Source organism: Melanotaenia boesemani, chromosome 6 (genome assembly GCF_017639745.1).
Source record: "Melanotaenia boesemani isolate fMelBoe1 chromosome 6, fMelBoe1.pri, whole genome shotgun sequence".
In the NCBI taxonomy this organism is placed as follows: domain Eukaryota; kingdom Metazoa; phylum Chordata; class Actinopteri; order Atheriniformes; family Melanotaeniidae; genus Melanotaenia; species Melanotaenia boesemani.
Genome location: NC_055687.1, coordinates 18,411,282 through 18,542,258, shown reverse-complemented (window position 1 = coordinate 18,542,258; position 130,977 = coordinate 18,411,282). Strand labels below are relative to the sequence as shown.

Sequence of the window (130,977 nt, the reverse complement as noted above, 5' to 3'; positions counted from 1 at the left end):
TTAATCAATACACTTCAAAATTAACCTGCAGACTTATTTAAAAAAGTGGGAAAATATTTAGAATGCAAAAGTATAAATGTATAAATGTAATTTAATTTAAAGGACAATTAACAAATATCAATAAAATGAACACTAATAAATTTTATATTATACACATTTATACACAAACACAGTTATGTATAGCTATATCTATATAGATATAGCTATACATATGGATACACACACATACACACACACACACACACATACATATATACATTATATATATATATATATATATATATATATATATATATATATATATATATATATATATATATATATATATATTATTTTTTTTTTTTTTTTTTTTTTTTTTTTTCATGCAGGCTTTTATGGATTTAAATTTAAAACATTGATTCTTGCTCTAGTCTACAATTATAATGTATAATATTAATATCACTTTTTTTTTTGCAGAATATGAACTAAACAAAGAATTAAGCTCAACAAAAACAACAAAATTTCTTTGAGCACATTTATACATCCACCAAGCCAACAGCAGAATCAACCAATCAGAATTCAGTGTGTTCAGCGAAGCGATGTGAGCTGATACCCATAAATCCCTCTTTTCTGCACTTTGTTTTAAGGCAGGGAGAAGGGTCCACAGACGGAATAACAGAGCACCCAATCAGAGGGCAAACTCTGTCACAGGTCCTGTTATTACTGTACAGAACCAGAAAATGGGGTCCAGTTTGTGGGTTTTTGGCCAACCCAGTTCACCTCCAGTATAACCAGTTCAATCCCAGCAGGGGGCGCAGCAGCCCAGCCTCTATGTTTTACAACATTCTTCATTTCCTCCCAAAATGCCTTTGTTTTACAAATTTAATTACAAATGCATTACAAATTTGTCTTGCTCTGTTGCAAATAAGGCAGTTAAAAATCAGTGTCCATGTACAGAATATCAATAAAAGCAAAAGACAAAAGTCACCCACTAACTCACTGACTTCCAACCTGAGCTCAGTACAGCAGTATGTGTTTATTTGGCCATTTTTCAACTGGAAGGAAGTTCTCAAAAAGATGTAAATGCAACAGAACAAATCAAAAACAAGACACAAAATTTGAAACAATGATAAAAAAAAGGTAAAAAAACAAACAAACAAAAAACAACAACAACAACAAAAAAACAAACAAAAAGAAAACAACCACAAACATACAAACAAAAACAAAACAAAACTTAAGCAAGTCCTGACACTCACTGTTCTTCTGGCATCAGACAGGGATATGAGTCTTGACTAGTCCCAACTGTGTACATAGTATCTCCTTCTACTTGCACAACAGATGGAACAAAAACATATAACACAAAATGCAGCTCTGTGATTCAGTGTGTCAGTCCCTGAGTCACTGTGGCCCTGTTCTGGAAAAGACACGATTCTGTCTGGAATTTCACAGGTAAACAACCACAATGTAATTTGTATGATTGCAATAGCTTACTATAGCACAGAGTGCAATGAGTAATTCATTGCTTGTGTGTAGATTGCACTGTGTACAGGAACGTCTTTGTGCTTGCTCCCATGGAAAACAGGTTAACGATGGGGACGGCCAAATCAGGTAGTCAGCAAGAGGAGAATGAGGATGAGGAGTGGAGGTGAAGCTGTCCTCAAAGATGAACCTCTGCTTAGAGGTACAGTTTCTGAAATGGATAAGCAAAGTTTGCATCAAAATTTATTCCTAATATGCAAGTACCAATAAACATAATGTCAATGTGAGTTACTTTTCATCTAGCAATCAGAGATACAATGTTTTTGTACATGAAAAAATGAAAAGCAACAGCTTCATGATGCTCTGGGTGTTCTCTGGGAGAACTACACTGGCTCTAACACAATTAGACTTACCACAGATTAACAGCTTCCAACCCTTTTAGGTCACATGGAGCATGACATGACATTTCCTTCCCCTACACCAATAATGGCAAATGGCAACACTTGTGGCCGATTTAGATCAAATCTTGAGCAGAAAATACTTACTAGAGGGGTGAATGCTGGTAAAGCTGGTAAATAAACAATTTTATTTCCACTTGTTTGGATGAATCATACAACACATACTCTTAAACACGTAGATATGTTTCATGTAAGCGTGCAGACATGTCATTAAGATTTGTAAACTAAAAGAGGAATTGATTTTATAATCTTGCATCTCACCTTGTATTTGTTTTGAACCCTCTGATGCTGTAATAGGCAAGAAAATAGGGGAAGAGAAGATTTAGATAAAGTTGAGGCAAAGAAACAAGTTGCTGATTAGTCATTTCTGCATGCTTAACTTTTTCAATAAAGCTGATTCTTTGTGGCGCAAAAGGAGCAAGAAACAGACAAATGACCAGAGGAAGGTATTTACCATTACTCAAAGACTAACACCATGAAAAATGAGTACTGACTGGCTGTGTAACCCTAAATATGTCCCCTATGCAAATTTTCTTAAAGGTCGGACAAAAAAAGAGCTTGAGAAGCATGGCAACAGGAAAAGATAGTGTTATGTAAATTAGAAAGAGTAAGAATGACAGAGATTATACAGAGGGGATACAGGAAATGAAAAAGAGGGGGGGGAGAAATACAAGAAAATTCAAAATGACAGAGCGAAACCAAGAGGTGGACAGAAGATGAAAGGGAGAGCAGTGGAGGCTCAAGTGAGAATGTATGGTGGAAAAAAAAAATTAAAGTTGGAAAGATTGAAACAAGGTCAGACAGAGAGAAAAGGGAGGGAGAGTAAGAAACGGGATAAGGAGGTGGTTGTGTCTGGGCGTCACTTGCTCAGCAGGAGGGGGCTGAAAGGAAATAATGGAGGGATGAATGATGGAGGAAGGGAAAGGAGGGAGCTGTTAAAAGTGAAAGAGGAAAAAGAACAAAAAAAAATATACAGGTAGAGGGACTAAAAAAAGGTTAAAATCCCTCTCTGTAATCCAGTAAGCAATGACAGAAGGGTCAGGAAACAAAGATGAGGCTGAACAACTGCTTATTAAATCGATCTACGGCCTTGAAACCAACTCTGACACTGCAAACCTGACAACACATAAGCAAAAACACAAACACACATCCTCACGCACTCACACTTCCATGCAAACAATGTGTGTTATCGATGACGCCATGAAAACTACCACCTATCCACACCCAATAGTCTCCCTCTGTGTGGCTGAACAACATATGGCTGACATGACACCGAATTACTCTCAGCTTGTGTACAACTAACAACCATCAAGGGGTTAACGAAGCATTAAATAGCTTGCCAGGTCTGGGCCTTGCATTGAACTGGCATGTGTGCATTCATGTGCACGAGTGTGTTTGAAGGGATTAACAGTTCATTTCTACTTTAAACAAGAAGTAGAAATTTTTTTTTAAAAAATATTTAAATTATCTTGTATTAATCAGCTGGAAATATTTTGCATCCAAATTACTCACGTCGTTAATGTAATTGCATCAATATTACCTAATAACTGTAATTTCTAATAAAATTTGTACTGTAAAAAAAAATGCACAGAACACAAAACAGACAAAATTTGAAAAAAAAAATTTAATGTAATAAAATTAAATCATATTATAAAAATGATACTATTGTTACAGAATTTAAAAAAAATAAGATTTGGATAAAATTGTGACAGTATTACAAACTATTTCTTTAATTCATCTAAAATTTTAAGAAAGAAAAAAGATTTAAATGTGTAAAAGGGCGTAAAAATGATCATGGTTCTTTCGCGGTGCACTGGAAAGTATTTTATTTTTCCTCTTAAATGCCTTAAGTTTAACCAGCTATGTGGGATTTGTGTGTTTTGATCTGACTTTAATCACATCACTTCCAGAAAAGCTGAACATTGGTGGCACTCGTTTGTATCAACATCATAAGTTTTGGTCGTGGTGTGCTCAGCTACAAAATGGTGTCTGCGGTGGCGTGACTGCAAAAAGAAAAGCCTCTCTGCAGTGCAGTCTGCTGCATGTGTAACTGCACATGCACCACCATGGTTAAGTGTGTATCTGTATGTGTGTATGTAGTGGTGTATGTGTGGGTGTGTGCAGAACGCTGCTCTGCAGAAACAATGTTCCACCATCCCACCTCTCCTCTCGTGCCGCCATTTTACACACACACACACACATACACACACACACACAAGAGCTAATGCTAACCAACTCTGACTGCTAGCGGGAAACTAAAAATTAAAAAAATTGGGAAAGGAGAAGTCGCTACGAACTTTAAACGCGACTTGATGAATATGACGAAATTCAAAATTTGAGATCCGACTTTGGGATGCGAGAGAACTCGGGTGCGAGTTTATCTGATCGAGTTTCGTCCTTGTGAGTGTCGAGTTCAGGGGTTGGAAAGGTATTTGAGCAAGTGCGGAGAGGGGGTTAACCAGGGTAAGGACACGAGAAATTAAAGAAAAAAATGTTTGAAGAAGGAAAAAAAAAAAAAGGAGAAAGAAAGCGAGGAAAATGGTGATGCTCTGCAAACTAAAATAAATATAATGGACTGCTCACAGCAGGACAATGACAGAAAAAAAAGAAAGTGAGCTGGAGAGGAAAGGGGATTCAATTAGGGAGAGATAGAAGTTGGTCTGTAATGGTTTCTCACAGTAGGACAGCTCAAAAGAGAAAGGCAGAGAGGCAGAGCGACAAGAGGAGCAAGAGAGATAAACACAACAGGAGTTTCAGGAAGAAGATGCAGTTGAAAAAAGGGGGGAAAAAAAGGTAAGTATGGAGTAGGAGGCGAAGTGAGCTACAGGAAGATGCAACAAAGGGCTGCAGGGTGCTAGAAATTTCATATGACACCAGTCTACTCTTACAGATTCACAGCCTCTTTTTCTGATGCAACCTGGGCTTAAGCACCTAACAGCAAAGCCTTTTTTCCAGCGTGATTCATGACAGTGTTGTGTTCAAATAAACAACACCACACACACACACTGCAATGTTGAAATACATATCAAACCTAAAAAGATAGTGCCTTACTCTATTTCCAACAAAATACAGAGAAACTGGTCAAAAAACGGGAGCATAGGACATCATTTTGAACCCTCTGTGCCACTAAATCCATCCTGCCCGATTTAGTACAGTTAAATTAAGGTATAAACACACACATTCACACATAGGAGAAGAGATTGAAGGACTGGTTAGTGCTGGCTGACCTTGGAGCAATGACGCTGTACCTGATGGACTCTCACTGTCACCTCTGTCCTTCAGACCAGTGTGAGGCGGTTTGTATTAGTGTGTGTGCTGATAATTAATTCAAACACCCATGACAGGGCATCCCCACGTGGAACTACCTTTTAATCACGCAAGCTACTTTTTAAAGGAGGGGAGAAAAACATGGGGGAAGAGAAAAGAGAGAGGCGCACGGTTTGAAGTTTGTAGCTGAAGGACAGGAGCTGCCATCACCGATGGCCACACACACAAACACACACTCAGAGAGTACACAGGGAAGGCATGCCCTGCTGCCATGATACCTGTCAGATAAAAGGCAACTTGAGCAGGAAGGAACTGGGGAGTATACGAGGTGCTACCACAGGGAACAACACAACAACAGCTGTGGTAAACTGCCATTCATGGACAGCCGGCAAAACACAGCCTCCAACTCTCCTTCATCTCTTCTCTCATCCATCTAATTCACTCTCCTCTCTCTGGCCGCATGTATGCTCATCCCATCGCGCTTGCTGCACAGCATGTGCACGACAGAGATGGAGCGAAGCAGAGAAATGGGAAGAAGGGAATCGGTGAATAACTGTACAGCACATACAGAGGTTCAACAAAGGAAAGGTGGAACGAGGAAGGTAGTGGCGTGAGAAGGGGCGGAGTCTGGTGTGGGTGCTTGTATGAGCGTTTGGAGCCATGGATGGTGCCTAGATTAGTTTTGCTTCAGTAGTGAAAGATCATAAAAAATGAGAAAAAGAGGAGAGTTGAAGAGACAGAGAGAAGGGGGATTAGTGCCACTTCAAGAATGACAGAAGAGTGAAGAAAAAAAGAGTGGGAGGTTGTAAAAGAGGGGTGGGGGGTAAAAGACAAGGAGGTGCAGATCCTGAAATTTAGTCAGGATTAGTTTTGGTTAAGAAATAGGATGAGCGTCAGCAGGGAAAAATCTGAAAAGGACTGAAGATGGGTGCGTGCATCTTTGTAGGTAGACCTCTTCCTGCTCCAAAGTAAGGCTGATTTTATCAGAAAAGTGAAATGTGTGTGTTTCTCCCAGCATTCATAATCCAGGTGATTTTTAATTATTTTGATCATTTTCACCTCAGATAGGTTGATTAGGGAATACTGTCAGAAGGTCAAGAATACATTAGCATTTTTTAACAGAAAAACTATCAGAGGCGTTTCTAATTAATGGCAGCCGGATAATTAGCATTTAAAAAAAATCATCAGCCTTCACTCTGGTAATAACAGCAAATTATTTCCCATCTCATCTCACACTGGAGCAGTGATGTCATTTAGGAATTCATTCTAGATAGATGAAGCTCTTTTAATCCTGTATTTTTTTCATCCTTTTAAAGCCAAACTGATTAATCTAATCAAGGCTGCAAGGTTGAGAGGTATTAGTTAGACATCCCTGCAACCAGTTTTTCTAAAAATAAAAAAAAAAACTGTCAGATCAGTCTGGGACAGCACAACAAGCCCCCTGCAGATAATGCTGGGATGGGAACTGGGACAGACGTCTCAGACATGCAGGCGAGGACACACACACACATTCAACATCAACTGTTAACGATTGCAAAGATCACACGCAAAGGTCCATAAACTCATGCACGAGTGCAGAAAAAAAGGAAAAAACACACTCACACACAGAGCACCCATACAAAAGAAAAGGGTCGTATGCATAGAAGGCACACACACCAATAACTGTACAGGGATTCCCACAGTGACTGGGAAGCATTCCCAACCGGAATGGGCAGCTCACTGGACTGGAAGACTAACATTACTCCAGGCGGGCTCTGGATTAGATCAACTCTGGGAATTTCGCACTGGGAAAGAGAGATGGGTAGTGGGAGAATGAGGATGACAAGGAGGTAGAAAAAAAAGGACAGGCAGAGGTTTAAGAGAAAAGTGATGCTTAAGAAAAAAACTCTTACTAATTAGGTTTAAAAGCCAATGTGAAGTGGTGAAGAGTTAAGCTGGTAAAGGGGTCTCATCGTGCAAGGTTAAAGAAAAGGGAAACAGAAGGAAGAGTGGTAAGGATGGGTAGCAGCTTTAACATCAGTCTATAGTTACAGCCTTGATGGTGGAGATGAGAGAGGCAGAAGAGTCTCTTGGTGTACAAAGGGGAAAGGATGAAAGGAAGAACAGATGAAAAGAGGAGTGTACTCACTGGGCTCACAGCATACTGTGACGCGCAGCTTCATACATGGCAGAGGAGGGCCTTCATCTGTGGGTAGAGCTGTGGAGAACAAGATGTAAATAAGCTGCTTACTTATCTAACCCAACAAACTGTTAGAATTCAGGATGCTTTTCCCATTGCAGCCATATCGATACTTCCTGCAACCCCGCCTCCCTCTGTTGTCACAAACTGCTATCACATTCGTCCACACAACTGAATAACAATAATATGTTATATGAACCTGCAGCCATTAAAGAATGCAACTGCTCCTATATAACCTCTGTTCACATGGGGGAATTATGAGTTTAATGCTGATTTTACAAAGAAACTCTGTATAGAAGTTGCAGTTCATGTGCTTAAAATCTGAATTATTCACAACCAGCTGCTAATTCAACAACCCTAACATCACCACATCTGTGTGACTGCTGATATTTTATCTCACTTTATGCTCGTAGAACACAAAATCTCTGGGTTTTTAGTTTTAGGAAATATGTACGACACAAAACAGAACACTTAGCGTTCTTTTTGGTTTTAGAAATATTTATGGGCAAGTGAAAATGGCGGAAAGATGTAACATTTTTATTATGCACTTTGATTCAAATTTGAAAGTCAAAACCAAATCTACTGTCATCACATTTTAAAAACACTACATTTGATTTACAGGTAGTCTGGACTTTCAAATTTAATTCAAAATATTAAAATTTTCCTCTATTTTCACCTGCCCTAAAATATCTCTAAAACTAAAATGAAAATAAATGATCCTAATATTAGGATGAAAATTCTTTGTATTGTATTATCCCCTTAAGGTCTACTTACTGTTGCCTGCATGTGGAATTAGGATGCAGCTTGTTCCTCAGACAAGTAGTTTGCAATTTAAATTGTTAGAATTTCACAATGATTCTTTGGATGAGTTCTGAGGTATTTCAAAATAGGTTTAGATATATAGAATTCACTGCAAGATTAAGAACCTTATTAACCAAAACTGGGGGTAAAAAGGTGAAAATTGTAGTTGCTTTCCAACAATACAATGGGGTAAATATTTTTTTTTTGCAAAGTTTTAAAAATTAAAAACAGTTCTGCCATTTATCCCAACAAAAGGTTTTGATTTAGGTACTAACCAATGCTATTTTCCTAGAATATGTGCATATTCTAAGGGAATAGCATGGGTAAGCACACATTTATCTCTTCAGCACCATATAATAAACTAAACCAAAAAGAGTAGGGAAATTTGTGTTGGGTGGATTATTTCTTTTGTTGTAACAATACTTATTGGCAATGAATCATACACGATTAGAAAGTCTGGTAATTTCCCTTTTACATGTTTGTAAAGAAAAGGCATCTGTGGGATAGGCATTAGGGTTTAGTATGCTGGTTGGGCCTACATACTCATCTTCTACCAGTAAACTGTCTACAAGATCACAACACAACAGTGTCTACAGGTGGCGTTGGACAGAGGGCTTTTCTTTTATAAGACATTCACTGTACACGGAATACTGTGAATCATTAACCTGTCTTCAGCTGTTAATTTAATTACTAAAACTTTGTTGTGTTTTCTATGACTTTCCCATTGCCTGTGTTTTCATTCTGATTGCTTATGTGCCGTAAATTACTTGGTGTTTTTCAAAAATTTTTCAGATACAGAGCAGAAGTTGTTAAAATAGTGACAGACTGTTAATCGGCTTGTGTTTTCTTGTATTTGCTTTAAAGCCCTCAAACACTGAGCTTTCTTTGCCACTGTTACTTTCTCCTTAAATTGTTCCATGTCAGGAGTATCTGACTATCAGAGGATGTCAAGGTGTTTCCTGTTTTTGATGACCCACATGTGTGGAAATTGTAGATTTTAGTCAGCAGGTTGGGCAGTTTGACAGGGACCAAGCAAGAGTGGGTTGTGAGGGTGATAGTTTATGGCAGAGAAGAGCTGAGCCCAGCTCAGACTGAACCAACTAATGCCATTAGTCTTACTAATGCTATTGTACTGTTCTCTTAGGCTAATGCCATTACGCAGTATCCAGTGCTGCAAGCCAATTCAACACACAAACCCCAGGGCCAGACATTTGGACCAACTTTACGCCTTATCTTTGATGTGGACAAAACACACACACAATCACTGTGAGCCCACAGTGGCCCGACCGGGGTGAGGGGGGGGCCTATTGTTACTTTTCTGTGAACTGGCATGAACAACTACAATAGCTCAGTGTGCATATGTGTACATAAATACATGTTTATGCGTGTGTGTGTGTGTGTGTGTGTGGATCCACTCTCATACCCTCACAATACTCCATTGTCCTCCAGTATGCAACAGTAATTTATGTAAAGATTCTTTCTCTTCCTTCATTTTATCCATCCCTTTTCTCCTTTGCTTTTGTTGTTGTCCCTTTTCTTTCTCCAGCGTGGATTCCTCTCACCCATCTTCTCCCATCCCCTTCTCACCCCCTCCCTTCCTGTACTCTTAGGCTGTGTCCATCTTTTGCTCTCTCTCCCTCTGTCACTCTTCCATGCTCCTCTACCTCTGTCTGCTTCTCTGCCCGCTGTTTTTCCTCTCCCTCCCTGTCTTCCCGTATTGATCCCCATTTCTTCCTCCTAGATGCTGCCTTCCCTCTGCCTCCTTGTTGTCACCCTTCACTTGACTCTTTCATTCTCTGCCTAATTGTTTCATGTTCATATCCTCTTATAATTACACTAGAAGTTGTAGTAAGTAAGAAAACAAAACAAAACAAAAAACTGATCTTAATGTCACTGAATTAGTGCAAAGAAGAAGTGCAAAATATTATGGAAAAACCATCTTGTATAACAGCAAGCAGGTTTAGGAAAATATCATACTAATGCCATTGTGCATACATTTACTCTATATATATATATATATATATATATACACACACATATATACACACACACACATATATATATATATATATATATATATATATATATATATATATATATATATATATATATATATATATATAAAATACAGTATATACACATATACATACAAATGGAAACAAATATTCATAAAAACTTTAGCCTGTGTTTTCAAAAACTCCAAGAGCATCATAGCTGTCCTCATGGTGAAATGTCTTCCCCAACCAGCCATTCAGACACACACCTCACCACACACTCATTCTATACTCACAGCTGTAATAGTAGTGTCTCCCTGGCAGAAACTCAAAGCCCAGTGAGAAGGGAGTGAACCTTTGGATCTTTTCAGAGAAGCGCACTGGTCCAAACGGAGCAAAGGGGTTGTTACATTCCCACCTCTTGATGGCCCCTATGGTTTCCACACATCCTTTGAAAGACTCCTCTCCTATCAGGTAGAGGGCAAGCGTCTCTGGCTGTTCAGTACCCAGGGCCCCCCTGTCAGGGTAGTAGGGGCAGTAGATGTCCAGGTAATCATTGAGATTCATCTGGACAGCCAAATCTCCTGCTAGTAACCTGGAGGAAGACAAGGACATGAATATTTTACATAACAATTACAGAGTAACACATGACTGAGGTGGTGATTAAACTCAAAGAGGGCCTGGAGGAATGTAGGTACTTCTAAATGATTGATAGATCATCAATATAATGCAATTACAGCCAGTGATGAAACAAAGTTGTGTAGGTCTTCATGAACATTTTGGGATTTTAAATATTGCAACTTCTGTTTGGAAACCACAAAATAAGTGCCACGCAAATTAAAAGAAAGAAAGAAAAAAAAAAAGAGCGAACAATTCCTCATGTGCTAATTAACACCACTGAGAGCAGTTAAGTGTAAAATAAACTTGACTCCCTTTGCTTTCTGCTTCTTACCATGTAGCAGAGAGACACAGAGGCATGTACAAACTTAAGCAAACGTGCATGTGCATGCACAACAATGTCAGTTGAGGTTGACTGGCTTTTGGCATAATGACAACTCTGGACAAGATGGCATCATTAGAACAGAAGAGCTGCATAATGCATGCTTTTTTCAGACTGAGGATTTTGACTTCCTGTCAGCTTGAATATAAAGAGTTACCCATGTACAAGCTAATAGGAGAAATACAGTAGGGAAAGAAGAAGGGAAGAAAAAGCTAAAGCAAGCGAGGTAAATCTGTGTGGCAAATAAAGGGAGTAATAGTGAAATATGAGACAAACAGTACATGAAAGCAGACAAGTGATATTAAGAGTTGTGTAGTAGGGCTGAAACAATGATAAATAGAAAAATTGAAGGCAAAAGCAAGAGAAAAGTTGGATGAATAGGTGAATATTGTGGACCAAAGAGAAACGAGTAAAGTGTTTTAATTAGCGACCCCAGAGAGTCTGAGTGCAGACACAGAGAGGAGATCAACGGAGTGCTGGAAGAGAGGAGACGGACTTTAATTGGTCTCCTCTTCACATGGAGCAGCAAGAGAGAAGAATGAGGGGCAGAATGTGGCTCAGGCAGAAGGTTCAGGTCCGTCGGTGGGAGTCTTTATAGAGGGGTGACAGAGCGGAGGAGAGAGGAAGGGAGTGCTGGGAGTCAGTGAAGGGGAACATGGGAGGGAAAAAGAGTGTAGAATTGAAAAAAGGTGGAGGAGGTGATGGTGCATGGCAGTATAGTCTCAAGTTAAGTAGTTGGACAAAGAAAAGAGCACAAAAAAATAAAAAGGAGGAAAACCGAGAGCAGAGAAGCAGGAGTAAGGCACAACTGATGAAAACAGAAATGAAGCGCCTAGATGTGACAGGAAGCAGGGGTTTGTGATGGTCCGGCAAATCTGCAGAGTGCATCAATGATGGATGGAACAATGAAAGCAGAAATGGCAAAAGAATCAGAAAGAAGGGGACCAGAACTAAAAAAAAAGAATGGTGCATATAGCACAAAGCTGTGTGAATTTATGCCTAACACGATATTGTGTGATAAAATCGTGCATTGATACCCAAGTTAATATTGATTAATGAAATCGTAATGTTTGTATTTAAACAAAATGATTAACAAAAACTACAAAAAACACTGTCTCTAGCACTACATGACAGCAGCTGGGTCCAACTGGACTCAAAGCAGTCTGACTACAACTTAATGATGACGTCCCATCTTGTTTGAATTCTTGCTTGTGTTGTTCTTACTCTCAAATGTAAGTCGCTTTGGATAAAAGCGTCTGCTAAATGACTGTAGAATAGAATAGAATAGAATAAAGAATAAATAAATAAACCTCTTCCTTCTCTGTAACAGTATATTTGAAACTGAATGTGAGTGCAATGCAAGGCTGTATTTGGGAGATAATGGAGCCGAAAAGTGGAAGCTCAAGTTGGTGTGTGTGTGTGTGTGTTTGCGTTGGGAATGCTGGTGAGACCCTGGAGGCAGGGCTTACCAAAGCTGCTTCCTGCTCAACAGCCAACATGTGGAATTGGCGATTTATCAGCAGCGACACCATCGATCAGGATCCTTCACTCAGGACAGGACACACACATACAGAATCTGCTATGATCAATACCCCCTCTCTGATTGTGTGTATGTGCACAGCCATGTCCAATAGCTTTATTACCTGTGTGCACTAATTTCAGCAGAAAGGGTGCTTGATTGTGTGGTCAGATGCACACTAAAGCACACAATCTGTGCCACCTGTGGTGCTCTTTAAGACACCTCTGAGGCAGAGAATGCTTTACTGTCAAAATGTGAGTGTGCATGTTATAATAGACACGTACTGTGTCAATATGCTGCACTTCCTGCTGTACATGCGTCACCTCAAGATTCCTTGTTGCAGCTCAAGCACCCCCACCCCTCCCACCCCCAATAGAACCTGACTCTGAATTCTTCATCACCTTCTTGTTTATGTCCATCTCATCCCTCTTTTTCCCCCCAACTTTGGATGACATGCACTCATCCTTCATCTGTTGCTTTCAAAGACTGCATATCCTATATAACCTGACCCCCCCCTACCTCCCACAAGCTTCCAGCCTCAGCCTGTGCCATATGCACGCCAGCAATTACAGAGTCGGTGTGCTGTACTGATGTCAACCTGTCATCCCTCTTTCCCTCCTCTTCCCTTCTCTCTTCCCCCTTCTTCGTCTCTGGCCCTGGTAGGCTTGGGTACGCCCTAATTACACTCAGCATCCTCCCCTCCTGCCAACCACTAGGCAGAGTGGTGACAGCACATGGGCATCATGGGAGCACTGAGGAGCTGTGGGTGTCAGAGAAGAGAGTGCTAAAGCAGCCTGTATCAGTGGGAAAATCCTCTGGATGCAGGAAAGAGAACTGGTTGTGTCCAGTTAGCTTGAGCTGAGGAAGATGGTAAAAAACAGCATACACAGTCACTGCACACAAACACACGTTTAAAAGACACACACACACACACACACTCATGCACACAATAGGTCATGAAAGTACTACAGGAGAATAAAACATGCTTCATCCATCTTGCCACAGGGTGATCAGTGACACCCTTGTAAGGACTGGCGCAGACTTGTAGATGATAAAATAATCTCACGTAGGAGTCAAATTGAAAATAACATGCTGGGCTCTTCAGTGAAAACTCTGAAAAGGCCAACAGTTATCCCCTCAAAATCACAGGAAATTGTATTCAAAATTCAAAACTGAATGTAGCTGATATCCTGCAAATGTGAATGTGGATGCACACAGAGGCATTGATATGTGTGTGTGCAGTTTTTTAATGAAATGCAGGGGTTCACTGTGGCAGAGACCTTTGATCCTTTAATATGAGAGAATAATTAAAGGAGCAACAATCTTGCAACACAGCCTCAGGAATACAGAACAGATTTTTGATCGCTCACAAAAGCAGCATACTGCGCATCCCAAATACACTGGGGCTTTTAACAAAAGTACTGCACATAAATATCTGATATAAAAATATCATACCACAATGAAAATGCTAATAACATGCTTACTCTGTATTACACATCTCAAATAAATGCAGGAAATATATGCAGCATGCAGTAGTTTTAATGCACACCTTCCTACTAGTGAAGGTACACTAACCAAAGCCCCGAATAATAGCCTTTTGGTTCCTCTCAGTAATGATGGGAGTCCAGATGACTTGGTTGAGCCTCAGTTCTTCTGTGGTTAATTGCAGCAGGGTGAACGTTAACGCAGGGTGGGATGCTGTCTGAGCACAGCTCTCTGTGGTCACCCTGACTTTACTGGGCATACTGTAGCATGACATAGTTAAAATCACTGTGGTGGGTGCTGCAGGAAAACGTTTGAAGGATTTTTTGGTGTTCGCTTGGAGGATGGCTTTATAACATAGCATTTATTTCAGTTTCTTTTCACATAATAAGATGGGTGAGGATAACAAAAACAGAAGAGTCTTTGCTAGGTGGATCATTAAACTATCTTTTCACAACATGAATACAGGTTTTGCCTCAGTGTCAAGAAACAGGTCAGACCTGCATGAACAACAACAAACCTCATTTGAAGATGTGAACCTGTGCTAAGCATTTATGTAGGGCTGGCCTTTAGTGAGCTTACACAAAATGTGCATTTGACTAGCTTGAAAAAGTCTTCACTAGCTTTTGAGTGAAGTGGAAACCACAGTTATACTAGCTTTGTTACACCATAAAATTTAATATGACTTCATACTGCTAGAGTATAAACGACTCTATGAACTTAATAGGTTACAATCCGTTGTCATGGCAAGCTGATGGTCATTCATCCCTGCTTTGTTAATTGTTAACAACTCAGATATATGGCAAGCTACCTTGTATAGAGGTAGGAAAATGCTAACACATTCTTACAGCCAAAGCTTGCCAATTTGTCCGTTCAATAATCTATTTTCCATCACGATGAAGTAGTAAATGTCTTTTCTGTCATTTTAAGATCTGGCTCATATTTTGCCAAGGTTGAGAAACGATTGTTACCTTGCATCATATTATGGAAGCGTCTTGCCTCTAGCTATTGACATCAGTGGTTCCACCTTTGAGTGTTTAGTGGAGCAATGTCAACTTTTTCTGCACCAGAATTGGTCTTTTATGGAGATATACAACTTTGTTTTGTCCTGCAGGCACAAAATTAAAAAAAGAAAAAGAAAAATCACATTACTTAATTGAGATATGGCAACAGAAAACGGAGGAAAAATTCAAGGTGAACACAACTCAAAAAGGTGTGTAAATCCAGACTTGGGAGGCCTTTTCTGAGAGGAGCACTGAATTTTTGGGTATAACTGATGGTTAATATGAAAGAAGACAAGACACAAAAAGGCCCAAATATAGTACAGAAAGAAAGTAAATGTGAAGCACTTCACTAAAGAGAAAGAACAATGTTCTACAAAGTTGCAGTGACCTCTTAGACCACAGGCTATCCTATATGTGTATATGTATTCTATGTTCAGAGGAAAAAAGAAGACAAGTCAGAGAGAGAGAAATAGTTAACTCTATACTTCTTGCCTCTTTGTTCACCATTTCCTCTCTCCTGTCCAGTCTAAATGGATGAAAAACAGAACAAAATGAGGACCATCCCCCATCCCCACCACCACCCCCGATTCACCTAGCTGCGCCCCCCTCCATACCCACACAAAGCTGTGCTGTGCTCACAGCCCAAACACCACTGTTGTGTCTATCGAGGTACTTACTCCCCTCAACGCACACAAACAAGGATGTTACCCCCCATCTATGACCATCTGTGGACCCCCACCACCACCTTGCCTGCCCAGCTGGCTCCAAAAGTCCTTTTATTACACCCCCCTCCCACCTCACACCCTCAAAATTCTGTAACCCCTACCTCTTTAGAGTCTTGGTTTCATTAAACAGTGGGTAAAGTCATGATCAACACTTCATCATTGACAGGGAAGACAGATCTAAGAGGAACAAGCCGAACTGCTTATCTCCTCTTTCTTGTTTGGTATGCCAAAGCAGGAGTGTGTGTGCACGTATTTGTGTGTTACTGCTTCAAGGTCAGCAGATGTGTATTTCAGCTGTACATCAGACTTTTTGCTTTCTTTTTCTGTGACTTGTAACCTCCACAAGTGGATGGTATGTGAACTTTCTGGCAACATTTCTCTGTCTGCTGTCTCCATCTGCAGTTTTCTTAACATGCCACCTCCGAGCACTCGTATTTGTATTAATATATGAGAGGCTTATCTCCTCGTGGCAACCACTATGCCATATGAAAAAACAAATACTGTCCCCAAAAGTTTAGAAGGACACACAATTTGGTAAATGTTGGCCTCTATGTGTCACCTTAATGAAGTGATTGGTTGAACATTTCTTTCTCCACAGACTCAATTAAAGGCATAGAAGATTCAAACTGGTCTTCATTCAAACTGTGTGGATCTGCAGGCTGCCTTAAGCACCCACATTCCCTATCAATTTCAAGAACAGATAAAACACACAGATATACACACACCTGCTGCTTCAGGCCTAAAGGATTCTCAGCCTTAAGTAAAAGACAGACCCTATTTTCTGCCTGTTATGGCATAGGTCCACTTAGTGTGTGTGTGTGTGTGTGTGTTCGTTCTGTGGGACTCAGCACCATAACAGGATGTATAGCTACGGCCAGCAGAGCTTAGGAAAATTGCATGATTCAAGCCCACACAATCCATCTGTATGGAAACCAATTCATATGGACCATTTTGATATGGCTACAGGTCTGCAGAAACCATCAACTCTCTAGTGGCAGAGCTCTCTTGTGCAAGCGTCATTCTCCCTGTGTGGTCTAGTCTGATCCTCAGATAAGCTTTCTAGTCACTTTTCTAGGAGGTATGAAATTACCATCAACAACATACAGTAAATGGACCAGAGTGCAGTCCTGCAGTCTTTTTATTTTCTGTGTTTAACAAGAGGCATTGCATGGTGAAGTGTTGCCTCACTTTGCAAGCACTACAGCTGGAAAAAAATCTGACTTGACTCTTACCTGTGCTGTGTGGAAGTGGGTACACTTTAAAGTTTGGCGTAGAGAAAAAAGACGGCACAAGATGAAGAGTTTCAGTTTTAATGCAGAGAAAGTCTGTGCAGCACAAGAAATGTGCACATGCTAAAGTGGGGTGCATGTACAGCAAGGGGTGTGCAAGGGGGTAAATAAGGTCAGACGTGCTGTTACCAAGACAACCACCAATCTCGAGCTGGGATTGATGCCAAGCCAACGCCCCACCCATCCATCGTTTGCTCCATCAGTCTTTTTCCTGCATCCCTCTGTTGGACAGACTAAACCTCAGAGTAATGAGTGCTCTCCATGTTTTTTAGCAGTCTAAATTGAGCTGCAGTGTAAATACAGGGCTGATTTGTACAGGTGCCAGGCTCAGATACAAAAGCTTGAATATAGCTACAGAACCTCACCGCTCAGACAGGGCCAACTTTCAAGATGGGGATGGGGGTAAAGAGATGACTACGGAAGGTGGCTTCAAAAAGTCACATTCTAAGTAATTATAAAATCCATCAAGCAGCATTGCTGCAAAGTGGCAGCTGTGCTGATCCACTGTGTCAACATCATTTGTCTCAGCACTTACATAAAGGCTGGTCATTTAGTTTTGCAATCCACCGTAAACCTTCAAAAGGGAACCCCTCCAGTGAAAGAAATATTAATTTTGAAAGTTCTCAGTGATTGACAAATTTACATGATAGACTTTAGTATTTTGTAAAAATGTTTTAAACACAAAGACTCATTTTCATTTAGAGACCGTGGCAGGTTAAAGACATCTAAACTATTAAAATGAGCAACAAGAGCATATAGCCACACAAAGGCATTAAATATTGGCTAATAAAAACTAGATGACCAAAAGCCCAAACACACAAAATTTGATTAACAGATTTAAAAAAAAACAAAAACATAATCAATACAAATAAATAGATTTTGTAGGTCAAAATAGGTGAAAAAATATGCAGAGATGTGAAATACTATCTTTAAAAATCTATTTTCTCATTCAGTCTGTGTCAAAGCTTGCAACAAGCCAGTGTTCAACAATACTGACAGTGAATTATGTTTTTGTGAATCTCAGAGGCTGACAAACATATTTACAGCTTATAGGAATTATTTAAAAGCTCCCACAGCTGTTGGATAAAGCACTCTGTTTTGTATGCCCTCACTGTAGGACCTGCAGAGACTTTTTTTAAATGTACCAGAACAACAGTAATCACAAGTGTCATGGCCGAGCAGCAAAACCATGTTTAATAGCACATGACTGCAGTGCCAGTAGTCGGCTTTACAAGTTGTACACTGTTGTAATTATCAGAAAACCTAAACTGCAGGAGGATCTGATATTTGTATGGAACAAGCAATCAAACAAGGACTATTTTGAATATAATGCCTGAGGCGCTCATGTGAAACCCATCTTTTTAAGCTTCCTGAGAAAAGAACTTTAGAGGTGATAGTAAAATTTCTAGGCTACTTCATGAAAATAAAATATTACAAATTAGCACATAATGAAACAAAAAGCCATCTTTGTTTTATAGGCTGTAATTATCAGAGTCAAAGTGCTTTGTCAATAAAGTGTGTACCGTTACTACCATTTTTTTTTTACCAGTACTGCATAACAAACACTGATATTATTTTGCCCGTTGTTTTTATTCTTTTCCTTGTAGACTTTGTCTTAGCAGCATACACCGTCTACTTTAGTTTATTAAACTATACTTAGCCATGCATATCTGTGGTTCAGGTCTTGCAGCCCCACCTGTGTAAAGTGGGTTAAGGAGGACAGGCAAGCAACCCCTCCAGACACACATTTACTCAGATACAGTCACTACATTGAAAAGGGCACTCGCAAAGCAAATACACTCTGCTCATAAATCAGACTTCGTTTTGAAAATCTATCAGTTACAAAGTAGGTCACACTTTTGATGCTGTAGTTTCTCATTTTTGCTCATAGTTTATGTCTTATTGTCTGTGATGTGAAGGTCACTGCTGGATTGACAGCTTTGACTTTTTAAAAATATATCTCAGATGTGCATTCCTTCTTGCTTTAACCTGTGGCTGATCCTGTGGTGGTTCTTAGTTGAGCTAGTTGCCCTTCAGTTTGCCATTCAAACACATCTAAGACATGCCAAGGAAACCTGCTCTAACACATCCAACTGGCCTGAATAATTTACACAGAGGGAAGAAAAAGAATGAGAGAAGATGAAGAGAGAGAGGCTGGAAAGACAGAAGAGTTAAAGAATAAACAAAGTAAGCTGGCCACTTTAAGTTCCCCTGACTCCTGGTCATTTTATTTAAAAACCTCTATTCTTGGTTTCATTTCCTTGTGCTGTCTTTTGTCTCATCCTCTACAGGTCTCATTTCCTTCCCCCAGTCAGTGTGCTTACACCTTCCTGTCCTCTCCTTTCACCACTATTTTACCCACTCTGTCCTCCTTCCCTCCCTCTCTGTCTTTCTTTCTCTCTGTTTATCTAAGCACTTTCACGGTCACTGCTTTGGAATCCCAGGAGTCTAAACTGCCCCCTTCCCTCTCCCACCCTCGCAGCCGATCCATGCTTCTCTCTGGCTCTCCATCTTTCTCCGTCACATCGGTTGAGATTCATATCGCTCTGTGTGTCGGGGGTATGGAAGGTCCACTTTATTCCCCCCCAAGGCAGCCAGCTTTGTCCTGTTCTAGTCACGCACAGCCACTCACCCGCCTCACCCCGCCCTCATGAACATACAGTAGAAGTTTAATCAAAAGAGCCATGAAATAATATTAAGGAAATATTCTTTTTGCAGTGTGAATTTGGCTAGAGCTAGACTATTGCTTCTGTGCTATTTAAAATCTCCATATAGTATATTCAGCAACAATACATTAGCTTAATTTTGTGAATTAAAATTCATTCTTTTGACACTTCTGCTGATACAACTGGATGGCATGGTCGACCTTGAGGCCCCTGACTTTCTTAGAAAGGCCAGTTCAGGCCAGAGTTCCACAACACGGATGAAAGGTTCAGACACAATAAGAGGGAAGAGGAAGGGGGGCTTGGATTTAGGAGTAGAAAGGACAGAAGTGGTGAGGGTCATAAAGAGAGGTGCAGACAGGATTAACTGATTAATTTGGGATTAAAGATGACTGGTCTGCGCTTTAAGTAATGAATCACGATGACCCAAAAATTACAAGATTAACACACAGGAGGTAAGGTATGTGTGACTGTGAGCAAGTCTTTTACCTAACGGGAACAAGAAGTCCACTGTAAATCAGAAGCAAGCAAAGAAAATGCAACAAATATCAATTAACTATACTTTTGATGAAGAAAAAGAAGAAAAAGATATGTGTGTATGGAGCTTAATGACTTTCATGACGAGATATTTGTCATTGAGTGTACTTTAGGAGAACATACATATTAATCAACAAACACGGAGCGTCTGCTCCGGTGTTTTGAGAGGTGCACTGTGTACAAGAAACCCCATTTGCAGCTGAATAGGGGAGCAATGAGATTCATGAGTTCTTCTGGTACAAGGCCACAGCTATGGAGATTTGGGACAGGCTATTTCTCCTCTTCCTTTCAGCACAAAATACAACTACCACTCCAGATACTTTCAGACTGTAAATTACAGCCAATTGATGACATAATGAATTAGAATAAATACATTCTGGACAGTGAAAAAGCACAACTGATCGAAAAAAATTGCTGTTTCTATTACTAGGGTTAAAATATGACTTTAAAGAATGTTTCAATTGGCAACCAAAGAATGGATTTAATCACAATATCCTCATGTAAAGTAGCTTTTAATGCTTGTAAAGATTGCACAATGTTTCACTTCATGCTAAGTCATGGTAAAAAGAATATAGTGCATGTATGCTGTAAACAGTAGGGAGTTTAGTGATAAAAGTCATATAGCTGCACAGCTGATCAAAGAAGAAATTAAAAAAAAAAGTTTACATTCCTCAAGCTCATAAATAAAAGATTTTATTGGAGCAAAATGTTGAGGAAAAGATGAAAAACAGAAAAGAAAAAAAAAATGGAAGCAGAGAGAAAATAGCAGTGAGAGTACCAGGAGACAGGGATCAAACTGTGCTTTATTGCACACCCCCCAAAAAAAGGGATAAAAATGGGGGGGGGATATGGTACTGGTGATAGCTACAGAAATAACATCTAAATATGCTTGCACACACTAGCAGACATCCTCCTGTTCATCTACAAAAAATCTGGCATGTTTAAATGAGCGTATGATCCCACATTTTGCCCATTTAAAAAAAAAGAAAAAAAAAAAAGAAAAAGAAAAATCACGTGAAGACACTCTGTTGCTACACAAACCAAGCAGCGTCACTTCTAAATGGATTGTGATTCCTCCTCAGGCTTTCCCCTGAGTTTGAGCAGCCACGTGTGCATGCAGCTGGGGTGATGGCACCATTGGCAGTAATGCGAGCGTCTCTCTACGACACCTGTACACACGTCTGCGTCACAGCTTGTGTGTGGAATGGGTGGAGGAAGGGTTCACTACTCATGCCTTCTTTTGACAGTGATAGTAATACCCACTGACACCCTTTCTTTCCCTCTCTCCCTCCCTCCTCATCCCTCTATCCCCGAGGGTCTTCCTGAGCTGTTTTGGGAGTTGAAATCTGTTGACTCTTTCCCCACCACCCTCTCCTTAACGCATTCTCCATCCCTCACTCCCTCCACTGCAGGTCTAATGTTTTTTCCATCTCTAGGGGCTGTTGTAAAGAAAAAAAATGAGGCAGAGAGGAAGTGTGCATGTTCATTTGTGGTTTGTGTGGTATATGTGTGCCAGCATAGGAAGAAACAAAGTTAAAATGTGTGTCTTTTACATCATTTGGGATTGGAAAGTATGCTGTGCGTCCACATTTCTGGGAGGCAATGGCTAAATAAGATTACATTTTGTTTCACTCCCCCTCCAAAAAAAAAAAAAAAAAAAAAAGAAAGCAAAAATTATTCAAATCAGATTTCAAATGTCCGTGCAGTGCAGCATTTATTCAGAAAAAACAAAGACGAGGGTATCCACCTGATAGATACACTTTCACACCCTTATCAGTGTTTTTTTTTTTTTTATTACTTGTGTCTCTTTGTTCTTTTCAGATAAACCATTAAGGTGCTATACCTTCTAGCAGCTTTATTAATCCATAAAGTTTGTTCTACTATGAAGTTTGTACAAGCCACTGGATACACACCATCTCAGTCCAGACACACTGAGCTGCAGTACATATCGTGACATGTGCTACAAGACAAATAGATTTATGGCGACCAGAGGACTTAGTCAAATATAATCAATAAATAAAAAGTGTTGAGCTTTGCAGGTCTAAAAAAAACAGCCTCCATGCACAAAACAAGTCAGCTTTCCATTGTTAAAGCATTTTTCCATTTCCTTCAGGCAGCGCAGCCCTGCAACAGAGATCAGTTTTACTAAAGATAACTTTTTATCCTTCTTTATGCATTTTCATTATAGAACACCTGATCACATTATTCTTATCACTACCACATCAGGCACATTCTTTTTTTCTAATCTTCATAAATGACACTTGAAACCTCCACTTTGTCATTTTTAAGACTTGTAAAGAAGACGCAGCTAAGCCGACAATACAGATTTATTGGGTCTTTACTTTAATCCAGTGACATGGTGCACCATTTAAAGTTAACACATCACCCCCTCATAGACATTTACTTTAGAACCAGGGCTTCAGATTTGTGGTTTGTAAGCTACCATTTGTGACAGGACAACTGCAGCACCATGAGCAGATTAGCAACAACAACCAAGGGGGGTTTGCTTGGAAATGTGCCAAGAAGCTTCATAAGCTCTGCACCGAAATTTCGATCAACAAAATGATTTATCCATTGCACAACAATCATAAGTTATACATCTCTTCACATGATGACAGAAATATTAACTTTAGGGCCAAAACAAGTGTAAAATTAATAAAATCAAAGCTAACAAAAGCTGGGGCAGTTTATAGTAAATGTATCTGGTAAAGCTGTTTTTATAGTGAACAATTTCACAATGAAAATAAATCCTTTTTGGAGCAAATGCCCTTAAGCCCCTTTCAGCAATGGAGGTAAGATGGCAAACATGTCTCAGTGTCTTCCTGGCCGTGAGGACTTTGTCTTGTACAATAATCCAGGCATCTGCTACAGCCTTTTGCTCCGCTTGGGTCAATACTAATTCAATTTCTGTCTCAGGGAATTCCCAGGTTGCTTCTTGGTGGGATTTCTGAGCTGAGTGGAAGCATTGCATGGGCTTATATGTACTTCAAAGGATGTTTCTGCCTGCATACGTGTGTGAGAATTTCTACAATCCACATATTGGCTAAACAACCGGTGTATTGTGTTGTTTTGGTCAGGCTTAGATTGACAACGTTTCCCACATTCTGTGTTTACACTCCCCCAACTTAATTGGTGTTTTGTGCGTCAAAGAAATACAGTTCATCTGACACCAGCAACAATGACAGCTCATTGTGAGCCATGAATGAATGAATACGCTCCCACTTAGGGCTCACCATCAGCCGCTAACCACCATAACCACCCACTTCACATGCACACGGTACAGCAGCCATTTTGTGCCAAAGTCAGGCTGTACTGTGCCAACCGAGCTGCAGACATCACTGAACCTCATTTCATTCCACAGCTGTTCCACCTCACTTGGAGACATTCATACAATGCAACTTATTACAGCTTAATGCAACCTAATATTGATGTATGTGTACACAGAAAAACAGGGCAGCACAAGCAGAGAAATTGGGAAAAGAGATGGGTCCATATGCAGCCTAGTGATAATGCAAAAAGACAGCGATAATATCTGGGTGTTAAATTGGTATCGATTGACTAAATATCCTGACCAGGAGGAGAGAGCGGTCGTCCTTTCATGCTTGTACACCATGTCTGCTCCGACAGCTCCAAGCTGCACTGTGACTATCTGATCCATTTTAATACAGACATCCTCACTGCTAGGCCTCTGCCCGAACCTCATTTTCAACACAGTGTGCCTGAATCTTCCTGTGTGTGTGTGTGTGTGTGTGTATCTCAGCTTTTGCTTCAATTGCAAAGATTATTTTTTTCTTGTGCAACGATGAAGCTGGTTTCATTCTAAGGTATTATATATCACTAAACAGCAAAATGGGGGATTACGGGTTTCACACAGATACATGCATGAAAAGTGGAGGAAGCAGTAATGATTACTGGTAACCTGTAAATTTTCTGTAAAGAAATGGTTAAACAATTAATTTATTTCTGTATGTTTCACATTTAAAAGAAGAAGAAGAAAAAAAAAAAACATTCTGGGGCCATAATTCATCTTTTCCCTTGAACACTTCAGTCACACCTCAACATAGCTAACAAGTGGAAACAAAACAATGACCTATTTAGACGAGGGGCCGGCACAGCGGTTGGTAAAAGTTCCCACAGCCGCACACCGCTGGCCGGAAAAGAGGATTTTTTCCAGTTGAAACCACTTTCATTGCTGGTTAAGAGAAAATAAAGTTTGAGAACTTGTTAAAAAAAAAAAACAAAAAAACAACAAAAACACAATCACAAATGAATTAATACCTCGAGTGTTTTAATAGGGCTGGAACATTTCTGGGTTTTGTTTTTCCAGAACTGAAATTTATCACACTCCATCTCTTGTCAAGGAAACAAAGACTTCCCTTTCACGCAAACCAGCAGGTCAGCTCCAAGAGCACACAAACACACAACTCTGACAGAGCTATTGTTCCAGTGGAACGAACTTCAGCCAACAACAATTGTACTAAATGTCAATTCTCAGGCTTACAAATCACTAAAATCACTGCCTTGCATTGTTTTCTGACAAAGATGAAGAAGCTTGAGAGCATACAAAGTTAACTCATTCACAGGTAATACACTTAAAACCAAAAACAAACATGCAAAGCACACTTACAAAGACAGATAAGGTGCACAACTGCTCTTGAAAATGCAGCTCTGAATCTACACAGATCGCTGCACAGCAGTCAGTGAGACAATAGAGAGACACAGTGAAAAGACAGACACTGATACAGCTACATGACAGATGAAGAGAAGGAGGGGAGAGAGAAATTGCTTTGTTAGCAGGACAGGGAATAAGGTGGTAATTACCTCACTGTGGGTTTGTTGATTATAGTTCAGCCAGGTTCTCAATGTTAATCATTTACCAGGGGAAGACAGAGATTAGTACAGACAGACACAGAGAGGAGAGATAGCAGACAATGTGAGGAATATATTCATTGAATCACACACATACACACATATTACAGAGAAGAGATGGACTGCTGAGTGAAGAAATAATGAAAAAAAAAAGTCAACTGCCCTGAAAGTGCAATCATCTTCTCTGAAAAGACATAAATGCAAGTACTGTCTGCTTTTACTTTACTGTAAAGACATGTGTGTCTTCTGCTTACACTTACAGATCAGATCTGAGTGTGTGCATGAAGGTGTGGTATGCAGAACGTGATTTACTTTGGTATTTAAACTAGATTCTTCGTGAGTGCACACAGAGGGAAATGATGCATAAACAGAGCAGAGATTACACGGGAGACTTATGACGGCTGCTTTCAATAAAGATACAGAAAACCAATACAAATATTCATCTCCTCATGTGCCGTTTAAACATGCTTCACCGGCTGGGAGCTCACCCTCAGCGATTGTCTGAGGAGCTGAGACATAGAGGCAAGAAAAAAGAGGGAGTCCAGCAGGGTCTGGTCTGTTTTTTTTTTTTTTTGTTTGTTTGTTTTTTTCTCTATCTGCTTTAAGGTCTACAAAACTTATAGAGCAGGATTAAGTGAAGAAATTGTTGAGAAATGTGTTCACTTGATAAGGAAACTATTTGTTAAAAGAAACGTGGCTATGTTATTCTTATTGAGATTATAAAAATTAAAACACTCTTCTCCTTTAAAGTAATATGAGTAATTCTCAGAAAATCTGGAGAAGAGAAAACAAAAGAATTTGAAGACAGCGCCTGATGCTTAAGCTTTCCAGAGAAACTGTTGCAACAAGTTTTCCCCCCTCCCTTGTCAGATAAGAAGAGAAGCAATAGCACAGGTAAGCGCCCAAAAACAGTCAGACAAGGAAATGGAGTAGCTGATTTCTGGTTCAGGTATGGGTGACATTTATTCTTGTTACTGATGTATGAGCAGCTCATACAGACGGGAAACGCATCCTTCAAGCCATATCTTGTAGGAGTAATTCAATACGTAAAGTTTTGGTACTTTGAGCAAACTCTCCAGCAGATTCCTGAGTGGCTTTATGAGGATGAATGCAGCACAAGAAGCAGACAAAGCTGCATCAGCAAAAAGGCTGGTCAAAGTGTTTGGCCCAACAAGTTTAAAAGCACACTGTGGCAGCCCAGAAGGGTCTGAATACACCAATAAAAGGAGCTTGAGCCCAGGAGAGAGTTAAGCTAAACTCTCAGCACACAAATACACATACACATAAGTTCAAGATCTGTGGTTATATAATTTTACTGACCTTTAACTGCTCCAGGAAGCACAAAATAATTTCTCATCTAATACGGAGCTATTGCTCCAAAGGAGATACAGCTGTAAAATGGAGAGCGATCATAAACTCTGTTCATAAAAACCATAAAAGAGGGTGACCACTTGAGCCCCACAAAAAAGAAGCCAGGGTATCTAATTCCACAATATTCAGCACTGACCCTGCAGTCAGTCTATCAGTTCCATTTCAGGACTCCATTTTTCAATCTAGAGGGTGCTAAATGTGTGCCTGTTAAATTGTTTCACTGAGCCTTTGTTACAAGCATATTAGCCAGCCAAGAACAGAGCAACGTGGCTCTTGAGTCTCCGCTTCACTGCCTCCGCTTCATTAAAACCATAAATCTACATGTCGTAGGAGAGGTGACGGCCAGAGACTGTCTTCTGTCATCCATACTGAAAAGAGAATGTTTTCTAACCAGCTACAGTTACACAACCTGAGCCTGTATTATAACCTCTGAAACAGACTATCCCAAGTTTTCTCAGCATCAGAGGTTAAGTTTTAATTAGTAACATTTATAAAAATGGCTGAATTAAATAAAAACGCACAAAGCCAGATCTACAAATACAGCACTGATATATCATATCAGCAGTGTAAGCAAACAGTTACCTATTTACACACTCAGTAGATCTAATGCAATTTAATCATGTGTTTGTGTTTTGCCAGCATAATGAATATAAGTCCCCAACTACTCACTTTTAAGTCAATATTTATCCTGTTGTCTTCTCCATAAACTCCTATGGGAAATAAGGTTGTATAGGAGCTATAGTGCACGCTCCCTTAACCACTCTGCAGCTTTGTGCTGACCAAATACCATATACTGGCTTTATAGTGGGCCTTTTCAATATCAACAATACATATAAAAGCTGTGAAAATGAATCTAAATAGCTTTTGTCTGGCTGGTCGACCACAACAGTGAGCTGAAAAATGCTCTGGAGAATGGCAATGTGGAGGAAAACTGCAGGGCTGGTTGGTCATTTTCTTTAGGATTTGCCAGAAGTGAGAGGCTAGAGTATGCAGTTGTTTAATGAAAACAAAAATATTCATTACAGATTCAAGAATGGAGTTGTGGTCAGGGCCCTGCAGTGCAGCGCTGAGCCAACATGAGCATGGCTCTCCTGTCCCTGGCTACCTTTTCTTCTGCTCAACTAATCACGCTGCCAATATCCATCACTGGGCAGGAGGGAGTCATGAGAGATAAAGGGGGAGAAGGAGGAGGAAGGGGTGCGGGGGAGAGCAAACAAAAAAATAAAATGGAGAGCAGGGTTTGTTGAAGGAGGAGAGGAGAGGAGAGGAGAGGAGAGGAGAGGAGAGGAGAGGAGAGGAGATTCTGGACATCACTGCTCCACTGATAGCTTTGTGATTGGGTGATGTTGTGATGAGAGTATTTCTCTGCCACAGTGGGTTATCCTCCATCGTGATGCTGATGGCATTGTGATTGTGTGGTGTTGCAGCAGACTGTGTGGCCCTGCCACAGGCTGTGACCATTCATCCCTGAATCCCTGGGGAACAAGAAGGTGCTTCCTAATCCTCACAGTGTTCCTCCCAAACCACATTTCTCTTTGCTCCCCATTACTGTACTGGGTTTTACTCGCTTGGACACGCTGGACATAACCATGACTCAAGCAGAGGAGGAGCCCTGCAGAGCTGACAAACGAGCCTTTGGGAAAATTAATGGCCTCAGGAGTCATATTCTCTCATTCTTTCTTCTCAATAAATATAAAATACATGACGAAACTGCCTCAGAGCCCACAAGCTATTATGTAAAAAGATTATCTGAAAGTGTGTTTAGGGGAATCATATCTTCTAGTCTCTCAATAATAGTGTGAAGTAATGGTGGATGTGTTTTAGGCTTTGCCTGCCCCTGAAGCCCCCCCCCAACCCTTCAATTAACCAAACTGGAACACCTGGATCAGCAGGTGAGCCTCACTATGCCTGGCTAATAGGCCCTAATCAACCTTTTACACACACTAACAAACATACACACCCTCCCATTACTCAACTACATATATTCACATATGCACAGAAGTACTTAAGACTTTAATATACACCTGTGTCATGAGAATGCCATTTAGGGCATTAATCACAACAAACACTTAAGAAACCTTCAGTTCTGACTTACTTTAAGTAGCATAATCACTAACTTTAGTACAAAAGGTAGAAGAGAGGTGAAAGGCAGAGGAATGTGGTCATTACGATAAAGATAACTGGCTGCAGAGAGAGGGTGTGATCACGAAAGTGTATCAAAAGAGCCCAGAGTCCCACTCCGGCTTCTTTATTTAAGGCAAATACCAGTGTGATAGCTTTTGGATTTGAGCAGGCTTTAAGTAATCATACCTGCTCTACACCCATCTTTAATTAAGCACACAAGGACGTGATCTACTGCATAGCTGAGATTCTTTGAACAAACTAAAGCCTGACTCATTCTGAAGGAGTTCAGATTGTTGTGCAATAAAAGGGCAAGTCCAGACCGGCTCCGCTTGTTCTGCGTAAAGGCCGCAAATTTGAACCAGTTTGACCCTAAACACTGAGCCTATGCAGGAGAGGGACAGCAGCCTCCTCATTTTGTCCCAAAGAGACGCATAATTACGCGCAGAGTTGTCTCACCTTGTGTTTGTAGAGTTCCAATAAACAACATGTCTTTTGGCTACAAGAGCTGGGGTGATGTTGAGGAGGAAAATCGTGGCTTTCCAAGCAGCCGCAGCTCCCGGTGTCCACATCCTGCCTTCGCTGGGCGCCGCGGAGAGATTCTGCACCCGACTGGGGATGAATCAGGTAAGGAGACCTGACACAGGAGCACGGTGAACAACTTTTCCCTAAAGCTTCACCAACTCATGAATGAACTCGCACTTTTAGGTCATCTGCTGCTGCAGTTCGGCATGATGCATAAAGTTAAACTGATTGAAGTGGGTCCAGAGCAAAGATTTAACAGTCACATGCTGGAAGGTGCGCACCGTCATGGTGGAAAGCTCCTGAGAGTTTGTCCACAGTCCACATGATGTTTTTTTTGGCTAAGATCCCTTCACTGCAAAATATAAGACTTAAAAAGGAGACAAATTACCTAAGTTCAAAGGTTAAATTAAGTGCAATAATAATCGGACAGATTAGCAACTGAAACTGTCAGCTGGTTTGGCAGCAACAGGCTGCGGATCGCTGGAAGCGGGGAGGGCGGTGCCGGGGAAACTTCTAGCCAATCAATAGGCAAGGGTGTGGTTATGTGTGACACCAAAGTGTGTAGCTAAATCCTAGTGAGGTGCGCCGACTGGCGTGGGGAGACCGTCTGTAACTGGTCCAGATTTAAAAAAAAAAAAAATCACACATCTGGCTTTCCCCTTTTTACCCTTTACCTGAAATAAGCATGGACGGACTGTGGAAAGACAAACCCCCTGGGCACAAATACCTAAGAGCCACCTCCCCATTATTCTGTGTGCTTCCATCTCAACCTCTGAGGACATTTCCATCAGCAGCAAGCCACATCTGAGCATGCACTTCAAAAGTTCAACAACAAATGCATTCTCTGCAATTCTCTGTTAAATCTTCTTTCAGCTTCTCAGTTCACTGTATAACACCAAGTAGGGCATCATAGAGCCATGTAAACAGGTACCCAACTCATAAGAAGTAACTAGCCCAGTCAAAATAATTGATCTACAGGGTAGTAGAGACTTACAACTCCCTGAACGTTGTCTGCAGAAGCCACATTTAATTCAACTACACTAAGATTCATGAGGTTGTTGTGGTGTGTGTTTGTTGTGATAAGTATTAATTCTCTAGCTGTTGTCAGCCACCCCAGGGGAGGGTGTAGCAACAGTAATCACTACGCCTCTGTGAGCGAAAGCCACTGGTGGTCCTCTCTAATTATCAGATTCTATAATGTGTGAGTGTGTGTGTCTGTGAGATCGCTAACCCTGCTATTCCTCCAGTGCTATCACTCATCCAGGCGAGGCTACATTGATAGCTTTTTGTTATTAGCTGCTGCAACTGCATGTTTGTCTATTTCCTCTCTGCAGGACCTCCTCCTTGTCTTGCTTTCTTTATCTTTTATTTTGTGTGTGTGTGTGTGTGTGTGTGTGTGTGTGGTTGATAGTGTATGCGTGTGTGGCACTAGGACTCATTAGCTCACTTCCTGGAGGTCCTGATCATTAATTTCCCATGATGCCTCAGTGCTCCATTGTGGCTAATTTGTCCCTGGTGAGCTCGTGCCTCCTCAGCAAACGTGGACAGGACCACAGAGGAGTATTTCACTCTACAGGGGTCCCTCTCTCAATCATTTTGATTGATCTACAGGACAAGACACTTCCTTACAAATTTTGTAAGACTGCCAGAGGTTAATAATGCTTTGTCAAAATTAATTCTTTTCTCTGTGTCTTCCTCAGAGAAACCTTTCCAACCCTCAATTCAGGATTGTCTTGAGAATATAGCAGTTAAAGTATTCACCAGCCCTGCAGCCAACTCTTCAGCTGCACGTTATAAATTGAACAGATTTCCCCCTTGACTCAGATTAGATTGGAGAAAAAGTGGTCTCGTTTACCTCATGGGAGTGCTGATTGAAATCTCAAGTTATGATGCATGAAATTAAAAGCTATGTTGATTGCAAAGCTGATCAATTTTACACATGCTAATTGTTATTGTTTTAACGTCACAGACAGGAGAAAAAACCTAAGCAGTCACTTCATACCCTCATCTTCTCCCTCAAACCTTGTTTTTCCCTTCTCTCCTCTTTAATATTGTTCCATCTCCTACCTGTCTATTAATAACTATCAGCAATGTTATCAAAATGTTTTCTTTCAGTCTCTATCCATCATCCATCCTAATTTCCACTCTTATTGATCTTCTCATTACTGGTCAAATATGTTTGTTTTTTTCCCCTTTCCCTTGGCACAGAGTATTTTAGCAAATATTCTCTGGCATCCCAAAGAGTTCTCCATATATCAGTGTAAACCCACATGTACAATTACACATATTATTCCTAAATCTACAGTGGTATTTGAATTTGTGACCCCTGAATTTTTTTTATATATATATTTTAGATTGATCACAATCAGTGGATAAAAAAAGCCAAATTAAATAAATGTGGAAAATAATCCAGTATAATATAATTGTGATTGTTAAAGTATCTGGTGCTTGAAGTATCTTGTGTAAATGTTTTGTGCAACAATAAGTGACCATTGTTTGCTTTTTCTTCTGTACTGTACTCTTGGATTTTGAAGGGTTTTCTCACAACAGCTGCTCAATTTAATTTCCTCTACAAAATCAACTTTATTCTTCTTTAACCATTATGACATAGATCAGCAAGTTTACTCATGTTTGTTTTGATTCATAAACTGTTTTTTCTTGTTAATCTTTTCTTTAGAACTTGTTTCAATAATTCGGGTTCTAGTGCTCCATGAATAAAACTAGCATGATGTTGACGTCTCATTTGTTTCCTTAACCTAAAATCTACAAATTAGTTTAACTTTAGATTTTACAAACTTCAAATACTACTGCAGTTTCACAAGCCCCTGAAGCTCCTACATTTTTAATCTCAAACCTAAAACCAAAAAGCAAAAATCCTGTCAGTAAGAGTTTCACAACAATGTTGGTCTCTATGGATAAGAAACATTCCACAAAATTTTGAAAGAGTGGATCTTCTTTTCAACCAAACTGTCATATACGTGATTTTGCACAGCTGTGGGCTCCTCCAAAATGCTCATCAGTAGGTAGGAGGTAGGGAACAGAGCTGTTGCACCACAGACTGTTGTGCAATTAAATCAAGATAAAGTCCCACACAACTTTTTACTTGAAAAAGGAGTTTTGTTTTTTAATGACAAACACAGCCAGACCAGTACCAGAGACTTCACACAGGAACAAGTATTTCTTTAGCTTGTACAGTGTTTTTTTATTATTATTATTATTAAAGATTTAACACTCTAATGCACAGCACTTAACAGTCAAAGATTTGATCTTTTTTTTTTTTTTTTTTTGTCAGCAGTAGTAGGTAGAGACCAGTACGTGACAGAACGTAACATAAATACTTTCCCAGGTTAGCTATGTCCCATATCAGACTAAAAACACATACAAACATATAAAACTAGTTACAATATATTGGCCTTACAGTATGTCCGAGCCTAAAATTCTTTTTGTCTGTTACTTCTTGAGGTAAGAATTACTTTTAGCGTCACTTTTGATAGCACATGTGTGTTATCATCAGGTCTGTTTGTGTTAAGGTTTAGGATTTGAACCTAAGAATAGAATCACCTGTTTTTATTTGTCTGTTCTTTTTTTTGCCCTTTCCTCAAACATGGGCAGACACATGTAGGCCCGGCCTGCTCACATCTAGCAAGTTCAGTGTGAAAGCAAACAAAGCCAACGGAAGGAGTTGAGTTTAGATTATTTTGAACATGTTAGTAAAATAAAACAAGACAAAACAAATAACAACCATTAACAAAAAGAAAGCAAGCAGGTGGGCAGTTCAAACACAAAAACCAACCCTGTAATTTTTTTTCCATGTTAGAAAAAGAAGAAGTTGAAACTTACATGAGTTATGTGTGAATTTCTTCATAATTCCCTGTCCAACTGAATCGAGTCCCCTTGGCGATCCTGGTGTGAATGCCCCCTAAGCTACAACGTGGGTCTGCATCACTGAGACTACAGCTGTTCAATATTTTCCACAAAGTACTTCAGATATGACACCTGATGCAATCCTATCACATTGTTACAGAGGCCATATCTTATCAAGGATGTCCAATTGCAGTTCTCAAGGGACACTGTCTTGCAGGTTTAAATTTCTTTCCATGCTTTAACACACCCAATTAAAATGAATAGTCATTAACAGCCCAGTACAAAACTTGACAAGCTGACTGGAAAGAAAAGGACACAAGGGTGAAATGCTCCAATGTTTCCTATGCTTAAAGGAAATAACAAAGGTGGCACAAAGATTATTTCTAATATTCTTAAAGAATTCAAACAGCTTGTATTATGGCTCCTGTTTAGGTATTTCTGGATCATTTCACTCACTTAGGAACTTTAAATAAAATAAGACAAAAAAAGAAACTAGGCACAAGGAGCAAAATAAATAATGCACATGTTCACTTGAATTTGGAGCAGCAAGGTGTGATCGCAATATGGAAACATTTTCCCGTGTCCGACACACTTAGAGCCATTTATTTGTGATATCATCTGAAATGCACACTGCCAGATGTGAGCAGAACTTTATGATGCCACTATCAGCCACCACTGGAGCTATACTGTTAATGTTTTTAAACACTCTCCACATTTACAGTTCCTACCACAAATTACCTGAGAAAAACATAATTTTTCAAAAAGTTTACTCTTTAGTTTGTGAGGATATTGGTGTTGAACAAAACTGTCCATTACAACACAAAAACATAGAAATCTATGTATCATATGAATGTGGAAATGTGAAAACATTTATTCAGCTTTTCAGGAACCTTTTGTACCTTTAATCATCTGCATATGATGACACTCAGTTCTTCAGGTTTTCCCACATAGTTATACATTTTGATTTCATATTTTAAAGGGACTTTCCATATTTGTAAAGAATATTGCTTAATTTTAACTTTTTTCTTGGCTATTTTCCTTACAGCACATCCTCCTTTTACCATCATTCCCTTTCCTCTCTCTTTTTCTTTTGTACAGTAGTGTCAGTAGTCTCTTAAATCCCATTATCTCCACATACACAGACTGACACCAAGCTATAATCAACTACCAGATACTATTAATACATACACACTCTTGCTTTTTAATAAACACACTCAGCATGAGCACGCTATTCTTCCTAACTCACCTGACATCACTTCATCTCACACTCACATGCACAGTGACCCCATTCTCTATAATATTTCTATTTTTGGTCTCTTGCTATTTTGATCAGCCATTTGCCTCGATGTTTCACCTCATCTTTTATCCGTCATCATCAAATTCTGCCTCTTCCCATAAGAATCCTTCTCCTCATTTTTACTCCGCTCCACATCTTCCTCTTAAACCCTTTACATCCCTGCATATGCCTCTGTGGTCACAGCAACAAGACTTTTACCTCCATTTAATAATTCAAGTGGTACATTTTTTATTTGGCTTCATGACCAGGTAATTTTTTTTTCCATGAACAATAACTCTCTCCCACACACACTTGCAAAAGAACCCCCCTTTCTCAACTTTCTTTGCCATTTTGTTCTCTCTGTTGCCTTTTCTCTGCCTTTCTTCCACACGCCCACGCCGCTTATTTGCAACACTGCCAATTTTGTGGGGTCGCTACTTTGCTTCTGTGTCTTTTTCATTTTCACCTTTTCCTTTTTTAAAAGTACATTTTGTGCAGATCTTTTCTTTTGTGTACCTCTGCTCTTTCCCTCCATCTCTGTCGCTGCGTCTCACTTCCATAATTACAGCTCTGGACTCAAGCAGTGATGGTAAATGCTTTTCTATTCCCCCACTCTCCATTACTCTTCCTCAGCCTCCATCGCTTTTTTTTTCTCACCAAGCAAATTACATCTTGGTTACTATAGAGACATGTTTATTGAATGCTTTTTACCACACTTGCTTACTTCCCCTCAAGCTCCCATCGCTTTTCCTCCCCCTGTTTTTCTCTGTGTTTACGCTTTTCTTCCACTCTCCTGTATTGATGGTCAGTTCTTCTTTTTGTTGTCTTGAGAGCCTCTTCAACTTCTTTGGTGACAAATAGTTGCTATTTGTACAGAAAAGCTGAGAACTTGGTATGCTGGATAGATTTTCTATGCAGTATTTGCAGCCATTGTAGCTGCCAGTTCTACATGTAAGCGGATAAAGAGGAGAAGTCTCGTATTGTACTGATGTGGAATGTGCTATCTATTACTATTGACTTTATAACTGGCCCCCACTGAATACAACACTCTGAAAAGTGAACAATCTGACTGTGTCGCTACTGTTTCCTCATCATCACTGAAACACTGGCCAGTCTGGTTTTATCTGTTTCGATTTACTCCTATTTCAGAGCTGCAAAATCTGGCCTCCATTTAACTTTTTATGTCCAGGCACAAATCACACAATCACAGCTAACCTTTATTTAAAGACGATACACCAATAAGGTTAATAACAATATGTTTACATTTAAATGAAAATAATATAAAGTTTATACTTCATATAAAAAAGGTGTACAAATGTACAAATATAATGTTGATTCTCAGCTTTATTGCAAGTTATGTTAACTTTCCATTCAAAGGTTGTTCATATACAGTGAAATACCAAGTTAAGTGAATAGCTCAGTGGGTTAAAAATGACCCAATTTCCAAAAGATATGAAGGTAAAATTAAACATTTCTTTAATATTTTATGCAAGATCTTTTTTTTCCTCTCTGTGATTTGTTATTTCAAGAAAAAAAAGAACCTGAAGCTCAAGTTTGGGCACCATACTTTGTAAGACTATCTTTGCCAGGTATCACAGTTTCTACATGCTGTTTCTATTATGAGAGTGTTTCACTCCCAGTATTTGCAGATGAGAGTGCAGAAAGCCTCCTTGGATGTGTTGCTCTTTTGTGGTCTATCCACAGATCTGCGATGATGTTTAGGATGAAGGACTGTGATGGTTGGAACCTTTATCTTGCACTCCATAAGGTGGTCCAGTGATGAAAAAAGCTTCATCATTGATCTTTTGCATTTTAAAGATAAGTTAATTCCCTACCTGCTAAACCTTTTAAGATAAGTTTTTATTGAATTTTTGACAGTACAGTTTATAGTCAACACCAAGACTCTACCACATGCATGTTTCCATAACAAATTTAACTTTTCCCTAAGGAAAGGACAGATGTTACTAATGACATCAACAGTGATAATGTATAACATTGAGTTGGCTCTCAAAATAATAGGACCCACAAACTAAAGTGGCTAAATGGAAGACTGCATTATTTTTGTCGTTAACACTTGTATTTTAGCTGCTAGAACATGTCCAAGTGTGCTCACAGTAGCACAATAATATCTACATGCTATTGTACATTGACTTCTGTATGCTTCAGTGTCTACTATGATGTGTACGTAAAGTCAAATGAAAATGCTTTGCAGGATTTTTCCATGGTTTGTCACTTCAGCCACATTAACACTGTTAATGTTTTAGAACTTCTGGTAAATGATAAACAGTAGAGAAATAACACACACTCCCTATTTTTTTGCTGCGCTCACTCCCATTCTCTCCCCTGCCTTTCCATCCTGTAACTGTCCCAGCAGTCTAACACCCCCACGATTGATCCTATCCTGTCCTTTTCTGTCCCCCACTGCACTGCATCTTTCTGCACTTCCCTTCTCCATCCCAGATGGATTGAGTGAACCCTCTGTAGAGAAATTAACTTTGAGATGAACGAGACTGTAGCAGTTTGTGTGTGCAGTTTGATATTCTGCCAAAACTCCAGTGAAGGTTATGTCTTGATGTATTTACTGCCAGCACACTTCACTTTTATAACATCTGCGGTTCATGCTCTGGTATCTGAAGACAAACCCTTCTCTTCACTGCCAAAAATCTATCTTCATGTAGATGTAGTGGCTTAAATGACTGTGCCGCCACTATCTTTGAACATCATTTAAGACCCTTTGAGAAAGACACAAACCAAATGGGTCTAAATGAGATAAGAGACTAAAATGTAAATAACAATTCATTTCTCTTCATTCTTCTTTTTTTTTCTCTTGATGAGAGCAACCACATACAAACACACAACTGTCATTTTGTGTGTTTTCATAAAAGCTTGTCATAGATATTTGTACTGGAGAGCAAAAATAATGGCAAAGACTTTTTAATGCCAATTCAAACAAAGCTTCATTTAATAAAGCTGCATTATAGATAAAAGCTAAAAAAAAAAAAACAACAAATTGTTGTCTTGTTACAACCGCCATTCAGCCACTCACTTCTTGCTGTTTCATTGCTGTTTGCTGTGTTCTTCCTTCATTAACTGTTTTCTGTTTGTGTTTCCATGTGTGTGTAATTTCTGACAGTCAGTGTGTGTTTCTTGTGGGCAGTGATCTGATGGGGATTTGGCAGACATGCTTATGTGGTAGGAACTAAAAGCAAGTTAATTGTTCCCAAAGGAAATATTGAAACAGGCAGCACCACTTAAAAATTAGGAGCTGACGATAAAAATGCAGATTTTTCTCTTTTATTCTCTGTCATTGACTTTTCTCCCCATCTACAATATTTCCTGTGAGTTATTACTGCAGAATCAGAAACTAGTGTGTATGTGGGTCTGCATGTCATTACATGTCTTTTTTCTGCTGTTGTTTTATTTAATGTTTGACATGGTTACAATAAACACCTGCAAACATTTAATTAAATGGAAATGCTCCCATGTTTTCCAGTAATTGCACTTGATGCTTTGTAATTAACTCTACATATGATCTGATTTAATTACTCTTAAAGGAGACATTCTGTAAAAAGAAAAAAAAGAAAACATTATGATCCACTCATAGCTGTGACACATAATTACTTTGATCAGGTAGATTTACCTCAAAATATTAAACAAACCTGAACTGAAACACTGTTAAGAGTTTTTTCTAAGTCCTCTTGGACTGGGCGGTGGTTTGTGATTTGAATTATTAATTACTAGTTATTGTCTTATTGCTCAAGGATGTGGATTCTCAGTCTGCGCCTATCTGCTGTACAGCTCTTCCCCTCATCAGAACATGGGTGAAAGTGATATCGTCTAATGATTGCCCTCTCATTCTCTCTTCACCCCGGCTCTCTCGCAGTCTTTCAGTAAATGAGGAAAAGTGATAGGGTTCTCTAATGACTAGTATGAATAATCACCATCTAAATAAAGATTCTGTTTGATACTAGAAATTTCCCACTTTGTTTTTTGCTCCCTTCAACTCTTCACTCGCCCTTTTACTCTCTTGTTTCTCTTGATTTTACATCCCAAGTTTAACCCATTGCAGCCCAGTTTAATCCGCAAATGTCTATGTTTGTCACAATATGTGGTTGTAAATTATATAAAGACAACATATCCCCAGGCTTCTGTCTATTGGAATAGTTTATGTTCCACAAGTCCAAAACATTGTAGCTTCGGATTCAGGCTTGCATCATTTTGGTTGGCAGTTGTATAAAACTTTCTAGTCTGTGACAATGTATAGTTTTCCAATACCAAGCTTGCATTTCTTCACATCTAAATGTAATCATGAACATTAATTCTACATCTAATCATTAGCAAGTGGGAGTAAAATTTAAAAAAAAAAAAAAAAAAGTTGTAGAAGTGCAGCAAAAGTAGAAAAGTGAGGAGACTTGGAGGAGACTGGGCAAAATGGGATTTGAAGGTCGAGGTTTTAATCTTTTTAATACCTACCAGTACCTTGTACCCCCTTATACAGCTAACTGTCTCACCATTACATTGCAAATAGAGAGGAGGAGAATAGAGAGAGAGAGAAAAAAGAGAGAATGAACATTTATTTCCACAAGAAACTGCAATTTCTTATAATTTGCAGGTCAATGTGGCTATTTCACTTTCTGCCATGAGACCAGGCTGGCCTCTGACTTGTTTCTCTTCTTTATCAATGACATTCAAAGTTTTTTTTAAATTTCTTTTTAGGATACGGTCAGCCCATGTTTTCCTCCACCTCCAACCAGATGCTTAATTTATTAATCTAGTTGTCAGTTTTCACATACAACTGTTGAGAGTGTGCACATAGGTGTTTGTGTGTTTATTTATTTTTTTCTTTCTCTCCGCAGATCAGAAAGGATCTCAAATTGACATCCATTTCTGCTGCACGTTTAGCTTTTATATCCTCAGCCGGAGTGCACGGTGAGAGGAACCGGAAGATATAAAAGAGTGGGAGAGTGCCAGGGAGATAAAAGGAACACATAAGAAAAACCTTGCTGTCTGTCTGCACGTTTATTTTGTGCTTACTAAAGTTCTTCTTCTAGCACATTCTCTCGCTCTCTTCGTTCGGCCGAAGAGGAGCTGAGTTATTAAAACGCCAACCTTTCCAACAAGAGGCAATAAATCAAACTAAATATCCAGGGGAGAGAGAGAAAGGAGAGAGACAGAGAGTTAGAACATGAAAATGAAAAATTGGGAATGTATAAGTCATGGAGGGGGATTTGATGAGCAGAAGGCTTGGGAAAGAGGGAGAGAGGAGAATGCAACCAGAATGAGGAATGAATTGATGTTGAGGACGAGGAGAGAAGAAGTAAAGGGGAAAAGAATGAGTGTCTCATCCTGCTGGTCTGATATTTGCTCCCGCTTCATCCACTTTGATTACAGACAGACAAGTCGGCCAATCAGGGTCAATATAGCATCAGTTAGAATCAGTCAGTTTGTGAGCAACTTATTTTCAGGGCAGCAGTAGCTTTTATTCCTGGTTTGTGGCAAATATGTTGCTATGCTGTCAAATAGATGGATTTATATATATATATATATATACAGTGTGTGTGTATATATATATATATATATATATATATATATATATATATATATATATATATATATATATATATATATATATATATATATACACACTGTTTATGTGTGGCTTTCGGAGACTAGGATAGATAGATAGATAGTATTTTATTAATCCCATGAAGAAAAAAAATTCTTTCAAAATATGTTTACATTCTATTTAGACTATTCTACAACTAAGTCATTTCTGCCATGAGGACAGTTTTCGTTAGGAGTTTTAGGACATCATATGGATTTAACCTCCTGAGTCCTAGCATCCTCATACAAGGACATTGCATATTTGGTTTTTTGCACCATAATACTAACTTCTGTGAAAATGGAGTCTGTTAAACACTTACACTGCCATTTCGTGGTGTCAGAAGAAATTTAGTTTTTTAATTTGAAATTATATTTTTTATCTACATCATATGTAATAAAATATGTATAATCACGAAAATATTAAATATAATTTATAATAAATTATATATTAATTTGTTGGTTCTTCCCTAAATTAGCTAGAAGAAATTTCTAACAGCAGTCAAACTGAAGCACGGGTTAAAAATGAGAAAGCAAAAAGGACTATAAAAGTATTTAACATGTTTTTTTTTTATAATTATTATTATTCAACTATAACCTAAAGCAATGTTCAGTGAATTTTTGGAAAAAGTGCATTTGTCAGTAAAACATTTCAGAGCACATCATAGCACAAAATAGTCCCCATCAAATTCTTCATACTCTTTTGTGTTTTAAGTTTCTTTTCCTATATTGGTCTCCAAATTTCCCTTTATTTTCACCTTTTCAAAACCTGGTAAATATGCTAACAAAAACTACACAGCCTCTTTGGGTCATTAGAAAACTGAAATACAAGTCAAACCAAAAACAAACATGTCCAGTAATTGCACATCACAATATTCAGGAAGAAGGCCCAACAAGGTTTTCATCTCCACTATACTTCTCTTTTTATGAGATAAACACAAAGCTTTGGTTCTCTGATGCATCACCCACTGCAATAATTAAATAAGATTTAGCTTTATCGATAAAAGTCGCATAAAGAAACAGGCATGGCAGTGAATTATTGTAAGTCACGGGACTTTAGTTTTAGAGGCCTGAGTTCAACATTACATATATATATATATATATATATATATATATATATATATATATATATATATATATATATAGCACTGGAAAAATTATATAAAAATCATATAAAGAAATGAACAGTAAACTGAATAAACTGTTGCAAAGTAATTTTCTTAATTCAAATGTGTTAAAATCTGATATGCTGTGACAATACTCAATTATTACCGTGCCAATAAAGTAAATTAGAAATGGAGTTTTACAAGGGGCACAATGAAGGACAGAGGCAGCAGTCTAAGCATGACATTGAGAATGCTTTGAGGTTAAATGGTTAAATGGTTTAGGCCCTTTAAAGTGGCTGTTGTTTTTTTCGGCTTCCACTGGCACTCCATTCCTCCATTGGTTCCACATTCGCCTTTAAAGGCCTAATAGGAAGAGAGAAACATCAGTCGTAGCTCAGCCCCAAACTCTCACTAATGGAACACAGGCAAACACATATGCATTATACTTATCTATGTGGTTTATTACGTAGTTTTCACAGATGGACACTCAGCTTGTGTTTGTGTTTTTAAGTTTGGGTAGACTTTCAGGGTAATGGAGATAATCAGAAAGCGTGAAAGAGAAATGGAACAATAGAAGATACACACTTGTTCTCTCCCTGACATCTCTTCCCTCACTGGACCATAAGATGGGCTGTTTTCCACAAAATGCTTTTCTTTTGTTGTCTCTTGTTTTCTTAATCAAAGCCATTATCATTTGCTAGGTCTTTAAAAAATACACAATTTTAAACAAGTCTTTTGTAGTTAGATATGAGTCCCTTTTTTACTCTGTTATAGTCTGACTTCCTCATATGTTAAAATAAAATTTATATATCACCTTGTGGTGGCTTCATTTAAGAAACAATGATGCAAAAAACAGTCCTCTAAATCAAAAGTTGTTTATTGTTAATATTTTTGCACTTGAGTTATGTTAATTTACAATAAAACTTTAAAGCTTCATTAACATCACTTGATTAGATAAGTCAAAACTACTTAGTAAGGCGTTAAGAAACCATTATAGTTCTAATATACATTATTTTTATGTTTTTTTATGGTTTTAAATTGTCATTTTGATGGTTGATATTTTTACACTGCATGCAGTTGCTCTCATGATCACAAATATACTTCTTGTATGTTTGTCAAAAGTTATTAGGGATAGTTTTGGCATACATGAGCAAATGATCCAAGGGCTTGTTGGTACTGCATGGTCGATATAAGGGAAGCAAACATGAAAAATGTTAAATTACAATAGCAAACTTCAGGGTTTTGTCGTCTCTTTTGATATATTTGAAAATGTGTTTGCCTTCAGATTATTTGCCTTTATATAATTCAGATAATGTGAAAATTGTAGACTTCAGTCAATAGAACGGCCTACTCTAATAGGTTGTGTGTAATGACAATGAAATCTAATGCTTATTTTCCTGTAGTCAACACACTTTTTCAAATATGGAGCAGTCAAAGCTAAAGGTTGGAGCTGAGTGAACTTAACACCTCAGATTTGTTTGTGAAGACAGTGTATCCTGGGGCAGGCCCTTAGAAAAAAACTAACGCCATCATAGTGCTGTGAGCATGGAAAACAACAATAAGTGCATGAAAACAAGATGATGAATAATGAAAAAGCAAGAGAAATCATTTGGAGAATTAGCATGAGAGCACGGTTATACCAGTGTTTGTTGCTTGATTAGAGGTTAAGTTTTATTAAATCAAACTGAAATTGTCTCCTTCAGTATTTGTGATGGCCTTTCAGGTTTAATTTTATTGTTGCATATCTTTCTGTTATTTTTTTATGAGTTCGTGCCTGAAGATCTAAAAGAGATGTGGGACTGCAACTGATATTAATAAATGGTCTTACTTTAATGAATGGGCTTAATTTAACAGAGCATGCACAAACATAGGTCTATACACACAACCAAGGCCTACACAAAGGAGAGATGGCACTACATGCTACTACTAACTGAATCACAGATATCATTTTCTGAAGGATTAGCTTAATATGAGATACTGATGATAGTATGGGCTGCAAGACAGTTGGTGTTTGGGCATCTGTGTGTATTCTGTAAATTCATTGGGATGGAGAACCTACACATCAATTATTCATCTTGTGCGCTGCTCAATCAGATACTCAGGAATCCATCTCTCTCCCCCTTTCTCACCTGCAGGGATTACAGAAGGTGCAGTACTGGTGGTTTCACAGCAAATTAGCATGCTACTGTTGTGCTGGCCAGTACATTGTTCATTACTGATAGAAAGAAGAGACAGGTGACGCTCATGGTGCTGATTTTCCTGGATGCGTGGGTAATAGAATCCCATCAGGTAGCTCAAAGAATTTCAACCTTGAAGACCTGTGGGGAGCACATAAATTATAAAACCATACACTTGAAAAGCATCAAAACTGCCAGTATGTAAGCTTAATACAATGTGGTAAGCTTTGTAAGCTGGTGACACATTAGTTTTTACTTTTAGAATAGGATGTTAAAGATGCAGATATAAAAAAATTAGTAGAAGATGATGCTGTTATTTCTTTTGATGATTGCAACCAATTTCATCATGATGTACATATATCTGCACTTTCAAAATGAATCAAAGGGTATAAAAATAATGTATGAGACATAGCTAGACGTTGCCATGGCATGGTCATGATGATCAGCTGTACAATGTTCTGCAAAAGTGTTTACAGAGGGGTGGTCCAAAAACCACAGCCTGCTTATCTCCTCGCAGTCCTACCCTCCCATGGTCGCTTTCCAAGAGTTTAATGCCACTGGTGCATTTTTTTTTCTATTCACTGACCCCCTGCCCATCAATATGATGAACAAGAAGTTGGAATCATAAGAGAGTATAAAATAAAAATGTGTTTTGATGTTTTTCAGACTACACTGACTCACTATCCCAGTTAAAAGTTGTGTAATGTGATGAAATACAACTGAAATTATATTAACATCATTCATTCAATGCATTTTTCTTTTTTTACATTTTCTTTCTTTCTTTTTTTTTTTGAATGTTTAAAATTGTGGTTGAATGTTTCAACTCATTTTCCATAGCTGCTTTATCCTGATCAGGGTCGGATGAGGGCATGAAACCCGTGCCAACTCCTACCGAGAGAGTCCATCACCGAGCCTAACGAGACAAAAAGACACACTCACCATCACCCCTACAATCAATTCAGAATTGCCATTTAACCTAACGTGCATGTTTTTGGACTGTAGGAGGAAATCAGAGTGCCTGGGGAGAACCCATGCTGGCACCAAAAGGACATGGAAACTCCACAGAGAAAGGCCTTAGTCATGGTCCAAACCAGGAACATTCTTGCCATGAAGCGACAGCAATAACAACCACAGCACATTGTGCATACAGTATCTTTGAAATGGCAATAAATGTACCTTATTAAGACCATTAAATCACAATATCTCAAAATAGACCCTTTCACAGCTGTATATTAAAAATCTTTTTGTCTAGCTTGCCTATATAGCCTGTGTACATAACCTAATTAGGTTTTTACATAATGCGCATTTACCTTGTCAGCAAAGCTGTGAAATAATAGAAATTATTTAAAAACTGTTCAAAATTACAACAATCAAAATTTAATATGCGGCTTTAGAATGAAATAGTTCAACATGTTTATCTGCTCTCTTGCTGAGAAGTAGATGGAAAGGCAAATTCTGCCCACCATCATACTTATTTCTAAAATGCTTCCTTTATTTGGCCTGGTAAGTTCCCAGAACCTGTTCTATATCACCATAGTAGCTTCTGTTTTGAGAGTTAAATAAACTTTTGCTTGCGTTAGAGTTCTTACACAGCTTCTGCTTGAATACTGACATTTATACCTGTGTGGAAGAACTTTGTAAAGACAAAGAAGTTTATTTGGAACATTAATATTCTGAAAGTGTTCTGGGGTCATCTAGATTTGATGGGCATGTGGACAATAGCTTGTTAGCACTCTCCAACTGTGAGCACACTGTGACCTTTGACCTGAGTTTGGAGCTTAAAACAGTTAGGAGTCCTCTGCTCTGTCAACTCTGTGTCTGTGACCCTGAAGCAAGAAGGTTTGGTTCAGAGGTTAGAAAGCAAGAAGTAAATAAATATTCTCAAAGAGATTCCTGAAATTAGAATGCTGAATACCATTTTACAATATTCATGCTTAGCGGTGGTATGTTGCTTGTTATTAGCACTCCTCTGCACTTTGTTGAAAAGGTAGCATCAACACTTCACACACTTCATCAACAGTAGACCCACGACTCACAATGCTGCACACATGGATACTGTGGAAGACAATCCTAGAGGCCAACTCAAAGCCAACTGCACAAGTCACCATAAAGTCCTCCCCATACAAAGGAGATGCCCTGTATCCACTATAGTTCTGCATCGGCCTGAACCCTACGCCTGATATTTATCTACAAAGAGTAAGGCAAGTCCTGAAGAGTCAGCTGAATAGCAAAAGCAAGTCCAAGCCATCAACATGTATGTCCTTAGCAATCATTCAACACTCAGGTGGAGTAATAGTCTGGCTAAGGGATGAGATGTAAGGCACCAACAAAAAGACAGGAAAACTCCTCAGGATGGGTGGTGGGTTTCACCCCCAGTAAGTCACTAATCAAGACTGAAACAACAAAGATCCAAGACTATCTTTAAAAGGCAGATGGAATAATATTGTCACAAAACAAAATCTTACTTATTACAATAAATAGGTAAAATGATGCATCATTTCTATAGTGTGTAACCGAAAAGCAGCCATCTTTATAATAATCATTTTCTCGTAATTATTAGTGTCTAGATCATGTGATTATCAGTCCAAGTAGAGACATTCCAGACTCATCTCTATTGACCTTTTTCAGTTCTTCTAGCACACCTTCACAAGGAAGGTGTTCAGGATATATCCCCTGTATCTACGCTATATGACCCAACTTTCCCAAATGACTCCCTCCACTGGAGAGGAAAGGCTTTATTCTGAGTCCTAATGACTGAACTGTTCCCACTGTCTCTAAAGGTGAGCCCAGTTGCTCGTGGAAAGAAGCTAATTTTCTGCTGCATCCACAATCTTGTCCTTTTGTTTATTATCTGCAGCTTGTGAGCAAAGGTGAAGGTAGGAATGTATCAACCAGTAAATTAATTTTTTGCTTAGCTTTCCTTTTCTGACAACACAGATGTATTATGTCTGCATCACTGCAGATGTTGCACCAATTCCCCTGTCAATATGCTGTTCAACTTTCTACACTCATGAACAAAACCCCAAGATACTTAAACTGCGCTCCCTCACATGACACAAAAGCTAATTTCCAACCCAGAGCTGGTATTCCATCCTTTTTCCAATTGAGAGTTATGGTCTCCGAGTTGGAGTTGCTAATTTTTGTCCCAGCTGCCTCATGCTTGGCTGCAAATAACCGCGGTGCAAGCTGGAGGTCACTGATCAATGAAGCCAACAAGACCACATCATCTGCAAAAAGAAAAGATCCTGAGTCCACTGAACCGTGCACACTCTGCCTCCTGGCTCTGCTTGGAAATGTTGTCCCTAATAGTTATTACCAGAGCTGGTGACAAAGGGCAGCCCTGGCAGGAATATAACACCCCTCATGAGTCTGTCGGTAATGTGAAACAAACCCTTGCTCTAACTGCACAGGAGCCGAAATGCCCATAACAGCAGGAGAGGTAAAGCTTACATGGATCATCCTGAGAGATGCAGTCATGGCTTTATTTCCAACTCTATGAAGCATTTGATTGGTCAAGCAAACTCCCAGTCAATCCTAAAAGCATTTATTAGAAAATGGGCATTTAGAAGCAACTTTTTTTGTTTATGGGTTTGAAGATCCATAAACTTTAATGTGTGATTTTCCTGAAGGTACTTACAGAAAACATTATGAAAAGCTTAATATATGGGGTGTCAGTAGCATGTGTTTTTAAAACCCTATTTTCTAGCAATTGTGTTACCACACCTGAAAAAAATGAGTTATCTAACTGCTCAGTGTGATGGACTACTGATGGCCCCCAAGTTTCATCTATATGGATTGATTTCTCTCTCTCTCTCTCTCTCTCTCTCTCTCTCTCTCTCTCTCTCTCTCTCTCTCTCTCTCTTTTTTTTCTCTTGCCCAAACTGAAATCATTGAAACTGGGTCTCACAGCTCTGAAGATTTTGGATCTGATATGAATTCTCTGTGAATGGTATTAAATCAATTCAAACATGTCCATAATCAAAGTCACTATGAGCTCAGCACGTTAAATCACTCAATATTTGATTCCTTTAAGTATTTTTCTGCATCAAGTGTGTAAGATTCACTTAATAAAACAAAATCTGGCATTGGCTAACCTTTATTCAAATCCTTTCCTCTTTATTCTGTCTGTCCTTGTGGTCTTATGAGAGCAAATTGATGCAGACATCAACAGGGAGAAGCTGATCTGCTCCTCAGTTGTTACAGGGAATGAGGGATGAGCCAGAGGGGGACAGTGAAATGATAAAGAGGACATGAGTATTATGCTCACAACTTGTTTGTAAAAAAAAAAAAAAAAAAAAACAGAACAGGAAAGAAAACAAGATAAGAGTAAGTAGTTTACAGTGCTCTGTATGCTGTATGTTGGAGGAGTGCAGCAGACTAGAGGAGGCGCTGACTGGCTTTCTGGGGCTATAAAAATTGTGCTGACATAGTGGAGTTAATGTTTGTCAGCGTCAAACAGGAAAGTGTAAGAGTGGAAGTGGTATCCTTCCTCCAGCAATCATTTAAAAAAAGAAGAAATACTGTGAAAACAGAGAGGAGCAAGAAAAACTGGAGGAAAGGAACAGCACAGGTTGCTTCGATAATGATTCCAGATGTTAAATTGCGTCTATTTAGTTTACTGCTCATGGGATCAATAGGGAAAAATTGAGAAAAGGGGGGGAAGAAGGAGGGGTAAAAAGCGGCAGAAGAGGATTAAAGATGGCAGAGGCAGTGAGGAGTAGGATTGCGAGAGGAATGTGGTTGCAAAGCTAAAGCAGTGGAGAGCAGAGAAGGGAAAAAAGAGGGATGGAGGGTTGAGATGATGGATGTGCTGTTCTCGTTTCGTGCCCCCTAACGAAGACTCTAATTAGTGTTTGTGTAATTCCACACTGTCTCCTCCGCCTGCTCATCTTAATTAACTACATTCATCTTCTCCTCCCTCTATCCATCCCTTTCTCACATCCTCCCTCCCTCTGCCCTCCTAAAATAACATACTGACTGTCTGAACCCCACCTGGACCAGACCTGCTTTTACTTACTCACTCTCTTTCCCTTCATCTTTGCCATTCGCTTTTGTTCCCCCTTCTCTCCATCATTTTTTTTCCCTGTATGTGTCTTCTTCTGTCTAACATCCCCCCCACTTCACCTCACCTATGAAAAACTCTCAAGTCCTCTTTTTTGCTCTATTGCTCTTGTGGCTGACTGTGCTTGGCTGGTGTAAAAGCCTGCCCACCCCTGCGAGGCTCCAGAACCACATATGGCAACAGCCCATTTAGTCAGCCTAGTCATTAATTTCATCAATAGGCTCAAGTTATGGAAGCAACACGGCTACAAACTACTCCAGCTCCACTGAGTCATACAGTAGAGTCAGGTGGAAGTCTCTCCCCAACCAAAAACAGCCAGCTGAACAACAGTAAATGAGCCAAATTTAGCAGTAACTCTTAAACAAACTGAGGGTGAGAAAAGGTAAACAAAACAAAGAAACAAAGAAGACTCTGGATCTGCTTTAGCTGAGCAAGGACCAGGTGCATTTTTGGGACAGCCATACAAGTTTGACTGGCAGTCAGAGAAGAAGGAGAGACTGAGGGGGGATTTGTGAAGTGCATTTACAAAATGAGATGACAGGACTGTTGATGACTGGTCTGTATTGTGTTACTCTGGCGAGCAGCTGATGGGTGACTACCTGCCGTCATTTAGTTCCACAGTCTGAAATAGCTTTTCTGCTTTCAACCTTTCAGCAGTCAGTCAGTGTGACAAAGGAGAGCTGGGAGTCAGAGCCTCTGGTTCACAGAAACTCATCTGTGCACACGCACATGAACACACCCTCACACACACACGTGTTTACAAATGTAAATATTCACTCTTGAGTACTCATGCACACAAACCCAATCAGACAGGCTTCTGCACAGGGCACACAGATGCACAAGCCAGGTGCCATTCAAAGAAAAATATATTTTATACACATTTGTGCCCTCTGTCATATTTGTGTGTTTTTGTGTGTGCAAACGAAAGCTTCAGTTTGCTGAGAGCAGCAGAAATGGTTTTTCATCTTCTTTTCTGTGGACAACACTTAGACTCATAATGCACCATTACAACCCACAATGCAGCTCACTGTTTAGATTTTCTGGCAGTCTTTGCTGGGCTGGTTATCATCATACTTCCCAAGTAGAGGAAAGATGTTCACTACACACACAGGCTGCATTGATAGCGGTTATAAGCCAATTGGTCCCACCTCCTGCAGAGGGTCAGAGGTTAATCTATCAGAGTTTTCACCTGACAGCACTTTCTCACAACGGCTGAGCAGAGGGAAGCGAGGGAGGCTGAACGCATCGGGGAAATAGAGATAGGCCCAGCAAGGATGAGACCAAGAGCAGTAAGGCAACAGATAGCAGTAGACACACAAATTAGGGGTCAGAGATGAAGAATAAGCTACAGACATGGGAGAAAGAAATTGAGAGATAGAGGAAGAAAGAAAAGAGAAGGATTTACAGGTGCAAAGGATACCAACTGTCTATAAATCATGATTTACAAATGGGCAGAAATCTCCCCACAGTCCTTTCAACTCCCTTCACACACACGATGTCACCATCAGAAACTCCAGTAAGCTTTCCTTGAGGTGGAAGGTGCCTTTTGGCATTGATCTCAGATCAGCTTAGCCACTGGAATACCTAACCTTTAACAATGAAAGGAAAATGCAAATCTGACCTTAGATGACAGTATATGTTAAACCTCCTCCCAGTCTCTTAATCTTGGTACCCACTGGGCTCGGCATCACCTGTGCTGCTGCCGCCGCTGTGGCTGATGAAATGTAGATGTTACAAAGAACGGCTGGCAGCTGGCTTTTTCAACCTGCACCTGTTCCCTTCCTGTGTGTGTGTGTGTGTGTGTGTGTGCATGTGTGTCTGTCCAGGGGAGGGGGTTTTCTTGTGTATGTGGCTGTCTGTCTGTGTATGTGCGTGTACCTGCTGTCTTCAGTGTTTCTGCATTGTCTGCAGAAGTGCACTCATGGGATGATGCAGTACTGAGACTTGTGATATATGAGGCATCAGGAACATTTGTCTAAATAGTCTTATACACAAGCCTGCATCCCTGCACATACAAATACTTGTTTGTAAGACATAGATACACATGAACACACTACATTTACTATCTGCTTTCAATATTTTACCTTTTAACTTGGGTCTACATATTATTAATGTTTGTCTTTTTCATTTCTATGTTTAGCTATTGCAGCAACTAACAAATACACATTTTCTCCTGTGTCATTAAAGCAGCACATTCAAGTAATTTACTCAGTTCAGTTCTCTTCCTGCATTTTGTTCTGTTGACTGAAGCACTTTTTTTAATCTTTCATTGTCTTCTTTAAAAAAAAGAAAATATTTCAAAAAGCAATTCACGTGTTAAAGCCAAGATGAGCGTTAACAAAACATTTTATTTTTGCCTAATTTGTAAACAAGTTTAAAGATTTAAAACTGCTGTATAGAAATTATATAAATGTCACCTTCTCAGTTGCGCACACTTGATTGGGATGTTATTGTTAATATACTATACCAATATGCAAATTATTTTTTCTTTAATCATAATAAAATTATTCCTCAAAAAATATTTATCTATATTTGTTTTCTTAATTTTTCTTCATTTGGCTGAAATTTGAAGGGTCAAATCTTGCTTAAAAAAAGTGAAAAAGTAAAAAAAATAGTAAAAGAAGAAGAAGATTACTTGCATTGCCTTGAAAAAATAATAAGGTCATCATTAAAAGTTAAAAATTTGCAAGTGTTCTATGTTTTTGTTAATTACACTAATAGAAGGTTTGAGTCCCTATAATTACATTCAGCTCACCTTGCAGCTAATGACATGTTTTAAATGTATTAAAGTTTTTGTGTTAACATACAGGAAATTCCCTTTTTTATGTTTAAATATGCTAATGTGACTTTATCTAAACAAAGATATGCTGATATATCAATTCAAAGTTTATTAATATAGACTTCTGCTTATGAATGTTACCAAAATGTGGAATAGTTCGATCGACCCTAGCACAAAAAAAAAATAAAATAAAATAATAAAAATCAGCACATAAAACACACATAATCACATAATCAAATTACATTTTAAACCTCAGATGAATATATATATATATAATATTTACTCAAAGTTATAAATGTTGCTTATAAAGCAACATTTTGCTTTACAAGTTAAAGTCTTATTGCACAATTCTGAGGTGTTCAGAAATATAATTTTAATGCGGTGTGGGAGAAAACCGTCTGCTGTCACAAAAGACAAAATAGTTTGAATTCTACCTGACCCAGTCTTTTGACTTTTCTTCTTAACTCTTAGTTGCAGTTGGTCAGAGTTGGGCAAGATAAACAAAGAAGAAAAAAATAGAAATATGAATAAATAGCTTATTATTATCTGAATTTCTCTTGCTAAATAACACCAGGCAATGAAATCTATTAACACCTACACATTGGGAACAATTAGACAAACATGACAATTAGTTTTTTGTTTGTGCTATTGGGCCGTTTTTTATTTATTTTTTTATTTGTTTTATTTTTTATTAACTTGAACTTATTTAATACTTCAAGACAGTTATAAATAACTATGACAAGTAATAAAAATTTTACTTAAATGCTAGGCCTTAATGTCCTTAAAACAAGTATTATTAGTAATGTTTAGAAAGGATTGACGGCATCAGAGTTCATAGAATCTGTCAAGATAAGAATAAAAATTCCACATTTCTTCTCTGTTTTATTGCACTTTACTCAGGCATAGTGGCAGACACAACATTTACTAGGAATTCGTTCTCTGATGTCCTTAGATGTCTCTAGTTGCCAAGAACATTAATATGGATGAAAAAATTACATCAAACATGGGAAACATTTTTCAATATGCTATATAAAAGCCAAATTAAACCAACATGAGTACCCTCTGACCAGGGCAAATTATAAAAAAATCATTATCATGCCAAATGTGACATTAGAAAGACTAAAATATTCTTATCTGTGTTTATTTTGTATTTTTCTGTTGATTTAATTAATTATAATTATTTTACAACTCAAAGTTTTTTTCTCTGATATTTTATTTATATTAAGTACCCTCTGCACAACTCCATAGTAATCCCATTTGAGAACCACAGCTCTAGATAGCCAGGAAGGCTGAATGCTTTCAGTGTTGTTGTTGAACATGTTGAAATTCTGAACAATTTAGTGTTAAACATTTTATATTTCTTTTTCTGCTGCAAGTGAAGAGAAAAGGGAAAGAGGGATGAGCAGTCAGGTGAAGAAGAAAGAAGGATTAGGAATAGATGAAGAGAGATGAACTAAACACTATAATTTTTTTCTTTTACGTCAAATTTCATATTCCAAAACACAAAACATTAGATTAGGTGGAATGTTTATCATCATAGGTTAAATGTATCACCGCACTGTCTGTTTACTACTGTCTATTGTCTACTCTAACACCTCTATTTTTTTCTGAATTTAAACTTAGAAAAAAAGAAAAAAAATCTTGGCTCATGTTTGAATTTACATGTGGTCTGGGCTCAGCCCAGGGTGTCCTTAAAGGCTGGAAACACCCCTAGATTTTAGTGTTTCATAATGATGTCCTTAGAAAAAAAAGCAACACAGAAACCAGAGCTGGGCTCAAAGACAGCAGCAACCAGAGAGGAGGATCTCAGGTACATGAGTTGCTCTGTATGAGTTTAGGATATGAAGACCTTTTATAATAAGAATATTAAAAATGTAAAAGACTGTAAAAAAAAAAAAAAAAAAAAAAGCATTGCTGTTGTTAGTTGTTTGTTCTGTTCTGTGCAAAATGCGTTAGGTCTGCTCTGTGGGACACTGTTCTGATACAGGGAGATAACTGGAGACTTTAGATGGCAGCACAACAGATAGAAGCACACTGAACAACGATAATGCCAGCAAGTTTCTCCCTCTAGATTTACTCTTGAAATGTGTTCTGTTTTCCACTCTAAAACAATATTTATGTCCAGGCCTTGTAACATCAAATGTGTACAACAACGAAATTCCTAATTCAGTACGCACAACTCTTTGCTTTCAGACTTATCCATTCATATATTCTTTTATTATATTTGCAATCATAATTTCTGTTTTTTAATAATAAGTATAACTTGGTTTAATCAACATAGTAAAATCAATGTAAAAAATAAATAAATGATGGTCAACAGCTGAGCTTATGTAAAATAAAAACAAATGAATTTGAAAAAAATGGAAAAAAATGGCATTATATGACAAGAAGCACTGATTTCTTTTCTTTTTGTTTCTTTTATTTGTCACACGGCATTATTCATATTGTGCTAAATTCAAAATAAAACAAAGTAGAATTAATTCCGTTGTTTTAAAGTAACTTCATAAGCATCTATCTCATTTTGCTTTAATTTCTTTTTTAATATATATCACATTTAATTGTCAGATATTTGATATTTGCACAAAACATCTGTAAAATTATATTTTTAATATTCAGGCAGGAACTCATGAATACTCATGTGTCTCTATAACCCAGCACATCTGCAGATATCATTGCACCCCTCTCTCTTTCCTTTCCTCCTTTTTTCTTCATGGCCACATATCTTCCTTTACTGATACAACCTGTCTGATTCTTGGTAAGACCTCTAAAAAAATAGCTGAGTAAGTGAATATAGGTCCTAGTAAGTGAGTGTAGTCTAGAAAGAGAAATGCCACTCATTCCAGATATTTCTGTGAATGTTTTTGTTACACTTCTCAGAATAGTTGGAGGACTCCCTGCAGGATTACAAGGCCTATGTAGTATCTAGTGGATTATGTTGACTTATCTTTTTGATGTATATCTTTATGTGTCCAAATGTGTGTCAAAGCCATAGGCAGGTGTAAGAAGTGTCCTCTCAAAAAAAAAAAAAAAAAAATCTGCATTATCATACAGTCAGCTTTTTTTTCATATAAATCCATCAACAAAGATTTCCTTCATTATAATAATATGTGAAACAGGAAACTAAATCCAGGTTTTTGGATCAATGCTGATCCTCTCAGAGCTCCTGACACTGACTTCTGATGATGTGGAAGTTAAATAAATAAAGTCATTTCTCCATGGTAATTCTCGTCAAACCTGCCAAACGCAGCCTAAATATTTGACATGGAAGGAGAGAAGATCAGTGAAAAGTGAGATCAAAGGATGGTGGAAGTGGGGTAGTGGCAGCGATGGTGCTGGTGGGGCGTGCATGTGTGCAAGTGTGTGTTTATGTGCAAGCATGTGTGAGGATGGTGCAAGTAGTGATGAAACGCATTCTACAGCGTGATACTTTCAACACCACCAAATTTTGCTCAAGCTCCTCCACACATGGGAGTAATCTAAACTCAAAGCGGTGTGCTTGAGTGTGTTTCTTTCTATATATGTGTGTGTGTGTGTGTGTGTGTGAGAATTGGTCTTCTGCCGCTAGCTACTATTCTTCATATTCCTGTCACCTACTCTTCTTCTCTCTCATCTTCCTCTGTCTCCAAAACAACATGCGCGCAAACACACACATGCACACACACAAAACGATTGTATTTGTCTTTATCAGTCTCTCCATTTTCTTCGCCCCTCCTTGTGTTCGGTCTCCTTCGTTCAATATTTCATGCCGTTGAGAGCGTATCTATTCTGAGCTCTTTCTTTTTCTCTCCATACGCCCTCTCCTCCCTTTTTTCCTCCATCTCGCCCATCTTCTTAAAAAAACCCTCTCTCTACACATCACTCTTGCTGTCCTCTCCCTCTTTCTGCACCTCTATAAATCTCCCTCTCCCCCTCACTCTCTATATCTCATTGCACTCTTAATGTTCTGTGCCCCATCTAACTTTTTCTCTCAGCCCTGACTTACAGACTCTTCCACCTTTTCATTTCCTTTTCCTCCCATCTCGTCACCCCTCTCCTCTCCTTCATGCCCTCTGCTGAATCAGTTTGCGTGACTGTTCAGAGGTATCAACTCAGCTTCTCCTTCCCGTAACCCCCCTACTCCTTCTCTTTCCTCTTTCCCCCTTGGATTCCTCTCCTACCAAAACACAGAGAAAGCCCTGTTCTCTCTTTTTGCACCTCTTTCATTTTTGCATCCCCCTTGCCACCCGCCCGCTTTTCTCCCTCCTCTCAACCCCATCCAATCTTAGTGTCACCTCTTCTCTTCTTCTCCCTTTCTCCCCTCCTCCTTCCGCACTCATCTCCATCTCCACCACTAACCCCCACCCCGTCTCCTCCTTGCTCTTAGCCTGTTCCAGTGTTGTTTTAGGCACAGCAGTGAAAGGTAAACAGAGAAATTGAAAATTCATGTCAGTCACTCGGGTGAAAGAGGGATAGGGAGGGAGGGAGAGCAGCAGAGGTGGTGAGGGAGCAGAGGGAGGCAGGGGGAGTGTCAGTACAATTTACTAACACAACAGTGAACAGCGAAGCAGGCCAAAAAACAGAGCAAGCATGAGGCGGAGTGAAAAAGAGACTCCCAGTTCAAGAATTCCATCAGAATACATAAAACTGCTAAAAAGAAAGAGTTTAGTGTATGATGTTCATGTGCACTCTAGAGACCTGCTGAATTCATCTATGTATTGTTTACTTCCTGGGCACCCACAAGAGGGATGCGAGCCCTGTAGGGGCCCAATATCCAATTATCAGCACTATGAGGAAACTCAGATTAAATTTCAAGGTTTCAGAAAGGAGCTCTTGACAGATGTGTCGCTGGCCGGCTCTGGGCTGGAAATGTCATAAGAGCCTCAGTGTCACCATATGCAGTCAGCCTGGAGGTCGTTTCTCATAATAACCCCAAAACAAACGTAATCCAATAGTACTGCTACCCACGCCTGAAGAATCCAACCTGGATGATGAGAATTGACAGGAGCGTTTGCTGAAACCAAGTCTGCGTCTTGGTATAGTTATAACCAAGCCACTGTAACCTTCAGTTATTAAAGTTTCTTAGGCTGTAGTTTGAATGGTCTATTCCCGAAAATGGTAAAATGGATTCCCTCACTTTACTCTAGGAGTAAGAGATAATATTAATTATGTTCTCATCTACAGAACATCTTTGACACAGATTGTACAGATATTTATAATAACTATCGTGTCACAAAGCTGTGTACAATCACATGACACAAGTATTATACTTTACTAAAAAGTAGTACAAAGAAAGAGTGCTTCCTGCTTTTTTCCACATTAATTTTTGCAGATAGATAGATAGATAGATAGATAGATAGATAGATAGATAGATAGATAGATAGATAGATAGATAGATAATAGTTACACATAATAATAGTAACACAGCAGTGGTGCATGAATAAAGAGCTTTGCTCATATTTTTTTGTAATCTGTTGTTATGACATATTCTCTCTTTTCTGTCTTGTAGGCTCTAATTACTCATCCAGAGATGCATGGTGGATTTCCACAGTTATATGGGCCAAATACAGAGTATCAACCTGAATTCAGCTCTATGACTGCAAACAGCCTCTCGTCAAACAGGACAAAATCAACTGATATTCATGATGTGCCCTAGCCTAAGTTTGTCTGGAGAAAAATAATTTGTAGTGTTGTGTAAGCATGGAAATTATTAAGTTGGCAGGTTTTAACAGGCTAGAAAGTCTTTTAGAACTGTTATTCAATTATTTATTTTGCACATAGGATCATGAAAATGGGTAATATGTATGTGTTTTATTAAATATTTTTCCACAAGTCAAGCTTACAGTAAGCATCATCACATTTATCTGCATACCGGAAGTGGCTTTCAGCTTCAGTACATTAATAGCTGCAAGATTTGTATTGGTATATTGGTGACCATGTCTGATGTCTGGAATTTGGTCATGATTTAGACCAAGTTTATTTGCAGAGCTTTGACCAATACTATGGCTTAGGTCATAACACACTTTTACTAGCTTGCAGGATTTAGGCATGTGGAGATAAACTGTTCTGGTTACCAGGGCTACACAATTCAAACAACAAAAGGAAGAGTAATGGAGCAGCAAAGGGAAGACGAATGAAAAGTGTTCATTAAAAACAAAATGCATTCCTGATGTTCAACAAGGGGACGAAGAAAGGAGTACAGGCAGAAGAGACAGGCAGGCCACCAGGGAGCAAATACAGTTGCAAAATAGCAGAGCCAGAAAACAAAGATTGGTCAGTGGAGAAAGTTTTATTGAAAAATCAGAGAATAAGGTGAGAGGGAAAGCAAAGGAGTCAGAGAGAGGCAGAAAGAGATTGGGGAGTGGGGTGGGGGGTGGGATTAAATGGACAGCTCATGAGAGGAGAGGAGGGCCTGAAGAAGACAGAGGGATTCCCCAATGGCATCTCATCTCTCTCCCTCTTTCTTGCTCTCCTTTTCTCTATTTCCCTCCTTTTTCTCCCAATAAATCATTCTGACTTCTCCTTAACCAACTCATTCCCAGCAGGCAGCAAAAAACTGTAACAATCTTACTCCTACCTACCATTTCTCTCTTTTTCTTTCTCCTTCTTTCTGTCTCTTCCCCTGTCTGGCTTCCCTCTCTCTCATACACACAGACACACACCCACGCACACCTAGATGCAAAGTCTGTGGAGATGATTGAGGTGGCAAATTACAGAATATTGTAACTGCAAGACAGAGCTGCTGCATTCATTTCTAACCAATCAGACACGTGTGATACATAGCAGTGCATGAGGAAAACTTGGAACCCCATTCTCAGATAATGTCCATCAGCTGGTGCAGCTTGCTGATTGAGGGGAAACAATGGAAAGTATTACATAATTCTTTCACATGACATACAACTTGGGGAAAAAAAATGCTGATTGTTCCCAATGAGCTGTTTCTTACATGCAGAGCAAATACAAACAAAATGGGTAGGCCCTAAAAGGTAAACAAATATGTAGACTAAGGAAGCCAAAGTGACAGGACAGAAAACTCATTGGAATATGTCTTGATAAAAACAAAAAGCACAACAAAAGAAATAGAAAACAAATGGGCAGAAACAGGAGCCATTATCTTTGACTGAACTCTAACTAAAAGAGAACTGTCTAAAGGAGTTTATATTCCATCCAGAAAGGTCATCATTAACATCGAAAAATAAAAAAAAATATGTGACAGAGAGAAAAGGGATCATGGACAGTGAATGACTGGATGAAAATTATATTCAATGATAAATCACTGGTTTGCAGTGGGCAGGTGGCGTGATGATACGGTTAAGAACCCGAGGAGACTGCATCAGAAAATGGCAGGGTCTACAAACTCAAGTTTGGACACTTTATTCAGTTCATAAATTAAAAGGAAGTTTAATGATGTTGAAGCAAAATTTTTAAAAGTATATTTTTTTTCAAAATTAAGATCTTGCTCCAGTCAAAAGAGCATCAAGACATGCAGACAATCTGGGTCTCAAGCCAAGTTAAAATCTATGGTGGAAATTGGCATTAATTCAGTCATTTTTATACTGCTTAGTCCAACTTAGGGTCATGGGTGGCTGGAGCCTATCCCAGCAATAGCAAGCAAGATGGAAATTAGCAATGAAAAGAAGAAGAAGAAGAAGAAGAAGAAGTCCATGAAACTGATCTGTTAACCAATACAACGCATCTTAACCTTACTGATGAAGACTATTGTTTTTTCAAGTCCATGCCTCAAAGAATTAAATCTGTCATAAAAGCCAAATGGGCTGAAAAAAGTATGTGATTTTTTTAATGCATTTTTCTATTTGAAATAAATTTTATTAATTAAAGCATGTTTTACAAAGCTTAAATGGCATTGATTTGTATCGTACCTTTGATTTTTTTTTCCTAGAAAATAAAAAGATTGAACAAAAGAGATGTGATTCCTTTATTTCTTTATTTATTGACAAGAGCTGCAATATCACTGCCAAAATAAAAAAAGTCTATAAAGGAATACAATTTAACGTTAAGTGCTCTAGGGTTTTTTATTTTCATTTTGTTATTTTTTTTTTTATTAAAATGCAGAAGTGTATACATGTAGCCACATGCATGTTTCACAACTGAGAGATGGGTTTACACGTTTAAGAACAGCGGGCTCTGAGATCTCTGGGAAAAAGCTGGATTCGGAGCTTTCTAGTTTCACGCCACCATTGGAGGTTTATTAGTTGAAGAGAAAAGTTAAAGTCGCAGTGATGCCTGATGTGCTGCGACGCGGCCACAATATTGGAGGAATGCGCTTGTGTCGCTCGCAGGGGGTGGAGTTAAAAAGTGAACGAGTGCTGCCTACCAAACAGAGAGAGGAGGAGAGAGAAGAGAGACGGGTGTGCAGGCTGCTCACCGTAAACGATGGTTGTCGGAAAGAGTCTTGAAAGCCTGATGAAACTGGCTGCTTGAACTGTTTGCAGCAGAGTCCAGAGCTCAGTGAGATCTCGGATCCTTGGAAGGACAGGGAAGCAGCTGCAGCAGCACGCAGATAAGAAGAAGAACACTTTCAAAGAAGAGGACTTGCTTAATATTTATTATTTACATTTTTTTAAAAAAATAATTGATTCTTCTTCAGTTATTCCCCCTTTTTTTCTTTCTGCGCATCGGACTGTTGTTTGCCAGAGGAACACCGAAGCTCCTGCTTGGACCCTTACTGGCCTGCCACACTCCAGTGGCGGTCCCAGAAGCAGCAGTTCCCGGTGAGAAGGGAGCAAGGAGGACCCGCTCAAACGGACCATAAACCCTTTTATTTGAAGCCCCGGATTCTGTTGGGGAGGGAGGGAGGAGGAGGTTCGCAGTGTCTGCTTTAAGCTTGATGGGGGTTGCTCCATCACCTCACATCACTATACTTTTGCAACAGCTATTAACTAACATCAGGTATAGTCTTTAAACCCATTGTATGCATGTATGCATGAAGCTTTTTGTTCTCCTCCTCTGTTAGGCATTTGCTGGGATGTTTGAGTCGCGTTGTTTGGTGGGGTGAAGGGGACCAAGAGAGTGGCCGGAGAGATCGAAGGGACCGAGGCTGGGAGAGGAGCTGAGAGCATGGCTCTGGCAGCGCTGTCTCTCTGGGTGCTAACGAGTCTCACCTGGGTGAGCGTGCTCCAGGTGTCAGCCAACAGGCATTCAGTTTACTGGAACAGCTCCAACATACAGTAAGACCCTGTCTCTTCTTGTGTTTAACAGTTTGTGTGTGTGTGTGTGTGTGTGTGTGGGCACTGTGCAATTTGATGTCCTCATTCATTTTCAGGGAAAATTCATGTCCTGGTAGGCTGTTAGAATCATATCACACTTCTGATTCATTCATGGCCTGACGATGTTGCGACTCTCCCTTTAGTGTGTTACCGCGATTATAGCTGTCCTCTCTGTATCCTTTCTGTATCCATTGTAATTGATGAAATACATTATATAAACCCACTGAAATTATTTAGGAAGGCCCTTCTCTGGTAACGCTATCTGAGCTGGAACTGCTGTGAGTCTCCAACTGTGCAGTCAAGGTGCCTTCAAATCATCTTTTTAACACCGTCTGTTGAACAACTGGTGAGACATGCTCAGTTTCTCTCCCTCGCTCCACCACCAATCTCTGCCTGTAATAGTTTACTCCATTACTTCCCTCTTATTCTTGCACCTCTCCTCATTCACGGTGGAGGACCAGAGAGAAAAGGAAGAGAATCACATGTGATTCTTCTGCCTTGGGTCGCCTCTCGCTGTCTTACTGTCTTCTCCTCTATCTGGTTCAATTAGGAGCACTTCTTCATCCTGACCCCATTGTGTTGAAGCTGTGTCACTATTCAATCTCTCCTTCCAACTCCCTCACCAACTTGCTCTCTTCTTCCATCCCTTCCTAACCCCCTTTCTTGTTTACACACAGTCCGTTGGCCTTTTTGTTATCCTCCTAATCCTTCTCTCCTCACTCCTATCTTTGAAAAAGCTCCCCCTACCCCCTTCTCTTTTCCTTTTTAAATACTGTCCTCATGAGTCCACAGTTCTGCCACTGGATTCTTAAGAATGTAGCATCAGCTTGCACAAACACACTGCAGGATTAGCTGTCTTGGCACACACAGTGAAATCCTGAATGTATCTGTACATTAATGGTTGACTAATTAAATTTCTAGGCAATTTTTCTTGCATCTTAGATGTATTTGCCAGCAAAAACGCAAATGTGACATGTAATATTAGCAGAGTTTTAAAATGTAGCCTGTGTGTAGCAGTAGTCACCCTCTATGTTCACTGGATAACACAATAATCAGCACAGATTAAATAAGCAAAGGCGCATGCCACAAATCTACACTTTTCATTCTCCATCCTGCAGTGAATTCTGTTTTTTGTAAACTTTCAGTTGGATGCAAGGTTTCACTCAGAAGATCTCAATTTGTGTTACTTACCTCGTCAACGGAATTTACTGCACCCTCATGAGGGGCATTCAGATAAATAGTGACTCCGTCTTATGGTCGTTCTTATTGAAGGCGTAAACAATATATACAAGCGTAAAAAATCTGCTGCTGTGTGTGCATAGGGAGGGTGAATGATTTTGTCTGCAAGCAATAACTCTAGGCCAATGACTTTAGCTTACAGCAAGAGATAAATCTATTAGAAGTAATGGAATTTGTGGCTCATAAAAAGAATTGCTTTAAGTATGGATAAAGTAATAGAAGTAAGGTTTTCGCTTGTGATAGGATACAGGAACAAGTGTTTGTTTATTTCATGCATGGACTGTTTCTACTAATGGATTTTAGCTAAAATTTTTGCAGCTCTATGTGGAGGGCTCTCATTTTCAATTTCTATTTTTCCCACTGTATAGTGTTTTGATAATATATGCTAATAAAATTCTACTTTAGCTTTTTTTCATCGGAGACTAAGTTGATTTTCATAAAATGTGGAAAAAATGCTCAGAGGCATAAAAGGAAGTTGTGAACCTCTGACCTTCACACAGTCAGCTAGACGTAACATGAACAGCGTTAACCTTGGTAAAGTGTTCACCTGATTAAGCCGTTTGTTAGCTCATTTTTCGCTGTGCATTCAGAGCGCGCAGATGTTTCATTTGAGGGAAAACAGAGAGACAACTATTGCAGTTAGATGCAGCTTAACCTTTAACCTGACTATCTAGGTGCTCAGAGCAGAGCCCACCAGTCATCCCTCCTCTCTCCGCCTGTCCACTATCAATACAGTTTTCATCCCAGAGGCAGAATTAGAGTCTTGGTGTGTGTGTCTTTTATAAAAAGACTGTAGTTAATTAAAGAACACTCTGATCTCGGTGGACCTGGCTCATCCCTGATCTCCCATCGCTGCCTCTTCTCTTTTTCTCACTACACACATACACAATGACAATGTCCTAACAGTGAGTGAGGATAACTTTTTCCAATTCAGCCTACTTTTAAAATTAGCAGACAAAGGGGCCATGGGCCGTGCCACATAAAAGACAGATAAACTACAAGAAAACATGTGTAATCTACTCTTTCATACACCACAAGCCATTTTTCACAAACACAGATCCCATTTCCAGCATTATATTAATCTCTGCACTCACAACATTTACAGGCTGGTGTGCCTCTAGCTATTGGCGGTCAGCCTCCATGGAGTTTCTCTAACTTGCAGTGTAGTGCGGAGGTTTAGAAGGCCAATAATAAGCTGTACTATAGCTGTCAGTTTGAGTGGTAAACACATTGTAAAGCCTCAGGACCTTGCAGTTTCTCAACCAGCTACTGACCATGAGCCACTCATCAACCACTAGAGACAGGCTGAGACTGCTACAGAGGATTAAAAACTTCGCACAAACATGGCCATGCATTTCAAATGTGCACACGTCAGCATGTGCATACACATAAACATACACAAATCTTTGCTACAACTTCTGCAATATGGAGAAAGTGAGTATGGAAAATGAAAGAATGAATAAGTAAGGGTGGGTAATTTTCCTCATTAATGTCCTGCACAAAGATTGCCGCCACCGCCTATGAGTCACTGATATCCCTGCACGGACATGAATGTGTGTAATAGTGTGTGTGTTTGCATGTGTGAGACCTAGAGTATGTGTGTGTTTGGACTGTTACAGATGTCTCTGCTCACTGATGGGTGACCGAAACAAAAACAAATCCATCAGTCCGTTAAATCACACATTATCTTCCCCCACCTGGCAATTAACCACCACTGTGAGTGTGAGTGGTGTGTACACCGGTGTACGCGTGTGTATACATGTGTATGAGTGTAATTTAATAACACAGCAGTTAACTTGATTTGCATAATAGATATCTGGTGATATCTCTTAATTTATCAATTGTATATTTTGCAAGCAATCAGGTTGCAGCTAAACAAGCACAGCTCTAGGCATCGTGTTTGTGAGCGTTTGTGTGTGTGTGTGTGTGTGTGTGTATATTCGTCCATGACGGCGTCACCTCAGCGCAGGTCACAGAAACGAAGCCAGCTGTCGCAAGCAGGATTTGCTCCTCATAATACTGCACATGCATATGCGTGGTAAGTGATACTGAGGTGGAGCTTGTTTTATATTCATGTAGCTTGTCAGTGTGCATAGAGACACGTCACGCAAGGCGGGAGAGAAATAATGCAAGTAAAATGGATACTGTGGGACTAGTGGGAGAAGAGAGGATATCCAGAAGAATACAGATGGATTTCGTTTTGAATTATAATAGAGCAGAGGGAGGTGGGTCAACATAATAGCGATAATAATGCTCGGCCAGTGCCCTGATCCACACACTGAGTTCTCCCACACAGCATTGTAACTCAGACACACAGACAGCAGGCCAATCATCAATCCCTTTGACAGCAACACAAAACTATCTATCTCCCAGACCCACTTATGACAACAATATTTACATTCATGAATATCTGCATCAAGAGAGTTCTACTAACAAACACAAAACATTGGTCCCGCCTGCATGTTTACGCTTGCATGTGTGTGTCTACCAACATGCATGAAACAAAGCCTCACACACACACACACTCACTTATAATTATGATCAGATTATTCATTAGTAACAAATAATAAGGCCATGTGGTGTACGGGTGAATGGAGTCTGGTTGTGGGTGTGAAAGTGTGTGTATGGCGTAGACACTTTCACACACTGCAGTGTCATTAATTAGGAGCAGTAGGAAACACCTGTGTGATGGATGACTACTGTTTGCATTGTCAGATCCAGTGCCGTTGGCTCGCCCATGCTGTGATGCTCTCTTTAAGTTAATTCACTTTTCTTTGATTGGACAGGTATTGTTGGGTAGTTAGACGTGTGGAAAAGGAGTAGCAGAAATGAATTATCTTATTGTTTTCTGTCTTTTCCTTCTGTTTGAGCTGGATTTTAGGGGTGTGCTTCTGTTTGTCTTTTTTTCTAAAGCGATAAGGGAACAAACTCTGGGAGGTTGTGTTTTGAGAGCTGTGTGGGCTAATGTCAAATCGACTTGGACTCAATCTTTCCAGTACTTGAAAACATGTTTCCTTGCTTTGAGATGTCGTTTTTCTTCACCTCACTCCCACTTTCATAATGTTTCTCTTTCTTTCTCTCCTCTTATACACTTTCAGAAATTGACCAAAGCTATTTCTCATGTATCAACCTCAAAACACGCCTTCTTGCAGATGTTGTGAATTTACATTCACCCATAAAAATAAAACACACATTGATCTCGATACAAAGACGAGCCTGAAGTATTGAGCCCACCCTGTTCTCTTTCATCTCGATTCGGTCTGTCATTTCCTCAAATGGTCTCTCGCTTACATGATCGTCTAATCGGAGGCATTGCTGTGAAAATGGAGTATTGATGTTGAAGAAATCGTGCTGGCTCGGTCTTGAGTCAAATGCTAACTAGTCACTGTAATGGTTTGGATCCAAAGAGCGCATGGTTCTTAGGGATTTTAAACATGTAATTCTACTAAGACCAAACTTAGATGAGAGGCACTGTGAATTGAGAGGTTCGGATCAAGCCTGACAGGAAGCAGGAATCTATTGCCTGGCCTTAGATTGGTATGAATTTAAGTGACTGCTTAGATCCCATGTTGGTGGTCTAGTAGTTAACACAGAGACTATGCTGACTGTATTTTTACCACCTCTCAGAGACTTTGGTAGAAACTGACAGGACTAGAAACACTCCTGCTTTGGAAAATCTTTTTTTTTTTTTTTAATTAAAATTTCATCAGAGAAAATATAACCCTAATAAGCACATACATTTCGGGACAATTTAGTTTTTAAAGCCAAATTAGTGATGATTGGGTTTCAGGAGTTTTGCTGTGAAGTCAGCATAAATACAACTGTGGACTGATCATCTTGATGCAGCTAGAAAAACTCAAATTTCCAGATATGAAAGCACCACTGCATGCTGCTGGCTGAGATTTATTTTTGGTAGTCAACTTCAAAAAAGCTGTCGGTTTAGCTTGGTGGGCTGCAGTCAGTGTCAAAAATAAATGCTAAACAAGTGTTGCTTTCATACAGATGTTTAGTTCTACATGTTATAAATGTAAAGATGCATACATTTTTTTCTCAGTCACATAAATTTAGTTTGTGGGAAATATTGACTTTTTTTTTTTTTTTCGCAATCTAAGGTCCCTCTAAAGATCAACGCACATATTAATGATGTAGGTGCTGGTGAGGTTATGACATGTGTGTAAAACATCTGGGATAATCTGTCTGTGTCAAAGCTCCAACCACTCATGATACTAATAAATCCTAGAGAGACACTTTCTTTGTTGGTTTTAATGAATCCTTTTAAATGGAGATGTACGTCTCAAACAAAATCAATATTAAATCATTTGGATAACGGAAAGCAGTCAGCACAGAAAACTGGCATTTCTGTATGTCTGATCTGAATTTAATATGACTACATCTGCTGCATGTTTGCGCAGAAAGCAGCTCCAACGCTCCAATAAATCCTGAGAAAACAAGTTGACTTTCCTTGGTTATAAATGCTGACATCTGTTTTATTTCTTTTTTCTTTTGTTTTTCCTCCTTCCTTTTTCAAATCACCTTTCTGTATCTAGTTAGAACTGATTCCTAATCAGAGAGCTCTAAATATGATTCCAGATGTGGTTTTTATGTGCAGCCTCCCAGAATATGTGTGGTTTCCTCGTTTTCTGCCGCTTTCCAACCACATGTCAACCGTTAAAGTGGAAAGTCTAAATTACTCAAAGGTGTCTCTGAGAATGTGAGTGATTGCTTTTCTTGCTGTGTTAGGGCAACTGTGTACTCTTTCAGAAGGGCTGTCTAGGCAGGATGAAGGTGATTAAACGCTATTCTCAGGTGTTGTCTCTGATGCTCAATCATGTAACTTTTCAAAATCATCAGTCCTACAGCTGCAGGTGTGGACAGATGTGAAAATGTGAATGTGTCCTTTCTGTTTCCATCAACAGTCCACAATCACTGCTACGCTGCACTGAAATATATTTGTAGAAGAGACAGCGAAGACTCTTTTTTTTTTATTAATATTTTACCTACACTTCATTTTTCAGAATAAAAAAAGCTGTGCTTCCATATGCTGAACAAATATGAAGCAACATTTTTAAATGCCACATTACTGAAATTGTATACAAAGCTCATTATCTGTTCATGTAATCTGTCATATGAGTCAGAAGTTCACTTTGACAGAACTTACCCATAAAATGTGTTCCCATCTCCCCTTAATTTGAATCAACTAATTTTCAAAAAGGTCAACAATTACCTCAAGCATGTGAAAACAGCACAAACTTGAATGCTTTCTATTAATCTTTTCTGTTGTGCATCTTCAGTGAACATTACAAATGCAGATATTGACTCTGCATCAACAGAAAAATAATATTTAAATCAGCAAACGAGCAAGTAGATAATTATTTATCTCATTTATGTTCATGTATTATTTACTTCAGGGATGTATATGTAGTTGAATAAATGGCAGACTTGATATAGCTTAGGAGGCAAGTGCTTTTGGGTAAGTTAATTGTCCAACTCACCCACCAGTGATATGGATACACATCTTAGACCAATGTGGCATATTAGCTCATAGCAGACAATTTTTAAAATGAATTGATCTGTTCTTACCATCACACGTCGTAGATCATTGTGTTGCACTGGTCTATGAGACGTGGGGGGGTTATCTCAGGACACTGTATATACAAGCACTGGCCAGGGATGAATGAGAACCTCACAGATTAAATAAAGAAGATAAAGAGACACTAAACTGATTTTTTAAAGGAAATTTTGATCTCTGTCTTCATTGGATCTTTATGCTATATCCTCAAAAATCAATAAGAGGAGCTGTGTCACAGTCTTGCAGTGTTGTAAGATAATATGATGCCTTCTGAGGAGCTCGAAATGTTGTTTTTATGCAGCCAAGTTACTGAATGACCATCTTCTCTCATAATCTGTATATTTTAGGCAATGCATGGGGCAAAACAAGAATTTATCTTCCCACCCATGTATTAATTTTGAATAAACTGTCCACAGAGAACAGATCACACAGCTGCAAGGCTGCACACAAACACACTCAAACACGATCAGAAGCACACACGATGTTGATATTAACATTATTCTATGAGCCGATGCCTAAGCTCCAGGAGTGTAATCAGGTGCTAATAACAAGGCTGTGATGTTTACAAGCTGTTTCAAAGAGCTTTATGTATCAGTGTGTATATGTGGTGTGTGTGAGCATTCTCTATGTGATGTCTACTCTATTCCCCCGCCAACACTCTTGGGGCCTTGTGGGGGGGGGGTACTAATAATGGTTGTCAGTGCTTGCACAGACACACAAATGCATGCACACACCAGATGCTCATGGTGTGTTTGTGACGTGGCTAATGATAGCAGTGTAGCGGCAGTCTGAGGCCATATGCTGAGCCTGATCACAACAGAGCAGAGTGGTGTAGCGTTAATAAACTCTACCGACACGACAATTAGTAATCTTCCACAAAAAGATGATGCAGCCCCACATGAAGATGCAGCTGTTTTCTTTAAACTTGGAGAAGCAGGATTAAACTGTGGCCAACCAGAGGACAGAGGAGCTGCATGAAGGAGAGCTGCTGCCTTTACAGGGAATCTGTCTATTGTGCCTGCTCACTAGAAGAAATCATGCTTATCAAACATCAACCCTGAACTGTTAGCATTTGTTTAGAATTTTGAAGGTTGTTTCTGAGCTGGTTTTCATAAGAAATAATTATTCTGAGAGTTGAGTGGTAAGTTTGAAAGTTTGATATGGCAGCCAAAAGGGAAAAGATACAAGACAGGTTCCTCACATCTCCAAACTGCACAGAATTATGCTTATTCCATCCACAGAGAGAGCGCAGCAGAGAGGGAGCGAATCTTTAATTGAGGTTTTATCCATTTAAGCTGTCACTAAGAGGCCAACTCTGAAACCTTTTAACCACTCTCTACTCGGTAATGACACAAATCAGAGAGGAAATGTGTTTGTGTCTGAGCTTTGGTTCAAATGTGTGCGTGTGTGTGTTCCTGTGTGTTAACATTCGCAAAGCGGGAGGGTAATTATGCGGAAATTGGGAAATGGCTAAGTGAATTATGACCTTGTTTCAGCAGAAGGTTTTAATCAGTCCCCGCCAGGCCAGAGAGGGAGGCAGAAATGTTCGCTGTACCAGCACTCTGCCACTGATGGCCACAGCAAGCATTCAGTAAAACTGACACTTGGCCGGCCTGATGTGTCAGTGGAAACCAGTCAGTCATCCAGCTGCTCACAGTCAAATCTGAAAACCACGAGTGGAAAATTTATGTTTGATGATGAGATTAAAGTTTTATTCCTTAGTACATGTCTGGGTGCGAAAGCTATGTTGTTTAATTTTTCAGTTTCATGCCATTTCCTTTGACAAGTAAACAGTCTTTTATTGGCACTTGCATTAGATTAGATAATATGATGGAATTTGTGAAAATACATTTTTACATGAAAATAAAAATAAAAATAATAATAATAAAAACATTCAGTTTGCAATGATGCAAAATAAAAACAAACTACAAAACGTAGAATTTTTCAAAATACTGGAAACAGAGTTATTGCTGTTGATGACGTACTTAAGTTATCATTTATTGCAATTGTTGCTGATTCATTTTCAGACTAATTGATTATTTTTTTTATGTCATATCTGCTGCTTTTTTATGAGATGCACCTGTTAAACATATAGGTAGAATAAAAAAGAAATAGAAATAGCCCAACCTTTTCATAAGGTTGTGTGTAATTTAATGTTCACTTACACTGAATATTTTATTTTAATCCAATATGTGACATCTTTCTAAGAACAATCCTGTCTTTAAGTATGACCTTGTGTTTAAACCCACTGACTCGCGTATTGCTTGTTTTTTAGTAAAGTGGAGAGGTCTGACTAAGTTAACAAAGAGATGGCCTCCAATGGGTAAAGTAGAAAATGAATGAAGCTTTCCTCACTTCCAGCTGTTTGTGTGCTTTAAAGTACTCGGATTCTCTGACAACTTTGAGTTTAACAAAATTGATTAATCGTGTTGTTCAGATGTCTGTGGGTTCAGCAGCTCAGCTGTGTGTCCGAATGAGAGCGTGTGTTGCTTCTGGCCTGGATGTCTGTTTCTGCCAAAGCTGGATCAATATAGCACCTACAGACACTGCACTTCTCTCCTGAATGTTTCAGCCTGTTCCTTTTCCCTCTTGCTGTGTATCTGCTGCTCAGCCTTCCCCGTTTGTTCTCAGTCTCTCCTGTTGGCCCAAAATCAGCATCCCTTCCTCTGTTTTGTCTCATTGTCCTCATCTGTCCTAACAAGTCTGTCTTCAGGTGAGACAATGATCTCTCACTGTGAATGTGTGAATGTGTGCATGTGTATATGTTTTCTGACTGCTTCACTTGTGTTTGAATCTTCAACAGTAAAAAAAATCAATTAAGATTTAAATCAAGTTAAATTAAATTAATCCAATTTCAATTCATAAAACTCAGAGATTTTTTTTATATGTTTCCTTTTCTGGTGACAACAGTGACTCTACTCTCAAGTGGCTTACTGATGCTGTATGCACAACTGAGGGGTTAACTGTGTTGCTTCCGTCCAAAATCAGCTTCCCCTGCAGAGATAATGCCAAATTTCTAATATAGTGCTTGTAATAATTTTGTTTCTGGACACCTGATGACAAAAAATCCAAATATAAGACTGGAAAACCACCAGAAACTTAATGAATAATATGGATAAATCGTTTATCGTGGATTACGTTCCTAGCTGTGACAAGGTAACTATATGCCGAAAAGTCCACTTCTTTCGCCAAGATGATGCAAAGTTTTTTTTCATTCACCACCGGATTCACCTGTAAACTATTTAGCAGCTTATTACCTCGCACATTAGCAGCTAACACTAACACCGTGTGAGCTTTGCCATGTTCAATGAACACAAAATGTTTTGAAATAAACAGTAAGTGACTTCACCATGCATGGACATACTCTGAAATAAATCCGATAATGGACTGGTAAATGTGGACAAGGATCTTTCAAATATCATATTTCAGAAGTTAAAGTAGACACATCATATCAGATTATTTCAGTTATCTGAGAATGTCTTTAATATTCAAGAAAAATTATTTTGTTACATAAATGTTTTTAACTAAATACAATTATTATTACATTATGATGGAGTTCAACACAGGGCTGCATGGTGGTGTGGTGGTTAGCACCGCTGCCTCACAGCAAGAAGGCGGCTGGTTCGAGGGCGGGTGGCCTTTCTGTGTGGAGTTTGCATGTTCTTCCCGTGTATGCGTGGGTTCTCTCCGGGTACTCCGGCTTCTTCCCACTGTCCAAAAACATGCATGTTAGGTTTCTTGGTCCCTCTAAATTCTCCCCTGAGGTAAGTGCATGTGTGAATGGTTGTTTCTTTCTATGTTAGCCCTGCAATGGACTGGTGACCTGTCCAGGGTGTGTCCTGCCTCTCACCTTTTAAAATGCTGGGATTCCCTACGACCCATAATGGAAAAAGGGTTACAGAGAATGAATGAATGAATAAAGCCCTTCACAGATTTTTAAGGGTTTTGTGTGGGTTTGTGAATACAGTTTGGTTTCACAAAAATTCGTCATAATCAAATTAGCATTCAAATGAAGTGCAAAAAACCAAATAAAATAAACTGTTCCTCTGTTTAACAATGTTGTCTGTTAAAATCACCATGTAAATAAATTCTATGTTCTGGTGTTATGCTTCTTGCTCCATATGTCATCTAGTTTCTTGGCCATCAGTATTTTGTATTTATTACTATAGAAAATACCAAAAAGATTAAAAAACCAAAAAAAAAAAAGGTTGATGACTGACCCCTCATGCAAATTTTCAGTGCAAATTTTGCATCCAATGACAAAATATTAGAAATCCATTTCTTTCTAATCCATGGGTTTGTGAACTCTTGTTTCTAGGCCTCGGGTTTGGTATTCACTCATCACCACTTTGGTCTTTTGAAAGCTAAGATGAATTGATGTGTCTTTGAGGCCAGATAAAGATTTATGTATTCAATGAATGTACGTTAAGATGACGGAGTGACTCAAGATATGATCACCACAGTGTCTGTGTGCCAGTTAATGACAAAAGCTGACAGATTTTTAGAGTCTATAGATGTTTTGGAGCCAAGACATTTTTCACTTTCATGCACCTCTTCCTCCGTTGTTCCATATTTGATACAACATGTCTAAGACTAAAGTGCTGATTTAAGAAAAGTTTGCTTGTATAAAAACACGTGCAAACTTGATGGCACATGCAAAAACATGTTGCAATTGATTTACTAACTGGGCACACCGAGGATTGCGTCTGTTAAATGGACAAAATAATGCGTGCAAATGATTTAGCCTTGATAAATATGCAATATGGGTGTCTCTGTCAGAAAGCGCTTAATATTGGGAGGGTGCAGATGCGAATAGATCCATTTTAACCTTTATATGATCAAAATGCCTTGAGCTGAAAGTTTTATTTCATCAATAAAAACAACTGTTATGTCACATACCTTGCTCTGTAATCAGCTCTAGTGCATCATACCTGGTATTCCAGTCGTTTGCTCCTCGTAGTGAGTTGTACCAGTTGCTAAATATTGGTCAGGCATCTCCTGCGCCAGCCCCCACTTGTATTATTTGCAGAGGTTTTATTATATTTAATTGTTTTGGAACTTTGCCTTATATCTTGTCACCTCCTCTTAACCCCATCTGGTGTTCCTGGGGTTTTGCCACCTGCATTCATTGTTTAGCAATATTTTTATTACTGGAAGGTTGCAATCGCAAATTTTATATTGTGTTTGCAACCTTCCTGCTCTGCTTCTAAACTCTCCATGACAAAATCATAACTCGCGATAAATCCTCATTTGAATGCTGCGGTTTGCACCTCATCAATTGCGCCAACATTCGTAGTTTATTGCCTGCAAATCATAAACAAACAACACATGCAATCTATTTGCTTGTGCATGCAATTTTACACTCTTTATCAGGGATCTTAGTAAATCCGGCCCTTAGTCTTTGATTTCAGCAGAGGCGATGCAGACAGTTGCAGTGTCTGGTCAGATGATTGCGCTGACCACACAAAAGAGACCAGACATTTAGATAGTGCCTTTTCAGGGAACATGCAAATATGGAGAGGCAAAAAGCAATTATAGCTCGCTCTTTCGTGTAAATTAAAAATATATAGGTTTATGAACAGAACAGGGCATTTAAAACAAATGTCACCTTTGGCTGGGGGACATTTTATATGGCAAAGGTTATGCACTTACACTTGTGCTTTTGTGCCTTTTAACCTTGCCTTGGTTCTACAAAGTGCTATACAAGTTTGTGTGAATGTCTCCCATTCACAAAAGCACTCATGCGTTATCTCATAGTTGTACATAGTTCACTTTATTTGCAGCGTGTAGCTGCCCTAAGATACTTCCAAATATGGATGTGCTGGGGATCAAACACCCAAACTTCCAGTTGGAGGATAATCACTATCTGCTGAGCCCTGACCACTCAGCGGCCATCAATTACTTTGTTACTGAACTTAATTAGGCATTTAAAATAACATACAGCATTAATAACAACAGATTAGTTGGAGCTTTAAATTGTGTTGAATTAGCAATGGGTGCACCATTCCTCTGTTGTATTTCATAGGATAAAAGACTATTTTTTGATTGGCTGGACTCACAAAACCCTATTTTAAGGCCTTACTTCAGGCTATAGGAAGCTATTGGGAACAGATGAATTATTGAGAAATGTTCCTTTAATGAGTGTCATGATTTGCAGCCTTAAAAAGTGTAATTTTATGGTAGTCATATTTTGTCTTGTATGATCAAAGTGTAAGACGCTTCCAGTGTTCATGATATTTCAATGCAATGAGGGTACATTTGTCTCTTCATCTCTGTAGTGTGCAGAACTTTGTATTCATTATAACCTGAAAAACCATCTATAGCCCCATTAACCATGTGTAAGAGTCTGTTTTTGCTAAAATCTTTAACTAATTCTACTACAGCTACACACATTAAATGCTGACATAAGGCAGATATTGATTTGCCACATCGCCTGCAATGGAAATGATTTCTGTTGACTGTCTGTAGATGTAGTCTGTTCTTCCAGCATATTGTGTGAGGTATGATAGGTGTACTGTCAGTGCGAGTGAATGCATAATTTCATGAATAATATCCTCATGTTTTTGACCTTTACCATGCAATTTAGGTTTTCCTTTACATTCACTTGCATTTACGTGATGTGTGTACGTGTGTGGACTGAACCGAGTTGGTGTTAGCCACTGGAGAGATTTAAAATAATGACGGATGAGAGTTAGCAGTGCTGGCTGGGCTCGGTGCTAACACCCACGCTGTCTGTAAGCTCTACGTTCTGCTACTGTGCTTTGAGGTAGGGGAATGTGCCATTGCTGCTGTAGTAAGACTGCACATGAATGAGTGTTTACTATCTTTTTCAGGCAAGTCTTCCGTCCAGTTCTACTATCTTGCTTTTAATGAAAATATAAAGTCCAGGACAGCTGCTGGAGGTGAATACACTGTCTTTATTTCACTGGTACGATAGGGAGAGAGAAAGAGAGTAGTGGAAGGGGGTGCGGACGGTGTGTGTGGAGGATGTGGGGGTTGCAGGGTGGTTGTAATGAATGTACTGCAGTTAAAAAGAATTCTGTGTCACTTCCCGGGAGAATGAGAAATAAAGGTGGTGGAGGGGAAGAGGGAGATGTGGGAGGAGATGTAGTGAAATAGGATGTGTTATGTTGATGGAGCAGAGTTCTTCACAGCCAGGCAAACTCTCCTCCCATTCCACAATGTGCATATATGAGTGTGTTTGTCTGTGTGTGAGTATTTCTGTGGTGTGGAAGGAAAGCGAGTAAGAAAGCATGCGACTGCCCCACAGCCTGCAAGCACGCCACCCACACACCCACATGTATTAGACCCATACATATGCATAATTCTCACTTTCCTCCTCCATTTACCTCCATTTCCATTCTCCCCTTAGTTTTCTTATCACCATACATGAACACAGCCTTTAACTAACACACACATACACACATATGTGGAGGAAACTCATTTCACAGGGACAATCTTTGTCATTACCTCCCACAGATTCCTCAAGGGAGTACATTGTTATTTTCTGCCAGCCACGATCAAATAAAATAGAGCAAAGAGAGAATACACTCCTCTACACACAAAAGTATAGAAAAACTCACACCATACGGTCCTATTTGCTAAATTGTGTGAATAAAACAGAATGATGCCAGCCATCCACCCACTCGCTGTGTTGTAAATTGCTACCCATAGTGCAGTTTCCCTAACTTTGTGCTGAAGAGTAAAGCTTGTGTGTTGCATCACATGTTGGTATTTTCTTCAGCATGAGTTCAGACAATCAAAACAAGTCTACATGCCATCCTCAGTCTGGATGCAGAGATTGGAAAAGATAGCCAAGGAGACCAATTTACTCTTGTATCAGCCATATCGACTAGCCTCTTCAAAAGGAGACGGAGAAATCACACAAGATCCGACAGTGGAAAAAATTTTCGATGAAGGGGGAGGGGTGGGTACCAGAGAATAGGGACAGGATGGCCCTGCAGAATAGTCCTGCCAAAGCTGAGGTCAATTGTAATGAAAATGGCTGTTCACATGACCACAATAGTAGCTGAGTGACAGCACTAAAGCAGCATGGAGGAGCTTATCCTGATCACTCAGAACCTTGACTGGGGGAATCACAATGCCCTGGAGATCTGTCCTTTTTGGGCTTGGAGGATCACAGAGCACCCACGGTCCCAAGCCCTGGCCATGAAACGTCTCTGACATTACCATATCAATGCTGCCCTGGCTACTCCGCCAAGGAGCGGGGCAGCAAGTGATAGTGTTTCTGGTAAGCATCGCCCTGCACCTTCACATGGCTATTCAATGGTGTCAGTGCTAAACCAATACTGTGTATGAATGAGAAGAAGTGTAAGCTCACTCATGTAGTGAGAACTTGTGTTTTCAGACCTTTTTTTCTGTCTATATGAGACTCAGTGTTTCTCTTTCAGGCTTTATCTCTGTGTCTTGGCTCTTTTTTTATAACCTCAGCCAAGGCTGAGGTTATGTTTTTGGCAGCATTGGTTTGTCTGTCTGTCTGTTAACAACATAACTCAAAAACTTACAGATGAATTTTGATAAAAATTTCAGCAAATCTCACAAATGGAATAAGGAAAAGTGATTAGATTTTGGTGTTTTGGGGGGTTGGGGGATCTAGATCTTTGCCTGGATCCATGAATTAAAAAATGTGAATTTCTTCAGTAACTTTGAGAGTATTACAGCCATTTGCTTCATCTTGGTATCTATTTCCAGGGTCAAGGATTCTAAATAAGATGTGGCATCTATTCTGATGATGGAAATAGTGATATTAGTGTGAAGTATGCATAAGAGTGTTGGCATTGGATTGGTAACTGGATTGGTAACTTTTGGGGCTTTTCTCAGGTGAGTGACCCTATGGCTTGGTGGAGGTCTGCACACTCTGAATGCTTCTAGTTGTTATTTTTTCACATTTCAACTTGTTTTTAGAAATAAGATAAAAGGAATGAGAGTTGAACTTCCGTATGTTTTTGTTGCTTGAATTGAAGTACATCCACAATATCAAGTATTGAATATTTAATGACCAAAGGTAGATGATATCCATCCACTTTCTTGTTTTCTAACTTGTATGATCATTTTACTAGTAGCAGACGTTGCTGCTGCAACGTTCTCATCAAACACTTTAGTTTGTGTGAAAAGTTTGTTTTTATTTTTCGATGAAAAGGTCGACCTGAAAGGTCCAGGACAGCAGCTAAATGTTGAGATTAACTCTCCAGTTGGTTTCAAGATGTATCATATTAATGGTTGCTTTGGCTCTTTGTGAAATCATCAATAAAATGGTTTAATAAGTCTTTTCTTAGACCTTAAGGTCTTGTGTTACCTTAAGGTATCACAAGCTGGAAAATGATGTCTGTATATAACAAATTGCAGGTTCAAGAGGTTAATCACTGTTCTAAATTTGATTGCCATTACTTAATAAATAAAAGTATGTCTTTCATTATTTATTATAATAACCGCTTGGATAGGGTTTGGACTTGGCTTTTCAAAAGGAACTTCAAGAATCTATTATCTACACTGGCTAAAACAAAGTTATTTAGAGACGTGTCTGTACATATCTTTGTTTATCTATAGCTGTCTATCTAGTTGTTTACATATCTATGTCTAAATGTATATATCACAATTATTATATCCTTATTATACAACACTGGAAAAAAAAAGAGAGACCACTGCTATTTATTCTTAAATCAGCATCTCTGAGTATTACTACCCAAAATTACATTCCTACACAAGCACATTTCATTCTGCTTTATGAGGACAACAAGGCTGCAGTCTTGCAGAGAACAAAAACAACTTTGAACTGAAAAGGATGAACACAAACTCATCATTCAAGAACCATAGGCTGACATCAAGTGATTATCAAACACAGTGGCAAACTGAGACTAGGGGGAAGTGCACGGCAAGAACAGTTGGAAACCGATTCCTACAGCCAAGACTGCAGTCATGCAAAACTCACCTTAATCTGTGAGAAGCAAAGACTTCAGGGTGAGTTTTGGAAAAGACCCCAGGAACTGGACAACAGAAGACTGGTGTAAGGTGATCTTCTGAGTCCAATTTTCAGCTTCACCTAACATCTAGTCGTTTTATGGTTAGATGGAAACCTGGGGAGGCTTACAAGCTACAGTGTCTCGCACTGATTGTTCAGTATAGAAGGAGGATCAGTGATGATCAGCAAGGCTGGAAGCAGACGGATGTGTCATTGTGAAGGATGCACTGATAGAGCCACATACAATATTATCCAAGAAAAACATTTACTTTCTTTTCCTATAGGCCCATTCATGTCCTCTTATGTCCGTAGATAGCGACGTCCGTTCCAAACATTCTTATGCGTCGCTGTCCTCATACTTATAATAATAATAATAATAATACATTTTATTTTAAAAAAGCGCCTTATCAAAGCACCCAAGGACACTGTACAAACATAAGACACTAAAAGTAAGCAAAACATTAAAAGCACAAAACAGAATAAGTGATAGAGGAAGGAAACACTGTGGAAAGATGTATATGGACTTAGGGGGGATAAGACTGTCTGAACAGATGAGTTTTGAGTCTGGATTTGAAGAGAAGGAAGGAGTCCACTGTACGGAGATCAGGAGGGAGGGAATTCCAGAGATGAGGAGCCGAGCGACTAAACGCCCTGCTCCCCATTGTTGCCAGACGTGCCGGGGGAACGGAAAGCTGATGGGTATGGGAGGAACGCAGTGTGCGGGAAGGGGTGTGTGGATGAAGGAGATCAGAGATGTAAGATGGAGCCATGTTATGGAGTGCCTTAAAAGTGATGATCAGTATTTTGTAGATGATCCTTTGTTTGATGGGGAGCCAGTGGAGTTGTTGCAAGATGGGAGTGATATGATGAGCAATGGGGGTCCGAGTGATAACACGTGCGGCAGAGTTTTGGAGGAGCTGCAGCTTCTGGAGGGACTTATTGGGGAGGCCAAAAAGAAGTGAATTGCAGTAGTCAATGCGGGATGTGATCAGGCTGTGAACTAGAATGGCAGTAGTTTGGGAAGTGAGGGAAGGACGGAGACGAGAAATATTACGTAGGTGGAAATAGGCGGACCGGGTGATGTTATTAATGTGAGACTGGAAGGACAATGTGCTGTCGAGGACGACACCCAAGCTCTTAACCTGAGGGGAGGGGAGGACAGTTGAGTTATCAAGAGTAATGAAACATTTATTGGCTTTGGATAGGGTGTGAGGTGTGCCTACCAAGAGGACTTCCGTTTTAGAGCTGTTTAGTTTTAGAAAGTTGGATGAGAACCAAGACTGGATTTCTTCAAGACAGAGGGTGAGGGCGGTTGGCGGGAGCGAGGCAGATGGTTGAGTTGAGAGGTAGAGCTGGGTGTCGTCCGCGTAGCAGTGGAAATTGATATTATATTTACGAAGGATGTGGCCGAGTGGGAGTATGTAGATGATAAAAAGGAGGGGGCCCAGTACGGAACCTTGGGGCACTCCAGCGGAAACGGGGTAGGAAATAGATTTATGAGATTTGAGTTGTATGAACTGTGTTCGATCAGAGAGATATGAAGTAAACCAGGCTATTGGGGTGTGAGTGATGCCAAGAAATGAGAGTCGACTTAGAAGAGTAGCGTGAGAAATGGTATCAAAGGCTGCTGTGAGGTCCAGGAGAATGAGGATGGAAAGCAGTCCAGAGTCGGAAGCCATGAGTAGGTCATCAGAAATTTTGATAAGTGCAGTCTCGGTGCTGTGGAGGGGACGGAAGCCAGATTGAAACTGCTCATAAATATTGTTGGACAGCAGATGATTATGAAGTTGAAAGGCAACAGATTTTTCTAAAATTTTGGAAATGAAGGGGAGATTGGATATGGGACGAAGGTTGATGAAGTTGGTTGGGTCCAGGCCAGGTTTCTTCAGAATGGGCGTGACTGAGGCAGATTTGAGTGAAGATGTTCAGAAGACCAAAGGTGGCGGTCGCGTGGCTGCTTTTGCAGGCAGAGTTACCTGCCCTTGGCAAGCTAGCCAGGGTGGCGCAGTTAGCATCCCGGCGAATGATCGGAGAGCGTCGGCGTGAGGTGAGTAAGGTCGGTATTGAGGACCCGGAGATGTTGTAAAGCTGCTTGCCACGCGATCCACGGTGGACGTACCTCCGGCAGGGCTGGAAGAAGATCTCCGGAGGAATGGGGAGACCAGAAGGAGGCTGGAAAACGTCGACATGGCGTCGGAGCTTCAGAAGTTCAGCAACTGAGTACTGGAACAGTGCGTCAGCTTGGAGTTGGACAAGTGACAGCAGGAGCCAGCCAGCTGCAAACCACAGCAACACACGGAGAATCCACATCATCCTTCTCGGGAGTGAGGCTGGAAAGCCAGGGATCCGCGGGTAAGCTGTAGATCAGTGGGCTGTTTGACAGGTCAGCAGTTTGACAGGTGGGCAGCTGACAATAGAACGCCGTCGCTGTCAAGAGAAAGCGTTGAGGCTACTGGCCAGGTATACAGCAGGTGATGTTTCAATTTTTTGTTTTTCTTTGCCGGTGAGCAGCGGCGACAGCTACGCCAGCGTTCACTCAGACCGGAACCCCGAAATCCCTTCAGTTCAGTACTTCCATGCATGTCTTCCATTACCATGGTTGTTAAGTCAATTCCTCCACTAGTGGGCAGTGCTGAGTTCAGAGTTCACTCTCACGAGCCGACTCCAATTTCAGACACTGTTTGGCAGCGGTAATGCTTCGGTATGAAGCTGTTTCCAACCACCCAACGCCCCCTTAACATTTGCATATATTCTTTCATCAGAAGCTTGCACAATTTCTACAATGCTTGTGTTCATTCTTCTGCTTTTTTGCTCCTTTCCTGATTCTTTTCTCTGGTTTGTTTCTTTCCTTGGCCACACGTCTGCTCAGCACTGCCCCCGCGACTTCTGGTGGTTTTGCTCCGTCTTCTGTGTCAAGCGACAGATAGCTAATCTCTCTGAAAATGGACGAAGTTACGTGCATAACCGATGGAGAAGACGGACAAAACTGTCTGTCTGTGTATCCATCTTCTGCATCAAACATAAGTGGGCCTTAAGACTGTGCTCCCCAACTTAAGCTGGATTTATACTCATGCCGCATCTGCGTATGGTAGGGTTGGTGCAGCTGACACCCTTGAAATGTGCTCTTGCACTTGACCATGTGGTTACGGTTTCTCTTCCACGGTAACCACACAAATTCAGCAAGAAGCTCCAGAAATCCAGAAAAACCTAATCACAAATCGACCAATCCCAAGGGAGTACTTCTACGTAACCCCGCTGTAAGCAGGGACGCATGTCAGGTCTGGAAGAGGTGTGCGTCGAGCCTCCGCGGACCTACGTGAAGCATATAGTGGTGACACCATAACCGACCACATAAGTATAAATCCAGCTTAAGAGGATAACAGCAGGGCAATCCTCCAGGCCACACAGCCAGGGGGAATCAAGGTCTGAGTGGAGGATCATCACATCAGTAGCCTGTCATGGCCAGCTAAATCTCCAGATCTGAACCCTGTTGAAAACCTCTGGAATGACATTAAAAGGAAGATGGATGGTTGCAAACCATTAAACAAAGCTGAGCAGTTTGATTGTTTGCAGAAAGAGTGGCAGAAAGTTACCCAACAGCAATTCTTAGCAGTTTGAGCTGTGGTCTCCTATTTTGTTTTCTGTTTTTTTTTTTCCCCCAAATCTTTCTATTATAGCACAATTATTTTAATAGTTTCAATAACCATAAATGACTTTAAAATTGTTCTTTTAAACCTCAAAATTTGGACTGAACTTAGGCCGGATTCACTATTAAATGTACTCGAGTTAAAAATAGGAAAGTAAATCTGAGGATTTTTGTTAACCTGCTTCTCTCTTTTTTTATTACTATAATCTCTATTTAACAAAGTGAGTGTTATTGAAATCTGTTTTTTTTTGTCTAAGTTTACTGTCCAAAACAACATTTAGAGGTCAACCATACACCATAATTTTAAAATGTTTGAGAACAATTATACAAAACTACTCATCAGCCACTCTCTACAGCAATCAGCTGCTTCTTTCCATGGTCCATAAAGGCTACCTGTAAGGATCAGTCCCTCCTCTGCCTCTGAGTGTAAGTTGCTCAGACTGAATTATAGTCAGATAATGATAGTTTGGACAACAGCACTAAAAACAATCACAGGCACAGTATAGATGAGTCTTTTCACTCCAAAAACAATATCAGAACTTTTTTCATTTTGAGCAACCGTCAAGCAGTGTGCCAAATGTGTCTGCATCAAATTACATGTTTAACTAGTTATTATTGGCAGGTCAGGCTCACAGCTCTATTACATGATTCAGTTAGTTTTGGCTGACAGTATTTGTACATTATTGGTAACAAAAAAACTGTACACACACTAGTTGTAAGCCCATTTTGTAATGACCCAGCCCAAGATTATAACCAAAAATATAGATCCACCACACCTGTGGGATGTTGAATGTCATCCTTTCCTGTGATAATCTATTAAACTAACTAAAGTGTGCATCCTCTTGGTACATATTCACTGAAGGTAACCACGTTACCTCTGCCAATGGGAAAAGAATCAGTTATCCTATTTTGTTATTTGGAAGACCTTCATAATTACTAAAATTTTTATGGAAGGAAATATTTTCTATATAAGAATCCCATCTATATAGAAACTGAGTTTTTCTGTGCTGTTTAGAGATGAGCACCCAGGTTTCACATTATGCCCTATCATCTATCCTCAAATGAGGTTTGCTTCAAATAGAAAATGAGTAAAAGAGCAATGTTGAGCAGGGTCTGCAAAAGTAGAGAGCATTACAGCCTCCCTGTGTTGTGAGGATATTGTATCATGGGGCTCTAGCAGTATATGGCCTTTTATATTGTTAAAATGTCATTAGAGATAATAGTCAGTAAGGATACAAGCCACTAAGTAGTCTTAACTTGATTATTACTCAACATGAAGGAAATGGATGATCTCAAGAAGAAGGGTAGAATTTTAAATTATGCAGAAGAGATGGAAAGTGAGAAAGAGAGATGGGAAGAAAGTAAGGAGAAGATTGATTATAGTTAAGGATGGAAGACTGAAAGAGCATTAAAGAGATGGAGATGAGGAAGACAGGTGAGATATTGGCAGTAAACCTCCTGCTTTGTCATTGGAAATCAGAGCCACAGGACAGAACACTGATTTGCTGTTCTTGTTTTAATCTGTCAATCTACACTTTTTCACTCACACACACACACACACACACACACACACACACACACACACACACACACACACACACACACACACACACACACACACACACACACACACACACACACACGGATAGCCTCTAGTCTGTCACTGAATATCGGCAAGGAGCTGAGAGGTTATCATGCGTTGTCAGGTGCCAGACCGACTCTTGGTAGCAGGTTTGTCATTTGTAATTAGAACGAAAAGGAGATGGGCTTGTTTTTTCCTCACATCTCCCCTGTTCTCTGGCTGAAGGCTGTCTCTGGGTATCGGCAGACGAGTGATGGGGCACACACACACACACACACGTATATTCACTGACACGCACTTGATGGGCCAAGTTTGATTCCATTAAGTGGAGTTTGTCAGTTAGTCAGTGAAGTCATGGGCGGAATGCTGATGGTCAGTCAGTGAATCCCTCACAGCTAAACAGGATCAGAGGCAACTTGTTCAGACACTAACAACACTGAGGGTGACTGAACAGTGGCAGGCCTAACTATGACTATTTTATGTCAGTCACACACACTGCCTATCTGGTGTTGTATGGCCATGTGGTCACGGTCCATGCAGCTCTGAGTTCTGGTCACGGTTAAAAAGGTTTCTTTCTTGAGAAGAGGGGGAGTGTGGTCTTAAGACGAAGAAGGAGTTAGGGGGAGGAGGGCAAAATAAGAAGAGCAGGAGATAATAGGAGAGGGCTAACAGTGGGGGTGGAGGGCTAAAGAAGGAGTGAAAAGGGGAAGATAGATGCAGAAGGTGGGTTCTCTGAGTATGAAAGCCTGCGTGCCTCCTTTCCTGTGCCATTGATGTATTCTAATGCTAAGTGTGTAATGCTGGGCCTCGACTGGTCTCTGGGAGAGGCGAGCCTTTGATACACACAGCCAAGCTCTGGGATGGATCCCTCACATGCCATTCATATGCATATCTTAGTGTGTGTACATGCAGACATGTGCATGTGTGTGTATGTACAAACAGTTATTTAAGTAACTGTTTTTAGCCATTTGTGCCAGTGGTCTAATTTCCATATCAATGTGAGCATGTTTTTGGCTGTTTTGAGCATCACACACGCACTAATCCTAAATTAACCCCTAGAACCATGGTGATGACTAGTGGATGTTTTCACAATTTATTCTCCAATGATTCTGGTTTGGTTGGTTGAATGTTACATGAAGGAACCATGCAGTACAACAGATCACATCTTTTTGTGCAATTAGTCATCTGCAGAGGAAGTTAAAGTGTCATTTTGGTATTGTCATTGTTGTCATTTCGTGATTCAAGAAACCACAAATCTAAATGCTTTTCAAGTTGCCACTTGAAGTTTTCTTAAAGCAGACACATTACAAATATCTAAGATTCCAAATTCACTTGATTAATTTTCCTTAAACAACATAATATTGTGTAAAGGAAGTACAGATGCGGAGGAAGAAATGTGGTCTCATATAAAAGTTCTGATCAGTGAAACGAGGATGTCGAAGTGGTGCCATAGCTGCCAGGATAATCTCTGGTGGAAATGTTAACATTCCGGTGGAAATGATAGAAAGAATATTTGGGTCTGTTTGATTAAAACCACCAGGTATAAATAAATCAGCTGGTTTTGCATGTTACTGTTAATGACCTCATACAGTCCCCCTTGTCCAAATTTTGAATTTGCATCTGTTGGAAGGCAAACAGCCCTGCGATGGACTTTAATGCTATCCGGGGTGTAGCCTGCGTCTTGCTACGTAGCAGCTGGGTTAGGCCCCACACAAACCAGCATTGTAGTAAGCAGGTATAGAAAATGGAACAATGGATCTGAAGAGTAGTAAAACATTTAAGAAAACACCAACCATCTACCTTGATTACATTTGCACACCAAACATCACTAATGTCAACAAAACCCACCTTCTTTCATCCCAATAATTACCACCTGAATTAACTGCAGCTTTTAATAGACAATTGCAGTTTTATTCATGGCACATTCACACCAGCCTTCTGATTCAAATCTTATTTTGTTTGCCTGCTTTTGTTCTTATTTTCGTGTGAATGTGCAATGGAAGTCTTATTGGTATCAAATAAGAAAACTCTGGTTTGCTCACAAATGCCCATTAAAAAAATTGCAGCTCCTCTTCTTCTAGGTTCTTTTTGTGGGTGGCATGCCATCTACACTGTTCAGCACTGCCCCCCATGGTTTCTGTTGGTACTACTCTGTTTGCTCTGTCAGGGTACACATCCGCAAGAGCCCCAAAAATATATAACAGATTACTCATGTAAAAGAAGCAGAAGACAGTCTAAAGGTCTTCTGTATCTGTCTTTAGCATAGAGCAGGTCTACTCAATTTGGGCCTACAAGGGCGCAGTACTGCAGGTTTTCAATGTATTCCTGCTCCAACACACCTTACTCAAATTAAATGGATCCAACAGCCTATGAAGTTCTGTACAATGACTCTATTTTGAGTGTGTGTTGGAGCAGGGATAAATTGAAAACCTGCAGGACTGCAGCTCTCATAGGACCAAACTGAATAGCCCTGGCACAGAGCATAAACAAGTCTTTAGTTTCAAACTAAATTTTGTGTTTACAGTCTTTGTTGGTTTCATGTTTTGCTTTCATTGTAGCCTTCTGCCTATTTCACAATTTATTGAGGATTAAGCACTAAATGGTTTAGCTCAAAATGCAGTCAATATTATTTGTAATTAGTTAGCATTGACAAGTTAAAAAACTGAGGATTGTTATCCATTATTTTTTCAGGGAAGCTTAATGTTAACATTCTTCTTTAGCATTTTCGTTACCAGGATGTATATGTGTGTGCAACAAGGTGTGTGTATGCCCCCATTAGTTCGAGATCGAGCACTGTTGTGTGGTTTCCTTTGTTTGCCATGTGTTCCGGTCCCCAACTGATTATAGCATGAAATTCCTCACACATTGTAGAGCAGTGGAGAGCCTCACATGTGGACAGACACACACAAACAAGCGCACACACTCATTAACAAACCAAAGTAAGAAGTCATAGAGGTCTGTTAATGACTGTCGGGGACAGAAAGGGAGTAGGACTGTCCTGGTGTCAGACTTTGTGACAGATGCTGGTTCTAAAATGCCTTGCTCACAGGTCCATTGTTATGAGGAAAAATAACGATCAGATTCAGAAAGATTGATGCCATTTCTTCTTTCTTTCTCTTTTTTACACCCACCCACACACAAACACTGGGTCTTAATCCCTTTCTGAGCACTCAATAGCCTCCCCCATAAGTGACCTTCTGTCCACTTGAGGACTTCAGCTTGTTTCTCTTCCTCTTTCTTGAGCTTTTTTTTTTCTTACTTCAACCTCTTATTTTTTTCATCTTACTTCACCTCTTCTCACCTGCAGACACCCTGTGCTGCTGTGTACATATCTGTGTGTAGGCTCCATGTGTAAGTGAGCATATATGTGTTTTTGCTACAGATAGAGGGTGGGGGTGTGTAAGAGTCTTCTCTTTTATACTTTTATTGCTACTTTCCTTGCTTCAGAATTTGATTGATGTTGCAAAACAGTAAAACCTGAATATCAGTGCAAGCCACTGATGCTGCTTTCGCTTCCAAGTGTGAGTGAGTGTGTGTGTGTGTGTGTGTGTGTGTGTGTGTGTGTGTGCATGTATGCTAGAGGCACTGGAGGTTATTTGATCTCATTGTGTTGTTGAGGAGGAGCATGCTCTCTTGCTTTATGGCCGGGCGCTGTAGGGAGATATTCAGCTTCACCTGTCTCTCCTCAACAATCCATCATTCCTCTCTCAGCAGACAAACTCACTCCACTCATCTTATTGCTTCCTCTTGCACAGAAACATTTAAGGCTTTCTCTCGCTCAGTTGCACTTACATGCACTGTAATGTATGCACATACTTTCAGGCTCCCTGCACAGTGTGGCTCATGCTGTGGCACATTGAGACATAGGCAGGAGATGAAATTCTCCATATTTTAAACTCTTTATTTCAGATAGAATATTATTTTATCGCATGTATTTTCACAAGATGAATTGAGGCTCAGATTAAAGCTGGAAATTAGATCTTTTTACACAAGTCGAAAAGTCATCTTCGGTCTCCATTACTCTTAACTACAGGTCAAGGTGACCCAAAACTCTCAACCATTATCTATTTATATGGCTTACCAGCTGCAAACCCTGACTCTGTTTTAAACTTATTTTTCATGATTTTTACATTCTTGGTTTCTTTCCCAGAAATTTTTTAGACAGAAAGTCAGGTTTGTAGATTATAATTATAAATTTCTTGATAGGGGATTATCCAGATTCCTGCCACAGACACAGTAGTGTAATACAAATGAAAGTGAATAAACATTGACATGATCAGATGATAAGTTCATATAATAAATGCTTATAAAACAGTAAGATTAAAACCATATTTTGGGAAAATCTGCCACCACCATGAATTATCTGTGCCGTCATAGCATATAATTAAGTTGCATTCTGATAGTGTTTCTACAAGTGATTATAAGCAGTTGCTGTGTGAAAGCAATGCAGCTCCTTCGTTAAGTTGTTAAATGTGTGGTAAACTGAACAGGGACGACGACTCAGCTAATGACTCTTTGCACACTTCATCACATTGCTCGCCTGCAATATTGCCTCATATCACTCTCTGGCACCACTGGCGCTTAATAGTGTGTGTACCTTTGATAGTGTTTGCACTTGTGTGTGTATGTCTGATCACAACATGTATTGCTTTGTAGAGCCATTACAGTTTAATAGGCTTAGTGGAATGTGCAGTGTGTTAATGCTCCAGCAACATAAAGTAATGACACAATAAAACAATTAAATATGGTGAAGGAAAATTACTTTTTGAACAAGAAGTACCTAGAGGCAATTTGGACTGTGACCGAATAAACAAAGTACAGATCAAGCTAATTTAAGGCTCTCTTCCTTTCTCTCTTACTTTCCTTTGGGTTAAAACTATGAGTGTGACAGTAAATGTGCTGATTCATAGAGGAGAAGAGGGTAAATTAAAAACAAACTCTTCACATTTTTTGCTTTAACGGTCAATTGTTTTTTAATTGTTAGTCTGTAAGATGTTAGAAAATTGTGAAAAAGGTTGCAGTTGTGCACAGCTGTGTGAAAGCATCCTGTCAATTTTCTTTAATGAATTTGTTGTATTTTGTTATTTTACTTATTAATTAAAAATCCTGCGATGGACCTGTCTAGGATGTACCCTGCCTCTCGCCTGTTAAAAAAAATGCTGGGATAGGCTCCAGATTACCCGTGACCCGTAATGGACTAAGCGGTAGATAATGAATGATGAATAAATTATTTAAAAATCAAGAAAATTTGAATTTACCATGATTTGTATTTATTTTTAAAAAGAAAAGGAAACAGCAAATATTTAGCAAATATTTGTTTGATAAATTACTTAAATGATTCGGTATAGGAATTCTGGACATTTATTTTAAGAAAAAGTTTAATATTTACCGTGGTCCTGTTATGTAAAGTTACATTATTTAGACATAGAATAAAGCAATCATCCTAGTTTGGATAAATGACTATTTTTATTTTCAGTATTTTAGATAATTTAAGTAAAAGTATATTTGCTTCATTTTTCCGCGATGAAGTAAATGTTAATTGCAGAGTAAAAGCTACGATAAAATGACACCATTGGTGTTAAGAACAAAACACAACAAAAGGACTAAATGACTGTATAAAGGAGTTTGTTTTTCCTCTAAATATTTGTATTTTATTTCTCATGCACAGCGTTGTCAACCCCGGCTGGTTCTTTGCAAGAAATACTTTATTATAACTCATTAATTCCAAATAAAATAACAAAAATATTATGATACCTTTTTTATAAGCTTTTTCTTTAGTGTTAAATTTTACGTAGATATTAAGGTAACTCTACTTTAAAACACCTGATTGAAATGAAGGGTTTGTTAACAGGCTTGCAAAGAACTTGGTGAGGAAGTTTAATAATCTGACTCTGGTGTGTTGGAGTAGGAACACATCTAAAACACGCAGGGCTCCAGAGGACCTGGGTTGAGAACCACTGACACAGATGGTAAAAAAATGCCACAAGTTTTAGCTTTATTTTCTCAAAACATTGTGCAAGAAGAAGACCAACTAGGTTGAGACCTCTATCTATAGAGTGTGGGCGGCAGTCGTCTGTGTTTATCTTGATTTTACAGTATATGTTGTTAAGTGTAGGAGTCAGTGTGGCTGTAAATCCTCTGACTCACTGAGCATACAAAGCAACCAGAAGGAAATTCTGAGGTGATTTGTCCATTTTTACGTGGGTGTTAGTTTACTTTCTCGTTTAATGTTTCCTTTTTGTCTTTTTTTCCTCTCATGTGTGTCTTTATGTAATCCTTTATGAGGATCTATTGAGAATTAGAGATCAAAAAACCATCTACAGAGGAAACCTGCGTATAATCAGCCTATTTGTCTGTTGAGAAATCAAAACTTTAGCCTTTGCCACGCTCTTCCCTCTGTCCCCCTTTCCCCGCAATCCTCACAAAACAACTCCCTTCAAACTCACTGTCTGGGGGTAGGGCGGATTGGGGGGGTCACATCTCCTCAATAGAGGAGCAAAAAGTGACGAGATAAGATGATAGGAAGAAAATGACTGAATTTAAAAAAGATAGAGGGGTGGCCAAAGAGGTCGTAACTGAGAAATAAAGAGGAGATGATATTATTGTGAAGCCACATGTCATAAAAGATGGCGAACAACAACGTCTAAAGCTTTTTTTTTTTTTTTTTTTTTTTTTAATAAATCATCCATAAAGCGTCTTTCAATGGGAAGTTGTGACACAAATGTTTCATATTGGAATCATGTTCATGAATCTCAGACTTGAAGTTAAGATTTGATACTTACTTTTGATAACCACTTTCAAAACCACCAGATGTAGCTGATATAAGGGATTAAGCTTTCAAATGTGTTACACTTTTATTAGTTTTCATAGGTTTGAATAAGGGTTTGCCCTTGTCAGCTTTGCATTTTGTAAAAATTTTGTAATTAGAAATTGTCATTGCTATTACTCTGATTTGGTACCAATTTATTGAATGCTTAATTACTATTTATTTAGGAGTCATTACTACCAACATTTGGCTGAGTTTTTAACCGAAACCTGAATGTTAGGAGTAATAAATGGATATAAAAAAAGAAGGGAACAATTTAGGATAAATCATAAGATGCAGTTGAATGAACTGGTCCAACTTGGACTGATTTAGTGCAGTGATTGATGCGATTGTGAAAACACAGCAGGAAATGGCACTATAATGACTTTCTTCTAATTGTTATGCATTATATAAAGCAGGTGGTTTTACTGATGTTTCTTTATATCCATGTTGTCAGACACTAGAAATAATGTTTTGAGTATTTAATTTTTTCTACTTTAACCCATCATCAAACTTTTAGAGAAGCATTTAAACTTTTAGTCAAATCCCTGCTTGGCAGTCTCAAAACATAAAAACCCAGCAGGCGTTTGAATTATTTTACACCCACAGGTTTTGAATGCCTTTCGAACATTTATGTCCACAGCATAAATTCCATAATTTGTGGTCCATGAAATAACCTGGCATTTACTCAGTCTGCCTGCATCATCGCTGTGCTTTTAACCTTTGTGATGCACTGCTGTTTTCTTTCACAAATGGAACCTCCTCCACATCCCCGCTCACCTTCCTTCTGTGTTACTTGTGCTTGAATTTTGAGTGTTTGTTGAAGTGTTGTATATCTCAGGCTCTAGGCTGAGTTTGTGAGTGCAGGTGCAATGTGTCTCAAGCTCACTCTGATTTGCATCTAATAAATGAAGTCATGCCACTGAAATATAATGCTGACAGATGAATATATTAAATAACACAATTTGTGCTGTTTTCTCATGTGAACTTTAGAGAATCCAGGGAATCTGATTTGGACACTGTCCACACATAAAAGATTGTCTGTGTCAGATGCATTCTCACTTCTGGAAATTGTTTGTTTGAGGTGACGGGTTTGTATTTTGTATTCTGGTCAGCAGCCGCATTGTGAAATTTGTCTGAATATGATATCAACAGTTACAGAGAAGTTCAAAAATCTTGTTGTCTCACTGGTTAGACTTGTCTTCGTGTAAATGACCTTCCTATCCGCCCTCAGATGCTTGTATTATTTTGTTTAGGTGTCAGTCACATAGAAAAGTCAATAGCACACCCACTTGCTGTGAATTCTGAATGATTAGATGCTCAGCTCAAACTGTTCGGTGTGGATTTTGTATCGGGGAGCTGGCAGGCTAAAGCCTGTTTACCACCTAATTTGAACATATGCTTTTATACACACAGCTGGATATGTTCAAAGCTGTTGTGCAGGTGTGAAAACATCCACAGATGAGGTAACAGAATAAATCTTTACTATAAAACCCACAGTGAATATATACCCTATTGATTTATTTTTAAAATAAATTATGCTTTCCTTAACAGATCATAATAATGAAGGATGTGATTGTTAATTTGAAATGTAGTTTTTATTTTCTTTTTTTTTTATTTCAATTTGACAAAATTTACTAAATGGGCTATTATTGTGTATGTGGATAAGCAAAACAACTACTTCCAAATACATCTAACATTAGCTTGGTCATGGCTAAAGTGAATTGTGCAGAGATAGGAAAGATTACTTGGAGTGGTGTGTGTTATTAAATAATGTGTAGTGACTAAAGGGGGTTTGAGGATTTATGGTGAGAAATAGCATGATGTGAGTGTGAGAAAAGAGAGGAGAGCATGGAATGATGGAAAACAGGATTAGATAGACAACGCCGCAGGGTGGTGGTTTGGGCCTGTAGTGAGGACAACACTGTGTGAGTTAAGTGACAGAGAGAACCAGTGGATGAAAGTGAAAGAGTGTGTGTGTGTGTGTGTGTGTGTGTGTGTGTGTGTGTGTGTGTGTGTGTGTGTGTGTGTGTGTGTGTGTGTGTGTGTGTGTGTGTGTGTGTGAAATAAAGAAAGGAGAGAAAAAAAGAGGAATAAATGAGTCAAAGGTAGGGGATAAACTTGAGCTTGGCAAAGCAGAAAGAGAAGAGGAGAAAGCAATGAAGGGAGAGAAAGGCAGAGGAGGGAGACCGATAGTCAGTGTATCTGTAACAGTTTGACACAAAGCTCTGACCCGAGCTAATAGCCTGTCTATTAATATCTACTGCTAATGACTGCCACTTCTTGTCACAGGATGGCAGAAAGCGTAATCCTTGTTCATCAGTTTTTTAACTCCTAGTCCCAAAATAATGATCCTAAGAAATTTTTTTGAGATATGGAGGGGACCAGAGTGACCTACTGTGGGATATTTTAAAATGACTAATCTGCATGGAGATTGGGTGGCTGGAAGGTCTTTTGCCCTGGTTGGGTAGAAAACATTTAGGAAGGGATAGGGATTAAAAAACCATCACTGTGGCTGAAAATGGGAATGTGTGTGACATTTTGGGGGAAAAAAATTGTACGATTATCAGAACTACTACTCCTCTCATGTTATGACGATTAGTTTTTGTGACAAACAAGATTAGCTGTTTGATGGCTGTAGACTAGTTTAAGTAGACTAGTTTAAGTTGTATTCCTATAAATATAAGTGTTATTTCCAAATAACTTATTTACATATCTATTTTGAAGTATAGAGGGAACCTTAAGTCTAAATGAGTTAAGACTACACAATAAACTCTAAGGACAAATCCTAGAATGTTCTTTAAACAACAATAATGTGTGAAATTGGCAGTGTATTCTAGCAAGGATATATACTTGTGGATGTTTTATTGGTCAAAGTAGTAAGATGGCAGGTGACATTGCGTGTAAAATAAACTGGAGCTATTCTAGGTTTCCTGATAGATGGAGCAGTGTTATTTTTGTGGATGTCTGCAGTTGCTTTTCTGCAAAATAAAGTAAATGAGGGGCGATAATACAAGCGCTCTAGACAGTCTAGAGGCTATATTATACTTGCTTGCAGACTTGAAAAAAAAATGCAGGCACCATAGATCTTAAGTTATTTTTGTTACAGTAGCTACTTGGAGTCTGCTTCCACACATACAGGAGATGGGTATCAACTGTGTATTATCAGTCACAATAAATACATACGTGTACAACTTCTGATGATTACATTTATCTCACAAAAAACCAAATGGATGGCAACCCAAGTAATGATCCTCTCACTTAACAATGTTTGATTCTCATCAGCCAAAGAAAAAAATATTCCCAAATGATTGCATTTTTCTATTCATGTTTTATACTCTAGATGTCTTCATTGTTAATTTAGTATTACTATGCATGATTAGAGATATTTTAAGTACTTCTTGCCTTACCTCTCAGGCTCATTAATTCCATTTAATTACAAACAGCACAGAAAACCTCAGAGACATCTCATTCAGTCAGTGAAGCTAATCAGTCAGTATGAATGAGAAGCTAATTATTGTTTTTTAAAGAGGTGCATCAGCACATTGGTAGCAATCTATGGAGCTCTGCAAACAAGTTCATCATCCCTTTTTATTAAATTGTAAAAATCAGAGAAGACGTAAAAAAAAAATAATCTTTATTTCTAACTTGTGATTCTCATTTTTTTTCTTCTGATTCCTGTTTTTCTCTAGACAACTTGATTTTCTACAGTTGATTTCTGAGTCACAGGCTCGAGGAAAGCTAGCAGTGATGATGAAGTGAATAGCATATCTAAATATATATCAATATTGGCTGCTCATATCAATATAAAACCAAGACAAGACATTACTACTCGCTGGCAGAAAATTACCAGGACATTTTACAGTTAATTGTAATTGTCCACATCATCTGCTGAAAAGGACCATCTACTTTTGGATTGTATTTGCATTGGAATATGACAAGATTTTTATGTAGCAAAGAGAGTTTATGACTTTAAATTTATTCATTTTGTGACTTTTCTTTCCACATTATGCACAGATTGGGGAAAAAAGCATGAAGTCAAAGTGTACAATTGCTTAAATTCCATCAATGTTACAGCTGCATGAGAAAACCATTAACATCTGTGAAATATAGGAACAGGCTGAGAGCAAGCAGAAGTTTGAACAAAAGGTGGCAGCTTCATTCATAATGTTTCTCGATGCTCGACGGTAGACTCCTTTTGTGAAGTTCAGAACCCAGATGTCATTTGATTTCCTGAATAGGAACATGTCACTCGGACCAGATCCATGCTGTCGCATAAAATTTGAAAGCTTCATCTAAACAGTAGATAAGGCAGAATTATGTAGTCTTAAGGGCAAATTGTGACATCCTACATGGCTCACAGAATGATTGCTTATTAAATTAGCTCTATTTAACTTTTTGACCTAAAAAATATGCTTTTCTGACTTATTTTGTTGGCACAGTGAGATTTATTATGTAAAGTTATGTTTTGTGATATGCCACCTTTGCTGAGGTGGCAAGTCCCAATTACCTCGTCTCTGCCAACATTGACAACAGCATGGATATCTGGACTGACAACATTAGATGGTGGTCTACAGTTATTAATATGAGTATATTATCTGGAGATCTGAAAGTTATTGTTTCTCATTAGACATCAGTGCTTTAATGTAAACTATGATTCATCTGACAGATGAATACCTGACAATCTACACTAGAATTTTAAATGCAAATCTTGTTATAAATGATCAAAAGTTGGTAAATGAATATTTTCAAACTTTTGCAAAGGCTGTTAATTTTCTATTTTTCTTTTGATATTAATCCGTTAGCATTAACTAGCATAACAAACATTATCTGTCATGTCACGTTCAGCTGGACTGCAACATGGATACATACCTGTTCACCAACATATACATGTTTTGTTGTTGGGAATAAAATCCTCTGTCATGACAGCATGTCATTTCTCCTCTGCTTTCTGTATATCTTGTGTTCCACCCAGATGAAAAAACACACTGCCTTCAGCGGACTAACATTGCCAACCACTGTTCCCCTCAGTGTTACACAGATGGACAGCAGCAATTTTCATGAAGTAAATGTCCATGATCTCCGCATTCACTTTTTACCACAATTAAAGTTTCCAATTGCTGTTCTGACAGCCAAGAAATGCACAAGTCCTTCCAGATTCCATTGACATTCAGAAAATGGTTAGATTCTCATCTATTCTGCTCTGACATGCACATAAAGGCCACCTCAGCAATGGCGGAGGGTCTACTTCTGGTGTTTGCCCGTATTAGTCTTCCTGGAATCGTTGTTTCCTAGCAGCATCCCAAGGCTGAAAAAACGCACTTTACAACGCTTACTTCTGGGATGCTGCATCACATTAAAGCTGAGTTTTGCTTTATGCACTGTGTCACATGCCAGCAGCTGGATATCAACGCTCTTGCTGTTTTGAATGCACACTGTGGCTGATTCATCAAAGAAACACAAGACAGTATTAACGGAAGAAGAGATGAAAAGAATAGAAAGGGACAGAGCAAGAGATAAGACAAGAGTCAACATCAGACTGACTTTTACTCGCTGAAGAGAGTTCAGAAAACAGGTATGCTGAACGCATCCTACCTGTCATTAGGGGACGTTCAGCAGAGCTTCTTCAATGCATGAGAATAACACATAATAACCAGTAAAGATTTCTATAAATCTGCACTATATCCATTAACTTTTCTCCCTCTGTGGCAACTGTAGCATATTTTAATACATGTAAACAAAATGTGCAGAAAGAACATGTATGCTGTACATTATACCAATAGCATAGACACACATTAACATAAGGATAGACATACATGTGCTGTAAAATGTACAGATACAGTTGTTAAGTGTAGGTATGTAAGAACAAAATGGTGTTCAGTTCAGTCGATACACCTGTTGGGAACACCTAAAAGAATCTGTAGCTCTTGACATGAGACCTAATTGTGTTATTCATCCTATTCCAACTGCATGCTTTTCTCTCTGATTCACAAATTTGCCTCAAAATACTCACTTTCATCCTTTTTTTTTGCACCTCCTGCCCACTCACTGGGCCAGCAAGCCATGATACTACAAAAGGACAGACAAGTTAAGAGGGAAGTCTTTGCTCAGCAGCTTTATTCATGTCACACATTCCATTCAAAGACATTCACATCCTGGAGAGTGTCTCCCTTTTGAAAACTGGTGGAAATATGCTTAATATATTTTCTGCACACAAACAAGAGAATAAAGTGTCTCAGACATGAAGAACTACAGCTTTGCTTCTTCTATCTCCTCGTTCAGACCAGACTATCTACCTGTCTCCCTACATTTATCCATCTTTTCCCTCCCGAAAACATCTTTTTGACACTTGGCACACCTGCATGACACACTTAAGTAGCATGCAAAAGCTAAAACACACAGCAACGTATTGCTGGCTTTCTGGCTTGCTTAATTTTTAGTTATATTCATTTAATTAAACTTTATTTATACACACAGTCATTTACAAGGGAGACCTTTTCACCTAACGTGCATGTCTTTGGATGAAAAGAATATAGTGCTCTCTCACTTAAAGGTCCCATATTATGCAAAATTCACTTTTTAATGGTTTTGGAACAGTCATACTGGTCCCCCCGCATGTGTAGGAGACCCGTAAGTGTGAAACTCTTTCAGGCGCTCTCTCTCCCCCCTGCTCCACCTCTAGGGAAGTAAGCGCTGAATTGAGCGAGTTTGAAAGCCTGTACGTTAAGACGTCATAAGGGACAATAACCACTCCCCACAGAGCGATGGACCCGCTTACCGGCTCTCAAAGCCCGCCCTCTAAAAATCACCTAGCGCCCAGTGTTTATCCTTTTCGGCAACCCTCGTTAGCGGACATGGCTAAGCGACAGAAGCACTGTTCTGTTTGTGGCTGCATAAATGAACACGAAAACGTTTTTTTACTTCCATCCACTGAACCCACGAGGACTGAGTGGATTAATTTTATTTTTGGAGGAAATGTACCCGGAAAACTTCCAAAGGTTTTGCATGTCTGTGGCCAGCATTTCAAAGAGGACTGTTTCCACAACATGGGGGCATGGAAAGCAGGCTTCGCCAACCGTTTGAAGCTGAAGCCAGGTTCAATACCAACTGTCCGTGACACAGCTGGAGAGGTAAGAGCTGGCAGTTATTTTATCGTTTCGGCCTTATTAGTCTGATAGCTTGAAAATATATTAGCACTGTTGTAAATGTAGCCAAGTCACTGTTTCTACTGTTTGTATCCGGTGCCATTGTGCATCAGATTGATGAGCGTAGCTAGCTGTGTTCTCCGTGCGTCACGGTTTGGGTCGGTAATGGGGGCTTCAGGAATGGGTTCCGGTGTTCCGGCGTTTGTTTATCCTTCACAACGCTGTAATCAGCGTCTAGTAACCGCTAAGGCCTAACCTGTCAATCACCTCATGACGGGCGATGCGATGGGCGGAGCCAACAGCTGAGCTGCTCCACCAGGGTTCCGCCCACCATAAACGGCACATTTCTGAAGCTGCTAAAAAGAGGGAGGTGAAGAGAAGCCGCTGCACTCAAACTGAGGGTCGATTTGTCCATACCATGGCGGAAATATTTCATTTAGATATTAATGAATGGTCTCAGATTGGGAATAAAGTGTATAATATGGGACCTTTAACACACACACACAAATTGATATTTTACTTGAAATAACATTATTATGCCATTATTAAGTGGTGTTTAACCCTCTAGTGGACAGACATTGTTAAGATGCAGTTTAGCCAGAGTGGGACATGACATGATGTTTCGACTTGTTCTCTCCCGTAATGACTGTACAGAGAAGGATGCAAATAACCGGAAAGGAAAACAAACAAGATGGGGAAAAAGAGAGCTGAGAGACAAGGGGCTAATAAAGAGAGAGGTATGAAGGCTGACACAGCATATTCAGGCTCAGTGGGAGGTCCAGGGTGTTGTGTTTGTTTCAAACACCTCTGAGGTGTCTTTGTCTTATTTAGTCTTTCAAAACACACAGTTGATGTGTCTGTGTGTTTGTGCATAAGATGTATGTGGACTGTCTGTCGGTATATTAATAGTTAGAGTCAAACAAGTATTTTGCTAGGCAGCATTCTCAGCAGATGATGCTCTGCAGCAGATATCTCACATAGTTGTTTATTTGTTGTCTGATTAAACTTTTTATTTCTTTAGAGAACATCATAAAAAAACACAAAACAAATGAGCATGCCTCTGTTATGCCTCATTTTGTGGCATTCATCTATTATTAACGTTGGTAGCATAAATGTAACCCTGTCAACAGTGCACAAGTCTAAACAGCTGCAGTGACATTAATGGAGAGATGCATACAGCAGCACATTTTATTGTTAATTTGGCTTCTGATCAGATGTTCAGAAGAATTCCTACTGATGGTGTTAAATGAATTACAATGCTGCTCATATGCATCCACTGTAGCTTTATTGGCAATAATTTTCTGCAGCACAGTCATTAGTTTTTTTCAGCATCTGAGCCAGGAAAAGAAAGAAAACTGAGAACTTTTGTGCTGAAGTTCCAGTTGTCTAACAACTACCATCCACTGCTGTTGTGTTTAATCCTATGCTGTGTGTTTGGTTTCATCGACAAACTTTTAGTGAAGGACATGTGGAAGCTGATGATGCTGAAAAAATAACCAATCAGGTGAAGTTAAAAATTTCAAAGTCTGTTCGGTCTTCTGTTGTGCCTCTGGTGGTTTACTTAGGTAAGGGATGTCCAAATCCCATCCTTATGGGCCACTATCCTGCAGGTTTTCACAGCATAGATAGTTCCCTGCTTGTTCAAATTGTTGAACCCATTTTCCAGTTTTGATTGCGTGTTATGATTTGTATTGATACTGTCATATTGAATTGCATTTTCATTTATTACTATTTTACTTCCTAAAAATCTTTAACACAATTAAGTACAAACCCTGAATTTGCTGGTATTTGAAAGAGAGATACTTACTAGAATGGTCTAACATACGCACATGCTCCAATAAAATGAACTTAACCTATTGTAATGCAGACTTACCTCAGAGGGTGGCACACACACAAATGCATACACACATGACAAATCAACCGTAAATGTTATGCCTCTGTAAGCATCCACACAGTCTTCACCCTCTCCTTCATTTTCTTGCTGACTTTTCTGGCCTCTTGCTGTGTCTTTTTTCTTCTCTCTGACCACTCTCACCTCATTCCACCATCTCTCGCTCCTTTGTTTCCTGTCACTCATTCTTATTCCTTTTCACCACAAGGGTCTTCCATCTCTCTCATCCTGGAGTGCACAAAAAATAAGCTTAAGGTCTGCTTTTGCAGTCCACACACAAGCATACATCAGTGCACACAGACACACAACCTAAACAACAATTTAATTTCTATGTTTATGCAAAGCCAGCATTTACTATTCAAACCAACAGACCACAACCAATTACATCCAATCCAATTACCTTCCACATGCAACACTTGATATGAAGTAAAGTCTGCTTAGACCTCAGAGAGCAATGCTGTGATTTAAACAAGCACATGCTGATGATTGTGGGTGCATGTGAGTGCGTGTGCATAACTGTGTGTTTGCTGACCTGCAGGTTATTCCCTGGTTGGCTCTCCGTCATGTCTGATTGGCTGCCTGCCGGTTTCATCACATTGCACCAGAGACAGAAACGGACCTCGTGGCCTCTCACCCACGGGTCTCGCTTTTTCTCTTTCTTCCTCTCTCCTTCTCTCTTGGTTTGTCTTGCTGTCCGATTGAGCCGAGCTTTGAGCCCGGTGTTGGCTGACTTTGGTTTTGTCTGGCAGACCGAGCTGTGGGGGAGCAATTTGATTGAAGAGAGAACAAAGCTCACGCTGCCATCTTTGAAGCAGCTGTCCTGCCTGAGACGGTCTCACAGATGAAACACACACGGCAAACAAATCCATGTGAATACACTGAGTTACACACACACCCACACACAAAACCATATTTTAGAAGGCAGCTGTGACACCTGCAAATGTGTGTCCAACCTGTTTTCTGATCACATATACACACAAACAGCCACTCTATTCTCTTAATCCCTTCACCAAGACATGCACACACATACACACACTCTTACACACTGCTTATTAAATTATCTGTTTTACATTACTTTCTGTGTTAAAGGTTAAATTTATTCTAATCTACCTACAGTACTTTAACTCCGGACATGATGTTTCAGGCAGTTCAGCAGCACTCAAGGAAAACTCTGTACAATAGGGCCGAATGTATTGTAAACATGTAAAGGGTTTTTCCATTTTAACTTTTTACATCAGTTTGACCTGCATCACATCTTGATAATAAGAGCTCATCTCAAAACTAAACACATCTGGAGTCCTGTGTTCTGGAGTAAACTGAGATTAGTTTTCTACTCTATAGTATAACAGGGTAATTAAGTTTACATATCTTTAGTATCCTAATGAAATACACTTTTCTCCAGAGACACAGATCCTGAGGTAGCACGTATTCACAGACTGCAAAGGCTCATGGGAAATGCATAGTTATCAGGAATTTAACCTTTTCTGATTGTTACCCTATAAATTTGAGTTATGTTCTTTACTTCATGTGTTATTACCTCCACCAAGGCAGAGGTTATGTTTTCGTCGGCATACGTTTGTTTGTTTGTCTGTTAGCAACATAACTTAAAAAGTAATGGACAGATTTTGATCAAATTTTCAGGAAATGTCAGAAAGGGAAAACTGATTAGATTTTGGGGGTGATCTGGATCACTGCCTGGATCTAGGAATTTTTTTTAACTCTAGAACCGCCAACATTCCAAAACCCCCTAAACCACCAGAGAGGTCATTTTGATACCCTAAAAATGATAAAGGTGGTGTTTACAGAGGCCAGTTTTTCCCCATATTATATTTTCCCCATATAATATTTTTTATTATTTGGATGTAGAATGATTAAAAGCTTCAGTAAATAAATAATTCATTGATTAGTATGTGGAATTACTTCGGGCTTATAATTCACATAGAAAATGTAGAATAATTACTAGCTTACGACATTCACTTATCAGCTAACATAAAACTAAATTAACTCATTTTTTAAATGTATTTTTATTTCTCATCCATTATTTGAGGGGAAACAATTAGAAAAAAAGCATCATATAATGCTAAAGTCGAAACAGAGCGCTGGTTGTCAGCTGATGTAAATTAATTTATTGTGTCGCACGTCGACAGCTCAATAATGAACGCTCGTCAGGTCATTCTGGCATGGATGCAGCTCCGGTAGAGGATGCATGCATTCAGTGAAGCCATTTCCAAAACATTATAAAACACCACAACAGGCAACCTTCTAGTTGCAGCTCTAGGTGAATACTGCAATGACATCTTGTGAAGGATGTCTAAACTTGGTTCTTTTGTAGTAAGAGGAGCTGATTATTTCTCCCCGATCTAGGTCTTCCTCGTTCCCTTGTTGGAGCAAAGCCAAAGATTGTTCTGCATTCATTCTTCTGCTTCTGTTCATTTTTTCTGTTTTGTTATGGGGCATTGGTTGGCCTTTCTGTCGGTTAGCGACATAACTCAAATAATTATTTTGATTACATTTTCAGGAATAAAGGAATAAGGAACAAGTCATTTTATTTTGGGGGTGATCCGGCTCACCATTTTACTGCTCATCTGACTTGGATAAAGAGAAAACAATTTGATGAGGACATCTGAATAGGAAATGAAAGCGAAAGGCAGAAACACAGGGAGAAGTTTAGCTCCTAATGTGCCAGAGAGATGAACTTGGTTCACAGTTTAGAGGAAAAAAGGGAATTCTGGCTGCTGGTGATGTTAGCTCAGTGGTAATGATAAGCATTACAGCAAACTAAAGGATGGATGACTCTGTCGCCACGGCCTCTGTTGCTTCTTTATCTTCTCTCTTAACTCCCAACACCAGATTGCTCCAAACCTCCATGGCCCCGGAAAGGTTTGTGTGCTAAGCAAATCATTGACCGCACGAGTCGCCGGCAAAGCTATGGTTTGAATTTCAATCAGGAAGGATGGAAAGATGGAGGCAGGCAAGCAGAAGGAGGGTGCTGATGAGAGGAAGAGAGATAGAGGGAAGGAGAGGAAAGATGAAGGGGTCGGCCCAATGTGATAAGGAAGGGTACGGAATGAGAAATGGAGTTTGAAAGGGAAAGCAGATGGAGATATTTTACATAGAGGCAGATAGATGGATGACAGGGGGTACAACAAGGGGACAGGGTGGAGAGATAATTACTAAGATAGAGGAGGAAGTAAACTACAGGAGAGAAAGGGATTACAACTTTACACTACAGTGGATAGATTGGCAGAGAGAAGGAAAGGTAGGACAGAGGTGTAAAAGATGAGGAACAGGTGAAGTCAAACAGTCAGAAAAAAATGGAAAAGAAAACGTTTGAAAGGCAGTAAGGACAGTAAGTGAGGGAGAAAGTCCTTGCCAGAGGGGATGAAAATGTCAAATTGCTGTTCCTCGCTGTTGATTCATTTCTATTGAGTTTAGCTTTTGTGTGTATGTGTTTGCTTGTGTGATGTCAGGTGTGTATGTTTCTGTTCTCACACAGGTGTATTTGCCCACAAGCATCAACTCACACAGCACTGATCCTTAACCAGCCGCACACATACACACTACCGTCCATACAGGCTTGATGGTCTCCCAAGACAAAACCGCATCTTATCATATTCCTGAAATTGGCTGAATCAAAGTGCTGTTAACAAGACAGGTCGTCAGTTTATCAAAAAAAAAACTCCACAGCAGCTGTGGTGAGCAGGCAGAACATGTGCTTTCAAAAGAGATATTTTTAAAATTTAAATCAGAAGCCTGCAGTGCACCAATGACAGTCCCTAACTATTACTGCATTTACATTTGGCAGTGTTCAGTACTCTGGAGAGGCAGTGTATCCCCGGAGGAGAGTTAGAGAAACAGAGTTTTGAAGTTGGTGGAAGTATTTTGGGCTTCTCCACTAGTTAAAGTCCCTTTTAGTTTGTAAACGATGAGTGCTAGTTATTGGTTGTCCTGTTCGTGCTTGCGATCATCTCTAATATTTGATCAGTCTGGATCTAAATCTGTCTTAGGTGGATTCAGCCCTTGTAGGACTTAAAACTATCCACTTGTGATTGGAAGATGTGTGTTAATACCAGATCTACACAGGGCCTTTGAGTTAGAATGTGTAAAAGACACAAGCCTGTGTATGTAAAAATGGCAAGAGAGATTTAAGTTTCCAATAGCTTGTCAACATGCCTTGCTATAGGTGTCTGGAAACTAATAATTCATTTCTTCAGACAGAATATGAAACCAGTTTTAAAGATTTTTCATTTTTTCAAACACTAACAGCAAGGTTACATTGAAAATCAATGTGTAGATGTGATCAGAGTTGAATTCAAATAAGGACAAATTCTGAGCTGAGCTCAAAGACAGACATTCAATCTGATGCAGGTTGGCATTTAATACTGTAGATAGCTTGATATTTTGGGGGTGAATAAGCACTTTAAAGACACCTCTCAATCAGGAAGTTTGGATAGTTCACTGGCCTAGGTATCCATGATGCGATGAAGTAGGGACACACAGGAAAATAACAAAAAACATGAATATATAAGTAGCTCTACTGTAATATTAACTCTTCTATTTAATTGCACATACTGTATAATGTTTTATTTCCTTTTGTTTAATTTATCTTTTAAATCACTTGGCGGGTACCATGGCAACGCACCTCCAACTAGCATCATAGATCTCAGGTGACAGGATGAAGTAGAGTGATAGAAACAATACATCCTACTGTTTCTTTACATGAAGGTATAAACAGTGACAGTACATATGTTGACTGTGTACAGCGTGGTATGGAACAACGACTGCAACACATATCTGCTTTCTGTAAAAACAGCAGCCGAGGATTATGGTTACTGAGCGCTAACTGCCAAATAACATATTAAATGACATATTATTTAATGAGAATGCAAATTAAAATCACGATTTCCTCAAAAGTTTTACCACATACACCATACACAGAAGCATTTTTTTCAGGCAAAGTTTGACAACAGTAACAAAGTTCTGTTGAAAAATTCAGCAAAGACCAAACACACACATACACATATATCTTATTCATCTCATAGCCTTGCCTCATTCTTGCACATTAAACGAAATTGGCTTTAAAGGCTGCCATGTGAAGTTACATGGGTGCAACGCCCATTAACAGATTGATGTGGGATGCACCTGAGCTGACAACTTTTAGGGAAAGTGAGATGGAGTGAAGAATGAAGGAATGGCTGCAAGAGCAAAGAGATTAGATAAAAAACGGAGCCCGTCTCGTAGCTGTCCTGTTTGCGTGCGCTTCCATCTCTGCCTGCATGGATGATAGAATATGACGCTGACTTAGTGTCAGGCTCCTTGCTGACACATACTGTAGTGAGAGATTAGGGAGATGTGTGAGAAAAAGAGAAGAGATGAAAGAGGACAGATGGGTACATTTAGATACAGTGGTGCTCACACAGTGGTAGTTTTCTGTTGTCATGTCTGTAAAATCTGAGTGAATGAGAATTTACTCTCCTCCTGAGTATTTCTGATTTCCCTTATCTCCACCATTTTCCTCTTCTGTTGCCCTCATCCCTCCCTCTTTTCTTCTTCTGGCTGTGGCTTTAACTTTTCCTTTTATTTGTCAAAGTATTCTACTTGTTTATGTGTATCTCCTCCTTATTAAAATTTAACTCCCTGCCGTGGACGGCCACAAAGCCCGATGTTGACAAAGCCTGACAGAGGTGTGGCAAAGACAATATAGACAGTGACAGTTTAGAGTGGTGGCACATGTACGGGAATGTGTGTTTGTGTGTGAAACACAGACAGAAAGAAAAACAGACACATGTTCATGTTTCTTTATTTGAAGATTATTTTGCAGTGTTGCCACATTGACAGCTGTTTGTGATTCTTTAGATTAAGATTGCAAATTCAAAGTGAGCAAATCCACTAAAAACCAATGTCACATCTTGTCCTCTTAAATGTGTGTTTGGCGTGTGTGTGCGTGCGTGCATGTCTTTGCCTTTAACTGCATGCGCACTGTCAGCAAAAGTTGGCACTAAAACTGATAAACCATTATGCACAACGTTGGAGTGCATGTTTATGTGCCATTTTGTGTGTACGTGTGTGTGCACAAGGATGTGTGTGTGTGTTAGGTTTAATGATCTTTCTGATGGTTTGCTTGAGCGGATATTGAGATGGATGGTCCATATGCTCTTTATGGTCCATGCATATTTCATATTCCAGCAGCAAAGCAGAGCAGGCAATGCTTATATGGCCGAGATGTTGCACCGGGACGTGGGCAGATTTTTATGAGAGCTCATATTCACATCCCAAAGCTTTGTCCCCTTTGAATAAATGTCCAAGTACAAATGGATACAGCAGAATTCTGAAAGACACCTTGATATCCATAAACCTTAATGCTGGGCTAAGATATCATTTCTAAAATGGACCCATGTGTCCACATGCTGTGTGATTCTCAGCTGGGTGTATGTTTGCAGGATACTTTTTATAATTAACTGCTTTGGTTTAAGTAAAAACCTGCAGAATCTCCATCTGTATAAATGCCACATTTGGTACTTTCCATCTTAAATGTACAATAGTGATTCAGCTGGTCCTTTTTTTTTCATTTCCAGTTCCTTCTTGAAAAGTACTTCTGGGTAGAAAGAAAGTCATATACTATATGGCCTAACTAGGTGAAGCATTCAGCTGTTAGAATGATAGAAAAAGATTAAACCTCCAGAAACTCAATCCTCATCAAAGGAGATCCTTATTTCAGACACATATTCCTACTGGAAGTGATGATTAGTCCTTGCAGGAGATGTTAAAGTGATATTTGTTTTTAAGCAGGGTTGTGTGAAGTACTGATGAGTAGTCAGTGTCTTACCTGCAGTAGACAGCAGTACTTTTTCAGTTTGAAGAAGTCAGCAGGAGCCGATGTAATGTCATTACAGTTTGAGCAAGCTTTATTGTGTAGATTTTTACATTACAGTTGTTATTTTTGTCACTGTTTTTTCAACCAAAGCATGTCTGTTATTACATGCATGTTAGTTTATCCTGCTGATGATAAGCTGTGACTTACAGTTCTGCCATTCTAAGCCTAAAATACACACTACAGGACAGTAAAAATGAGTGAAAAGCCTGGTACGCAAAAATATTTTCCATCTTTTAAATCTTTGCAAAGTTGTGCCTATCATCAAACTACCTAAAAAGTCTGAAACAACTCCCCAAGGACTCTGAAGCAACGGGGATGTTCCTCACTTGATTAAATAGTGACAAAGCAAATAGCTGAGCAAAAGTGATGAGATGTAAAAATCTCCTTAAAAGCATTTTTCTTTTCTTGCCAAAAGTCACCCACCATAAATCCTACCTGATTCACAAATCTGAGGACACGCAGACTGCTGCTACAGCACACAACCCCTCTTTATAAAAGCCAACAAACAAAAAATCTGTTTATCTTTTTTATCATGTTGAGGTACAGAGGCCAACCAGTTTTTCCTTGTCCCCTGACAAAGTTAGCTTACTTCACATGTAAAGAGCAGCTTCTTATAGATATTTTAACCTTCATGAGCAACTTTAACATATAAAATAAAACCAAAAGCAGAACATGTATCACCTGTAATGTACACGCATCTTGATAGACAGAGATATATATTGTTGTGCTTTTGGACCTCTGACGGGAGCTATACTCCTCCTTCTGAGCACCGTTTTACATCCAACTAGAAAAACTAAAAAAACTACTTCCGTGAGGGAACCTCACTAACTCATGCGTATGAATGCTGCTCCTGCTAACCAATCCAAACGCTATACTGGATAACGCACAGAACAGGGGAGGGTCAAACTTAGCTATGATCTGCCTTACAATATTTTATTTACAAATTACCAGTGTTGGGCATGTTACTTTAAAAAGTAATTAATTATAATTACTAGTTACTTCTTGCAAAAAAGTAACAGTAACAGAGCTACAGCAGTATAGAGAGTAATTAATTACTTGGAAAAGTACTTATTCTGTTATTTCTAAAACATATGTTCTCTTTAACATACCTTAAAAGTAATCTGCATGTTTGATAATTCATAATAAAACTGAATATTAAATGGGAACCTACTAACAAAAGTACTAAGAAAAATTATCACTAATCTCAGGCTGCTTGAATGTTGTGTCTCCGTTTCCTTAGGTCGTCCATGTGATTGTAGCGGCTTATAGCCAACATGAAGACACTCTTTGTTCTTGGTCATAATGAACCTTTCTCAACAATTGTTGCAACAATGGAAAAAGTGATTAGTTAGTTTACCTGTTGCTGGAAAAAGTAATGCTATTCATTTCAAAGCCGTTACTCCCATAACTGCTAAACACATTCCCATATGCACTTTGACGTGCTCTTTCCAGCAATCACCATGTCCACATGAATGCACAATTTGCTGACTGTCATGTGATGGTCAACATGTCTCAAACACAAGTAGGGGCATATTGGCTTCACAAAGAAGTGAGAAAGAAGGGAGGGCAACACCGACAGATTGACAGGCAGGTAGAGGAAGACAGGAGAGGAGGAAGAAGTGTCGTTTGAGTGGGTGTGAGAGGAACGTCAAAAAGATTGGACCTGAAATGAAAAATTGAACGCAAGACGGATGGAAAGAAGCAGATAAGGGTAGAGAGACAGAGGGAGGAGAGCAGGGTGAGAATGAGTGATGCTGGGGGGTGGACATGAGAGAGAGGGATGCTCTCCTGATAGACTGTCAAGTCTGACAGTCTGCTCATGTTCAGTTGAGAGAGTCAGCCATATCATCAGGCAATAACAACACACCTCAAACATGCAAACGAATGAAGGTGCACCAGCTTTTAAAACAAATTAGATCTAGAAGGTTCTCTTTGTAATTCTCTCAAACTCCTCCTCAGTTTATCTCCATTATAATAGATCCTGTTTTACTTTTTTTTTTTTTTGCTCTGTTTATTGTTTGTGTTGAACCTTGCCCCCTGAAGCGGTACACTCTGACAGACAATATACTGGCGTGTCAGGGAGCCTTCTAGCAGCAGGCCAGGCTGCTGTGCTGGCTTACTCTCTGGCCTGGCTAGGAGCAATGATTGAGGATAATGAAGCATCTTATACGTTTGTAAAAGCTGCCTCATCCCACATACATACACATGCACACACACACACAGACACATACACACAAAACTATTGAGTGATTATACTTTATAACCTCAAAGTTTGTTTAATTTGTCAGCCTTTGCAGACTTAAACTCTGGCACTGATAGTTTTTTTTAGGCTTGCCAGCCAACAAAGTGTTTTTCTTTCTGTAATCATTTTGGCCTGTGTGCTCTCAAGGGTCTCAGCACTGAAACATCTGTGAGCTGTGCTGGTCTTTTAAGTTCCTTTTTTATGATGATTAATAATAGAATACTCAAAATCAAGTGAATTTAGACTTTTTTTTTCATTTATTTCCCCTTTTATCATTTTACTCCATTAATTTAATTTTACCTAGGTGGGTAACTGAGCACTTTGTTTAGAATAGCAGTGTTCCTAAATCTGCATGTTTTAATTTCAGGTCTTGGTGAATGACTTTGTATGAATACATTTAATTAAAAGTAGAAAAGGAGCTTCTGTTTGCCCCAAAAACTAGGAGTGCTCCAATCAGGATTTTCTAAATTGATCACCATTTTCTACAAGCTACAGGGTCTGATTGAAGTCTTTATGTAAGTGGTGAGAAAAGATTAAAAACTGAAAGTGATTAAGTTATTACTTGGCAACATGAGTTTAATTTTCCATTATTTACCAAAGAAAACCACAGGAGCCTACACACGAGGCTGGTGGTTTGGTACATGACCAGGCCAGATTTAGTTACACTGCTCTCTTTGCTTTCAGTCTGTAGTTTTGGCCATTTTGGTACAAGAATCTGAAATGACTGTGAAACAGTGTTTGGTACAGTAATATCAGATGATTTATGATAATGTAGAATGGTAATAAGTGGTCTCTAATTGGCCATTAGAGAGAGAAAAAAAAAAGAGCAATGTTGGTGAGAGAGGTTTTGGTACAAAGAAATAACCCCCTGAAGTCCATGCCCTTCCCCTTCTTTTTTTTTCTACAATAGCTCCATAGCTGGGGCTTCTTCTGTCGCCATGGCAACTAATGTTGAAAGCCAGCTGTGGTTTTGTCTTGGAAGCCCATTAGGCTTTAACTGGTTGGCACCTCTTTCTGGCTCGCTTTTCTTTCTGGCTTTGCCTCCTTCAGAGAAACAATGACAAAAATATTCTCTCAGTGTTTAACTTGACTCTGTAATTTCAAGCAAGGGTCAAATAAGGGTACCAGTTTCATCTGAGCTTTTGTTTTACCTTGTTTGAAATGTTTGATAGTTTTTTTTTTTTTGTTGTTTGTGCTTTCTCCCCTTATATTGGCCAAGTTGGCCTTGCACAGCCACACAGTTGGACACTGCACAGAAGGCAAGCTTAAATAGTTTAGTAGCTGTTATCTTTTATGTGGCAGACCCCACCTACCTTGCAGTTGAACTGGGTTAAAACAAGACAAGCTTGCCTATTTGCAAATACTACATGACCCTGGTCTGCTTGATGAATGGCAGTACTTCTCATTCCACATTGTTTCTCTACCCCAGACCTGTTTCTTGCCCAGGATCCTTTATCAAGCATGGCTCAGGAGAGGGATCTGAGTATGGTCTCTGTTGTCGAGAGCGGTTTATCCTTGCGCTGAAGCTCTTTCTCCCGCAGTCCTGATATTCAAGCTTCCAGACCCTGACCCAAACCCATCAGTCACTGGGACACTGGTGCCATGAGACTGGACCAGGAAGTGGGCTGTGGCAGGCTGGGAGAACGATTGTTATGCAGCAGATTGATCAGGTTTCACAGGACACAGCCAAACTATCAATCTGTAGGACTGTACACACAGGCAAGTGTGTGTATGTGTTAGTTATTTTGTACAGGCAGGGTCAGGGTTAGTGTTGTGTGTTTGGGGCAGTGAATGCAAGAATCAATAGCTGGGTCAGAGGGTAATGTCTCACTGAGTGCTGAGTCTATACACAAGCATCAGACAGGATCACCATCAATCATGAGAGAGCTTAGGGAACATACATTTTCTTTCTTTTCTGTAAGTCTCTTTGCCTCTGCTAGTCCGCGTGTCTGAGGGGATCATTGTTGCTCATGTAAGGGCTTTGGGAACAGAAACAGAAAGGAGATGTAAGGAAGCAGAAGGATATAGTGGCCCAGGAAGGATTGATGGGAGCAAAGTGACAGAATAAAAAGGAAAGATGGGTTTAAATTGGAACATTCTTGGTGAAAACTTGGCGTACTTGGGATTTAAGAGACAAAAAAAAAAAAAAAAAAAACACAAGGAAGCTCTTTGGAGCGTAAAATAGGCTGTGTGGGCAGAATGGACAATGAATTAAAGTTGAAGACACAATCAATAAACACGCAAATTAAGGTAAGGACCACAAGTCTTGGTCTTATTCACAGGTTAAACAACATTTTTCTTAACTGAAGTCTTCTGTCTTTTCTCCTTCTTGCTCTTGTCAGTCATCCTTTCATCTGCTCACATCTCTGATCTCCTCTGCCTTTTTTCTTCTTGTCTTGTTCTGCATGTGCTTTTTTCTTTTTTTTTTCTTGTTCAGCCTTGGCTTTTGTCATCTGTCATTCTGTGCCGTTGTTCATTTTAATTTCCTCACATCCATCCATCTGTGTCGTGTATGTTAGGACGAAACCTGCAGAAAAGCACGAATGATTGATTGCAACAACACGCATGTGCAGGAGAACATGTGCATAATAGCGTAGGAGTGTGTGTTTGCCGAATGCCGCGCTGTGTGAGAGCGGGACAGCTCGGTTCAAAGGGTTAATAACGGCTGACATTTGGTTTTGTACTACTGGAACACTCTGTCACACTGTAAAGACAATATCCACAGGCTAGTGGGAGGAGGGTCTGAAGAAAGAGAGGAGTTTTCAAAAGCAAGCAAAGAGTGAGGCAAGAACAAAAAAAAATGAAGCAAACAAGGGAGCAGATGAAAAAAAAAAATTTTGAAGAGATGGGAATAGAAAAAGCTGCTCATATTACAGGATCATGTGTGGGGTGGGTGTGAGGCTGCGAGGCAACGATCCCCGTTAGCTGTAATGCTTTGATCAATTACCAATGATGAAGGAGCACTCCACATGCCTGGACTACTGTATATGTGTCAGGGATAGTGTGTGTGTTTATATAGCGGCCTTGGCAGAAGGCAGCATATTCTAGTGTGTTGGACACACTCTAGACAGGTATTGATTTTAATGGGGAGAATTTAGAACCAACTCGGCCACTACATCCCATCAGCAGATATATACACACAACTTCTTTATCAAAACCACATGCTCTCCCCTTTGGGCAGTACCGAACATGAGAAAAACAGACAGAACAAGTGATATTACAAAGACAGAGGAGAGGAGAGGGGAGAAAGCCAAGAAAGACAGAGAGGAGGGAGGAGGATGAGGAGGATACAGTGGGAAGGACCCTGTCTGCGTTTGATGAGAGCCTCATTGATGCTACAGATCTCTGGGAGTCTCCATTCAGCGGGGGAGCTATTCAATTATACCTACTGCTCTGCTGGTTGATTGGAGTCCACCAGCAACAATGTTAGCATCTCTGTACCAAACTAAGATGGGATTAAGATTTCTGGCCTCAGGAGGCAGGGTGGCTTTTTAAGTCCTGATTGGCAATCATTTGTAACACTACAGGACAGGTTTTAATCCAGCCTGACCTTATGCCCATCACCAGCCTCTTCTTTGATTTCTTTAACCTTGTTTTATCTTGCTATATATGTTTTCTTTTGGCAGTTTGCTGATTCTCAAACAGCCATGAACACTCACAGCAGCCCAATCAGCCACCCGTGGTCTTCTACTTTTGATCGCAGAGTTCTTAGCAGATAGAAATAGCAAACAGAATAACTTAGACACCTCAATCATCCGTGTCCATATGATTTTACCCTTTTGGAACTTTTACCTCCAGTAGTGTGTTAAACTGAACATCGATATATTTATGAACTTATTAAAGAACAGCTCTCACGTTGTCCAGATGCAGTTTTGATTGTAGTGGTGTCAGAATGGTTACTTCAACTCTGTACAGTCTTTCTTTTCAGATGAGAAGCAGGATGGGAAGGTGTGGATAGAAAGCAACATTAGGCAGGTATCCCATCTTATCCTATCTTTCCTATCCTAAAGTGTTACTAAAACTCCCTTTAAATGACACAAACTGACATCTAATACTCATTCACAACATTGGAGCAAGTCATTGCTTCAGTACCTCTCGCAGTAATGTTTCCAGATATGTTTATTAGCAGAGTTAATTGTAGCTGCAGTTAGTCACCTATTAGCCAACTCTTGTACTGCCTTTCCTTATGCTTTTCTTTTGGTTTCTATGGCAATATTCAAAGCTGCTGAGGTTTTATAAAAAAAATGCTAATAAAGTGTCTTTCTCCTACATTTGCTGACCTGTCATGGGTTTGTTTAATAAGCCATGTGAAAATGTGCCCTAATGAGTAATATTTCCCACCTCAGCTGGAGCAAATACGAACAATCACACCCTCCTCTGTTTGAAATTTCTTGCGTCGGAACAGTTGTTACAATGCATTTTCTTTATATAATCACAGACCGGTGAGACAAAGTGGGAAATAATGAATGGTGAAAAATATACAGAGGGAACATGCAGTTTCATTGTGGCTAAGTGGCATAATGTGATGTGCTATCGCCACAAAAAATGCTGTATTTTCAGTGTAATTTCACTATGTAGCTTTGTCATGACAGAAGAAGAAACCACACTCACTTGCTTCGATAATTGAGCTTCCAGTCCCCCAAGGTGCCTTCCTTTCCCCACAAAGTCTCTAACCAGCAGAGAACAGCAGAAATAAGCCAGTTCTCCAAGCTCTCCTTACAAAACAGAGTGATTGCTCTCTCTGTCAAAGTGTTTTATTGATGCATGATGCTCCAACAGGCCAGGCAGATAATAGGCAGGCAGGGGGTAACTCTGTGGCATTATGTTGCCTATGACTGATTTATATAGGCAACATACTCTCACTGTGTCTCTCTCTCTCACTCTCTCTGATGTGATTTTACAGTAGTGACATTGATCCAGGCCCACTTTGATCTTGCTCTTAGCTGTTGCTCCTCGCTCCCACTCGCTATCTCTCTGCTCCCTGGTGGCCACACTCGGCTGCTTTTAACCCCAACTACCCCTCGTCTCATCCTATAAATCCTCCCATCTTTCCCTCTATCCTTCCATCTCTCTATCTTGCCGGTGGATCTGTATACATAAGTGTTCATTAGCTCTTGGAAGCCTCTGCTTGGCTCCTTAGGAGTTGTAATGCTGAAGAGATGTCTTTAGCTCCATCTCTCTACAGGCTTTCATCAGCCTTGGCTAACTGGGTATTGCTTATAGGAGAGAGAATTAGTGTTGATTCAACACAAAGGGAATGGGAGGCATCAGGCGTGATCATCAGCGAGCAACGTATCATCACTTTTCATAACCTGCTGTGTTGTATGTCTGTGTTTCACCAATATTTTCTATGTGAAATTTTCTGTGAGCGTCACCATTTAATAAACTGGATAGAGAGGAATAAAGAACGATCCAAAATAGGACTGTATATTAGGAAAAACATTAGTCAGTGAGCATAACCTAAAAATCACTTTAAAATCACTATTAGTCATTATGTTTTTAATAAATGTTATTTTATAATTTCTCCACACACATGCACGCAGTATTTTGTCTACAATCTCAAAGAATATAAACATTTTGTTCTCTTTTTTTGAGCTGATTAATGTGTTTAACATGAAAGTTTAATCTCAATGATTCTTAATTATAAATAAATAAATGAATATTTGTTGTACTAATAATAATATTATTAAAGGCTCCAACACTGTGTTGTTGCTGTTCTTTTAACTAACAAACTGTATGGTGCACAGGTCACAACTGTGTGCTAAAGTCCGCACTGCAGCCAGTCATTAGTGGGCAAACTGATTTTTGTCAGCTTCACATACTGGGTTAATGTATTAGATGAGATTGCATTATATCGTTTTGCATTTAGTAACATGTTATGATTAAAATCACAGCTCAGATGACTCCTATTTTTATGTTTCTTGTCCACATTTTACAGCCAGTTTTTGCTTTAAATGGTTTGTTCACATAAGACTGATTTTGTGTAGCACAGTAGGTCTCTCTGCTTATCCAAGGTCAGCAGGGTTGATGTCACGTTCAGGTAAAACTGCAGGTACGATATTAAATATTAGGGCCTGAATGCATTTTTCATGCAGTTCCCCTCTACACGCTCTCCACGATCTAATCTCTGTCTGAAATTGGCCACGTCTGATTTCCTGATTATCCATGACATGAAACTAAAGTACATTGTGCTCTTCAAGGATTCTGATGCCATTTTTACAAGATGTTTCATTTGCTGTCAAGACGCTGATGTTAAATCGCACTGTATGCATATTTTGTTTTAGCATATGTGTGTTTTTCAGAGATGTAGCCCCTACAGATGTCATGCTGTGAAATAAGTTGAAACAGTGCAATACACATTGCTGATGTCACTTAGAAATGCTCGTTTGCACACAGAACTAAGCACATGGACATGCACAGTGGGAATCCTGAAGCCAGCTTTTATCTTAGAGAAGTGATTTACTTTCAGATTACTTATGATGCCCTGAGCTGCCCTCCTACTTGTTTTTTCTCATATTATGTTCCCTCATTATCCCTTCATCTAAGAAAACTTACCTTTGTTTGGTTGTGTAAAACTCCCCTACCACCTTTCTTTTTTTTTTTTTGTCTGCTTTGTTTTGCTTCTTTTACTCAATTTGCATTCACACCTTCCTGATGAAGCCAAACTCATCCCTTACTCTTCTTCATACTTTCTTATCTTCCTGTAAATATGAAAGGCCAAAGTTTGTATTGTTTTGTGTTTTTCTTCTTGTAAAGCCACAATGAAGTAAATCCCCTCTTAAGGCTGTTAAATAATGTAATGAGGAAGAGTGAAAGGAGAAGAGAAGGGAGAAGAGCAGAGGATGAATTCTAACAACTGATCTTCCCTTTCTGTTACTCTCAGTGAAAGGGGTGAGATAAATGGGGAGTTTTAAGAGAAAGACAAATTCAGAAAGGATTTTAAGAGTGGTGAGAGGTAATGGAGAGAGGGAAGACATTGGGAACAGAGTTTCGATCTTCATTCAATAATTGAATAATAATCTCCCTGGAGACATGACCTAGAACTGGGAAAGAGGGAGAGAGGCAGCGTCAGGCTGAAGATGACACACTGCTGCCCCCTTGTGATGTTATCGCGTCACCACTATAGCTTTGCAAGTGGGTGTGTGCGCACGTGTTCATAGGTGTGTGTATGATTTACAACTACAACCTGTCTGTGTCACACAGATACGGTCCTGTGTCTGTGATGAGGAGAAAAAGAGGGCTTTTGGATGTCAGAAAAAAATCTATTTCACTTTGTCACACATGCTACACACACACCCACACACACACATACTAACACACATCCACTCTCAGTCACAGAATCAGACCTTATCTTCCTGTCAAGCTGAGTCTTTTTCAGGGTTGACGCTGATATATGAGCTTTGCAGGGGGGAGGGGAGGAACGTTGCCAGGATTTTGACGGCTGACGTGAGTGCAACGTTGCGCTCAGGTTGATGTACGAGCTCTGGGGTTAGGGGACAACGCTGCGCTGACACCAGGAGAAGGAGCTTGTGGCCCTGGGGCCTTGACTCCAAATTCTTTGCAAGCAGCAGCCCTGCAGCCTCAAATACACACATCAAACACCTGTTGTGTGTTATTAATAACTTGATAACACTCAAGATTTGTTTGCCATAGAGTGAACATTCCAGGAGAAAACATCCAAATAGTAACACACAATGCAGAGCTCTGAGCTGTTGTGTTGGCTTTGCAGTGATGACAGTGGCAGTGTGTGTCTAAAAATGTTGCATGATCGGAGTGTGAGCACATTTGGATACCGACAGAACCAAAGCAACAGATTGAGTTTCATGTTTTTGTTTTTAGTCGATGATACTAAAACAGTTTTGAAGTGAAATATTCTATCCTGTTTTAGTGTATTTGCCTTTTTTCATTCTCCGCATGTGTGTTAATCCCTGTGAGCGTGAATCGTACAGTATAAATAACACTTCTTTCTCTCAGTTTATAAAGCACAGGAATAGATTTAGTCTGAAATGGGACTGGCTGCCAAAAGCAGCTGCAAACGTTTTTTCCAAAAAACTGTACGAGATGTGTTCATTTGAAATTATCTGTAGAATATGATTGAATATGGACGTAATTTAAATTTAAAATAACTTTGATTGAAGGAAAATTTCTATTCTAACACTTCACGTGGATTTCTAACAGTTTCCATTGTCTGTTTGTCCCAGTCTGCGTAGGGAAGGATATACAATGCAGGTGAACGTCAACGACTACCTGGACATCTACTGCCCTCATTACAACGACAGCCAGCGCATGGTGGGCACCGGAGAGCAGTATGTCCTCTATATGGTCAGTTACCGTGGTTACAGAAACTGTGACCCCCACCTGGGCTTCAAGAGGTGGGAATGCAACCGGCCTCACGCCCCGCACGCACCCATCAAGTTCTCGGAAAAGTTCCAGCGCTACAGCGCCTTCTCTCTGGGCTACGAGTTCCACGTCGGCCAGGAGTATTACTACATCTGTGAGTCAGATCAATCCAGTAGCCACAACCATGTTAATGTGTCAGTGAAACTGTAATAAATTCATGTTTTGCAAATCAGCGAGGCCACAGCAGGTAACAGACCTTCGTGGTTAGATTAAACATGTTATGTTTCTTTAGAGTCGCATGGTTTTTGATGAATACTCAGCTCAGAATAGCCGGAGTCTGTCCTCGTGTATTTTCAGGATAACAAATTGCTGCTTCACATCTAATCACATCATTCTGCAGGCAAGCAGCCTCATCCATTTTGTTGACTGCTAATCAAATTAACTCATAACACCTTGTGCCAAAATGACACTGTATGAGTAATGAAATTTTAGCCTGTCATAAAACAATTCAACAACAAATATTACAGGGAGCAAACTGCATAATGAGTGCAGCCTCATTTGGCCTAGATCACTGGATGGGAGATGAGAAAACTGCAGAGAGCTGTCACAACAAACGATGTCTCAGTGTTTGCTTGGTTCCCTACCGGCTCCTGTTTGCAAAACCACAAAAAAATGCTTTTAATTATCTGATTAAAGTGATTTTAGTTAGGAAAGTTTGGTGCAACTGTTTGGTTTGATTGCTGAAATTAAACAATCCTCAAGTTCTAAGAGAAAGTTTGACCTATTTTTGCAATTTTCTTCAAATCTTGTATAGTTTTAATCTATAATTTTAACAGCAGCCATTTTTACACGGCACAGCAGGAGAGGTGCAGGTGTTTCTCTTAATAATGGCTCTGCTCTGTTTAGGCATCCCAGTAAGCCGAGATACAAGTGAACTGCATACAATACCACAGATAGGGAAGAAAACAGCAAAATGGAATTCAAGTACAATTCATTTGATCACTTGTGTATGTGCTGTTTCTAGTTTTGATGCTAGTTTTATGTATTTTCTCATTGGATACATGTTAACATAAAAAAAAGACATAGACATAATCACTGTCAAATGTAAAAACACTAGACAAAGCACACAACTGACAAAATAACAGTGCAGACCTTGTTTTTAAGTAAAGATTCATAGACAAAATCTCCATTATGCACACATTTACAGTGCTTCACTAAAGAGTAGAAGGACTGCAGACCGTTTTATGTCTGTAAGTGTAAGGCTTCAGCGCAAATGACCCAAAAGCAAGTATGCATAAAAGTACATGCATGTCAGCAGAGGCCTAATCAGCTGACCCGTGCATATGTGGCTACTGACCTTTGAAATTTCCAGAATTGTATAATAACTGTAAATTAAGTGTGTGAAATGTGGAACAGTCACATTGTGCTGATATCTGTTTAATAAGGTCAGTGTGAGCATTGATACTGATCCAGCTCTTTGCTTTGGTGTATAATGTGTGATATATTATTCTGAATTAGTAGTAATCTCTGTAATAAATGTCCCATTAGCAGATAGACAGCTGAGACAAATTTTAGTAAAACCTGACTTTAGTGAGTAGCATTGTGTTGATAGTGTATGTTGTGTATTTTTTTGTTTCACAGCCACACCCACTCATCACCATGGACGCAGCTGTCTTAGGCTACGAGTGTACGTCTGCTGCTCCACCGGCGGTAAGTCGCCCACTATGTGTATTTGTGTTTGTGATATTTGACCTGCAACACAGTGCTTGGACCTCTTTGCAGACTACTTGCACCCATATGGCCACTCAGTCCACCTGGAAGCCACCAGGCTCCCTTCACACTTGCTGCAGACAGCAATACATGCACAGTCTCAATACAATCTAAAACAAGTACAGCTATTAATACTCCTGCTGAGCTTCCCCTGCAGCATTTTTACTTTTAGCATTCGCCCTCTTTGCACCTTATTCTCTTGTCTTCTTTCTTTTTTTGTCTTTTTCTTTTTAATCTTCCTCCTTTTCCTTCTGCAGCACCAAAAAGGAGCAGCCTCAGCTTTGAAGGCCCTCACCTCCGCCTCCTTCCTGTCCTCTTTCCCTCTCTTTTTCCTCCTGTTTCACCCCTCCTCCATCGTTCCCTGTCAGAATCCATTTATTGCTGTGTGCGGTCAGTGGGTGGCTATGTATATGTAGTGTTATGCTCTCTCACTATCCTGCCACCCTTCAGTCTCTCAGCCCACTCACACACACAGTCACACACTCTCACACTCACATACACACGTCCTTTGATCTCTGGCCTGTCCGGTCCTTTTAACTTCCACAGCCCTGTAGTATTAACCTCTCTTCCCTCTTTCAACCCTCCATCTCCATCGCTCTCTTCACACACTGACTCTCTTCAGTTTGATCTGCCTCCTCTCACCAGCCTTCTTTCTCTTTTCTCACTCTTTGTCAAGACTGCTGGTGATGTTATGGCTTGTCAGTCTGTCTGCTCTGGGGTTTTTTAACCTCTACACCCTTGTCTTGCTACTCTCTTGCAAGTTCCTCTCAAGATGTCAAGTTGGATGTAATTAAAAAGCTTAAGGTTGGCGCACTGGTTTAACCCCAACTCCCTGCCCTCCCGCTTTTCACACAATTTCTTTTCTTTCTCTCAGCTTCTGGTGTGGATGATGAACCAGAGCCGACAGAACCAGATTACACACTTAGACCAGACCTAAAAATCGATGATATTGGTGAGTCATATGCACTTAAATATACAAATGGATCTCAAGTTTGTCTGAAAAACATCTATCTGTCCCATCTGTATCTGTGAAAACAGACTGGACTCCATTTCCTCCATATTCAAATAATGGAAAGCACATCATATATGCTTGTTCAGTGATAGTAATCATTTTTTTAATTCAGAAAACATCATTGTATAGTCCTTCTCTGAATACTCTTCACGTTTACTAATTAATTAAAATATAAATAGCTAAAAAAAAGCATGTGGCCTCATTAAATGGTTCAGCAGTGTCATAATTTGCTCCATATTGTAGCTTATTGCTTTCATTTAAAGAAATTGTGTTGTGCTTTTTGGGTTTTCCATTACTTTTGGTGTGTAAAAAGTTTTAAATGCATATAAAAGGTCTTCAGTTGCAAAGCTCAAGGAAATAAGTCCTCTACTCTTTAACTATATGTAGTTAAAGTGTTTATTCATTCCTTTACAGATCCACATCATCATATAACATTTTTGCAAAGCGACTTCCTCATGGTTAGTTTGGCCCACTGAAAAGAAAAGTTAGGCTGCTCTACACTTCCTTAAAGAAATGGGAGCAAAACTTGAGCACTTAAGCCAAGAGAGACTAGAGATGCTGCTGCAGTGTACAGGATAAAAAATGTGTATTTTTTTGTGTATCCGATTAGGTAAGAATATTTTTGTATTCATTAACTTTAATTAGGCATCATACTGAGTCTTTCTTACTATTGTTTAAAAGCACAATACAAATTTGTAGCTCTAGTGGTTGTTAAGAGTGTGGATTTGTTCTTATGAGAGAATCGACTTTATAGAAAATTACCTATTTCAATTTCCCTCATTACAGACATTTCAATGAACTGTAAAAATTACATTTGACATATTATAAGATGGTTTTAAATGAGGATAACAAATCATAAATTAACTGATTTTATCTGAAAAAAATAGTCTTTACTGTCAAATAACTGCCTGATGTTCAACTTTAACATTTTATCAGGAGTAGTTTCATCCTTCTGGGTATTTGGCTTTGCAAAGCTTCCTGTCATGTTGAATTTAATCTTGACGATCTTCAGCCAGATTGATGGGACAGCCTGCGTAATGCCTGGGATGTGATGTCAAATGTCCATTGCGTAAAACTGTTAAATTTCATGACTGAAACTGTGTAGACAGAAAAGTGTTTATGCATCTGTTTCTCCATGTTTTCTGCTGTGTGTATGTATCTGTCTCTGAGACCACAGACAGATGCGTGAGTCAGATTTCCACTCCCATTTTCCTCAAGCTTAGTGAAAGCACTACTTTAATTAACAATTTTCATGTACAAAGTTGTTCCTGGTGTAGCATGTTCCTGCACAAAGTGGTGTGGTTCTATGACCTAAGCTCTGAGCAGGTCTTCTCATTTGTATTTTTTATAGCAGGACAGTCGGATGACACTAAAGTGATAAGTTGTAGTGAGCTGCTCTATCCCTGTTTCCTTGTTTTTTATTTAAACTTCAAATGTGTCAGCAAATCCATCATTGATATGAGATGGCAGAATGACCATGAAGAATCAGAAGCGGCCAGCCAGAGTGGAACGTGCTTTTTCAGAAAATTATATTCAGCGCAGTTTAACTTCACAGCACCAGCTGGCTTGGCAAGCTGCTGATCCTGCTAAACAAGCCCATGAATATTCATTTCACACATTTTCTTCCACTTTGACTCAGATTAGCAAAGAACACAGTTTTATAATGGTTCACCACAAAAAGTGGAAAAATTCATTCAGAAAAGGGAGGCTCCTTCAAATGTCCTGTAGTTCTCTGCTACGTCTTTGTTAGGTCTTCCTGTTTTTCTTAATGTTGCTCTGATTGGGGTGTTACGATGAAAACTGTGGCAATCATGTGAACTGTTAATACTGAAACTCCACTGTAATAATTCTGGCAGTGATTTAAGGGTGCAGAAGCAGAGCAGTAAACCAGTACAAGAGAACATTTTTGATTATCCCTCATATGGATCATCGAGATATGGCTGATTGATATTGTTATGGCAACAGCACAACAACAGAAAAACAACATGTACACCAAGCTTTGCTTAACAACATGCCAACTATTTCACAACCAATAATGCTCATATCAATCATAAACCTGTCCAGCTTTCATTCTCTCCTCTAAAGGTAGCTTATAGAATATGGTGCTACATTGTTGTTAATCCTCCTGTGCATGTGCATATGTGTGCGTGTGTGCATGCGTGCTTTAATACGTGTAATAAATCAGTTGCTCTAATTGCCTTCAAGCAAACTCTTCACAAGCTACAGCAAATAGCTGCAGATTATGCCATCCTGTTGAATTTCTCCCCCCTCTTTCCCCCCTTTTTCCTCACATCATTCTTTAATCATTCTCCCCCATCTTCTTCTCCCTGCCCTCCTCATCCTCCTGCCCTCTAATTCCCATCTTACATTTTTCTTTCCAGAGTAAAAGTAGCAAAGCAGTGGAGGGGAAAGCTGCCTAAACTCAGTTTATTCACCTTTTGATGTGTGAAATTGAGTTTTACCCTAATACACACACACACACACACATATTTATATATATATATGTATATATATATATATATATCCCTCCCTCTTTTTGCTTCTGACAAACAGTTAACTGTACTGTATATTCTCATCATGGTTCTTTAGGTGTCCTCGTCTTTTATGCTGAAATTGTATTTACGAATCCAGTAAATACATTGTGCTCGCTTTAAACAAAAAAAAGCTTTATTTGTAAAGTATATTCCAAATAATGCACAGAGACGTGCACTTTTTTATCTAAAAAATGTAAAATGCAAAAATACAGCTGATATTTATTAAATAATTTACAGAGCACAGCTTACCCAACCTCCAAAGGGTCATTCTTACCTCTAGTGTTGTGTTGCCAATTAAATTAATAAAATAGGCCCCATTGTTGCAAGAGAAAGTGAGGAAATCAGCAGGGAGTTGTGAAATAAGCTAAAAACAAAAATGCAGTGTGGCTTCCTGTTCCCCTCACTCGTTTGCATCCTCCCTGACTAGCAATTAGGCTAATCACATCATAGTCCTAATTACTGTTATTCAAGTTAATATCAGCACATTCACACAAGGCAACAGACTGCACAGTTCAAATCAGTGTGATTATTGTGTGAAAAGGTTTAACTGTGCTGGATGTTGCAGGATCACAGTATGTAGCGCTCGTCTCTTTATCCCCTCTACTGCTCACAGTTTATATCCTGGGTGCTGCCCCTTTCAATCAATGTCTACAGCTCAACAGAGGTTCCCTCCTGAATACGTCCCGTAGTATTAAATTGAATTTAGATCTCATTTACAACGCAGATGGAATGGTGCTAGCATCTCCCCATGCAGCCATGTAATTACCGATGGCTTTAAGTGGGAGGATACCTATTTATCCAGGTGTTGGTGGAGATTACTGAATCTGGTGATCAGGCTCTGCCATTAGTGGAGAAATCTGAATCGTTTTCTTCAGTATTGTTTATTGTAGCAATTTCCACTCATCTGAGTGATTGTATGTCTGAGCTATTTCCACAGCAACAGGATAAAAGTAGCAGAACACAATCTGTTACAGACTCACTACCTTTATTTAAACTTTTGTTAAAATCACAAATTTATATATTTGAACAATTTTCTAGTATCTGGAAACAACAATGCCCGACCAAAGAAAAAAAGAGTCACCAAATAATCAGTCAGTTAAATAATCTTGATTGGCGATCACTTTAACTTTTGGTTAAATCCAATCATAAAAACAAAGTAGAACTCACAGCCATGTTTAACAGTGAAAGTAAGAGCATTTCCAATTTCTGTTCCATTTCCAATGTTTTTTAATTTCTTCCTTGATGGCATAGTCATATTCCAAGATGACAATCCAGGATTCATTGACATCAAACTATGAACGAGGGGTTCAGGAAGCAGGAGACATCATTTTCACACATGGATTGGCCACCACAGACTCCAGACCTGAACCCCACTGGGAATCTTTGGGATGTGCTGGAGAAGGTTTTGTGCAGTGGTCGGACTCTCCCATCATCAATACCAGATCTTGGTGACAAATTAATGCAACACTGGAGGGAACTAACTGTTGTGACATCGCAGAAGCTTATTGAAACAATGCAACTGCGAATAAATGTCATAATCAAAGATAAAGGCGGTCCAATGAAATGTTAAAGTATGTGACAAGAGGTGTTTTGCTTAAAAAAAATTAAACCACTAAAATGCACAATATAATTTGACTTAAAGGTTAGTTCTAGAAGATTATGACTCTGATGTAAAGCACTTTGAGTACCTTTTGGTTATTGTAAAGTGCTATAGAAATAAAATTTGATTGATTGATTGATGTTAATATAACACACTCAAAAAGAAACTAATAACTGAGAGGAAAAAATATAAAGTTAAAAAATTATCATATGGTTTATTGCAGCTTCAAGCTTTAAAATGATTAACAGGAAGACAGTAAGCATTAGCCGATTAATACCAGTTGTCATTAGAGCATGTCACAACCCTACAATACTACTTAGAATAAACACTTATCGGCATTCAGCTTTACTTTTGTAACATGTCATTTTATATAGTTTAAATACATTCAGAAGCAGATTTTGTATTTTATTTGGACATAGAGCAGCTTTTTCAAGACTTGCCCATCAGTTTCTAGAAATATAACAGAACATCACGTTGGTTGTAGGAAAATCCAGAACCACAGAGTCAATTTCAATTCACAGATCCAAAAATAAAATAGCTGCAGGAAAGTGTAATAAGCTGCATACATGTTCACTCAAGAACATTCTGACATTGAAGCTGATGCTGAAAATGCATTTATTCTAAACCTCATTTAAAAATTTAAATACCAGATTAAATGTAGTTGTTCTTGACTGGATATTTTCTTTTCATCTCATGCTGCTTTGCCTGCTGATCTTATACGTGAAACTCACGTACAACAAAGTGTGTGTATATTGACTTTTATTGCTTTGTGGGATGTTTACGTGCTGCATTGGAGTAAATCAGTATGAAGCAGGACAGCAGGGTTTAATATTTGATGCTGTTGTAAAAATTGTGATCATTCTTCTTTTGTCCCGGGCCTTTCAACTGTTGTAATCAACCACAACATTAAAGCACCTTTAAAGTAGCATTGTATAGATTTGTTGTTTGCGCACATGTCTCCAAAGTGGTTGAAAGGTTTTTGAAATAACTTTTGTTAAAACAAAGGCTCTCCAAGAAAGGTAAGCAATAAACAAAACTTCTTTGTAATAGAATAATATAAGATATGATTGGCTGCAAATTTAGATTTTTTTTCTGACATTACACCAAATTTCCCTCTAATCTTTTCAGTTTTCCGTGAGAATTACCTGGATGCTGACAGTTATACCCGTGTAGGCCTTTAAAAACAATTAAAATAAAGTTATTGTCAAGACTAGGTTTTTTAAAACCAATTTAACCACCACATTATTTCCACTTGTCTAATATTGTGTAGATTGAACATCCGTTGGCAAAACAAACCTGCTGTCATGTTTAGAATTGAGATATAAAAAAGCAAAACACTACATTATTGGATTTAATCCTTAATGAAAATATTCTAATGCAAGAACACCACAGATTTTAACTATTTAAAAGTCTGCCAAATAGTGCACCCACATCTTAGATCACTCAAAATCATAAAATGCATTATATGGGGTGTTAAAGTCCTATATTAAACATAATGTAGCATTAAATTAAAGCTGGCATTAAAGAGCAGGTCAAAGTAACTTACAAACACTGTTTTCAATAACAGTGCAGTATATTTTTAGAAACATTCACAAATACTGCATACAAATTCAAATCCAGTCTCAAAAACAGTCAGTGTTTCTTTTTTTTGTCAAAGTGATATTCATTTTTATAGAAATCTGTAATAATGAAACCATTATAATTATCCAGTCGGTGCAGCCTGTTGTTTGTGCACTGAAATGTGACATCACATGCTCACACACACTTATGCACACAGTCACATTAACGGTTGCTTGGCTTGGCATGCCAGAAGGTCATACCGTGCGTCACATGGCCCCTGCACAAACATCCCACCAAGTTTGTGTGCCAGTAATTATGTGTTACCTGTGACAGTTCGTGACAGACACTGGGTGTGTGTGTGTTTGTGTGTGTAGACGTGTAATGAGGCATAGATGGCACACGTTTTAGAACCAGTTGTGCGAGATTCTCTTCACGGTCTGCTGTTTGTGTCTTTAAAACCACATTCCTCTCTGTCAGTCAGCAGCAAAGAAACACAGTGAAGTAACATGGTGTCCCGACTTCTCAGCTGCATGCCCGGTTACGGAGCGGTCAAAGCATTTAACCTGCAAGCCACGGCTGCATAGACCTCATTAGACTGGCCAGCGGAGCATACCAGAAGAGGCTGGTTCTAAAACCAGGTGTCTGCCAGTCATTATTCTGCTGTCTGACCTACAGAGCAGCTGGAAATATTCTGAAGATAGATACAGCGCAGAGTGGAAACACTGACAATATCCTCACTTTATTTCAATGCTGTTGGACCATAAACAGAGGTGTTAATCAGCCTCAGCTGACATCAGTACAGACAGAAAATTGTTCCTCTGTCTCGTCTCCAGTCTCATTAATCAAGTGACTGCAGAGGGTGTGTTTAGCTGCACGTGTGTCTCAAAGGCGCAGGCGTGCAGGGAGTTGTCTGGTGGTGTTTTTGTACAATGACTAGACATCAACAATTCATGTGTAGACCTCAACAAAAGACCGCAAACTATTTTTAGAATATTACCAGGTGTACATGCCGGGAGATTGGAGAGGATTACAGTACAATGTGTTTCTGTCTAAAGTGTGCAAGTGTGTGTAAATGGAAATGTGTCACTTTATTAGAACAATAAGGCCTGTCTCATAGCAGCTGCAGTCTCCTTGGTGCTGCTGATATTGTCTTTGGTGTACTGTAGAGTAGCTATGCTTCCATCGGTGTGGGAGTGAAGCTGCCTGATTTTTCAGTCAGAGCTTGTCTTTTTTTTTTTTTTTTTCATGTTTAAATAAAATATTGCACCATATGTAGAAGCTCAAATAAAAGTTCTATCAAAAGGTGTAAGAATACAAAAGAATTATATGCAAGTGTTGTATTAAATTGACATTAACACATTATTTCTTCCGTGTGTGTGTTTCCTTTTTCCAGATGAATTTAACCCTTTCGTTCCCAAGCTGGAGAAAAGTGTCAGCGGAAGCAGCCCATCCAGGGATCGCCTTCTCCTCACCGTGACGATGCTCTTCCTGGCCGCTCTCTTCATCTCCTAGCAACGGCCATCCCATCAGCGTCACCATGCCAACTAGCCTTGGGAAGGTGTACGCTGCCAGTGGGCGGAAGAGTGGGGAAGTGGGTCAGGAGGATAGAAGCAGTAGATAGAGCAGTAGAGAAGAGGAGCAAAATTTTGAAATTTGCATTTTGAAGTATCACCGTGTGAATGTGTGTTTGTACATCTGTGTGATTGAGGGAGTGTTAAAAGACCTTTAGCTTGCGGTGACACAGACTGAACTGTGTGCCACATTGGAGTCAGCCTGTGCAGGTGCTGTAGCCTGGGTATGACTGTGTTTTTTTGTGCGCCTGCTTGTGTGTGTGTCTGGTGTGTGTCTGAGCAGGCCAAGGGTTGAGCTTGTTGAATCACGCTCACCACCCAAAGCATTTATACAACAACAGAAGTGGCGCTGAAATAATAAAAAGAGGAAGTTCAACCTCCCAACTGAAACCATTTGAAGACTTTCCCTTGGATTTGATTGGTCGTAAGACTTCTTTAGGGCTTGTTGCCATAGTTTCTTGCACCAAGACTTAAACTGAACTCAAATGAACTGAATCAAATAGATTTCAGCTGAATTGAACTGATATTGCCTTTTTGTTGATCTTGATGCTGGGAACTTGTCTCAGTCCACGGAGGAAAAAAATAAATAAAAAAAAAGAACCCAGCAAATGAGCTTACGCTGGGTCTGAGTAGGAGACTAGTCAAAGTAGCTGATAGTTCATACACAAAAACACCCCAGGACTCAAGACACCAGTGTTTTAGTTGCCATCTTCACTTTGCAGCGTCATCCTATGTTTACCATCAGTCTGCAGAAAGCAACAGGCCTGGATGGGGTCAGGGGGAGAAATATAGAGCATTTAAATGGTGACTGATTCACTAAAATGTCTTTTTGTGAAAGAAAAAAAACAACAAAAAAACAAAAATGCAGTGGAGTAGGAGTTTATATGTGCCATTGACAGAAACTGCAAAGGTTTGTTAATGTTATGAGTTGCTGCATCACTTGTCTGTCTTGTCCATTTAAGTACTCGGTCGGTCGCCTGTCATCTCCGAGGGTTAACAAAGCACATGCCGGCTACAGAGCAGCCATGGATACACTCAGCAATACTACCCTCCTCACAGCAGACTGTTCAGATGAGAGGAGAAGGAGCATGGAGGAGGGATGCATAAGAGGGGACAGTCACTGACACAATCATCTATGAATAGGTCCAATAACAAGTTCCCCACCAGTCTGTGTTGGTTTAGCAGCGTGCTCTACCAGCCCCATTCTCTGTAAACCCATATGTCAGATGCCACTTGTAAAAGTTTTTTGTTACTGTTTGAGTGTTTGTGTGTGCCTGAGTGTTAAATGATGTCCGAGTGTGTCGCTTCTGTGTGATCCAGAGTGAGAGGAAACATGCTAAATAGTACTAACAGTCTGAAAATACATCCACATACTGTACGTCTCATAAGTATGAAAATGCAAAATTAAAAAAAATTAAAAAAGGGGGAAAAAATACACAGCTTAAGAAACAAGTTCTACATATAAGTAAGTGCTTTGGTGGGGAGGCCCAGCAATTCAAAATGCAAACAAATGTACCAGTCAGTTGCTTCAGAATAGCATTTCCATAGCAACTAGCACCTTATTCACCATGGTTACCCCACCCTGCCAGTAATGGATTCCAGTAGGGCATGGCTTACCATAGTAGCTAATAACAATGATGAAGGTGATTTTGATTAAAATAATGAGGAAGATGGACAACGATTGGCTGAAAAGATCACTCAACGCCTCACCAACCAGCATGTGAGACGTTCAAGCACTCGTGTAAATGTCACGACAGACAGAGAATGGTATTGCAATTTCTTGAAATCTGCCGAGATGAAATGTCATGTAAGCATTTTTATAAACTTGAAGCTCAGTTTGTTTTTGTTTATTGTGAACGTTTTCTTTATTTTCTCGTTTTATTGCTATTATGCTGATTTTGCTATGGAATATAATTGTTATCTTGAGGGGGGAGACAGGTTTGAAAGGTAGGAAAGAGGGGCAGGTTGAGCCCTATATAAACCTGGGCTGCACTCAGTTTCTATAACCTATTCTACTTTTAAGTTATCTTGTAGAGAATGGTTTATTGATTGAAAATGACTTTTGGATCATTTCTTTATCTGCATAAATGGAGACTCCAACAGTTATACTGCATAACAATTAATGTGGCTTTTTATAAAATGTCTACTGTCTAAAACACTAGTGATGTCACCAGGAAAACTCAGATTGAACATGACCCATGGAATTTTTTAACAGATACTTTGTGTAATGAAATTAACTGATCACTTGCACTAATCAGCTACACCATTTAAACCACCAAATAACACTTATCTCCTCATTGAAAAGCATTGTCCTGCATGGAAACTGTGGATTTTGGTATTAATATTGATTCTACACTGATGTATGATGATGACAGTAGCTGCCTAGCCCTGCAGAATAACACATTCTGACACACCTCAAAAACCAAGGAGAGCATCTGCTGGATGGACAACATCAATCTGATCTATAAAAGCTCAACCCAGCAACCTACAGGTCCCAAAGTGTTCAGCAACATCCATGGGCCAATTACATCCCATGCTCCAAGGCATTAGTGCTATTTCCCCATGAGGGACACCTGCAAAGTATTATGTGGTTTTCAATCTTGTGGCTGATCAGTGTACTGGCAATTATCTTAACTTGACAGTTTTTTTAAAGAACCACGTAGTTTAAGTTCTCTCCAGTCAAGTAAATTTTAAAGTAAATTGCATATTGTACAACAGATTTAGTGAGGATTTTGTTTTAACAGCTTGGAGCCACTGAGAAAAAAGATATTATTCTAACCTAAAGAAGTATTTTTTTACATAATTGTGTGCATGAAGTTTGGGAGTGTTTTTATCCAAAGGTCTTTTACAGAACCTTGCAAGCACTTTTGAAAGCCTCTGTGTTAATCTATCAAAATCTCTAAAAATGTAAAATTGTCACCCAGACAAGAAATTGTGCCTGTAGAAACAAATGCAACACAGTGTGCGATCCAGCCCAGGTGTATATATGGCTCTTGTTGGGCGTAGGAAAAGTTTGGGTTGAGTTTTGGAGTTGACTAGAGGAGCAATGCAAATGGGTAAATCACTCTTCAAGAAGATGCACTTAAAAACTTAGACACGAGAGCAAGAGTGCGTGAGTGTGCGTGAGAGAAAGAAAGAACTCATTCCTGTTAATCACTTCATGGTTGTGTGCATAAGCTCCTGTGATTGTGAGTATGTGTGTGTGTGTGTGTGTGTGTGTATGAATGAGCAGGTTGGGGAGCAAGAGAGCATCAGTCTCTGGTTTTGTTCTTTCCATGTATGCATGTGTGTGAAAGTGTGACCGATTGTTGTCTGGTAAAGCAACAAAAGCATTTATTAGTGTTGGAAACAACAATTGCAATCATGTTTACCTTCGACTGGAATGATTTTACCTGAACTTGAAAATAAAACTGTAAACTGAACAAACCATAACAGAGGTTATAACAATGATCATGATAACAAAATAATAAGCTTACAAATGTTAATTTTAACAACCTGTGTGTTTGCCTCTTTATTTGCCTAATCCCCCATCAGCTTCCCTGCTCTTTCAATCTTTGAGGATATGAAAAATGGGAATAAACATGGAGCTAATCCAAGACAACAGATAGAGGTTGCAGGAAAGGTTTTGCCTGGTAAAGTCAGTCCCCTGTAGATAATGTTGTTTTGGAATGCAGAGATGTGTTTTTACATATCAAAGTTAGTGTGGCAAGGCTCTCCCTCAGCAGTAATAGCTTACACGCTCCGATTAGGAATGATAAGCACTGTATTCACCAGCCTAACATTTGAATGACAATGGGACAAGCCAGCAGCGTATACCTGTATGTCTGGACTGGCTGATGGAGGGATAAAGCTGCTTCTGATGTCAGAGTGCAGCATGGTTGACTGTGATCTTATGCAACAGGTCTTTTTCATACAGGTGGAGATAATCTCCTCTGAAGATTTAACGGCATGGAGCAGAAGATGGACAGATAGAGGGCAGCAGCTGGAGATGAGGTGCAAAATACAGGGCGAGATTAAGGAAGCTGTAATGTATACTACTTTCTGACAGTCTGATAAACCAATAAACAGCATTGTTAATCATTAAAGTAATACTCATAAATATTTCTGTTACTGAGTAACAGATGCATACCTCCAGTCTCTGGGTCTAAGACATGAAGTACCAACCTGCTTATTATCAGGCCATAAGCCAGCATCTGTAATGAAGGGAATATTACTGCACGTATATCTTTGAAGGTACCATTATTGCTGGACAACATATTCATGAACCTATTGCAACTTTAAAAATAATATTTTCTTGTCATCAAACACTGTGTGATTAGCTTCTATAAGAAAGAAAAGGGATCCAAAGAAGAGGTCAAACTATGTGTTTAAAATTGCAATGAAGTCATAAAATATAAGTAATTATCTTCATAATCCAGCTGAGCTTATGTCTATAAACATGTATCATTTTTTCCCATTTTTCAACCCTCTTATAATGAATATCAATATTGAAAATGAAAGGATTACAAAGAAAGATAATTAAAAACAGTTAAAGAAAAAAATAATCTGTTAATCTCTGCGAAAATTCCACCCAGTCTGGTCCTCTAGTTTTAACCAGTATTACAAAAGTATCAACCTTCATGATTAAAAAAAAAAAAGAAAAAAGTATGTGTGGGGAGATAAAGTATATGCAGCTTATTACAAAGGAGTTCGCTCTTATAAAGCCATGCTGCAGTAGCCAATGCTGACCACATGGTGTCACTGTTCAGTCGTAGTTTCGGTATGACTGAACAGCAGAAGTGCAGCTCCCTAATGCCATGAACTTGTAATCCTTCCACCAGAATACATAAATCCAAATAAAGCCACAATGGCCATTGTGTAACCAGAGTTGTTAGATTAAATGTGCACATTTATACAATTCTTATGATATAACTGTTTATTTCTGCACATGTTGACGAAGGCACATTCGTGGAGATAGCTTTGCATTAGTTCCTGAAAGGTATGCAGTAGTGGAGGCCAACAGATTTTATTTTTGCATATTGAAAAGGGAAAATCTGTAAAAGGACTACCCATCTGATGTTTCAACAAACGACTGTGTAAACTCAAGGTACTCCAGTCATGAAAGCAGCTCTTCTTGCTGCATCCCTTTATCACAAGAAGTCAGGCTGAGGAGAAAAAGCGTGCACTTGTTCTGATTGTGTTTGTATCAGGAAACGTTGTCCAGATCTGTAAATATATGAAGCTGCTGGCTGTTAATTTGTTATGATGATGTTTAAACACACTCACAGAATATTTTACTCTGCTTTGAG

General features: G+C 39.3%; 2 protein-coding genes across 6 annotated transcripts; one reads left to right on the top strand and one right to left on the bottom strand.

Moving 5' to 3' along the window:
- Positions 1–360: 360 nt before the first annotated feature.
- On the bottom strand, positions 361–29,773 carry si:dkey-246i14.3 (ephrin A4). 3 transcript variants are annotated; one of them, XM_041988274.1, is made up of 5 exons: positions 29,197–29,767; positions 10,454–10,752; positions 7,312–7,380; positions 2,178–2,204; positions 361–1,669 (listed from the first exon to the last, which is right to left on the bottom strand). In XM_041988274.1, the coding sequence occupies exons 1-5, from the start codon at positions 29,307–29,309 to the stop codon at positions 1,584–1,586; spliced, it is 594 nt and encodes a 197-aa protein (XP_041844208.1). In that variant the 5' UTR covers positions 29,310–29,767; the 3' UTR covers positions 361–1,583. The 3 variants fall into 3 exon arrangements, with proteins under 3 accessions (XP_041844208.1, XP_041844209.1, XP_041844210.1); XM_041988275.1 differs by lacking the exon at positions 2,178–2,204 and having other exon boundaries at positions 29,197–29,769; XM_041988276.1 differs by lacking the exons at positions 361–1,669; positions 2,178–2,204 and adding an exon at positions 6,721–6,967 and having other exon boundaries at positions 29,197–29,773.
- A 29,563-nt stretch (positions 29,774–59,336) lies between these two features.
- On the top strand, positions 59,337–127,113 carry efna3b (ephrin-A3b). Of its 3 annotated transcripts, none has more exons than XM_041988273.1 (6): positions 59,337–59,835; positions 60,078–60,291; positions 115,504–115,796; positions 117,284–117,352; positions 118,287–118,364; positions 125,512–127,113. In XM_041988273.1, exons 2-6 carry the CDS (start codon positions 60,182–60,184, stop codon positions 125,628–125,630), a joined length of 669 nt encoding a protein of 222 aa, XP_041844207.1. In that variant the 5' UTR covers positions 59,337–59,835; positions 60,078–60,181; the 3' UTR covers positions 125,631–127,113. The 3 variants fall into 3 exon arrangements, with proteins under 3 accessions (XP_041844207.1, XP_041844205.1, XP_041844204.1); XM_041988271.1 differs by having other exon boundaries at positions 59,337–59,926; XM_041988270.1 differs by having other exon boundaries at positions 59,337–60,291.
- Positions 127,114–130,977: the final 3,864 nt, after the last annotated feature.

Bases quoted from the DNA above. Each gene is read 5' to 3' on its own strand.
- si:dkey-246i14.3 (XM_041988274.1), bottom strand. From the start codon at position 29,309: ATGTGGACACCGGGAGCTGCGGCTGCTTGGAAAGCCACGATTTTCCTC. The intron at 7,381-10,453 runs GTGAGTATAGAA...TGTTCTCCACAG, and splicing joins GAGACACTACTATTACAGCT to CTCTACCCACAGATGAAGGC. The intron at 1,670-2,177 runs GTGAGATGCAAG...TATCCATTTCAG, and splicing joins GGGTTCAAAACAAATACAAG to AAACTGTACCTCTAAGCAGA.
- efna3b (XM_041988273.1), top strand. From the start codon at position 60,182: ATGGCTCTGGCAGCGCTGTCTCTCTGGGTGCTAACGAGTCTCACCTGG. The intron at 117,353-118,286 runs GTAAGTCGCCCA...TCTTTCTCTCAG, and splicing joins CGTCTGCTGCTCCACCGGCG to CTTCTGGTGTGGATGATGAA. The intron at 118,365-125,511 runs GTGAGTCATATG...TCCTTTTTCCAG, and splicing joins CCTAAAAATCGATGATATTG to ATGAATTTAACCCTTTCGTT.